At 45.6% G+C, this 104488-nt stretch overlaps 2 protein-coding genes and 2 long non-coding RNA genes across 7 annotated transcripts; 2 read left to right on the plus strand and 2 right to left on the minus strand.

Annotated features, from left to right (window-relative positions):
- Nucleotides 1-835: 835 nt before the first annotated feature.
- Nucleotides 836-11774, minus strand: LOC109443541 (uncharacterized). The gene is made up of 3 exons (XR_002136699.2): nt 9892-11774; nt 9588-9702; nt 836-2336 (listed from the first exon to the last, which is right to left on the minus strand). It is a non-coding gene; the product is annotated as an uncharacterized LOC109443541 (long non-coding RNA).
- Nucleotides 11775-14271: 2497 nt separating this feature from the next.
- LOC109443542 (uncharacterized) lies at nt 14272-25420 on the minus strand. 2 transcript variants are annotated; one of them, XR_002136700.2, is made up of 3 exons: nt 24721-25420; nt 16478-16613; nt 14272-14496 (listed from the first exon to the last, which is right to left on the minus strand). It is a non-coding gene; the product is annotated as an uncharacterized LOC109443542 (long non-coding RNA). The 2 variants fall into 2 exon arrangements; XR_012489588.1 differs by having other exon boundaries at nt 24463-25420.
- Nucleotides 25421-25439: 19 nt separating this feature from the next.
- LZTFL1 (leucine zipper transcription factor like 1) lies at nt 25440-43696 on the plus strand. 2 transcript variants are annotated; one of them, XR_002136698.2, is made up of 11 exons: nt 25440-25593; nt 30594-30718; nt 33013-33207; nt 34529-34589; nt 35623-35691; nt 36915-36980; nt 37063-37140; nt 39026-39205; nt 39971-40074; nt 40543-40626; nt 42297-43696. XR_002136698.2 is itself a non-coding variant. In XM_019724054.2 (10 exons), exons 1-10 carry the CDS (start codon nt 25591-25593, stop codon nt 40559-40561), a joined length of 900 nt encoding a protein of 299 aa, XP_019579613.2. In that variant the 5' UTR covers nt 25440-25590; the 3' UTR covers nt 40562-41384. The 2 variants fall into 2 exon arrangements, 1 of the variants encoding a protein (XP_019579613.2); XM_019724054.2 differs by lacking the exon at nt 42297-43696 and having other exon boundaries at nt 40543-41384.
- An 18017-nt stretch (nt 43697-61713) lies between these two features.
- Nucleotides 61714-98264, plus strand: SLC6A20 (solute carrier family 6 member 20). 2 transcript variants are annotated; one of them, XR_012489589.1, is made up of 12 exons: nt 61734-61987; nt 73357-73497; nt 75283-75374; nt 79349-79576; nt 82774-82884; nt 83872-84113; nt 85064-85226; nt 89595-89799; nt 91553-91712; nt 93996-94161; nt 95869-96078; nt 97050-97186. XR_012489589.1 is itself a non-coding variant. In XM_019724056.2 (11 exons), the coding sequence occupies exons 1-11, from the start codon at nt 61867-61869 to the stop codon at nt 96016-96018; spliced, it is 1779 nt and encodes a 592-aa protein (XP_019579615.2). In that variant the 5' UTR covers nt 61714-61866; the 3' UTR covers nt 96019-98264. The 2 variants fall into 2 exon arrangements, 1 of the variants encoding a protein (XP_019579615.2); XM_019724056.2 differs by having other exon boundaries at nt 61714-61987; nt 95869-98264.
- The last annotated feature ends 6224 nt before the right edge of the window (nt 98265-104488 follow it).

Genomic DNA, 104488 nt, shown 5'->3' on the forward strand with positions numbered 1-104488 from the left:
TCCCCAGGGGACTCGAGTACTCAGTATAGTTTGAGAGGTGCCAAAAAAGTTGTTTTGGGGAATAGGGCTAGTGGGACAAATAAAGAATAAGGAATAGGGGTTTTTTGCCTTAAGCTTTTGAAGTAGTATACGATCTTTATTTAGACATGGGCTTGTCATTAATTAATTTAATTGTATAAGTTTTTAATGGTTAAAAAAAAATACCTGGGTAGACTCTGGTTCCTTTCTCACTAGCATTTATTCTCCATCACAGTTTAATCTCAGCCTTGCCCTGACCCTCAGCTTTGACTAGGGTGACATTTCTAAGACCTCACTGCCCCACATCTGGTACCACCCAGGACTTCACCTCAGAATTTGCCTTAGAAGTTCCCGGGGCAGACATGAGCCTTCGCCTGCAGAGTTTGCCTTAAAAGCTTTCTGAGTTTTCTCTGACTCTCTGCACTCCCCTCCCCAGCAGCCTGAGAAGAGACCACAGCCACAAACCGTCTCTGAAATCTCCCAGCATCTGTTTTCTCCCCAGCTAAAGGTTTTTCTGACAATGTGTCTGTAGCCCAGTGGTTCTAAGTGTGCTTCCCAGACCAGTAGCAGCTCCTGGACACTTGTTATAGGTGGGGCGCCTCAGCACCCCCTGAATGAAAAACCCTGGGGATGGGCCCAGCAATCTGCTTAAACAAGCCCTCCTGGGGTCCAGACCACCCCCTGTTCTGTTGCTGGGTTTGTTTGTCACGAATCTCCCTTGGGCTCCCCTTCCTCAGTGACAGATTCAGCTTCCTAACCACTTTTACAAAGGATGAAAACCCCTCCAAGCCTGTTTTCTAAAAATGGCTGGAGCCTGTCCATACTGAATCTTTTTAAATGATATTTTAAAACAGAGGGTGAAAGGGATTATGTCACACACATCCAGTTCCGTACTCCATACCACATCCCATCTTTGGATTTTATCCCCCAGAATAAGACCTAACCAGAAAATCAGCCCTAGCATGATTTTTCAGGATGACATCCCCTGCACATAAGCCCTAATGCATCTTTTGAAGCAAAACTTAATATAAGGCCCAGTCTTATTTTTTGGGAAACACGGTATGACCTCATCCACACACGTCAGAACCAACTAGAGAAGATGGATCTTCTGCCCCCTTCCTCCTCAGCCCCTCTGTGCCCCATAAGTGCCCCATCCTCTCAAGCCCCCAGATTTCAGGTTTCACCCAGGAAGATGCCCTGTGCAGATAAGTTCCCCTGCGGTTGAGGGTGAGTCAATGAGCCTGAGCCTGCCACCTGCTTGCTCCTCTGTCTGTGTCACTACCAGGAGCGATGAGCCCAGAAGATAAACCCAGACGAGGTCCACAGACACACATCGCTTCCTTAGATGGGCAACTGACAAGCACGAGCCCAAATCCTGAACTCCTGGGGTAGAAAAGATTTCTACGGGGAAGAGTTGGCCCTGGGATTGTAAACCGAGACTTCTGCAGACGTGAGAGCCAGATTCCAGCGGTCAGCTGGAAATGGCCCTTCTTGTTATTACAAGTTAGGTAGAACCACCTAACTTGTCTTTGTTTTTCATCTTTGCCGTTGCACTTTTAGGGGCTTCACTCTGTTTTCTAAAGGTGTGTGGGTGTTAGAATCACGCTATGGAAAAAAAACATGCCCATAATACACACATCACAGGCTTTTTGTTCTCTATTTCTATGCAAGCCGATGCTTTTATGACTTTCTGAAATAAAGAAAACTGTTACTACTTGCTGCTTGCAATTTCTCTTAGAAAAGAAGTTCTGCTCCTACAAACTCAAAAGGAGAAAAACAACCCTAATTTTAAAACGTATGAAGAGGCAGTTCCAAGATGAGGGAAGAAAAACATCTGAAAAGACGCTCTAAGTAGTAACTGGGAATGCACATTGAACAGCAACAACAATATGTTCACTCTGCAAACAGGCAAATATGTGAGTTTAATACTGAGAATTGGGGTGGGGGAACTAGGTACACTCCCACTCCTGAGAGTGTGTGAATTGGTTCAGCCACATTGGGAAGAGACGGTGGCAGGCTCTCTTGACATATAACGGTTGCATCCCTGTGTCACAGCAATTCCACAATAGTCCGCCCCTCTGGAGAATATTCATGCACGCCCTCAAGTAGGCATCTTGTGGTGGAAATGGAAAACAACTTATGTGTCCATCAAGAAGACAAGGAATTCATCAAGGATGGCATATCCATTCTACGGAATTCTATGCAGCGGTTCAGAAGAAGCAGGTGGCTCTCTGTAGGTACTAACTTTGAGAGATCTCCGGGATAGTTTCTGATGAACACAGGAGATTGTAGACGAAGTGTTCAGTGTAGTGGTATTTCTGATGGAAACAAAATAAAACACCAAGATGACATTATCCATACGTCTAGAAACACATTCATGTTTATAACTGCAGAGAAAAGACCGTGGAAGAAGTCATACCCAAATCACACTGCTTACTTCTGGGAAGAAGTCGGGAGGTAGGGGTGGGGGTGGGGAGAGGGTGGTGGGAGGTGGTCAAGGAGGAGTTTAGTTTTGTAATCGTTGAGTGTTTTACTATAAGGGTGCATCCACGAATAAATTGCATCATTGTGTAATTAACATTAAACATTTTAGGATTCTAACAAGTGTTTCTACCTGTTGAATAGCACACACACAAAAATCGGTAACTTGTCTTGAATGTTAAGTAGACTTTGTGCAAATATATGATTACTTCTCTTTAGAAAGTTATTGTACAACTACCCCATTTGTCAAAATCCCTCATTGTTCATCTGATAGTTAAGAGCAAAGATAGGTTCTCTGTGTTCAAACACACACACACACACACACACACACACACACACACACACACACACACAAACACACCATCACTCATCCTGGGCATAGCAATTTCCACCCGGTGCCACATTGTGCTAACTTTCAGGATGTCTAAACCACATCCAAGCAGGCCTTTCTGATTAGCTGATAACTTTGTTTCCAGGCTTCCGTGCCACCTGATTGTCAACTCATAATTTCAGAGCTGCCAAAACTAAGAGACCTCTGACTTGGTGGTGGAGCCTGGGTCTGTGGGTGTAGCCTGACAGCCAGGCACCTGGTTTCCTGACTCCAAACCACACGGCTCCCCATGTGGCCTCTTGAACATCCTTGTCGCATGCTGTCCGGTCCCTCCCATCAGCCCGAGCTTCAGAGCCAGTGCTGAGGAGAAGGCTGCTGGTCCGACAGGAGTCATCTCAGGACCATCTTCATTACAGTTCTCTCATCTATACCCCATTTAATGGTGGTGCTGATAGTGGGAAGACACAGAGATTCGGAGGAAAAATGTAAAACCAGATGTCATGGGAACTCGTGTATTTTTGTTGATATAACTACTCTCTCTCTCTCGTTCTCCATGGGCAGACCCACTGAAGAACCCAAATGACAAGCTTAGAGTAAATGGTTTTAGACAAGATATTAGAAGATGATATAAATGCCACCTTGGCTTCTCCCAGACTTTGGAGTGACCTTTCCTTTCTGAATCAGACATACCTGATTTGTTTTTTAATTTCAATGAGATGGGGATTTTAGGGTACCAGAATCAAAGCTTTCTTTGGAGCTTCATTTTGTACCAAGGCAGTGCCACGACCCTTCCGGACATTACCCAGGCTGCTTCCCGCCACCTTCCGCAAAGGAGGGGCTCAGCGATACAAGCAATTATGGGCTCAGAGTTGGCCGCATTTCCTTAAAAATTAGGGAGGTGTGCTCCTTCTTTATCCTGTTTTCTAGGAAGGTCCTCATGGATCTTGAACAATCGAAATGGGTTACACTCTGCCTATCCTATTACCCCAAGTTTCTCCTGTGACAAAGGCAGTGTCAGCAGGCTTGGATGCCAAATGCATCCCTCGCACAGCAGAACGGACCTTGCCAATGGCCTTGAGCCAAAACCCTCCATGAGCAATGCCGGAATTGCCGGGCAGTGGATGCCTCTGCAACACTCCTTTCTCTATTCCTCTCTGCGTGACCAGCCTGTTTCAATGCACACATGCTTTCTTTAGCTCTTCCATTGGTGTCACATAAGACCTGCTGGCCTGGGAGACACTGTCTCTTCTCAATGACTCCATGTATCTCTGCTCTGGCCATGATGTGTACATTTGGTGGGAGTATGTTGCAAATTTTAATGTGCCTACAGGTCACCTGGGAGTCTTGTTAAAATACAGGTTCTGAGTGGGCAAGTCTGCGTGGAGCTCTAGAGTCTGCGTGTCTCACAGGCTTCCAGGTGATGCCCATGTTACTGGGCCAGACCCACACTTTGAGCAGCATGACAACGAATTTGGGGGATATGGGGAGAAGCCCCTGCATCGTAGTAGTCACCTGAACAGAGAAGGGTTGTCCAGGCCCCAAGAGACAATGTACCTGAGGGCCTTGTAAACTGTGGTGTGCAGGGAAAATGCTGGCTGCTACGATTACTTCATATTATGTAAATAATATACTTACTTTGGATTCAGAGAGGGCTGGATCTATCCCTCTCACCACTTACTAAGTGGGGGTTTGAGCAAGTCACTCAATCTCAGTTTCCTTAGCTATAAAATGGGAGGTTATCATTTAAATAAAGATGAATTTGCAGATATTCTAAGTCAATATCTATTTACATATTCATCTTCTCTTTGTTCATCTAAATGAATAAAAGTTTTATGTATTGATTTATTTATGTGGGTATGTGTGTGTTTAACTCACTAAACAATTCTGCTACATGCTGAGACTCAAGAACCAGAACTTGGCTAAAAATCCATTCCCAAACTGTCAAATCAAACAACTTAGTTCAGAGTCATTTGGTTTTCTACAGTTTACAGAGCTCTTAAGGAACCCAGAATGATTTATGGTTTGCAACCACAACTCCACGAAGCCAGTGGTTTCAACCAAGCTTCACTTACTCAACCCTGAAATTCAGCAGAAATCTGGGGAAAATCCACTCAAAAAAAAAATTGTTCCCCTGAATCCTTCTGATCACCGGAGCTATCCAGGACCAGAACTTGGAATCCATCCATTGGGGCCAACATTCATCTTTGGCTAAGACGAGTATTCTAAAGAGCTGCTAAATAGTAACAGTGGAACCTGCAGACCTTATTATTTAACTCCAACCCATCCAAAGGATTCTTCAAGCCATGCTGACAGATGACATTCAGACTGGCAGATCCCAAGAAAAAAATTTTCCAATTGAGGAAATTTATATGGAAACGTGGACCATTCTGGCACAAGAATGGCCCATAACTGCCCAGCATCACAGTTTTCTCTCTGCCCAGCGTTGTCACAAACACTGGTTTTGCACCATCTCCTTTAATCCTCACAACCACCTTGAGAAGTGGAGACTATTAGTATTTCCCTTTTACAAAAGAGGAAACTTAGGCAAAGAGCAGTTAATTAGCTAATGAATTTTCAATGAAGTTAAGATGGTAATTTTAACTCTTATTCTTATCTGCACAATGCAAAATTAAGTTGTTAACCTGCTTAGTTGGATCCATGGATTGTTCTTGAATTGCCCTGTGATATATACAAGTCTTCATGATACACCCAAAGACTTATACCCAAAGCTGAATAGCACAGCAATATTGATTATATTGAAAAAGTGTTAACAACCCAAGTCTAAAATTGACTACTGTATATATGACAGTAAAAGGTGTGCAGCCATAAATATATTTTCAAAGAATTTTTAGTGACATGAAAAAGTTCTAATGATATAATACGAATTGAAGAGGGCAGGGTATTTCCACATTCATTTATTTATTCAAAATGGCTGTCAAACACTTGCTTTTCTGGCTTTGTGCTGGGATTACAGCTGGTGTGTCAGGCAGACTTGCTCTTGTACAGCTTACAGTCTGGTGGGTTTGAAAATTTATTGGAAGAAAAAGGCCCCAAAATGTTAGCAGCTGTCTTATCAAAGGGAGTAAGGGTGCCATTTGTTTTCCTTCTTCATCTTACATCAGTTCCACGTTTTCTATATTAATCATGTATTACTATTATGTTTAAAGATTCATTGTTGTATAATTGGCACCTAATAAACTGCTCCTATTTAAACCATACAATTGGGTACATTTTGACACAGAACACACCAGTGAGACCGTCACCGCAATGAAGGTAGCAAGCATATCCATCACCCCCAAAAGTTTCCTTGTGCCCCTTGGTAATCCCGCCCTCCCTCTCACTCCCCATTTAACCACACATCTGCTTTCTGTTACTGTAATTTGGTTTGCATTTCTAGAATTTTGTACAAATTGAAATATATAATATGTACTCTACTTTTTTTTTGTCTGGCTTCTTCCACTCAACATTGTTATTTTGAGATTCATCCAAGTTGTTATGTGTATCAATAGCTGTTCTTTAGTGTTGTTAAATAGTATTCCATTGTACGGCTATATACCATGGTCTCTTAGCCATTCACCCGTTAGTGGACATTTTGGTTGCTTCCAGTTTTTGGCTATTGTAAATCATGTTTCTATAAACATTCATGTCTCTCTACATACATACACATTTCTTTTTATCTTGGGTAAACACCTTGGAGTGACAATGCTGGGTCACATGGCGACTCTATGTTTAATTTTTGAGGAAGTGCCAAATTATTTTCATGTGACTGTACCATTTTTATATTTCTGCCAAGAGTGTATGCATTCATCGTTCCTTCTTTTTCAAAATTACATAAGAAATAAATGCATATCTGCTGCTATAACAACATTTTTTAATTCAGAAATATAGAGTTGAAAAAGTTGAAGTTACTTTTTCTGCCATTCCTTTCCTAATTGCTCCTTCAATTTATTGTTAAAAGTTTGATGTATGTTCATACAAAGCCTTTTCTTTGCATGTGCATGCATGTGTGTACACATGTGTGTTTGCATGCACATGCCTGTTTAAGTGTGGTTCCACGTGCCATCTCTGCACAGTGAAGCCTGGAAATCTCTCTTTGTCAATGCATTTAGCTCTACCTCAATCCTTTGAATTGTTGCTGAGTATTCTACTTCCGTAATCAAGGGGATGTGTTTTTTAACATGTTCAAATATTGTCTACCAGTCCCGTGAAAGAGACAGGTCTCTTTAAAATCTTAAATTAATGTGACACTTGGTGAACTTCCTTTTTCTTCCCATAACTGAGGAAAGGCTGCCCGTGAGAAAGAACTGTGTTTCTCTGGGTTGGTCCCATCCCCGTGGTAGCACCACAGGCTTGGCTGCCCTGGTGGAGAGTGAGAGAATGTTCCATGGAAATGTAATGGAGAACCATGAGGTTAAACCGCTCCGCTGTTGTGTTATGTCTATGCCTATCGCGTGTTTGTCACAGCAGCATTGCCTTTTTTCTGGTCTACTGCCAGTCCTGTACTTGGTGGTGAGGAGGCTCGCTTTGAGTTTAGTCATCCTGAGAAGGGCAAAAGGGCTTCAACTCTTCAACTCTCGGCTTTAGAGATGAGTAAAATTAGGGGTTTCTTTTACCATGTCAGAAAATGTACCACATTTGCCCAATGTGGTGAGAACCTACTCACTTGTTTAAAGCGATAATAATCTAATCTGTGCCTGGAGAGCTCTATAATTTTGTAGTGTCGCCTCTATGTTTTATTTTCTCGTATTTTCTTTGCACAGTCTCAATGTTACTAGGACTACATTAAATGGTACTCTTTATCCCTCCTTCAGCAATTATCTAGGGGCTAAATCATTTTTACTTACATAAAAATTAGGACTATATTGTAATATAATTGTATACCTTACACCTACTCTGTTATAAACATATTTTCATGTTATAAAATATTAATCCAAAAGTTATATTACATCCAAATCTTAATTGTTAATGATTTTACAATATTTCAGATATGGACACATCATAATTGATCTAATTATTCCCTATGATTGATGGATTTTTAATAGTAAAGATTTTTTAGTAGCACTAAGTGAAAAAAAATTATAAAAATCATTTCATTGTGAACAGTGGAAATTAGGTTCTGGTAGCAATACTAAAATTAAGTTAGTTATCAGGTCTTGAAAAAAATGTTTTTTAATTTATCTTCTTATGATAACGCCTGCCTCGTTAAATGCTACTGCTTTTCACCTTACTCACCATCAAGACTTCAATCTTTAGAAATGTACAAAATTTTTACTCATTATTTAATAGCAACTTATGATTACACATTACTTGCTCGTATAGTTGTTTCTGGTAAGTTTGGTTGGTTAAAAGTCTACGTATGTTTAGCCATTGCATAGGGGACCTGAACATCACAGTCTATTTCACACAGAATGTCCCACTATGTGTCATCTGTGGAGAATAAATTAGAGACATCATGACATTACCCCCTAAATACCACACAGTGCATTTCTAAACAACACTTTCCTACATAGCAGAAAGTAGCACTATCACAGCGAAAATTAGTAATCATGCTTTAGCATCATCTAATGGCCTGTATATGTTTAAATCCCCCAGATGTTCCTCAAAATGTCCTTTATAGATTATTTGTCCAAACCAGGACCAATCCCCGCCCGTGCACCTGGTTGGTAACATCCCATCAGCCTCTTTTAATCTAGTCTCTAGTCTTCTTTTTCGTGGAATCTTCTTATTGCAGCCACTGGGCCTGTAGCAGCCCCTCTTGCTTGCCTGTTGTGTCATTTCGCTTGCTGCTCTCTCCCCTGTACTTCCTGGAAGTTATACCTACAAGGTGATTAGACCTCAGGCAAATACCGTTGGCTACTGCATCCCAGGTGATGCTGTGAAATCAAAATGCATGACACCGGGAGGCATAAATATCTGGTTGTCCCACCTTTTGTGATTAGATCAGGGTGATGGCAGTCTGATCCATCCGATGTACAGTTACGAGTATGTTTTATCTTGAGACGACCAGAACCATATTGCTGTGGTTTACTTTGGATCCATATGTATGTTCAAGTCCCATCAACCATCCACCGAATGTCTTTAACACAAGTTGATAGTCCTTTCTTGGATCTACATTTTCACTGGAATTGCGAGGTTATGATTTTCAAAGTCTATCGTCCTCCGTCGAGCTGGCATTCTTCCGTAAATAGAGCTTTAGCTCATCAACTGGAAGTGTCTGGTTACCCTGAAATACTGTTCCGACTGGAAAGATATTAAATGTACTTGCCCTTTCATTACATGGTTTTCATCAACTGAGTTTTGAATTAGCTCATCAACTGAGTTTCTTCTGGCTTCCTCCTCTTTAGTATCATGATGGACTCATGAATTTTCATATATTCAATGAGTGTTTTATTGAATTATTCTTGATGCCCATGATAATACTTTTGTTTGTTTAATTTCAAACAAAATTTCAAAACAAGATTAGTTCAAAATATAACCTTCACCCGTTCTGGAAAGAGGAAGTGCTACTGTCTAAGAGCATGATGGCAAGAATCTAATAAATGATTGCTATCGTTATTGTTTCCATTTGTGTTCTTGCCTCATCTTCAAGATATGGGAGAATTCCAAATGTGGATGTGAAGGAAGCTGCAAGCCTCTGCTGGTGGGGCTACTGACTGTCAGCGATTTAAGCGAGTCACATTCAAGGTCAAGAGCTAGTTGACTGACACATACTTTAAGAAGCTTCCAAGCCATGAAGCCATTAAAATTTTGTTCTTACCTGCAGCAAGAACCCAGACTAGGCTCTCTTTCTTCCTCACATAATAGCTTGTAGAAACAAGAATGTCAGAGCCCATCTTCAGGCGGTTCCCTCAGTAAGTCATGGCTTCCCCACCCTGGTGTGTAGAAGAAACAATGAGACCAAGCATTGTTGTTGTTAAAATAACTGGTGAGGAGGATGTGTGTGTAGAATCGCCTCTCCTGAGTGCCCTCGGTACTTTAGATTTTGCCCCGTGTCACTCTCCTGGTCTTTTCCCTGAGGAGCAGACTCATCTGAAGAGAAGCCCCTCATCCCAGCTCCTTACCTTCTGTGTGGTCACACTGCTCCCCTTCAGCGGAGGGTCCAGGCTGCTCCACAGGTTCCTAGTGGTGCCCAATGGAGGCTCAGAGGCTGCAATTAATCTGCAAGCTTCTCCAAAGCGAGAGCAATATTTAGAAGCAATTCGTACAGCTTTACAGCTCACTTTACCTCACAAGAGCTGAGACCCTATCTGTTTTCCTCACCATTATGACCCCAGAGCCTAAGATGGTGTCTGACGTACACACACACACACACACACACACACACACACACACACACCAAAAAGAAAAGTACACACATTTTAAGAAAAGAAAAACAACTATTAAAATTGTAATACTCAATACATACCGATAACAAAAGATGAATACAAGTCACGTTTGACTTCTGCAATTCCAAGAGGTGCTCAGAGTGGTTACCATCAGCGTAATTTTAATACAGTTTTTACCTTTCTTAAAATGTGTAGACATGTTTTTGGCACCCTCTGTATATATCAGATCTCAATATACATTTGATGAACAAATAAACGAACTTGAGTGCCAGAAGTCCAGAGCTGACCATATATGATAATACCCGCCAAATGGGGAACAAAATGCTTTGACAGTGACTTGTTACCTTAGGCAAGCCACATGGCTGTTTTGGACCTTGGTTGTACCCAAGTCAGGTTTGTAATAAATGATATGAATGTCCTTCAAGGCTTTCAGTTTCTATAAATAGATTTCTTTTTTAGGTAAGGGGTGAGTAAAGTCTTACAGTTAGTGACACTGAAAGATGTATGTGCTAAAGCCTAAGAAAGCGGTAGACCTCAAATAAGTTATATGCTTGAACTTATAATAAAATGTCCATCGTTCTATGTTGTGGTCTCATCTGTGATTCTACCCCTTGTATCTGCAAATAAGCAGGCATAACAACACATACACACCTTTGCAAATACAGTTAACTCATAGGCAGGGTCAACCCACGCATAGGACTTTTTTTTTTAACTTTTATTTATTTAAGTGTATTTTTCCAGGACCCATCAACTCCAAGTCAAGTAGTTGTTTCAATCTAGTTGTGGAGGGCACAGCTCACAGTGGCCCACGTGGGGATCGAACCAGCAACCTTGTTGTTAAGAGCACAGTGCTCTAACCAACTGAGTTAACTGGCCACCCCCTCATATGACTTCTTTTAAACATCCTGCCCCCCTTCCTGCACTCAGTGAATTGGTGGTAAGTGGAATTTATCTGAGATTAGCAGCTAGTTAGAAAAACCTTTAAGGAATAGGCAGATGTGTTGACGGCTTCTGGCTGAGAAAAAACAAACATGCAGCCAACCAAATAGTATTTCTGGGCAGTCTGAGCTTTTGCATTTTAATCAGTGTTCTCGATTTTACTCACAATCCATCTCCCCTTATAACATTAAAGATAAATCCTCCCTTGAACTTTTGCCCTTTCAAGTTTAGATCTCTGAATGGTGTGTGTGGGGTGGGGGGGTTGTTTTTTTCCCCTTGCTTCTTTGCATTCTTTCAAAATAACTAGAACACCCACAAGGTGTATCTGTACTGAGATTTGGAATAAATGTTCCTCCCAGGCAGTCTCTAGTTTCTTGGAAATGACACCTCTCAGCCTAAGCTCATTCCTACCAGGCCAGTGTACTTGGACCCTGTGATAACTAGAGTTATATATTCTTTTCTCTAAAAATAATCCCAAATAAAAGACCCAGAGAAATATGCCCAAATGAGATTCAAGCAGAAAATCGTTGGCTATGGACTAGACCAGAAATCAACTGGGAGACTAAAGCTGAAAATCTCTCCTGGAAACAGAAAAAAACAAAAGTGATTTTTTAAAATTAAAGGGGTAAAGATGAAACTGGTTCCCATATGGTAACTAGCTGTACTACTCCATGTTTATTGCATAACCAGATAAGAATACAACCTTCCCTTCCTCTCCAGAGCTCCCCTTGGACTTCTATCTGGTTTTTGTGACTCATTTTCAAGGTGATTTGTATGTTCCACGGGTGCTGAAAGTCGCACAGTGGTCTTTTAGTGAAACACGCAAGCCTGTCCTGAGTATTCAGACAAAATCTAAAATAAGAAAAGATTCATTTCAGTCAAAGAAAATCTTTGCCTCACAAAGAGAAGCCCACAAGTCTATTATTAGAAAAGTCGATTATTCATGTTGGCTGAGTTTCATCCCCTACAAAAAGCATTTACTAAGATAGGCTTACAATAAATGCCTGTCCACCATCTGCATTCTCTCAGGATTCCATCGTCCTTTCCTTTTCACTCTGCTCTTCCCCACTAACACACACACACACACACACACACACACACACACACACACACACACTCATACATTCACGCATATGCTTATACCCATATGCACATATCCATACACACATACACACACCATACACAACACATACGCGTATATATATGTGCACACACATACACTCATGGACACACACTATTCTTTCATTCTCTTGGCATAATTTCTTGAATAAATTATCACTTGCAAGTGCAAATTTTAAAATCTACATGAAATCTTTATTTTCTCTCTCTAAAATGACAGTGGCTGTTCGTGATACTGTGATTCTTAGGGACCATTAGGAGCCATGCTCTGTCATTAGCATCTAATGAATGGGTCATTCCATGTCAAGTTTCCCAAATTCTTATTTTTCGAAAAGGAAGTGAATTTTATTTCAATTCTTTACACTCTTTAATAAGTATTCCACATAATGTTCTCTGTGAAAGATTCACATTCATTCATTTATTGCCTTTTGCCATTTGAAAATGAGAACCAGTCCATTGGTGTCTTTTTGTTGGTGAAAGATAAAAGTAAATCAGAGGCTTCTGGAGGGTCAGACATCTTTTCGACAGCTGTGAATGGGCTGGAAAAGTTAGACCCGGCTTTTAGGTGAATCGTAAGATGAAAAGTTAGCACTGCATAGCACATTTTTTAAAAATACAGGAAGAGATTAATTCCCATTTCTGCCCCACATGTTGTACTATCAACTTGCACATTCACACAGAATCAAGTTGCTGCATTTTGTTTTTAAATTCAATTGTTAGAGCTATTTTTATTTTTCAGCTGTAAATAATTTTTACAAGGAGCAATCCCTCCAACTGCGTATTTCTCAGAGAGCGTCCTAGAGGCGCGTGAGTTCAGTGGCTTTATCACGAAGGTGGTGAAGTAAATGAACCTCCTGCGACAACCACAATTTACAACTTTGAGTGAACTCAGACCAGTTTCTTTCTATAGTAAACATCCCATAACAAACATTTGCAACCTCAGGGTTCAAATCAACAATTCTTAGAATAGTGTTTTTCATGATGACATTGCAGGAAAACTCTTTGCTCTCTGAATAAAGACAGACCCAATTGTTTGATGATGAGATAAGATAGCAATCCAGATTTAACAAAGTTCACTATTCTTTTTGTTTGGATCTAAACAAAGACACTTTCAAAGCAGTTGTATCTGTAGTTTCTCATTCTCTCAAGATCTCTATTTTTAAAAAATTAAGGTTGCTTTTTTATGTTTTAGTTTTTATAGTATATATAGCATATAAGTACAGTTTACAAAATATGGCATGTGATTTTAAACTTTGCAAAAGGAAAAGATATTGGGGTTATTAATAAATAATCTCCATGGCACTAGGTGAAAGTGTAAGCCAGTGCATTATTTAGTTCACCTATGACCTTGCATGCTTCTCTGTCACCATGTTTGCCCCAGTGGTCCTGTACAGCAGAGTTGCCCAAATCTTCCCTTGACCTTGAATAAAATGTTGAAGGACTAATTCGTATTTTGGCCAAAGTGCTTATATTTGCAAGTACGCATGGAATCTTTGAGAGTAAAGAAGAACAATACAAGATAATTTTGTTGTGAGCCAGTAGGTGCTTTTGTCTTGACAACATAACTTGACAGTTGTTGAAAGAGCTATCATAAATATAGTAGCTGTTATTTTTAACCTACTATTCATATATTTAGTCACTGTTCTTGGAAATGGATGTAAATTAACCAGTATTTTTTTTTCCCTGAAAATTGACTGTGTAAAATGCCTTAAAAAAATTATGGCCCATTGAGTTAATTTATTTCGAAAGAAAAATGCAAAATTAGCAGGCATTGAAAACAGCATTTCCTCGATAAAATGATCATTGTGATTAACTAATTTGAAAAATCACAAAATATTGTCTTTTACACATGAAGACTGAAAACAAATGGCCTTTCAACATATTTGCCCAATAAAATCTCTAGCAAGTTTTAAAAATTTTTACTGTAAGAATTTAAATATGAATTTTAGCCCATTGGGCAATTTTGTCAATGTGATTAACTTCTAAGTTGTTTTAATTGATATACCTCTCAGTCCATAAAGTCCAGTGTGCAAGAACCATCACTTTGATTTTCCAAGCTATAGTAAAATTTTTATTTTGAACTCTCATTTTGTGGGGAAGGAAGAAGAGAGTATCCATCAATTTGTACCCCACTCATCCAACCTTCCGCAGCTTTTCCATGGAGTTGGTCTAAATTTCAGTAGGAGAAAGGTCTGGAGATATCAGAGTTATTATGCTTTAGCTGTTGCTGCCACTGGTTTTTTGTTATTATTCCAGTTAAGAGGAATGGGACCGAGGGAGTAGCTGTGAATGAAGAAAAGGGGAATGGTGATTTTAAAGTTATTTCAGGAGATATAATCCCAGCATATGCTGGAAACAGCAGGAGAGAAAGGAGAACTCATAGACGACTGAATCATCTCATCGGTGGGTGGTGATAAAACGATTAGTGATGGAACAGGAACGAGACAGACTGGCAGCTTCTGAGTTCTCTTTGGCTGTGTTGAATTGAAGTAGTTGTTAGGACACCCGATTGGAGAAAACCTGTGAGTTCCTGGAAATATAAGTTGGGTATGCAAGTGAGAGGCATGGCTTGAAGGTGCCGATTGGCTGGTCATCCTCATATATGACAGATGAAACCGTGGGAAAGAATGGAATTCAGACAAAGGGGGTACAGTGTTAAAACAAAGCAGCTGAGGAGAGACTTCCAAGGGACATCAAATTTCAGAGGGGAGCAGAAGCAGAGCCAGCCATGAAGACTGAGAAGGAACAGAAAGAAGAGAGCATAATGGCAAAAGCCAAAGTGTAAAGGAGGTGGTCCATACTGTGAAATGCTGCAACGCTGACTGAGACGAGGCATTTGGCAACCAGCAGGTCGTTTGATGGCTTTTGCGAAGTCTGTTTCAGTAGAGGGGGGAAGACAAAAGCCAGACTGCAGGACGATTGACAGGTGAAATGTGCGCAGTCAAGTGGGGATACTCTCTCCAGGAGTGCAGCAAAAAGAGAAGGAAAACGTTTGGGTAGCCAATTATAGGGAAAGTTTGGACAAAGAAAGGGTCAGTTTGGAGTCAACGTTTGTCACTGTTTTGGTTCATGTTTCATCTGGGGGAGACTTGAGCATGATTTTAAACTGAGGAAGGATCAAAAAGAGAGGAAGAGAATGAAAATATAGGAGCTAAAATAAAATCTTGAGGGATACTTGACGGAGTTGAGTCCCAAGCCGCAGAGGCAGAAGGAGTTGGGTGGGACCATGAGAACTGGGTCACTAGCCTTGGACACAAGGTCCTCCTCAGAATCAGTAGGGCAAGGAGAAGGTACATGGGTGTTCTAGACGATAAGATTCTCATGCTCAGATTCTCTGTGCAGCCCCATGATACTTACCATTCATGTAGTAACTTTGCTCTCTATTTCTGGGAAAGGTGGCAATAATAAAGCATGATTGATAATCGCTATTCTCAAAACAAGTCACACCAAAATGGATATACACCTTTCCCATATAAGGTATTCCCTGTAATGCAATAAAGGAAATGAGGCTCGTGCTTGTAACGTTCCCGTATAGTATACCTTTGTATCCAAAGACATATGCCAGCTTCCTGTTTAATTTTGCTGTAAAATATCAGAATGGGATCTTCCCAGTGAGCCTAACTCAAATCAGTCAGAAGTTTTGACAGGACCTCACCAAGCTCAAACATTCCTCTTCAGGGAGGTCACGAAATGAGTTATGAAACAATCCACCAACCACAAGTAAAGGCCTATCGTTGGCTTCCCCCACCCCACCTCCAATATGGAAGGCCTGGGGCTGCTCAGCCACCTGGAGAAAAAGGAAGAAAGCCAACAACAGAGGGCTGCAACTGAAGTGAAAATATCCAAATGCTCGCAATCGCGTTTGGAGTGAAGAATCAAAAGGAAAGGGTGTGTTCCCTTGGGTGGTTTCTATCCCGCTATCTTGGTGACCTGAAATTTCTATCTCAGTTCTTATTTAAAGAGAACAGAAATGAGACCTGGAAGAAGGAAGGTGCCTGGCTTTGCGGTGAGCACATAAAACAATGGCAAATGTGTGAACAAAGGGTGTTTTTGTATCGGCTTTTATTTTTTCTTTGTATCATTAAATTATAAAAGTAATGCCTGCTTAACAACAAAATTCAAACTACAGACCTGTATAAAGTAGAACTCAACCACCCCTAGTACCTACCACCATTCTATGACCCCGGTCCAGATTTGGGGCTAAGCATCTACCTTTCCAAATGTGTCTGCATGTGGATATATAACAAAGAAAGTGGGATCTTACCATGAGTAATCTTCTCCAACTTGATTGTTTCATTTGATTAAATATCTTTCCACGTCCATGCACATGGATTCTTCCTTGCTCTTTCTGACAGCTGCAGAAAAATCCACTTTATTGCAGCATAACTTAGTCATTTCCCCTGCCAAAGGAACATTTAAACAATCTCAAGATTTTTAGCACGTCAAAACCGCAGTAAACAACGCTGTACACACATCTTCGCACCCTTGTTTTTCCTTAAATAAATTCTTAGAAGTGAAGGCAAATCGCTGGGTCAAAGGATGTGTCTGTTTTCAGTTTTGATTGTAATTTCTAGTTTGTTCTCCAAAGAGTCAGACTGCTTTATCCTCCTACCAAAGTTTTTAAGAATGTCTTTTCCTCATGCCCTAGGCAATGCTAAATGGTGCTAATCTTTAAGTATTTCCTCATTTATTGATCACTCACTTTGAGCAGAAATGAGGGGTACCAAGCGAGCTTACACTTCCAGAAAAGCAGAAGGGGGGTTGTCTGCTGGATTTGAAGAGGAGGGAGAGGGATGAATGCTTGAGGACTAGGAAAACTTTAGGAGACAGTCACTTGGGTGAGGTGACACGGGAGCTGACCCATAACACCTAAGCAGCTGTAAAGCCCAGAGGAAATTGAAAAACAGTAAAAAAAAGGTTTTATGAAGCCAATACAGTTAGTTATGTGACTTTTCTAGTTTTGAAGCAAGAACAACAACAACAAAAAATGGATGGCTGGATGGATTTAAGGTTGGAATTGATCAGGTTGATGTTGTAACACAGAATTACCTGGTGAGAAAAAGAAACTTCTCATGGGTGAGGGATGACATGGAGGTCTGGGCTTGGGATCAAAAGAGGTGAGTTAAGGAGAAAGGATGAGAGAGCAGCAGTACAGAGAAGGTTCCAAAGATCACCATTAGGTCCCAATCAGGTCAGAGGTCAGAATTTAGGAAAGTAAAGGAGCTGGCGCAGGGCTCAGATAGTTGGTAATGATCAGAGAGGATCATTTCTGAGTTCAAGATCTCAGCACTGCAAGGGAACAACTGCAGGCGACGATGAGGGGTGAAATAGAGCTAACGGTGGCTAGAGAGCAGCAGGCAGAGCCAGGACAAAGTAGTGCTAGATGGGCCATCATCAGGGATGGCAAGACAGAGGGAGCCAGATGTCACAGGCCTCGCATGTGCTTGAACGAGTGAATGGTCCGCAGGTCGGTGGAACATGGTTGATGGAAGAAGGCAGCAGTGGGTAAGAAGAGACAACGGTTGGTGGAGGGAAGGGTCACTCAGTTCCTATGAAGGAGGTACACACCACCAGTCCCACCGTGGGTATGTGTGCTGAAGACAGGCGTGGTGGAGCAAGAAAGCACCCTCTTGGAGGAGTGTTTAAGGAAAAAGCTGAGAATCTTAGGGCACCAAGTAATGGAATGTATATTCTACAAGGCACAGAGGAAGCTGGAGAGAGCAAGTGGCGATTAGGATTGCTAACAAGCAATTTGGGGACCCCAAAATGAAGAAATGAGGATCAGGGGGTTTGAGGATCAGGGCATCAGAAAATGGCAAGGAGGATGGAATGGTGCTGTGGAGCTTCCAGGTGAAGGTACTGGTATTCCCACCCACCACCCTGCCCTCCAGCACTGATGAGAGCTAGGTCATTGATCCTGTCCATTCCGTAGGGGCTGGGAAACCATGCACCTAGCTGCTGGCCTCTGCACATTCACCCACATCCCAGCCCCTCCATCAGTTAGCCCCGTCACCTTGCAAAGCTACCTACCCTCAGTAATCCCCCATTTTGTCCCTACAAAAAGAAGAGTAGCAATCGTAGTATTTATCTCAGGGGGTTGTTTTCAGGATTAAATTAAATATTACATTTTAAACATGAAGCATTTATTCCTGAAACATAGTAAGTGTGCAATAAATGATAGCTATCTTGCCACATCATAGAGGGTATATATATATATATATATATATATATATATATATATATATTCATTTTAAAGAAGTGAATCTTCCAATAATGTAAATTCTAAGTAAAAAAAGGACACTCTCCACACAGCGACAGAACTTTCTTATGTGCATACAAGCAGAGACCCTAGTAAAAACGAACTCCATGATTTTAATGGTTTCTCTCACACAAAATCAAATATAGAAATTCATACTTTAAATCTCTTAAAAACGAAAAGTTGTTTCTGTCCTATACATGCAGATATTAAAGTTTGTGTTGTGTCCTGGTTTATACTCAGGTCTCACCATTTTAAAGTAAGACCAAATTATGTCAGATAAGAACAATGAGGGACCATTTATCTCCAATTCTAATTACTAAAGGTATCGATTCTGTGCGTGTTTGACGTTTAGAGTTATCCTGCACAGGTTTGTTCGTGATGATTGGATAAAGCTGTCCCCACCACATTTTTCTTCTGCCTGCACTTGATGGCACTGGGTAAGTTTTGCAGACTGACCGAGTCCAGGTCAGATAAAGTCATCCTGGAAAGGATGTCTTCTCTGGGTGCCTCCCATGGGTATCTTAGCATCAATGGTGGCACTAAACCAGATATGTAACATCTTTAGGACTTTTAAAACCTTTTACTTGCAGTATTTATACACACATATATAGGCATTTAAAATTTTTAACTCTTTAATGAAGTTATATATGTAAGAGTACAGTTCAAAGCAATCATCCAGATTATAAAACAGTATTACCACACGACTAGTGCCCCGGAAGTCCCCCTTTGCTCCCATCTGGACAATAATTTACTTTTATAGCTCCTTGGTTTTTAGTCTATTGGGTTATTTTTCCCCTCTTAAGGTAGTTGTTTCTGCTCATGAATTATTCACCAATAGTTTTTTAGCAAAGCAATGACATTTTTTGTTATATTAACTCCTAAAAATAGATTCTAAGCTAATATTTAAGCTCTTGGGGTTTGTTAGGAATTCACGAGCCACACTGTTTCAGGTTATGTTCTCTCTGCCCTTTCTACTTTGCTTCCCCAAGCTAACGCTTGCCACCACCTCAAGATTTTATTGCGGGATCTTCTTCAATGACTTGAAGCCCTAGATTGAGCAAAGAGCCCCCTATCTGGTTTCCCAAAAGGTGACCATATTATGTGGACATGAACTTGTAATGGGTCTATCTTTCATACTACACAGTTAGGAGCCTGGAAAGCAGGGACCTTGTTTCAATCACCTGTGGGCTTATTATGGCCCAACCCTTGGTGGGGGACTCAGGTTGATGATATAATAAAGATTCCCTCCTTCCAGGAGCTTGAAATGTAGTAGTGGGAAAGACAAACAAGCATAACTTAAGAATGGCTTTCCTTTTGCCTTCATTGTATTTACCCATCCCACTGAGGAAACCATTCATGAACACAGCTTGAACTGGGCCGTTAGGGGCTTCCAAAGCAGAGCCTTTGTAGGCAGAACTTTCTTTCTTTCTTTTTTTTTAATTTATTGGGGTGACACTTGTTAGTAAAATTACATAGATTTCAAGTGTACAATTCTGTATTACATCATCTATAAATCCCATTGTGTGTTCACCACCCAGAGTCAGTTCACCTTCCATCACCATATATTTGATCCCCCTTACCCTCATCTCCCATCCCCCACCCCCTTACCCTCTGGTTACCACTAAACTATTGTCTGTGTCTATGAGTTTCTGTTTCTCATTTGTTTGTCTTGTTCTTTTGTTGTTTTTGGTTTATATACCAAAAACAGTGAAATCACATGGTTCTCTGCTTTTTCTGTCTGACTTATTTCGCTCGGCATTACACTCTCAAGATCCATCCATGTTGTCACAAATGTTCCTATATCATCTTTTCTTACCGCCGAATAGTATTCCATTGTGTATATATACCACAACTTCTTTATCCATTCATCTATCGAAGGACATTTTGGTTGTTTCCATGTCTTGGCCACCGTAAACAAAGCTGCAATGAACATTGGAGCACACGTGTCTTTATGTATAAATGTTTTCAGATTTTTTGGGTAGATACCCAGGAGAGGGATTGCTGGGTCATATGGTAATTCTATTCGTAATTTTTTGAGGAACCTCCACACTGCCTTCCATAACAGCTGCACCAGTCTGCATTCCCACCAACAGTGTATGAGGGTTTCTTTTTCTCCACAGCCTCTCCAACACTTGTTACTATTTGTCTTGTTGATGATAGCCATTCTGACTGGGGTGAGGTGATATCTCATTGTGGTTTTCATTTGCATTTCTCTGATGATTAGTGATGTTGAGCATTTTTTCATATGTCTATTTACATTTGTATGTCCTCTTTGGAGAAATGTCTCTCCAGGTCCTCTTAGGCAGAACTTTCTGAGTAAATAGAAGTCTGGTTTCCATTTTCTAAGATGGGATGCAGTGGGTCATCACCTTTACACAGACAGTAGTCTAGGTAAACATTTAGTAAAGATCACAGATCTAGGAGGGCCCACACTCCTCAATAAGACACTAGTTTCGGGACTCCATCACTATGTACCTCTTTCTGCAATCGACCCTTCAAATAATAACAAATGTAAATGTTCATCTCAGGACGCTTCCATGACTCACCTGATGAAAATTCTGGTTCCGTGCTCAGGACAACCTTCTCTCCCTCACAATCATCACACCCACCTACTATTCTCCCATACACCTTTTAAAGCCTGGCCTAAATGCCACTGCCTCCTGAACTTTCAATGGAGGCGACCATTCCCTCCTCTGAGCTCCCATACCACTTATTGTCTGCTCTGAGATGGTTTTGCAAGCTTGCATTTTCCCTTGACTTGATTATAAGTTCATGGGTGAAAGGGACAAATCGCATCTTGATCATTGTCCCCTTCCCCACAGTGTCTTTCATGTGTCCAGTTTTCCGTGAACAATCGCTGAACGTAAGGACAGAGCTTGTTGGTCGAATTCACTCGTCTCTGTGTACATGAGGGTGTGGAATAAGGATTTGGTACATGGCACCAAAATTTTCTTCTACTTCACAGGAAGCTATTCTTCACAACCAATTCCTGACTTGTTTTTAGGTAGGCTTAATTATTGTTAGGGTCTTGGTGTTTCCTTCGGGGTTTTTTTGTTGTTGTTTTGATGTATGGAGATTTATCAGTGAAACTAATCTATCATTTGGGCTAAGAAATTAGCGTCATCCACACCATCTTAAAGGGAGTTGTAGTATTTTATGGTGAACCACTTCCTTGCCTGACCTCCTTTAATACGTGCGATAGGGATTTTACTAATCTAATTTGTCAGCACCCTCGAATACTCTGCCGATCACTAGAGCATTTTGAAACCAACTGACTGAGGGAGCAAACAGCCGAAGATTTGAAAATAGCCTCTTGCCCCTAGAGACCCATTCAAAAGCTGTAGGTCCTGTAAAGACTTTTAATCCTGGGTTCTTCCCTTCTTTAAGGCCTTGGCTAGTTTCTCAGTTGTATCTGGGCAGGGCGCGGGGAGATGGAGAGGACCCTGATAGTATTATATGCAAGATGCCATATTCCAGAAGCTTTGCTTTTCTCAAGATAATCCCCCAAATAATTTTCCCCTAACAATTTCCCACCCACTACCAGTTCCGTGTTTCTCATATTTTCCTCTTTGCCATATGTATGACTTTCAAGATTTTTGCCTTTTCTGTGTACCACCTGTATTTTTAAACCATTTTAAAAAGATATCTCCTCGTTTTACTTAAGTAAACCCTCCTTTATTCCCCCTACCTAACCTCACCCCAAGATCTGTAGAGTAGGGGGAGCCGAGGCTTCCCGAATCCCTCCACTGCTCCCCTCATATTCTCACGACCAGGGCCACAGAACCTTGCTCACAAAGGGGGCTTTGTAAATAGTGGCAGAATGAGTGAATCTGTCGACGCTGCTAAGACCATGATAACCTTTCCATTCTTCCTTTTGCTGAGTCTAGCTTGTAAATGCCCTGAAATTGGTGGTCCTGGTGTTCTGACTTGTAATTTATACACTCAAAAGAGTCTCATTTTGTAATAATCTAAAATGATAGAGTTGGTCTTCATTTTATTTATGTTGAACTATGACAAGAGGTATTTAATGATCATGTTTGTATTCCTCCCATCCAATCCTTCCAAACCGATGTGTGCACACATACACTTTTAAAATTGTCACAGCAATTTAAAAAAAATAGAGAGACGAAGAAGCTCACTATTAAAGTCGGGTGGAGCTGTTCTCCCTCACAGCTCGAATTGTTTGCTTTGGTGATCAACCCAAGCTAGTAAACAACCCAAAGCACAAGTTCAGCCTTTTCATGAGCCAAATTCATCAATTTAAGACCAAAATACATGTTCATATTTGCTGACACTGTTTAGACAGCTTATGTAACAATATTCAACTCAGCTGGATAGATTGGCTAAAAGCGATATAACATCCTTAGTACAGAAGATTTTAGATAAAAATAGGATTTTAAATTAAAATAACTAGCTGAAGCTGCTTTGCGGAACTTAAAAAATCCCCAAGCCACAAACATACTCACAAATGAAATATTTGCACTATCCACCCACTGCTTTGGTTCCCCTACATTAATAACACTCAGCAAGCACAGGAGTTTGCCTGTAAGAAAATACACTTAAGTCTCCTTAGAAATGCAAACTGATGGACAACTTCATTTACTTAAATGTCCTAAAAGCGCTGATGAGTTTCCTTCACTTGGATCCACACCACCTAAAAAGTGACCTTCTCTCTGTGTGAATTCAATGAACGTCTACTGTAGTAAGAAAGGGCCAAGGATTAACTATTGGAAGGGAATACGTCTAGCCCATAGTAGCACTAAATAATGGCAACTATTATTATCAAATTCAACAAGCACTCACTGACCAGAAATCTGGGCGATGGCATGGTAATGTAGAAATTTAACTGAGCTTAGGAGGGAGTCATGATGGCGGGCAGGGGTTGAGAACCTGCCCTTATAGACCTTGGAGGGAGACAGAGATTCTGCCCCGATGCCACTGGGAAGCCAAAGTGAAGTTGAGCGTAGCCAAGTCAATGCCCCAGACCATCCTTCCACGCCTGGGTGTGCTCCGGGTTACACACAGGGGAGGTTTGCCAGCCGTTCTTGTCGTTGAGGCCTGAGATCCTTTGATGGGCTACTGCCTGCATCATATCCCTAGATCATCTAAGCGGACTCCTGACTGTGCCCCAAGACTTTGCCAAGCCCCATCCAAATTGGCAGACTTCTCCCCCCCCCCCCGTTTTTCAACAGTCAGGGGACAATCATAACCTCCCCTAAACAGAGGGCGAGGGGCCTTATACCTGGAGGGGTGAGGATAAATTTGGAAGGGAAAGCACTGTAACCTGTGTTTGGGTGGGACATCATGAGATTTGCTGCCTCTCTCACTGGACAAGACCCTTACTTTTCTGAGCTGCCTTTATTTATCTGAAAATACTATTTCCTTCTAGCTCTTTCTCTGCCTGAATTGAAAGTTATCCATTTTAATTACTTCCATTTCACCATCTTGACCATTTAACTAATAAACATGTTTTCATCACTGCACCTCCTTTGTCAAAGACATCATCCCTTTAAGTTAGCTTTAGTCTACAGAATTTATCTGCTGCCACTTTGTTCTAGCAAGGAAAGTCTCAAGTTTAAAAAGCATTGAGTTCAGATCTTGGGACAACTAAGCTGTGTACATAATTTGGTATATCATTTACATTAAATAAAATGCATGTGGTAAGAAATGAAAAAGAAAAATGAAATTCTTGAAACCAGAATGACTTAACACCCACTGTACCAAAATAGTTCACATCTGCTTTCTGGTTTTGCTCTTGAAAACATTTGTATTAGTTTTATCACACCCAAGCTTCAGATGCCCCCCACCCAGCCCTCTGAGGTCTTGACCATGTGACCTTGGCTCCCAGTCTCTTCATCCATAAATTAAGCAACTGGAACCAGGTCTCTCCGATCCTTTCTAGACGGTTAGGTCCCAACTGTGATCTATTTTACATTGCTCTATGTAGTGGCCAAAATCAACATAAACCCAAAAAACATTATCTCAGTTACCGTATCTATTCATAAGTCAGGGCTAACGCCAAACACCTCTCCGCAGTTTGAAGTCTCCCAGACTCTCAGAAAGCTCCCCGCTCTGTGCTCCGTATTTCAGTGTCTATAGCACTGAGCCCACGTCTTAGCTTATTTTTGCCTCTCCAGTGGCTGCATCTGGCTCATAGTTTCTGTCTTCGGAGCTGAAATGCCCACTCAATGGCTGCCACCCACCCAGCCCCAAACTCCTGGTATTTGCAATAATCTATCTCATCCTACCCCTTTGCCTCTTCCAGGGCATTGCTTCTTAGAGTTGCCCGCGATCACTCCCGAAGTGCCGGTGAAGACGGCAGATTCCAAGGACCCAAGTTAGGCTTCGTGATGCAGAATTTCTGGGGGTGGCGCTCACCGCAGCACCCTGGTGATTTTAGGCATAACAGTTTGAAATTCACTGCTTTCAACGACTTCGTTAGTTTTTTGGGGTTTTTTTAATGGAAAAGGTGTTATATTGGAGATTTTTTACTAAGAATAGAAGAGGGGGGAAATGGGCGGGGTGGAGGCAGGGTCACTCAAAGCTCTCCGGGAACCTGGACGCGCTGGTGCCGTCGGCCTATCTCGGCCAAGTAGCAATTCCGGGAGAGAAGAGAAATAAGTCTGGGCCGTGCGCGCCCTACACCCCAAGAGACCGTCGAAAGGTCGGGAATCAGCCGTCGAGGTAACAGCCCTGGGGGCCGCCAGGCCGTGGGAAGCGAGGAACAAGCGCTTCGCAGAAACCCAGCCTTCGAGGCTCAGCCGCACTTAGTTTGGGACCCTCAGGCCGCCGCTCCCCTCCCGTCACCATTGGCAACAGTGGCCGCCCCGAAAGTCAGCGTGGCGCGAGTAGGTGGGACTTCCCGGCTCTGGGAACCAACGCGCGTGCAGCGATCGGCCGGTCACACTGCACTTCCGGTCGTGTGATCTTAAGGACCAATAAAAGTGAACAACTCCAGGGTCACGTGCCTCCGTTCCCATTAGCAACCGGAGGCTTCTAAACAACCCGCCCTCCCTCCGCATCCTCTGCGGTCCAACCTGCCTCGGCGATCCCGCTATTTGGCGAGGCTTCGCCGGGCCTCTTCCGCATCTCGAGGCTGCTGACTGCCGCCCGCCGCCATGGTGAGTAGCCGGCCCGCTGGCGCCGCACCGCGCCGAGGAGAGGGCAGTGGCCGGGGCCGGAGACGCGGAGCCGGGGCCCCGGAGTGATGGCGTGGCGTGCACGGGACTGAGTCCCCTCCTGGGCCTCCCTGAGGAGGGGAGGCTGCCCCGGGTGCGGGGGGCTCAGCTAACCTCGCCTAAGCCCTTCTCGGGTAGTCCTAGGTGAAGTCCTTTCCTACGTAGCAGCCTCGCTCCGCCGCTTCGCTTTATTCCTCACCCGCGCCTGGGGTGCCCGGGCCAAGTCTCACCTCGCAGGCGGATGGTGAAGAGAGCTGGCGGGAACCCGCGGCCCGGCCCGCAGACGGCGCAGGGCGGGCTTCTCATTAGAGTCCAAAAACTCCCAAGTTTTTGCACACACCCTTTGGCAGCATAAACTACATGTGTTAACGAATCCAGCTTTCTGATACGAGAACGACTTTAAGAGTCCAAGCCCCGCATTTTACAGCCGAGGAAACTTAGGTGACATTTCGTTTGTTTGGATCTGTTCAAAAGAGGCCCCGTTTTCTTGTATGTTCAAGCATATCCCATTAATCGTTCCAGAGGATATAGTGTGCCAACTTAACTAGCCACCACACTTAGAACATTGCACAATACTAAAGAGTTCAGAAAAAGGGATGAAAGCACAGTTGGGGGCACCACTGAAATGGGCAACTGAAATACCTCCGCAACCAGGATTCCTGTTTAGACCACACTGTGACAAGCACACTCTTGCACCTGAGGTGCAACTGTGAACAAAACACCATTCCCTACCCGTCTTGATTTCCCTAAAATACCAAAAACAAGGTGAAAAAATTATGACGGTGATGTCACACGCAAAAATATTGACACCTGCTCCCACTCTATTTTCTGTCATCCCTTTCTATCAATTTGCTTAACAACAGGCTTTGGAATCAGGCTCAGTTTCTTCTTTAGTAAATTGCAGATGATAATAATTAATGTAGGGTTGATAAAATAATAACAGTTGATGCATATAAAATAAATAGCACAGTACCTGTTAAAATACTAAGTATTCAATATATGATAGATTTTTATTAGATCGTGCTCATTTTTATCATTACGTTTTGTTAACACTTCTCATAGTAAAATTGTATATGGATTTTTGGGGGCATAATCAAGAACGGAATGATTTCGGGTACCTTCACTCCACTCTCCCTCACTTTATGGCAAAATTCCAGGACGCCAGCTTGGCAATGCTCTGATAGGATTCTTGCTCTATGTTTTTAGCCCTTTTTATTATTTTAATAGAGTATTTCTGCAATACAGTTAAAACAGATTCTAATTTCCTTATTTGGATATACCCCCCCTTGTTGCCAAATTATCTAATTATCATATCTAATATGATATCATATATCTAACTAATTATCATATCTCTCGTTTAACAGATGGCGAAACTGGTGTCAGTGAGATTAAGTGATTTGGTAACAGTTACACAACTAGACGTAAACTTGGTTTTTAATCCAGGGTTTTGTCTACTTGTACCACACATCAACCTATGCCTTTTTCTCTCTAATGATTTGACTCATGTGCATGTCATGTACCCGTGTGCATATGGGGAAGGAAACGTCTGGGAATGTCATTTCCTGGGCTGACGCCATTTCTTCTGTTGAACTCAGCTGCCCATTTCTGCTCCCTTTCTTCACTCCCACCCATTTTAGAGGAACTTTTCTGTCTTCTGTCCTAAAGCTTCTTCTTCTCAGTTTGAGTCGATTTTTCTTCTTAGACTTAAGACAATCTTCACTCTTCTTGACAGGAGAGAAAATAATTTACAGATGTGAATTGGCCACTTATACTAGGAGCTGTGTGGCATTAGAAATGATTCATGCCATCACAAGCTTACAGTCTAATTGGAGGAGCAATACCTGGGAGAAAGAAAACGACCCTAATAGTACAAGGTAGAAATCAGGGTGTGGTGGTGCCAAATGAGTTGCAGAGATGGTATGTACCAGTTTTTGGAGGCAAACAAAGCTAGAATTGCTGAGGGTATATTGGGAGGCTTGGCAGAGTAAGTAAAGCAGGTTTGGTTAGGTAGGACTTCAGTGATGGGCTGAAGCATGCTTGTGCTGGCTGGTGACAGCCAATTGTATGCACTTCTTCTCACCTCTGCATTGAGTGACATTGTATTGGTAGCTTGAAATCAGCCATGATGGGAGTATTTACACCAGGGAAATCAGCAAGGGCTACAGATCAGAGTTTCATATTTCAAGCCCACCCCCACCCCACCTCAGAAAGCCTGTTCATAAACAGTTACCAGGGGAACACTAGGTAGGATTCCATTCTCGAATAGGAATGGGGAGGTGCCTGGGGTAACAGTGAGAGCAGAGGCAGGAAATGTCAAATCATTACTCAGGGCTAACAGCAGACTGTCTCACTAAAGTAGAGCATCCTTACGGAGCATTCTGGGAAACAGGGTTAGAGAAAGAGTTTGGGGAGTTTGAAGGGCTTACCGAGTACAGGTTTAATACTATAAACAATAAAGAATGATTGAGAATTGGTGTTTATGGGATTTTTTTTAAGCAAGTTGTGACATTACTTTGAGGTATTTCCAAATTGAGGGATATTCTTGTCAACCTGATGTGACTGTAAGAGACAACATCATTTCTAACGTAGATGTTCAGTTTGGTTTTTTTAATGCCTGCTGGAAATCTGTCTTGTGAGTCACAACTCAGGTGCATATGCACCTATAACATGTATATGTTCTTTATATATTTAAATTCTGCCATATTCCAAAAAGGATATGAAACAGCAGAGTTGAGTGTGGGATCTGGAGTGAGGTTGCTTGGTTCAGGTCCTGCTCTAGCCCTTAACCATTTCAGTCATTTGGGAAACATTTATTTTCTGTCCCTCAGCTTTCTATCTGTAAAGTAGGAATGATACTTCCTTTTTCAGAGGATTGTATTGAGGTTTAAATGAGATCATTCCTGGGACATTATAACCTCCGAATGACTTGTAGCTGTTTCATCATTACTATTACTATTACTAATAGTCGCCATTAGTTCAGGGAGTTGGTTAATAATCAGTGTGAACCAAAACATAAGAAAATTCTTTCTTCTTTCTGTTCACATTGTCTACACTAAGGCAAAATCTTAATTACCAGTTTAATCAAGTAAAGTAGTCATGAAATTTAAGGTAAGCACATACCTCAAATGTGTTGGTTTACATTGGTCAAAACAACTCAACTGACTGTTCTGAAACCTTAGTCTACTGGATAAGTAACTATTACAGAGCGTCATGATATCTTGGGTAGTTCTGAAGTTATTCAGCTTTAACATCTTGAATTGTAGAAATGTTAAAAACAATGTGGGAGGGAAAAAATGCTTGGTGGAGCTATTCATCGTGCAGTTGGGGACACATCTGTGGGTCAACCTGTTAGACTTGCGAGTCATAGCCGTACAGGTAACATTGAAACCTTGATATAGATATGTCATCATGGAGAGGATACAGACCAGGCACGGCCCTGGGAAATACATATACTTAAGAGACTAGCCCAAGAGGAGGAGACTACAAATAAGGTTTAGAAGGAAAGGTAGGTTAGCAGCCAAAGGATGGAGCAGGTCAGCTGAGAACAAGGTATCAGCCATGTAGTTGGATTTATAATTAAGAAGTTGCTGGTAAGCTTTACAAAAGCAGTTTGAGTAGCATATGGGTTTCAGGACTAGATGACAGAAGGGATGGCAAGAGTAGAAGGGAAGTGGACAGATGCAGTGATAGCACGAAGGAATCTCGGGTTTTCTATTCTGTTTTGTTTTAGCATGGGTGAGGTTTGTATACAGTCTTCCCTGTAGTCTCAAGGGAAGAAGAAACCCATGGAGTGTTGAGAGGGGGAACAATTGGTTAAGTAACGTCCCCCAGGAGTTTGAAAGAGAACCGGTGAAAGCCTCACGAAGGAGTGGCCTTCCAAAGGAGGGATACTCTTTAAGTTCATTTGTCGGGCATATGTCTGTCGCATGCCAGGCACTATGAGAAGTCCTGGGTGTACCTCGGAATCAGATGGGCAGGGTCCTGGCCCTTGTAGGCTTATGTTCTAAGGAACTTGCAACTGCCAACAGGAGGCAAGGATGTATGCGGATGCCGAAAGCCATGGTGAAGGACTTGGGGGTGAAGGAGATCGTGCTCAATGACCTTGGCGTTGGCCTCCAAAATGTTGGAGGGGTAAGCCTGAAAAGAGGCTTGGAAGTTAGACCTTTGTCTCCCATAAGAAGCCTATGGTAGTTCAAGTTATTCTTAAAATAAAGATAATTCTGACTCATTTAGTCCCCTATACTAGATGTTCAGTTTTACAATTTCCTTCTTTAATAGTCAATATAGCTATAAAATGAAAAAGAATGTCTTTCATCTCTAGCTCATAGTTGTCAAGCTGTTACCTGGTTTAAAATCAAGACCAATGAATGAATGGCTATTTCACAACCTACTATAGTATTTCTTAAAGCTGTATTAGGTGGGGTAAGGGTAAGTTGCTGTAATAGCGATCCAAAAAACAGTGGCTTAAAGAATATGAAGGTTTATTTTTCTCACTTAGCAGCCATCTCACTGCTCATGTCAGGTGACTGGGTCAGTGCTGCTCCATGAAGTCACGTAGGGATACCGGTCCCTTTCATCTTGCTGCTCCCCCAACTCCTAGGACGTGGATGCTGTCTGCATGGTTCCGCCCAGTCACGACTCCTCCATGATTCAGAGGACTGGGGTGTGTCAAAGGCCCTCCCCATGTCTTAAGGCCCATGCTTAGGAAGTAACCCTCATCTCTTCTGCTCACATCCACTGCCGAGAAGTAGTCACGTGGCAACACCTGACCACAAGGAGGGCTGGGACATGGCCCCTAGTTGGGTAGCCATGTAGCCAACAGGAAGGGAAGAACAGAATTTAATGGACATGTGGCAGTCTCCACCACAGTATAGCCTGTGTTTTCATTGTTGGTTCCTTTATTACATCTTCAAGACTGACAACTAAACTACTCTCTCTTTCAGGCAGAGTTGGGCCTAAATGAGCACCATCAAAATGAAGTTATCACTTATATGCGTTTTGCTCGTTCCAAAAGAGGCTTGAGACTCAAAACTGTAGATTCCTGCTTCCAAGACCTCAAGGAGAGCAGGTATCAGAGAACCGACTCTAAGGAAACCCGGTGGGAACATGGCTTTTTTCTGGCAGCCGGTGTGGGGATGCTATCGCAGAGGCCATACGAACCATTGCCGAGAGAGTATCGTGACCCATTACTCACTGAGAGCAACTACACTAAGCCTCGTGGATATGTGAAACTCCAGCAAGTGGGTTGTGGCGGGAGCAATCTATTATCAAACACGCACGTATGATCATGAAGGGTTTACAGAGTTTCAGAAGGGCAGTCAGGAAATTGTGACGTGCTTGTGGGTTAATGATTGGCTTGTATTAAAGATTCCGGAACTTGAATTACTTGAGTTATTAATTAAGAGATGAGAGCCATAAGATATGACAATTAGCAGGAAAACACCTGTAAAATTCTGAAAACAGCAGGGAACCATGAAAAGCTTACTGACTGGTACTAACATTGTTAGTTGATTTTGCAGCGAGAGATGATAATTAGTTTGGTTGGACCAATAATAGAAGATAATTAAAGATCATAGAAAATATATGTTTGATCTGGAGGATAACAGATAAACCAAAGAAAAAGATGAATAATAAAGAGACATCAGATAACTTGGGAATAAGGCTTTTTAGCGCAGATGTCAGGTAAGACAAATGAAAAAGGCCTCCACGTGAGCTACAACTGTCATAAGGCCATGAACTTCACTCCGTAGCACAGACCTTCAACTATAGGCAGTTATCTGTTCAAATCATTCGTCTGTTTTGCTAACCCCCAGCAGATAGAAGCAACAGTTTAATTGTCGAAGGACAGCCCGGGGAGGTGCTTCATTACTCACTTTGTGCCTCCAAGTACCTTAACCGCTATTCATGGTAATGACCTTGGGTTGCCAAAACAAGAGCAGATTTTTAAAAGAATAGAAAGGTTGTTAATATATTTAGTCAGGACTTCCATCAGAAATAGTTCAAGTTTTGCTTTTTTTTAGAGTGGTTAAATTTCACTGCCTAATGAAACATTAAAGAATGGTACGTCAAATAATGTTAACTTGAGTCTAACCTTGGTGCCCCGCCCTTCATTAGGTCCTTTTGGAAGTGAGGAGAAAGATAAACGTGGGGTGGGGTGGTTGCTCCTCCCCTCCGAACAGCATCTGAGGGACCAGGGACTTTAGGGGTGGGGGCAGGGAGCGCAGAGGACGGTGGTACTGTGAAACTCGTTGAAAGGAGGAGGTGTACACAGGAGCTTTCTCAAGGCTTCTGATAGCGGGCATGTTCCTGAGAGTGCCGGAAATGATTATGGCATTGAGTCACCCCCAGTGGGACCACGGGCTCCTTACCGCCACCCTCTGAGCCTGTGTTCCCGTCTGTACAGTGAGGGCACGGAAGAAGATGGCTGCGAGGCTTCCTCCCGCCCCGAGCACTCTCAGTGGGAGAGTGGGCTTTGAATCCTGTTGATGCTGGTGGTCATTTTCATGGAGTGGTCAGTGGTCCATGTAGTTTTAACTAAGATGAGTTCTTTTTTTTTTTCTTCTTTGAGTCTCAAGAATGCTAAGAGAGGCAATATATCATAGCCATTGGTTTTCGTATAGGCATTTACTAACATATGAATAGTTCATACTATTATTGAAATGCTAGACAAAGAAAGAAAGGAGAAATTATACCTTCCAGGTGACTTTTGAAATTACTATCAGATTGGTGCAAAAGTAATTGCGGTTTAAAAGGTTAAAAATAATTGCAAAAACTGCCATTACTTTTGCACTAACCTAATAACTGTGATAAGTCTAATTTTAGTGGAGAAAAAAGTAAAAAAGATTTTTAATCTGAAAAATGAAAAAAATGTAAATGGTTTAGGGCAAGGGTGTCCAAACTTTTTTCGTTTTTCACCAAGGGCCATATGCGGTAAAATACACAAACAGCCCGGCCACTCACTCGACGTGAAGTACGTATTGCCTCACCTGGTTTATTTAAGTAAACTAAATATATTTTTGGAATTTGCTGCCGGCCAATTAACAATGGATTGCGGGCCGCAGTTGGCCCGCAGGCTGCAGTTTGGACACCCCTGGTTTAGGGGAATGTCTCTGAGCATATACTTGTAATAAAGGATGTCCACATTTGAAGAATGAACCACAATTTAATCGTGTAAATAGACATCAAAATTTAATTGAGTTTCTATTATTTTCAGTCTGCTTTATTAATAAAGAAGATAATTCCCAAAGATTTTTACAATGACCCCTTCATCCCATGGAAGACATGAGTGTGGGTTTCTTAGTTTTGTTTTGGAAGTGGCTTTTGCTGTTGATAAGGAAGTTTGGGGTGGCGGGTGTTTTTCAGGCTGGTGGAGGAGACCTTCACTGCAGACGAAGTCTCCGAGGTCCTGAGCGGCTTGCAGGCGCTGGTCCACAGCGAGGTGGAGTCTGAGCTCATCAACACCGCCCACACCAACGTGTTAGTTCTGCGGCAGCTTTTCTCCCAGGCGGAGAAGTGGTATCTCAAGCTGCAAACAGACATCGCGGAACTTGAGAACAGGTAATAACAACGTGTGCCTGCGGTTAGGGCAACAGAGGCCCATGCATGATTTTAAAAGTTAGCGAATGTCTTTGCTGCCGGTTTTCGTGGGGCTGATACGGGAGAACATTGGGTGAGGTAGCAGCAAAGCATCCGCTTCCCGAGTGACCTCTTAGGTGCCACTGCACGTCCTCTTCCAAATTCTGTTTCTGCTGTTTCCAGCTGTTGAGAGGTATTGGAGATTTATGCCATTGCTTTCCAGGCGATTACTAATTATTCATTGTGGTGTCTGTGTTAACCTGATCGGTATCGTAATAAGTCTTTAGAGATCGGTCAACTGGGAAATAAAGATTGTGAAATATTTGAAAAAACAATTCAAATGCCATCACTTCAGACTAGTAATATTGGAAGTGTATTTCTAAATAATTACATTTTAAATTATACACTTACCTTTAAAACAGGAAATGTAAAAAAACAAAAAGTTTTATAATCCAAACAATATCAAAGAGCTCATTAATATTAGAAACTACATGTATGATAAAATCGGCAAAATCAACATTCATTCTAAGAAAAGTTATGCCAGAAATCAGGAAAGACTGACGGCTGAACCCTGGGAGCTGTGCTCTAAACACAGTTGCAGCATGTGGGCCCATGGGAAGTGTGTTGACTAACACGGATTAGGGCCTACGGTTGGGAAGGAAACCCCTTTAACTTAGTCAACTGTCTGTCAGTAGGTTGCTGGTGAGAAAAGGTTGAGAAACTGACCTATTAAGCTTAGAAGAGAAGTCACTGCCATTTACTCTAAAGGCTTTTGCATAGTCAGCTTTCATTTACCTTTGCAAATGAAAAGAAATAATCATGTAGATCACCCCAAACCATCTGTCTTTCTGGAGACTATCTCATCCTCCTTTCCTGGAGATGTCACAAACTACTGTAATTCCATTTGGGAGGCTACTCTGTTAAAATCAGCTTGTCTTTCTTGAGCGTCTCCTAGCTAACAATGTATATTATAACAGAGCAACCTCCCTATAGCACCTCAAAAATACAGTTGACTACAAATTTCAGACATGTTTGTATTAACATTGCAGTTTAGTTCTAGCAGCTCCGTCGCACACACAGTAGGTGCGCAATACTAGGTGCTGTGGGACATTCACAGGTGACTCCATGTGGTTTGGGTTCTCGACCATTAGGAACTAAATGTCATTTTTGACATGATGAAGTTTTGTTCATCTTGCTCTGTTCTCTCTGGCAGGTAATAGATTGGTATGAGTGATTTTATTCTTGTGTATGACACAAATCCATTTTCAATAAATATTTCTTCATATTTGCTTTTATCTTCAAGAGAATTATTAGAACAAGTTGCAGAATTTGAAAAAGCAGAATTTACATCTTCAAATAAAAAGGTAATTTGGGGTCATCTTAAGTCCATATCTTAATAGCCAGTATTTAAAATCCTCAAGCTGCTCAGAGCAATCAGAGGCTAAAGTGAGAACTCTGAAGGAAAAGCAGTCGATTCAAGAGCAGGATTCAAAAACTGCCTCTCAGATTTTCAGGCAAAAGAAAAGCTTTGGAAGTAACTATGAAAAACTGCTGTTTCTGTCCCCTGTCTCGCGCACACATACACCCACTCCCTGCCATCTGAACTCGTCACTCCGAGGCTGCAGAGCACAGGCGTTGGGGTCAGCCACACCTGGGTCAGTACATCCTGGCTCTGTCACCCCCTTGCTGTGTGACCTTGAGCAGTGTGCCTCCGATGGCTGAGCCTTGTCCTCATGTCGAGTGGAGACCCTGCTGGTAGTTGCCTACTCCTCTTATAATCGCTCCCCGTGTCTGCAGTGACCACTTAGCGCTGCGTTGTAGGGATGCCCCTGGGAGTCCAGTGCCTCCGAGAGGAGCTGTGACACGTACATCCCGACTCTTCCCCAGTTGCTCCTTCAGAACATACATCTGGGTCAGAGGGCGTGGGTTCTTCATATTGCCAACCTGCCAGAATATTTTTGCCAAGTTATTCTTCCTCTGTAATGTAGTTGCCTAAATTCTCATCAGTATTACAGTTTTTCCCAGAGTCTGGTTCATGTGGAAATCTGTTTCAGCCTCACAGGTTAGAATCCCAGTCCGTCGAGGTAGGGTTTATATCTGCTCTGGCTTAGAGCTCCTTCCCTCCTTTCCCTGCCATCTGTTTTGTTTGTTTGTTTAAGATACGGGGAGGATGGGTTTTGTTTTTATCTCGGATTTGTGTTGTACACCATGGACCAGGCACTGCCCGGCCACTGGGACGTAGCAGGGAACCAAATCCACAAGAACCCCCACAGTCTTGGAGCTGACGTCCCAGTGGATATGTTCACGCACTGTTTCCCCTTTGATAGTGAAAGTGTTCAGTGATTACACGCGGTTTGTCCATGCCAGTTTCAGTTTAGTTTCTGTATTTCATTCCAGCCCAGTATGGACCTGAAACCCAAACTGGCTCCACTTAACGAAGGTGGAACGGCTGAGCTCCTAAACAAGGTAATGTTGCCATCGTTTTGAGAAACGGCAAACCCTCCATTCTGTCCTCTCGTGGCCTGCACAATCACGAGTGGAGAAACGGAGGAGGCTGATTCGGGCTCTGGTCCACTGCGGGGAATGAGTCCGCTGCAGTGGTTTTGCTTATGGTCCCTGCTGGGCCAGAAGAGGGCATACTTACGTTCCAGAAAGTCTGAAATACCTCTTGATTGCATCTTTCCATGGTGAAGTGAAGAACGTGGAATTTTTGACAGCATTTATTGATGGACATTTAAAGGTTATAAGCTGTAATACCAATTAAGGGAATTTTATTAAGAGGTTTCTAAAAAGTAATTACCAATATACAAATTAATATTTTTATGATTCCTGTGTTGTCAATATTACGCTAGATATTATTAGATAAAAAGTGTAATAACTGGCCTTTTGCCCTTATAAACCTTACAATCTTATTGGGAGGCGAGAACTAATATTCTGGAAGCAGAGGTGGAGAATGCTAATGTGTGTGCCACAGGGTGGCAGAGAAGACACAGCTCCGTGTGGATAAGAGCAGTTGAGGACCGACGCGGGTCAGGCAGTGTCTGTGCCGGGATAAAGAGTAAAGGCAGATTAAGCTGCTGTCAGAGGGCAGAGAAGGGGGCACAGCCGGCAGGGGAACAGAATGGGCAGCACTCAGAGGCAGAAGGCTGGTGTGATTGGAACAGAATGCAGTGCTGTCTGACTGGGCCGATTCGGTTGGCGTGTATAAGACATCAGACTGACCGACGGGTGGTCCTAGTGATAGCGCTGCTGCCACGCAAAGGCATTTGGCCTCAGCTCGGTCAGAAATGCCCCGGGGCTTGGGCACAGGGAATGGGAGTGATGACCACGGTGTAGGATGAGCAGCAGTGCTGTGCAGCAGAGGCCGAGGACAGCCCCGAGAGTTGTAGGGTCATCTAGGTGAGAGGTGGCAGAGGAGGGGACTCTGGCAGAAGGCTGAGAGCAGAGGGCCGAAGAGTCTGACACTGTGAGAGAAGGAACTAGAAGCCTTAGACCAACAGTGACTCACAGGTGCTGAGGCCGGTGGGCTGGGTAAAATTGGAATATTCCCAATAACCAGGGCATACAGATTTTTTATCTATTATATAATTTAAATTTAATTTAAAGATTACATTTTTAAGTGAAACAAGTCATGTCAAGTATTAAAAATACTTTGGCTAAAATAATAAAACTTGAATTTACTCACAAAGGAAATTTTAAGACTTCAAGAAGAGAATGAGAAATTGAAGTCCAGGCTGAAGACCATTGAAATACAGGTAACGGAGAAACACGTTACCACAATTACTGAGCGGCGTGCAGGCTCCGTACTGAATGTGTTTTGTTTAAACTTGATTATAGGCTACGAATGTGCTGGATGAGAAGTCGAAACTAGAAAGAGCGCTGCAAGACTTACAGCTCGATCAAGAAAATCAAAAGGTGAAATGAAATAGGTTGTAGCTGTCTTCAGATCTGCTGCATAGAATAGTTATCAACTTAGTATTAAGTTTCGGTTACTGTTCATCATCCCCCAGCCCCTGCCACTGCTCTCCTGCACTGGGACATCCTTGTGGCCAGGTGAGGCCAGGTGACAACCTGCGCCCTCCCCTCTGTCCGTCCTCCAGGGCAGAGGGGCAGACACACAGCTCACATGACTCCCGTGTCCTGAGAGCCCACTGGCATACAAGCCATTCCAAGTATAATGGGAAAAAGGAAATGGAGAAAGGAAGAGTTTTCAGTTCATTGTATTGGTATGTGGGTTTTATTACACAAAACTTATTACTTAGTCTGCCTTCGGTGAGTGTGGTGAAAGAGAAGGAATTTACCGGTAGTGATCTTCAGATCCATCTATGTCTAGTGCTTGTGCGACACGGTGAAGCCCAGTGTTGACATCATCCAGGCCTGTCTGAGTGTGGTGGCCGGAAGTCTTCGTGCACAGCTCTGCCTCCCAGGGCCTTTCCATTGAGACTGGATGCTATATTAGGATCTCACCTGAGTGAATTTGCAGTGCAACACTGACTTTTCTAGGTCTTTTATTGTCATTGTAAATGTCTACTAAACAGTCTCCAAACCTACTCCATTAGGCCTGTGTTACACTTTTTCTATGGAAAATTGCAAATACGTACAAAAGTAGAGAAAATAGTACAATGCAGCCCCAGGTATCATCACTTAGCTTTACCAACCACCCGGGCATGGCCAGTATGATTTCATATTTACCTCTACTTTCTTCTCCCTCCCACCCCTGTTTTTTTGAAGCAAATGTCAGACATTACATCATTTCATTTGTAGATCTTTAAAATAGAAGGATACTTCTTATATGGCTAATTAAAAAAAAAAAGAAAAATACATATGATTTTCAATCATTATGTACCAAGGACCACAGCTGTATAAAACAGAGAGCTACATACTCCAGTACAGCTTTATAATTTCCCCAAAGTAAAACAATTGCAGATTTGGATGACGAATTTGTTTTAAAAACCATTTTAGACTTTGCTCCAATTTTACTTTTAACATTTTGGCAAAAGCAAAATGCATACATGCCTTCACTAGTTACAATGAAATAAAATCTTTTTAAAGACCCTATTTAAAACATGAGTAAGGAATTTTTCTTCTGTTGATAGTACTGCTTCATCTTCAAACTTAGCAGTTATAGGCCATTTTCTTGTCTTAATACAACTTTTTCTTTTTACTATAAATTTTACGCAAAAACAAAATCTAGGTACAGAGAGGATCCAGCTGCTGTATTATGCTGACAGAGTATGCAAACGTGCATATCGCATTAATACAAAAATCTTAAAATCTGGTAAACTTAGCAAACCATAAAATCAGTAAGCATTAATTAGGCTCCATACTATTTCATTGTAATTGATGAAAATTTTTTTTATACAAATGCATTACTTTTATTATTCTTCCATCGATATCATTCAAAATTCTTCACCAGGATTTTTTTAACTTGGCTTCTCAAAATGAAACCTACTTGCCATCCCAAGTCTGGGACACACAACCTTGTCAAATTTAGGCTCTCACCTCTCCTGTCCCTCTTTGGAATCCTAGCAGTTCATAAATCACATTTCACATGTTTGGAAATCAGTGACCCTGCATGTCTGCCACGTACAGGACACCATGCACTGAGGGCTGAGGGGGCCCTGGGCGTGCTGGCAACGCCCACAGAGCCGGGGTGCACTGGGCGGGGAGGGGCGCTGACGTGCACATGCAACACACATCACCACTTCCTTCACCCCCGATGATGGTGAGGCACCACCGAAAACAGTCACTACGTAGGGTGTCAATGTGAAATGGTGACAATGTGTGTATTTTTTCATAGGATTTTTTAATCAAGGCCAAAGTTTTGAGGGACTTGGAAAACACCATTGCCGTTTTAAAGAGTGAGCTTCAGAAGACACTCAATGACAAGACAGAAAACCAGAAGTCCCTGGAGGAGAGTCTAGCGACAGCCAAGCACGACCTGCTCAGGGTTCAGGAGCAGCTGAGCATGGCTGAGAAGGTCAGACTTGTGTGTAAATGCCCCATTACGTGATGAACATGGTGCAGAGGGACAAGGGCAACTAAGGGGGACTTTGGACAACTGCAGAGTCGCGTTATGTTTTCTCAAGGCATTCACCATATGTGTTCTAGAGATTTGTCGTATCTGGGCGCTGAGATTCTCCCCTTTGGCACTAAAATATCTGTGATTATAAAAATCTCCACTCCTTCCTGTGGTGTGATAGAAAACGCCTACAATGATGGCTCCCCCCACGGCCCTTCCTGCCCGTCCCTCCCACAGCCTGGCAGAGGGCTGGATGGCTTTTTCTGAAAGGATTCCGTACATCGTCTGCAATATCTATGAACTATGTGGAAGACTGGGTTCTTCACTTTAGGGGTTAGACCTGTAAGAATTTGGGAGCAAAAATTTAATTTAAAAAGTCTCCTCCTAAAATACTGACACTACTTTGGGATTTGGAAAAAGATCATGCTTATTTTATCTGAAAATTAGTTTACTCTTTCACATAGGTTTGCCCTGTCTAGGGCATAGTGTGTTTGAGTTACTGGCTGACATTGTATTTGCGAAAATGTTGCTATCTTATTGGCTTCTCTTTGAACGAATGTATTTTTAAAGTTTGAACAGTCTGAATTTTACATGAAAGAAAGCAGAAAATAATATGCGCAGGATATTAGTCAAATTAGAACAGAAAATATACATTTTCATTAGATTTGTTAACTCTTTTCTTAACTGGTTCTCAGTAATGGGCTGACATTTTTCACTACGCAGGAATTAGAGAAGAAATTCCAACAAACAGCAGCTTATCGAAACATGAAAGAGATTCTTACCAAGAAGAATGACCAAATCAAAGACCTGAGGAAAAGACTGGCAAAGTAAGCCATGCCATCCTGCCTCTCAGATTGTGCCCCCTTTGGGTTGATATCTGTTCCTCATTAAATCTAAGCTCGTGTCCAGAGACGTCAGGCCGGGGATTTACTAATCCTTGACTCACATACCGTATCAGCTATTGGTGTCAATCGGGCAATTTAGATAATTATTGAATTTCTACTCTACGAAGGTGTGTCAGGTACGTAACTGCCAAGCATAGAGACTGGGGTCTGACGGTATCTTAGCAGTTATCTGGCCCATTCTCCCTGCTTCAGGAGCTCCCGCTACGTCACCATCACAGGGCTTTCCATGTATCCGACTTCTACCATAGCAGTGATTTGAAGTGAGAAACGTCACGTGACTAGTTTAAGTCACTGAAGCTGTTTCAAGCAAACTCACTTGATAACAGTGACAACAACGAGGAAAGGTAATCATGACATTCTGCTCTTAATTTAATTTACAACTATTTCCAGATACGAACCCGAAGATTAAAAACTGAAGACGATTTCGTCTGGAAGCTGCCACCACGTGCAAGTACAAGCAGTTCCTCATGCCAGGCGTGTATTTGGAAGCTGCTTGTTATTTTCCCCTCTTTATTTTTCCAATATGTAGACGGTTCTTCTAGTATTTAGAAATAGAGTTACTATTTTCAGTTGCTCAATTGAGAAGAGAAAACCTGCTGATTCTGGTTGGTCTTTGCCGAATGCTCCAGTCTTAGTTCAGATGCACTGAGAATTCTTGACAGTAAAGAAGAGATTTTTCAGAGTGGGAAGAGTCTTATCTTTGCAGTAGTATAAAGACTATACCTTTTAAAGAAATGTTAAAGCCAGTAATATCTATACTTGTGCATTCCCCAGGGTAAATACAAATACAGTTATTGAAGATAGTTACTGCCAATAAACCTTATTTTTAAAAATTAAATGTAATTCATTTTCTCTATTTGATCATCAAAAAATATATATGAACTCATTAAAAATGTGAATACCACCTTTTATAGTCAGCATTTCTACCAATTATAAGGAAAATTAATAGTGACTATGAGAATTCGATGAGCTACTTCGGTCTATCTAAATATTGTGTTCATCAGCAGAGATTCAGGCATTTTTTTGTAGCACCACTTATGATGAGAACACGGATGGAGAAGTGAGGTACATCCTGTACCTGCATAGTTGAGAAAGTATCTGGACTCAATGTACAGTAGGCCCTCCTTAGCCATGGTTTCACTTTTCGTGTTTTCAGTTACCTGCCATCAACTTTGGTCCAAAGATATTAAATGGAAAACTTCAGAAATAAACAAGTCATCCTCTTTGGTAAAGGCTTTGCTAGTTGTTATTTCCATTCTGATGAACTGAAAAGGATTTATAGAGATGTTTACATTTTTAAATGCTTGCTGCTTTTAGACATAATGTATTGCAAAACAATGGCATTAATGATTTCTTTGTACTTATGTGTAAATGCTTATATTCTAAATCTTTGCCATTAGAAATTCAAGACATGATTTCTCTCATGTAAGCAATTCTATCAGAAAAGCCATCTCGGCAAAATATTAGTATTTAGACAGAATAATGGTATTTAGACAATAACGTTTAAAGAAAACAGTTTGTAACACCGCATAGAAGAAAAGTTTTCGGTATTTTACAGATAAAACTCTATTGATGTTAGATAAAGCAAAACTGGAATTTGGAAATCCTTCATAATTTTTAGAAAGTAACAGTGGGCCTACTATCAAATTAATAGCTTATTAAATAGATTTTCATGAGCACTTAGAAAAGAAACTTACAATTACCAGGAGCCAGCATGGGTCTCCTAGCAAGAAACAATAGCAGACTAAACTCATCTGTCTTCTAGAAGAAAGAGACATAGTATGTCAGGATTTCAGCAAGGTGCTTGACAAAGACCTCAAGCTAGCTTTGTTGAAAAGGGTCTTACTTGCCTTCTCCCATGTAGACTTTAGGATAAGGATTTGGGTGCAGGTAGTTTATTTGGGAAGTGATTCCAGCGAGTCCTGTGGGAGACTGAAGAATGGAGACAAATGGAGAGAGCACTCACTGTGGGCAGCTGGGGCTCGGTCCTGGTGGGGACCTCCTAAAACACTACAAAAAACAGCATTTCTGCTGGGCCGCGTTGCTCGTCTAGTGGTGTGAGCCAGACCGTCCCCTCTTAAGACTCTGAGCCCCTGATTATTTTAGCCTTGTCATGCTGTAATTGTGAAATTTCCCATGTATAGTTATTCCCATGTATCACCAAGGAGCATCCCTACAAATCCTGGACATCCACATGCGACAAAATGAATCTAGACACAGACCTCACACCTTTTCCAAAACTTAATTCAAAATGGATCACAGATCTAAGTGTAAAATGCAAAACTATAAACCTCCTAGAAGACAACACAGGAGAAAACCTAGATGACCTTGAGTATGGCGGTGACTTTTTAGACACAACACCAAAGGTACAATCCATGAAAGAAAGAATGGAGAAACTGGACCTCATTAAAAACTCCTGCTCTGCAAAAGATAATGTCAAGAGACTGAGAAGACAAGCCACAGACTGGGAGAAAATATTTGTAGAAGACACATCTGATAAAGGGCTCTTATCCAAAATATACAAAGAACTCTTAAAATTCACCAATAAGAAAATAAACAACCTGATTAAAAATGGGCCAAAGGTCTCAACAGACACCTCACCAAAAAAGATATTCAAATGGCAAATAAGTATATGAAAGCACATTCTACATCATAGGTCATGAAGGATATGCAATTTAAAATGATGGGCTACCACTGCACACCTATGAGAATGGCCCAAAGTGAGAACACTGATGGCACCAAATGCTAACAAAGCGTGTAGAGCAACAGGAATTCTAATTCGTTGCAGGTGGGAATGCAAAATGGCACAGCCACTCTGGAAGACAGTTTGGCAGTTTCTTACACTACACATAATCTTACCATACGATCGAACATTTGTACTCCTTGGTATTTACCCAAAGGAGTTGAAAACTTATGTCCACACAAAAACCTGCCCGTGAATGTTTATAGCAGCTTTATTCCTGCCAAAACCTGGAAGCAACGGAGATGTCCTTCAGTAGGAGAATGGATAAACAGATTGTGGTACATCAAATAACGAAATACTCGGTGCTGAAAAGAAATGAGCTATTAAGCCTGAAATGCATATTACTAAGTGAAGGAAGCCAATCTGAAAAGGCTACACACTATATGATTCCAACAATATGACATTCTGAAAAAGACAAAATTATAGAGACAGTGAAAAGAGCGGTGGTTTCCCATAGTTGGGGGAGGGAGAGGTGAATTGGTGGAGCACAGAGGATCTTAGGGCAGTGAAAGACTCTGGATGATAAACTGATGATGGATACATGTCATTATACATTTATCAAAACCAACAGAAGGTGCAACACCAAGAGTGAACCAAGATAAACTATGGACTTTGGGTGATTATGATGTGTCAATGTAGGTTCAACAGTTGTACCGAATGTTGCATTCTGGTGAGGAATGTTATCATCTGATGAGGGAGGCCATGCTTGTGTGCAGACGGGATATATGGGAACTCTACTTTCCACTCCATTTGGCTGTGAACCTAAAACTGCTCTAAAAAAATAAAGCCTTAAAAAAGAAATCCATCCCCACACTCTGTGTTTATTCGCAGAAGTCTATCCTCGTGCTTATCTCCTTGTTTCCGATATTCCACACTTGACCCTTCCAGGACCTTAGCCCTCCAGTGAAACCACCTATCACTGCTGGGAGTCCGTGTACATTCTTACCTCTGACCTCTCCTTCCACACCAAGTGGATCAGGTGGACGGCTTGAAGTTCTGCCCACTGGGGAGGCTTCCACCCAGCACTGTCGTTCAGTTGCTGAGTGGGACAGTGAAGCAGCAGCAAGCCATTTGGGGCTTGGACCCAGATATTGAGCTGACCCGTTCATTTGCCAAACCTGGACTTTTAAATGTTTTCTCTGTGGCCATAGGTGTGAGCTGAGGGTGAGGTATTAGTGCAATGACATAAGCATCTAGACCACCTGTTTGTGCAATTTGCTTGTGCCCTATGGACCTTCTTTGCTCCTGAGTGTACCATTTTCACTTTATTATGGGTTTGATGATGTGCCTGCCTGCCCTTATGACCTAGTGGTTCGGACATGACTCAGCTTATGATGGACAACTCAGTCTCTTTGAGGACCCAGTAACATGCCTGCAGCTACGTTTCAAAGCCTAGAAGTTTCTGCAACACAACTCTGCAATTGGGGCTTGTAAGCATTTTTACCACAGCTGCCTCTTGCACTGTGGATCTTTTGGGACATGTGGCCCAAGAGACAGGACAGCTTGCACTACAATCTGAAGCACAGAGGGCTACAGAGCCCTGTCTGACCCTGTGTACTCAAAACGGGCAACCTTCAGAATGACCCAAGAAATGGTCAGAGCGGGATTCCCAAGGGTGGGACATGCTGGCTCCAGAATCCAAAGACTATTGAGTGTTGTGCTTTTCCTAGTGGTAGAAGGTTCGAGATACAATAACTGGGTCTTGACTTGGCAAGATGTCCCAGCAGTCCCCGGGTCACTGGATCTCCAGACACTTGACCACGGGTTAGGCCTCTGATCTTTGCAGGACACGCCCCCTCCTCTCTGACACACGTGTCAATGGAGCACCCAGATGATGCCCCAATCCCAGCTCACCAGGTCAAATTAGCATTTTCTCATCAGTGCCGTGGACCAGTGTGATTTTCTGCAGAATGTCAAGGTGCTCAAGGACTCTCCAGCCTGCACTGTCGTGGAGCGGGGGAGTTGTCTGCTCCTGGGACAGAACTGTGAATGTGTACTGTGATCTAACTCAAGGGAGATTTGGGGACTGTTGTAGATTCTGTTTCCTGATGGGGATCGGAAAGTGCTCACTGAGCAGACGCACAGCGTCATACCCAGTACCAGAGGCTGTGCTGGTCTGTTCTGGGAGAGGAACCACATCCAGCACAGCAGCTGCTGTGGAGTCACTTCTTGCTTTATGCTATTCCTCTGCTGTCTCCCGTAATCCATTTGCTTTTATTTTTTATGTTTTATTTTTTAAAAGATTTTATTGGGGAAGGGGAACAGGACTTTATTGGGGAACAGTGTGTACTTCCGGGACTTTTCCAAGTCAAGTTGTTGTCCTTTCAAGTTTAGTTGTGGAGGGCGCAGCTCAGCTCCAGGTCCAGTTGCCGTTGTTAGTTGCCGTTGTTAGTTGCAGGGGGCGCAGCCCACCATCCCTTGTGGGAGTCGAAGCAGCAACCTTGTGGTTGAGAGGACGTGCTCCCACCAACTGAGCCATCTGGCCACCCAGGAGCTGAGTGGCAGCTCATTGTCTTCATTCTAGTTGCGGAGGGCGCATCTCGCTGGTCCGTGTGGGAATCGAACCAACAGCCCCATTGCCCAGAGCTCGCGTTCTAACCAACTGAGCCACCTGTCTGCCCCAATTAGCTTTTTAATTTTGTTTTGGTGGGTTTTGTTCTTTTCGTTTTGTTTGCAGGAGTTAGTTCATGGCTATCATGGGAATCTCTGCCATTACATTTGGACATGGTGTTGCCTTTGTTTTGGGCCAGGTGGGATGGTAGGGCAGGAAAGGCATTTTGAGCCTAAAATAAGCCTTTTCTGCCATTATGGCTCTAACTCCTCAGATCAAGCAACCAGTGGAAGGGTCTGTCAGTTAAGTACCCTCATCCAATATCTACTCTGGAGCTGGGGAAATAACCACAGGATGGATCCACAGACTCACTGGCTCCATTATAAGATGGATTTGGGCCAGAACTTTATTGACTGCTTGGCTCCTCTATGGCTCCACTCTAACAAGGGGGCTATGATGGTGTTTTGTATCCCCTGGGTGTGTCCAGCTGCTCTTGAAAGGTGTCTTTTCCACTTTCTCCATGTACAGCTACTCTAATAAGTAGCCACAGAGCTCTTTGAGAAAGATTGGGGAAGTATTTATTGATGTGATTGCTATAGTGCTGTGGGGTCCTTCTCAGAGGACCCAGCCTGCCTTTCAATCGATGGCTCTGGAACTGAGAACTGACCCAGGTCTGGGAACTGTATGAGAGATCATGGTTTCCCACTGTGGTGGCTGATATCAGTGAGTCACTCAGCAGCTGCTTGTTTGGTTTAGTTCCATAACTCAGACAATAGCGTAATCGGTGGCCCCTTCAGCTCCTCTCTGGAAACACCAGAATCTCTTAGCCACTGAGCCTCGGCCCCCCGGTTGCTCTCTGGCCTTGCAGCCCATTAGGTTATTGCATTCATTTTTCTCTCTAATGGCTACATGCTGCCATTAGACTCTTGTTCTGGAATCCCATCCCCTGACCCTTGGGAGCCCAGCGATGTACCAGCATCTCCTCTTGTCAACTTTGGCCAACAGACAGCCACCACTGACTGTGCAGTGCTAATGTACGCTGCATTCCTTATTGTTCCCGTGAAGGAGTGGCCTCTGCCCATGGTGGGCTCTCTGGCGTGCCATCCCTCCCCAGTACTCTGCCAGGCGGTTATGGAATCTCCAGCTCATTTCGAGTCCACCATCCTCCTTGATCTCCAAGGAGCCATTGCAGCAGTGTGTTAGGACTGGCTTCACATGTCTTTGTCAACCAAATCCTAAGTCACAGAAGAGAACCCCGTATCCATAAACTCTTCCTTATCGCTTCTGTCCCACTCCCACTGAACCAACATTGTCAGGGTCTGGGTCCACACGTGCCCTCCCCATTCCTGCCAGTCCTCTTAGCCAGGTTCTTCAGCTCTCTGAGGGAAGAACTCATTTCCTCTCCAAGCAGGACAGTATTTCTCTACACAGGCCATACTGGGAGTTGCTCTTATTTATTGGTTTAGGAATAATGAGTGGAAGTGGGGCCAGATCTTCGGAAGGACAAAGGTTACCTTCCCAGGCTTCTCTCTCAAGAGAAGCCTTTGAGTGATTTCTAGGTGAGGGGAGGCTGCTCTTCTCTAGCACGGGGGAGCGAGCCACTTGCTGGACCCAAGGGTTCAGGGGAGTCTGGGGCGTCAAGGTTCTTGAGGGCGTCTGCCCAGATGGGCCCATCTCATGTCTCAGAGTCCCCTTCCTTCCTAATCAGAGCGCTGATCTAAGCAAAGGACACTTCCTAGGGGTGAATTTTGTCCCCTTTGTAACTGCACCACCTTGTGACCCAATCTTGCCTAATTCTCCGCACATTCTGTCCTCCGCATGGAGGAGACGTGGGGCCCTTTAACTGCTACCATGCGGCATTCTAGTTGTCACGGCCTCTCCTGATGTGATGGTTGGCTAATCAGAGGCTGCCAATCTCTTCCTCCACCCCAGTCCATCCCCGGTGAGCGTTTGTCACCACCACACTTACCATCAGCAACAGGATCTTGTCACCTGGCTGGCATCCAGTGTTTCATCTTGAGGGACTACTTTTAGGGCCACTTCAGGCATTAACTGTTTTAGCTGGGCTCCCCTAAAAGCGGGCCCTGTGACAAGGATTTTGGTTTTAGAGGTTTACTTGGGAGGTGATTCCAGGAAGCATGGTGAGGGCGTGGGAGCATGAGGCAGGAAAGGGGAAAAAGCTGAAAAAGGGTGTGTTAAAGAGCAGGTCGTCACTGTGGACCACCACGCTCAGTCCCACTCAGGAGTGAGGAGGCAAGGGCATCATCCAACGCCCCGTTTATCGGGTTGAATGTTGCTCCTGGGCTGTTAACTCTCAGAGAGGTCCCCAAGAGCAGAGATACAGAGGACCTTCTGCTGACCACCTCCAGGGTAGGGTCAGTGGATATGGCTGGGCCACCAATAGCATGTGGTCCCACGATGAACTGAGAAGACAAAAGAGTAAATGCAATGGGCATTCCGTACATGCTGTCAGCACTTACTTATCAAAGGGTGAGCTTAACTTAGAAGAAATCACAAACCCCGCTCGGTCTTTACAGCCCAGTGTGCTCCCATGGCCTTTAAATAGTAACAGCTCTGGAAAGAAGAATACCCCTGGACTCAGTACAGGCCAGACCCCATCTTAGCGACTCAAGTATCAGGCCATTATAGGTGCTCCATCACAATGTTTGTGAAACCGAACTTCTGTCTCCTGCACAAGCACTGCTTCAGCCATGACACACCTTGAGTACGTTGTCAAAAATCAGGTCTTTCCTATAAATTAATTTTCTCCTACTAAAATTTCTCCATGTAAGTGACCGAAACGTCTTTAAAGTCATCTGTAAGACAAACCTTTAATACAGGACATAATTTCTTTCCTCATAAGCATGATTTCATCTTTTCCTAATGACCCAAAGTCACTCCCGTATTACACTATTGCAGGTGCCAATGATCGATGACAGCAATCGTTGATACTTTTAACGGTGGCCTAGACCACTGTAGTCTCAAGGGCTGCTGACTTGTGGAGAGCTGTTTGCCTTTGTAATAAAGAGGTTTGCAAGCACTGTTTTTTGAACTATTACGTCTGCTTTTTATGGTTTACACATGTCCACCCATGTCCTTTCCTATCAGGCTGGTAGTTGACCATGGTTTTGATCAGTGTGCCAATCTGTTGCCATTTCTGAAGTGACATGGGCTTATTAGAATTACACGCATCCTCAGAGTGAGGGCTGAAGGGACTCTTCCTCTGTGAGTGAAGTGCAGAGACTGGTGGCATCTTGGCAGTTCCGTATTAGATTATAAGAGAATATTAGGTGAGTGACTTTGTTTCAGGTAGTTGCAGGTTCAGGTAAATAATTTTGGATAAGTGAGATATTATGCCTTTGATTTACTTCTCTTGCCTTATTACACTGGCTGGGCCCTCTAGTCCAATGTTGAACAGAAGTAGTAAAGGAGGGCATCCTTGCCTCGATCCCAATCTCTGGGGAACACTAAATATGTTACCAATGAGGATAATGTTTGCAATATTCTGTATTAGATTAAGGAAGTTTTTTCTATTCCCACTTTGCTAAGAGCATTTATAAAAATTATAAATGGGTGTTGAATTGTGCCAAATATTTTTTCTGCATCTATTGAGATGATGTAGTTTTTCTCTATTGATGTTGTGGATTACAACACTTAATTTTCGAATGCTAAACTGTCCTTGGAGTCCTGACACATACTCCACGTGGTCACTGTGTTGGGTGCTGTAGTCACCCTGCACACAGGCCGTGCAGGCAAGGGTTGAACCACACCTATTCTGAGTCTTGACAGAACGCCTTGTGATTCTCCCAGACGGCGTGAGGAACAGCTCTAAGGCCGTCTCCCACGCACCTCCTTATCTCCCCAGGAGAGTTCTGATGATGTTTTGAAAAGCTCAGGATAGACCTGCAGAATATAAAACTGCTTAGTGCAGTCTAGGCTTGGCTTTTCAGCAACACAGTATCCCACAGCTTGCATTGCAGTCATCCTGCCCCTTTTGTTTCGGTGTCATCCTTCTTGGTACATGGGAGAAGGACCCAGAGAGCTGGCACCTTTAGCTTCCTCTCTTCCTTTGATTGCCTGAACTTAAAAGTGGCTCATTGTATTGTTACCATCTGACCCAGAGGCCTTGCCTCGCCTTGCCTGCTGCTGCGTGCTTGGTAACCCCCTGCAGGAGCAAAGGACAATGGCCCCCGCTAGGGAGGTATCGCTGGCCATCAGCCCTCAGCTGTTCTTTTGCAGACCGCCCAGCTAAAGAGAACAACCTTGCCCACATTTACACCCCACTTCAGGATGACTGCACCCAACGACTGTCAATGGAGAAGTATATAGGCCGGGCCCTCTCGCCCCAGGGTGGGACTGTGCTGAAGTAGATGTCATCTTCAGAAGTGCCCTCAAGGTCAAGAGCCATGCCACTGGTCCTGCCCAGTCCTGCCTGCTTCCCTTCCCAAGGGCACCCCTAATCGATACCCTGCACTCCACTCTCCGTCTCAGAGACCACCTCCCGAGGGGCCTGCCCCGCGAAAGTCACGATGGACTGTCCTTTTATACCTCGCTGCTTCCTATGAGCTGATATATTATTTAGCATTTTTGTATCAATATTCATGGGAGAAATTGGTCTGGAATTTGCCTCCTTTGTAAAGCAGCTGAAAGCCACTAAGAGTGGTTTTGAATCAATAACTGATTAATATTCAACTAACCCTTCAAATACTTTAACCAGCGTTCACTCCACTTCGCAAGTAAAATCAGTGATCTGTTATCAGAATTAAGCCCATCTTAAAGAAAAGAACAGCTAGCTAGTGGGCAGCATGGGTGAGGCGCATCAGCATAATGAATAACTACCAGTATCCCCAGGCAACTGCCAGGCTAACCCAGCCAAGCTTTCCTTGCATGACCGAGGTCGGACATTTGTGTTTCGGGGCTGGCGGCAGCCGGAGATCACAACGGAACCACACACACACACAAAGACAACCTTTGAACTTAAAAGAAAAAAAACAATCATAAGGGCTAAGAAATCGTTTTCATCAAAGTTAGGGTAGAGCTACTCTCCGGCTGGCGGTGGGGTTGAAGAAACGGGAATGGCTGGGATGGAGTGCACACCTGAGCGCTGGCAATCGTTTATTTCTTCCCTTAGGCCCTGGCTCCACGGGCAGTCGCCTGACAGTCGTGTGTTACACGTGCATGTATTTTTCTGTAATTGTGCTGTATGTCACAATTTATAAAGTACTGAATACATGAAAGCAAAACATGGCCAACCATGATAAAATGTGATTCAGGGTAGGTTGTATATTGGGAAATGGAAAGCAGAAAGTCAGCAGGGGAGTTTTGGAAGCATGGCATGCTGTGTGACACAGCCAGGCATCGATTTAGCCAAACCACTCCCCAGGAGCTCTGGAGCTCTTTCCAGGCAATGTGGCACCTTGGCAAGCAGGGAATAGACTTGGAGCTCCTCAAGTTCATGAGAAGAAATTTGTGTTGCATGTACAACAAAATTATCTTGAAGATTTTTTTTTTCTGTTAACTCTGAGTATATTTTAGGGAAGAGATTTAAAAGGTGGAAAGGCAGACAGAAGTGGACTATTCACAAGGGGCCTTGGGGACACTGGGACGTGGAGGGGAATTCTGCAGACGTTAATAAAATGAGTGCAGAGCTGGTGGTAGGGCTCTTCCTCTCCTGGGAAAACATAGCCTGTGCCAGCCACCAGGCACCTCCTGAAAGCAAACATTCAAGAGACTCAAGCAAGTACAGTGGTTCACTGGGACCTCTGCATTTGTTTCTAAAGCTCCAAATGTGATTGTGATGTGCATGCAGCCCGGTCGAGGAACCCAGTGTGCCCCTGAGACTTCAACGAGCCTACAAGTGCCCTGGGGGGTCTTGGTAAAATGAGGTTCTGACTCAACAGGCCTGAGGAGGGGGGTGCCAGTCTGCATTTCCCACCAGCTCCCCAGCGACGCCCAGGCTTATCCATACACCCCATTATGAGTATAGACAGGCAGGAGAAATCCAACATCATTCCAACTGTGGAGCTTGTGTAATGTAGCCTGTGTGTTTTCTGGCAGAGGGGGATTCACAGGGCTTCTCCTGTTGTGAAAGGAAAGAACAAGCACAAAACAGCACAGCGGGACACAGTGGAAGGCCTCAGGGGGCCACTAGTTGAGACAGCATGGCCGAAGTGCGCTGACCCTTGAAAATATTTTCACAGGGCTCCGTCTGTTTTTCTCCGCCAGATTACACCTTCCAGTTGGTCTTGATTGCTTGTTCCCAGCAAAAGTATTTGAGGTGAAGAAATAAATTCAGCCAACACCAACAAAAAGTACAGAAGAGTTCATCACTGCTCTCGGCCCCAGGGTTTTCATAGCGCGTGGCTGCGTCTCCCTGATGCGGGTGGTCAGCTGAGTGGTCGTGGGGAGAAGCCACAGTGTTTTCCAAATAAGCTCATTTCTGCATCTGTTCTCTCTGACCTGAAAAAAGCCTGTGTGTTCCATTTTATTTTTGGAGCTTTTTATTTTTTTTAAGTTTTATTAAATGTATTGGGGTGACATTAGTTAGTAAAGTTATAGAGGTTTCAAGTGTATAATTCTATAATACATCATCTATTTGCTGCATTGTGTGTTCACCACCCAGAGTCAGTTCTTCCATCACCATCTACTTAACCCCCTTTACCCTCTTCTGCCACCCCCCTCCCCCCTTACCCTCTGGTAACCACCATAGTGTTTCTGTGTCTATGAGATTTTGTTTGTTGCTTGGTCTTGTTCGTTTGTTGCTTTCAGTTTTATATCCCACATATGAGTGAAATCATATGGTTCTCAACTTTTTCTGTCTGACTCATTTCGCTTAGCCTATAATCTCAGGATCCGTCCATGGCCTTCTGAACAATGGCCTCTTGGTGTTGTTTACCCAAATTAGTTCCTTCAGGCAACATAAGCATCAGTATTCAGGTTGCTCTGTTGAAATAGTTGCCCTTTGGAAGTGCGCACATGGAGAAGAGGGCACAGTATATTAAATTTATGATTTTCTTTGACCTTCCTCCAAGTCTCATGAAGCCCTGAGTTTTCACCAGTACGTACTGGTAAAGTCCATAAATGTGTACGTTTGCACTTCCCTACATGATTTTTGGTTAAGCCTTCTTTGTCTTCAAGCCTTAGATTTATCATTTTCTTTTCTCTCATTCTTAAGGCTGCCATTAAAGTCATCTGTGTCCCATTAGTTTTCTCATATCTCACAGCAGAAGCAGAGCCAGAAACAGAGAAAGAGCCAGCAGCTGCCACCCTCGTCCCAGATCTGTGCAGCCACCCTGCCTTCAGGTATGCCCAGCAGTTAGTCACCATCCTGGGGACCTCTCTGCCTCTTGTTAGATTTACCAGACAGTCTACATTGCTTGAAGTGTTCAGTGGAGAAGGTTGATACTGTCTCTCATTTTTCAGATGTAAACTGAGAAGGATTACACACTCATTTTTCCCCAAAAGTTCATTAATACAAATACTGATAATTGCCTAAGTGCATATACAGTGCTCTAATATATAAACACACACCATATAAAGACTAAGTTAGACTAAGTTGAACATATTCTCTGCAAGTTACAGGGGGGAAAGGCAGTGTTAAATGAACTCCCCCAATGAAACAATTAGACAAATCCTGAATCTAGGATATTCTGCAATTTGTACAATTAGTCTGGTCTCTTCAGAAAGTTAATGTCATAAAAATAAAAAGTTGGGCAAACTGTCCTAATGCACCTCTCTTAATAACAACCAAATGCATTGTAGGAACCCTGGTTAGATTCTAGAGAGCTATAAAAAGCATTTGAGGAGGACAACTTGAAATTTTCACTTTGCGTATTTTCAAAGTCTAAAGTTACTCACCTCCTTGGAACGTTTTAACTCTTATCGCTCTTCTAAATTACTTGCTATTCTACTTATCTAAGTTCTAACTTATTTTCCCCAAACCCCACAAATTAAACACTCCTCTGCAGTGAGACCTTTGGCATGGATTAAGGGCTCACCATGATGTTCTGGATGCATCTTGATGTATGTCCCTTTTATTTTCTTTAATCCTACATAGGATTCATTGGGCTGCATGAATCTGGTGGAAAGTGTTGAGCTCTTGGTACTTTAAATATTGCTCTGTCCCAGTCTCTCTTTCTTCTCTTTCTAGAATTTTGGATAATCATATATTTGGTTTTATTGCCCTAGATATTTTATTTATGTATCTTAACACTTTCCATATTTTTGTCTCTTTATCTCTCTGTGCAATGTTCCAGAAAATGTCTTCTGACATATCGTTGAGTTCATTGATTCTCTCCTCATCCACTTTTAAACCCATTCATTGAGTTTAAAATTTCAATTATTGCATTTTGCATTTCTAGAAGTTTCATTTAGTTCTTATTATAATAATCTATATCATTTTTCATTCCCTGTTCTTTACTTTTTATTTCATGCTTCAATCAGTAGTGAATTGAGAAGTACAGAAATCTCCATCATGATGACAAATATGTCAGTTTCTTCTTGTAGTCCTATCAATTTTTTGCTTCCTGTCTTTTGAAGCTATTTTATTAGTTGAGAACTTTGAGAATATTCTATATTTCTAGTGATAGATGTCTTTCTTGTCACCAATAACACTTTCTGGTTTAAAACCTATTTTGTCTGGTATCATACAGCTCTCTTTGGCTTATTTTAGATAACATTTTCCTGGTATATTCTTTTCATCATCTTACTATAAATTTTTCTTTGATTTACTGTTTGGTATGTATCTATTAAATGGCGTGTAACTGAATTTTTTATTCCAGTCTTATAGTCTCTGTCTTTCACCCGGTCCATTTGATCCATTTATATTTACTGTAATTACTGATATATTGGACTTATTTCCCCTATCTTATTTTTCGTTTTTTTATTCTGAATTTTTAATAACGCTTTTCCCCCCTTTTTTGCTTTCATCAGACTATGCAAAATTAAGCAACTAGAACTCTCAGGCTGCTGGGGAGTACTGATACACATATGTGAATCGATGCAGCCTCTTCAGGGATTATCTAGCAAAGTTGAAAATACACACACACTGTTTCAGCAATCCCAACCATAGAAATGCTTGCACATGTTTACCAGGATATATGTTCCAGCATGTCCCGAGCAGCATTCTTCAAAACAGCCAGAACCCATAAATAATCCCAATGTCCATCATTAGTAAAATGGATAAATGATCTGTTGTTATAACCACACAGGGAATACAACAGAGTGAAAAAAAAAAAAAAAAAAAAAGTCTACAGCTACACACACCAACTTGGATGAAACTTAAAAAAAAACAATGTAAGGCAAAAAATGTCCGACCCCAAAGAATAGCCACTACATTTTCCCATAATATAAAGTTCAAGCACAGCTAAAACTAAACTAAAGGGTAGTGTTTAGGGATTCATGTTTTGGTGGTAAAACCATACAGAACAGCAAGGACAGGACTGTCAGCATGGAGGTTTCTTCTACACGGAGAAGGTTGGGTTCTGAAAGTCAGGGTAGGTTGAAGAGGATTTCTGGGCACTAGCAATCCCTTTCTTGGCCTGGGAGAGATGATAATTTTTGAGTTGTAGATTTTTGAGTGTTCAATTTTCTGTACGTGTATTATATTTCACTATGAAAAGTAAGAAAAGACTATAGTTCATATGTCTTTTTTTCTACTCATTAACATCATTTTTCAAATTTCCCCATAAACTAACAATATGGATATCCTCAGGTTAAGTCATCTAATCTTTACCTTGAGATGACTATACTTAGTGTCAGCCTGGGTATGTGAGGTCACAGAGGAAGCTGGAGGCACACACAGTCCTGTGGTTGGAGGGGGGCTTAGCAAGAAAGAGGGGCCCTCCATCATAACAGAAGGAAAAGAGAAAGGACGGCTCATGTTCACAAGTACACTGGACAGAGTGCATTCATTATCATTTAGGTCTGGGTGCCACATTCCTCCCTTATAAGAGGTAAAGGGGTGAATGGTGTGACGAAGCACGGAGGCAGAGAATGTGGCGTGCACACACGCACACACACACACACACACACACACAATCAGCAATGTCGGGAGAGCAGGGATGGCAGTGGGAGAGCTGCCAGAGCCCCAGGAGGGAGTGGGCCATGCCCAGGGAACCTGGCAGGGACAGTGAACTGCAGGGGTGCCCAGCCTGGAGGGGGTACCCTTTGGCTGTCTGGCTGTCCATAGGCTTCTCGGGACCTTTGTTAATCGATCAGTGGGGTGAGGGGGATGGAAAGGGAGGTCTGAGGCACATGGAGAAGGGCTGGAACCTGGCCCAGGGCCACAAGACCTCAAGCGGGGAGGGACCTGAAAGGCACAAGCAGCAGCAGCCCTGCTGAGGTCTCACGACCTGTGCTTGCAGCAGATCCAAGCACAGCTCTGTGAGATTTTTCCAGAAGCCCTAACAGCAGTCCAGGGAGCCCAGAGAGCCTCAAGTTTTGGTGGCACAAGGCTGAGAGACTGCGAAAGGACGGGGGACAAAGGTGGGTAGGAGAGAAATATGTGAAACTGGCCGACCGTGAGGTCCAGGCCAGAGGGAGGCACTGAGGAAACAGGGAGGGTCAAAGACAGGGCCCAGTGGGGCATTCGATTCCCACATGGGCCAGTGGGCTATCAACCACAAGGTTATCAGTTCAATTCCTTGACTCCCGCGAGGGATGGTGGGCTCCGCCCCCTGCAACTAAGATTGAACACGGCACCTTGAGCTGAGCTGCCGCTGAGCTCCCGGATGGCTCAGTTGGTTGGAGCGCGTCCTCTCAACCACAAGGTTGCTGGTTCGACTCCCTCAAGGGATGGTGGGCTGTGCCCCCTGCAACTAGCAACGGCAACTGGACCTGGAGCTGAGCTGCGCCGTCCACAACTAAGATTGAAAGGACAACAACTTGACTTGGAAAAAAGGCCTGGAAGTACACACTGTTCCCCAATAAAGTCCTGTTCCCCTTCCCCAATAAAATCTTTAAAAAAAAAAAAAAAGATTCCACACAAACACAATATATAAAGACATCGTGATGGGGCTACTCTGCTTGGGTCACCCTCAGCCTTGGGATTCTAGGGTTCTGTGGGCACAGTTTGTGGGTGAGGCCCGTGGTACCCAATATGGTACACGCACCACATGAGGTGGTTCAAGGGGGCGCTATAGACAGACACTTTAAACTTTAATATTTATCGACTTATTTTAACATGCATTAGAAAAACACTAGCTTTACACGTAGGTAGTGATTTAAAGTTTCAAGTTCAAACATATTTAAGTAGAAAAGGGGATTAATTTAAAAGAAAATAATAAATAAATAATAGTCCATGTGGTTTACACACACGGCAAAAATGGTGGTTCGAAAAAATGGCAGCCATGGCTGGAGTAATGGGACCCATTGAAGGGCTGGATTTGGGGCTGGGGTGCTAGGACCAGCAGCAATGGTATCCTCTGGCAGCTTGTGGGAATGCAGAATCACAAGCCCCATCCTGGACCTACTGAAGCAGATTCTGCATTTTCACAAGCCCCCAGGGGATCTGTGGGCACACTGACGCTTGAGGAGCAGCGCTTGAAGGGGCCCTGCAGCTCCGAGACTCCATGGCTTGGAGGCCAGACATTTCACTTGCAGCAAAGAGAATCCCAGGTGTCAGAGGAAAGTGATGGGACACTCCTGCCTCCTCAGTACCCCCCCACACACACACACACATGCACATACATAGACAGCATATACACATGTGCACATATGTAAACACTCAGCCCTGAGGCAGGGGCTCCCCCGGGGCTCTTGGAGGACTCTCCTCTTCACTGAGCTAGGCCAGTCCCCCCGGCAGCCCCAGCGTGTCCTCTGCAGAATCTCCTCCCTGTGGTTCCGCTCTGTTGGCACTGTGTGTCTCTGTGCTCCCAGAGGGAGAGTGAGCAGGCACCTTGGGCAGCAGGGAGGGAGGACAGTCTTGTCCAGAGGTTTGCCCGGAGTGCCAGCCCAGCAGGCTCCTGGCACACAGTAGGTGGGCAATAAAAACTTGAAAGCCCGAGGAAACATTCTGAAATACACAGTCGCAGGCTGTCCATGCTGTGGAAAATAAGGATAAATGTATCCCTAAGCGCTCAGATTCCGCAGCAGGCTTTTCATTTATCAACTACCTTTTATTGAGACTCAACCACGAGCCTGGCGCCCAGAAGAAAGGATGCATAGGACACGCTGCCAGCCACAGACCAGAGGGGGGACATATCTGCATTCTTTGTGAAAAGGCAACACTCAAAGCGTTATAAACCAGACATACACCCAAGGCGTGGGGGCAATAGACTCAGGCTGGAGATAGGGTGCTGGGGCTTCTTTAAAGGGGTGATATTTCATCTGGGTCAGGAAGAACGGATAGGCTTTTCCTGGGTCCAGAAGGGAGAAGGTGTTCCTGGCTGAGGGAACTGCCCAGAAGTATAAAAAGGCACAGCATTTCCCGGAAGATGAAAAGTCTAGATTCTCCTGGAACCTAGGTGAGCAAGGGTCAAATTCCTCAGGATCCAATTAAAAAAGAAAAAATTCCTTAGGGCCTTACCAACCGGGCTGAGGCGTTTGGACTTTATCTTGTGGGAACTGGGAGCCACGGATGGGGGTTGTGTCGGCGGGACCACTAGGGGGAGCACCGCATTGAAAGCTGCGTGGCCCTAATTGGTGGGGTAAGAACCTGGAATCCTGGCACCGGGCCATGAGCACACACATGCAACTTTCTCCACCCTCTCCGGGAAATCAGATAACTCCTGCCATCCTTTGGGGAGTTGTGTCTTGATTGACATGTGGCACAGTGAGATGGGACAGGCCGGTGCACAGGAAGATTTCTCCCGGGGAGAATGCAGGAGAGGCTCCGATAAGCTGACCACCCTGCCACCCCGTGGGCACCACACCTCTGAAACCTGAATTCGCTCCCCTCGGCCCTGCCACACAGAGGTTGCTTCCCAGCCCCAAGCACCTGTGGAGTGCTGGAGCCATTCCCTACTGGCTGGTGAGTGCCAGTTGGTACATTTTCAGGAATTTTGTGAACTGATTGTTAAACAGGGCCATTATTAAAAATTAAGTTATATAAACTAACAAATGATTCAAAACAGAGGTAATAAATACTCCGCACCCACCACTTCCTAATCTGTGTCCATTGCATAGCTAATGGTGGAAATTCAATATAATGACGTTCGGGCCCACCACCACTCATCTCCACTCCCTGCTTTGCCGGCTCCCTGTGGAAGTACACTCACCCTCCCCAGGCCTGTTCTTTCCACTTCTCGCAGCCACAGCAGCACAACTGGTCTGCTCAGATGAGAGCTATCAGGTGGGTTTCAGGAAGGCATGGAAAGCCCTGAGCATCTGCCCCTGAAGACTTAGTCCTGTTATGGGGCTACCAGGGGATGTCCCTCAGTGCTGCCCACGGCCTCCACTGAGGCCACACACCCTGGACAGGCTCCAGGGAACCTGGTCCTATGAGTGGAGGATGCCCGCTGGGGTAGGGAATTGAAGAGGGACCTTGCCTGTGGCACACCGACAAACTCCAGGCAGCCTCCTCTTCCAGGTGACAGACCACTGAGCGAGGCATCTCTCTGAGGTGCCCAATTCCTGAATGCCACCGCACAGCCAGGGGCCGGCTAGGAAATTCTCATTTGTGAGAATGAGAAGGTGCCAAGCAGAGAGCTGAAGGCAGCAATACACCTCCGTCTAAATTATCCAACACCGTTACAAAAGCAGCCTTAACTATGGATTGCTGAGACAGGCTCTGCCACACATTTAAATTCTCAGGAATATCTTCATGACCTTGGCGATGATAAGGGAGAAATTTCTGAAACAGGACATTTTAAAAAACTAAAGGAGAACACTGAAGGAAAACATTGGTAAATTGGACTTTGTTAAAATTAAGAACGTCTGTTCATCAGAAAACACCACTGACAGATTGAAAAGGCAACTCACAAACTGAGAGAAGAAACGTGTAATACATGAAACTGAATATAGAAAGAGGGCCAGCCAGGTGGTTGGAGCACCGTGCTCCTGATGCCGAGATCGCAGGTTCGATTCCCATATGGGCCAGTGAGCTGCGCCCTCTACAGCTAAGATTGTGAACAACGGCTATCCCTGGAGTTGGGCTGCCATGAGCAGCCAGAGGTCAGCGTGAGCCTGAGCCTGGGGAACCACAAGGCTCATAATACCAGCATGGGCCAGGGAGCTGTGTCCTATAGAAAGAACTACATAAGTCAGAAGAAAAAGACAGACAAGCCAATTAAAAACTGGCAAAAGGCTTGAAAGTCTTGAACAGATCTCTTCATGCAGGACAAGAGGACATCCAAATGACCCAGTTAGCCTAGGGAAAGGACCCAATTAGCCTAGGAAAAGGTATGCAGCTTTAGTAGTATTAGGAAAGTTAAAATTAAAAGCCACACAATGATGAACTATCACTATACACCCACAAGACTGGGTACAACTTTAAAAACAGAATGATAGGTGTCAATGACAATGCAGAGCAACCGAAACTCGTGGGAGTGTGAACTGGTACAACCTCTCTAGAAACAGTTGGGCAATTTGTGAGTGTATGAATCCACCCAAATACGTGTTTCATTCATAAGAGCCCCAAGAGAGCCCCAAACTGGATACGACACAAACCTCCATTGGTCACAGATGAGTGTATTCATACCATGGAATACTATGCAGATACTATGCAGCAGTGAAAAAGAACAACCTACAACTGCACCCCAGGGCATGAATGAACCCCACAAATGAAGCCAGGCATGAAAGAGCACATACTGTATAAGTCCATTTATGTAAAGCTCAAAGCAGCTGAAACTAACCTATGGCAAACCAGGATGGTGGGTTCCTTTAGGGAGAAGACAAGGGGTAGGGGGAAAAAATCTAGAATCCAAAGTTTAAAACTCAAAATAGTTTCTCCTGCTGGATTGTGGACTTTTTCTGCTTTGCTTTTTGAAAGTAAAAAGTTCAAGGACAGGTAGTATGTTTGAGGAGCTTCTACCTTCCTCACCAGACCTCCCTTTTTCCTCTGCCACCAGCCAGGCAGGAACTTCGGGGAAAGCCCAGTTAGGGACTGTCCCAGACTGGTGATTTCATTTTGGCTTCATGTAAGAGTTGAGGCAACACCACTAGCAACTCAGCTTTGTTTCTTTCAAATTTTATTTAATTACTTACCAAGCATTTTTTTAGCTCTTACTATGTACCAGGCACTGCTCAAAGTGTGTCATCATTATTAACTTACTTAGTGTGTTACCCATGCATTCATGCAATCTATTGGGGACTTATAATAATGGCGTCTTTACTGGGCACTTACTATGTGCCATGTAGTGAGCTATCAATTCTCACATGAGCCCTTGGGAAGGGGGAAATATTTGTTTCCATTACAGATGAGGAAACAGAAGCTCAGAGAGGTTAAGTGACTTGTCCAACATCACACAGCTAAGTCAGTGGAAGAGCTGAGATTCAAAGCCAGATCCTGCATTACTCCACAGCGCCTGTTTAGTCACCACCTGGAACCAAGTCACTTTGCAAGACTGGTAGAAATATGAGATTTCTTAGGCCCCAACCCGAGCCTAATGAATCAGAATATCTGGCCCTTATACTGGCCTGAGCAGAAAAGTCCCCCACAGCAATTGTTCAAAACCCGATTCCTGGCCTCATGGGGCATTACAGAGCCAGACTCCCTGCCCTGCACACAGTAGGCACACAGAGCCCATCTGCTGAGTCGATTGACTGAAACCGGGCTGCCTGAATCACTCTTCCTCTGCATGGGGAAGGGGGTCCCTCGGTTGCTTCCTGTCTCTGAGCAAATGTCATGTCTCCTCCTCTGGGACGCCCTCCCTGACCACCCAGGCCACCCCTGCAACTGCTAACCCCTTTGCTTTGCCTTACTTGACTTTCATGCATCTCACGGTCTTATATTTGGACTACGATGAACTGTATGAAATTGTCCATTCCGTGGGTCAAAAATAGCTGAAAATGGGACGTTTTATCTAGTCCAATTCTTTAGTGTGTCCCTCTACTGCAATGTCAGCGCCAGGAAGGTTGAGGGTGTTTGTGTTCTTCACAGCCCTGTCTCCAGACAAAGCCTGGCACACAGTAGGCTCTCAATAAATGATGGGTTGAGGGAGCCCGACCACTCCAAGGAACTCCACAGCTCACCAGCAGGCAGGCCCCGACGTGGCGCCGCCCTGTACCCCGCAATCTCGGGCGCCTTCCGGGCCGCGGCTGCCAGGCGGGGTGGGGCTCGCCGTCATCCATTTACCAGCCTCGCCCCTCCGACGGGCGCGCCGTTAATGAGATTAGCAATTAAAAAGCGGGCGAGCGGGCGCGGCGAAGGTGCGGGGCCACCCCCAGGCCGAGCCGGGGCGGGACGGCACGCCTGGCTGCCGGGCACCGAAACAGCGGAGCAGGCGCCCCAGCGGGAAGCGAGCGCGCGAGCTCCGGGGCCATGGAGAAAGCGCGGCCGCTGTGGGCCAACCCGCTGCAGTTCGTGTTCGCCTGCATCTCGTATGCCGTGGGCCTGGGCAATGTGTGGCGCTTCCCCTACCTGTGCCAGATGTACGGCGGAGGTGAGTGCGGGCGCCCGGGCGGCGCGGCGCGGCTCCGGCTCCCGCCCCGTGTCTGCGCCCATCGTCGGCGCTCTCCGTGCCGAATGCTATTCAGTCCTGACGTGCCTGGGGTGCGCGCTGGGATTGGTCCCATATTCTAGACCAGTAAACTGAGGCTCAGAGAGTTACAGAGCCGGGAATCGGACCCAGGGCATCACAGGCCACGGCCGGAGCTCTTATCCAAAGCCGCCCTCCAGAGCTCTCTGCAACCCCCAACCCCATTTCAGGGGGTCCAAGCCTCCCACCACACCCTTGTTGGCCAGGCGGCCTCTCTAAGAGGCACAGGGGACCCTATTTCCCTCCCTCGGGAGGAGGAGAGGTGGCAGTGGTCTGACTTCTAGCGAGTAATCCTTATGCTTGTGTCAACATTGAGCAGGAAATTGTCTTGTTCAACAGAAACTCGTTATGCTACTTTCCGATCAGAAACTTATATTCCTGGCTTCACGATTTGAAACTCAGGATAGAAAGATCTTGAGCTATTTCTTTAGATTTTTTTATAAAAAGATTGGTTTGGGTTTAAACCACAGAAGGCAGGAAGGCAAATCATTCTATTTCTGCTTTTTTATTTTTTTAACAAATTTTCCCTTTGAAGCATCACAGCATGCTCACTAGATAGACAGCAACACACACACTACATTCCCTTAACATTCAGAGCCCTGGGGACACCTGTGACATACCAAAGAGTCTCCCTGAAGGCCAAGTGCCTTTTTGGAAGACAATATGGCAATAGGGATTGAAGTCTCAGCATTAAAAGAAATAGTTTCCCAGTTGTTCCATTTCTAGAGTTCTACCTAAAGGAAATAATGAGAATTCTGACAGAAGGTGGACGATAGAAGGACCGTCTGTATGCCGTCCTTTTAATGAAAGCAAAACATTGGAAACGTCCTATGCCCTCAACTAAAGGGGATTGATTCAAAAATATGGAGCCTCCATACTCTGGTGCTCTGTGCAGCCATTAAGACGGTGTTTACAAAAATTTGTATGTATTTTCTCATTTTATACATTAAACGGAGGGAGGGGAAGTCAGTGTCAACTCACTGTATAAAATGGGAGATCTCAATTATGTTTTAAAATATACAGAGACAAGAGAATGAAAAAATATATACCAAAGCGTTAGCAATAGTTACCTCTGGGTGATTTTTGCTTACTTTGTAGTGTGTATGTGTGTGTGTGTGTGTGTGTGTGTGTGTGTGTGAGAGAGAGAGAAAGAGAGAGAGAGAGGTGTTCCATATATATGAGTGGTATGAATGGTGTTTTCACCGTAGAGGACAATGAAAGATGTTAGATAAAAGTACTTACAAAATTTAACCCATTTAAGAAGACTAAGACCTAAAACACTGTTCCCCCCTCCCTTTACCCCACTAGCTCAAAAAAAAAAAAAAAATTGACGAAAAAGTTAATCCACAGGTTTTTTTTTTAAGTAGTGAATTCCCAATTCTGAGTCTTTTTTTTTTTTAATGTTAAGGGCACAAATACATCATAATTACGTGAAGGGCATATGTTGCCATATGCTCTAACAGTTTCATAACTGCCTTTTGAAATAATTGTTTGTCAGGATGAGATTTCCTTGTCATTCTGTGTTCAGCACACCTACTGGTGATACATGTATTTATTCTTTCCCAAACATCAGGCCAGGTGAGCCTTGCTGTCATGTGACTATTTCAATCCTTGTTTTTAACAACACCGTCACCTGAATAGTCTGCAGGTGGACACTGGTAGGATGGAGTAGTTCTGAAGTAGACTAGATATAAGGAGTTGCTGGGGGAACCACGAGACCTTCAGGATCCAGGAAAAGGAAAGAAATCTTGTGCCTGGTACAGAGTATACTTAGACTGATAGGTGGTTAGAGAGATGAATGGATGGTGGTTGACAAGTGAATGAACCCTGGGGAGACCATGGATGGATGGATGGATGGATGGGTGGATGGATGGGTGGATGGATGGATGATGGATATTGGTTGGGTGGTTGGTACCCCTGGGAAGCTGTTAGCCTGGAGCACTCCCACTCCTCCTTCAAGGCCAGGCCAAATGATACTGTTCCTCAGTTGCTCTCACTCACTGTCTCCACTACCTGTCTGGCCAAGTGAACACCTGGTCAGAAGGACAGCACATTGTTCCAGAGTTTCTCTCTATCCCACGAGCCCAGCCTTGGTGAAGTGACAAGGTCAGAGGAGGCACCGATAAATACTTGTTGGATGAACGAGCCAGGTCTGTTTTGAAAAGTCGCAGGGTACATGATGGGGGGAAGCTGATGATTTTCCTGAGCCTTTCGCTGCCAGTGGTGTCGCCTATTAATAAGTGATTAATGTTCCTCCAAACCCAGGGAGTTTTCAGATCCACTCTTTACCTAAAGCTGAAGGATAAACCAACCACATCATAAAAGGCTCCAGAGGGGTGTGTGACTTCCTTCCAAGCAGAGCTGTGACCCTCCCACTCCCCGCCAACAAAGAGCTTGTTGCTCAACTGCAGAGCCAAGCTGTGCCAAATATTTCCCAGAATAAAACGGATTAGGGGCTTGTGCTCCTTTCCGTGAGGGCTCTGCTGGTGATCAGGGAGGCTTGGTTCACTCCCGCTCTCGGGCCAGGCCCAGTACGAGGAATGTTAATTCTGCAGATTACATTCCAAGTACCGACCACCTCTGTCCAGCATGCTAGTGCTACGCGGGGTAAAGGCAGCTGAAGAAACGGCACAAAATCTCTTCTTGAAAAAGTCGTCAGGTCTTGGCCATCACACCAAGTCTAAGTCGTTCAGGAAGAATCGGGACACAAATGTGCTAATGTGTAGAAAATCAATGTGCCAACGACTGGGTTTTATATGAGCATGTCTCAAATCATGGAGGAAACATGGAGAAACGAGGACATTTGTGTGGCTGGGGGAAATGTGAGGTTTTTTTCTCCTAAATTTTCTCTATGTGATATTTAAACCATAAAGAAGGGAAAATCAAAGGACATCTGACTATGCAGTAGGACAATGACCCTCAGGCCGCAGAGTCCCTTCTGCTCCTCTCTGGTGCTGAGGGTCTTAGTAAACTGCTGGGTCCCACCCCCAGAGATTCTGAGGGCAGGATTCTACATTTCTGAAAAGCTCCTAAGTGAGGCTGATCAAAGCTGCTGGTCCACGGACCACGCTTAGGAGGAAGCCCCTCTCCCAGGCCACCAGCTGCTAGGAACCAGGCAGTGGGGTGCTGGTAAGTGTTGAACAACTGGCTTTTGCTGGAGGTGCAGAACCTAATTTGTAGCATTTGCTGATTACCACGGTGTACATACTCCCACCACAGCCCATTTCAGACTAGCAAAGTCATGTCCTGGGATGTGGTTGGGAAGAGATGTGCAGGGTAGCTCTTGCGAGCTGGTGTGAGCCAGCCCCCACACACCGCTAGACGCCTATCCCTTCAGGCCAGCACCCAGCCTGGGACTGAGCTTTGTAGAGGACAGCGGTATATAAATGGAGGGAGGAGAGGAGTTGGGAAGCCTGAGTTCACCTTCTCCTGAAAGTGGCTGACTGATTTGTCTCTTTGTGGGTCTCAAAAAGATAGAGCAAGATGCGAGAACTTACAGAGGTCAAGTTCATACAGGAGGAATTTCTCTTCTGGTGAGATTCTTGAATGTAGAAAACAGATAAGGTACTAGCGATGATAATTAGGAAAATAAGTAGCATCACGCTCTCGAATAATATATTTGTGTGTGTTTTGGGGTTATAAATGTAATACATCTTCATGGTAGAAAATAGGAAAATACAAATTAAAAACTACGACAAAGAAATGAAATACAAAATCACCCCAAATTCCAGCACCCAGGAATCATGCTTGTTAACACATTTTTTGCTTTAAAAAATTAGAACCATCTTTTATATGTAATTTAGTGTCTTGCTATTTTTTTTACTTAACCTATTATCAGTTGCAAGATCATTTGCTATTATTTGAAAATAGGAACTTAACTCTATAATATTCCCTTTACAGATATAACATGACTTATTTACTCATTCTCCAATGTGGAACTTTAAGTCATTTACAGTTTTACACTATTATAACGCAAATGACTATTATCTTTTAGTGGAAGAATTTGTTCCATTTGTATTTATTGTCTTGTCATGTTTGCTGTTATTTTTCACGATGTTTGTACTGCCTTGCTGTTTCCTTCTTGTAGTTGTTGTTGGGTTTTATTTTGATCTTTTACAATATGAAGTGTATTCCCTTTGCTTTTTTCCTTCAAGTGATTTTGAAGGTATAAATCCTATTTTTAGTCTACTAGTAGTTAATTTAATTTTTTAAATAAAAATGTACTTGTTTGCTCTAGTTATCAGTATCAAGCATAAAATGTTATCTGTTGATATCACCTATGAAAGTTGAAAACTGTAGCACACTTTTATTTCTTACTCTTTTCCTCATTCCCATTTACCTTCCAATATTTCAGACACGTGGTAAAGACTATTTCACTTCTAATATTACATGTCTTCACATTCAAGAATTACATTTTTCATTTTGGTTATTTTACAATGATATTAACAATATTATTTTTAGAATTAATTCTATTTAGTTTATTTACGACGAATTAGTTCTTTTATAACATAACTCCAAGTTGAAGTTCTTTATTGTAATCCAACACTAATTGGCTACAGTTCAAAGAAAGTAATTCTTTCAGGAATACTCATACGTGGTTTATGTTTTAAGCCTGTCTGAGGATATCTTTCCTTTATATCCCACATGAATGAGCCACAATCATTTTTACTCAAAACTCTATAGATGTTATTCTGTTCTGTGAAGATTTTTCAGATTTTTAGTTTTGCAAAGAATTCTGCAGCCAGACTTATTTTTTTATTAGTTCTTAGGTATCCTATAAAGATCTTCTATAAGTTTATATGATATTGTATGAAAATTTTACCTTAAATTTGTGAGTTCTATGTCTAGGTGTTTAACAGATTTTCATGACTTTTATCCAGGACTAGTGAGCCCTCGCAGTGACGCACCCAGGCAATGTCTTGTAGGCTCTGTTACTGTGAGACTCGTGGGTTCTAACTGCTGTGTACATGCAGTGTTCTCTCCGCCTTAGTTCTTACTACAGATAGAAAATTCTTAGATTTGCTGTCCATCCCTCATGTCTTCTCTTATAATTTTACTTCTTTACCCTTTTCCTCTGGGCTGCAGGATAATTTCTCAAAGTTGTACGTATATATTTTCACTTGTTGCCTCCATTGGCTTTAAATTAACCATTGTATTTTTTTCATCTTCATTTCATTGCTTTTCTTCTTGAACTGCCCTGTCTTCATCTTGCCTGATGCTGTTCTACAAACACAGGGTGCTCTGAACTCTTAGAGATCGTGTACTAGACGCTGCCTACAAATGCCTTCTGCTTCTCACAGCAAATCTATGTCAGAGGAAGGCATTTGCTCTGATACCTCAGGGTGCTCCTTTTATTTTGATCTGCAGTTATTGGAGGTCCAATCCTTCTTTCCGAGGGAGGTGCGGGCTGATATAGACTTGCCCAATGTGTGTCTTACCCAATACAGACACAAAGTAAAGTCAGAGTTGAAAGTCATTTTATATGAAGTTTTTAAAAACACATTGTTTTTAACAATATGTTGAACTTTACCCAACCTCTCTGTCATCTCTCCCTGGTAATAGCCTCACGACCCACCCACATTAGTAGAACCACCGCTGTCAAACCATTCACCATCAGGAAGTCACTCAACAAACACTCTGTGCTGGGCGCTGCATTACGAGCTGGAGATTCAAGCATGAGTCAGGCAGACCCCATCTCTGCCCATCGTGATGAACTGTTCAGGGAAGTGAGGGTGGGCAGAGCAGTAGACACTCAGTGAGCAAGGGCTGTAAGACTGTGAGACCAGAGACCAGAGAGGAGGACCCCAACTTGGTTTTGGGTGATCTGGAGAGGTCCCTGAAGGAAGTGATGTATATGGAAGGTCCAGTGAGACCTGAATGATTCCTTCCTGCATTCAACCAACATTCACTACTCTCAGCAGACCAGGGAGCAAGAGGGTCCATGGAAGGGGGAGACAGACAACTAAATTGCAGCATAATTTCACGTGAATAACTGTTCCGAAGGAAAACCAGCAGGGTAGGAAGCTAGAAGGGTGCTCTGGCATGGGGGCTAGCTTCACTAAGGCGGACCAGGCAGGGCACTCTGAGGAAGCCGGGTTTGGTGGAGAATGGAAAGAAGGGAGAAAGCGGTCCAGGCAGAGAACAGCAAGGGCAAGCGTGTAGAGGCCCGACCAGCAGGAAGGGTCATGTGACTTTGATGGCGTGAGAGAGGCGAGCAGCTTGGAGAGGAAGACAGAAGCCCTGTTCCTCGATCCTCAGAGGCCACGGAGGGCATGTGATGTCATTCTCGTTGTAAAGAGAAGCCAAAGAGGGTTTTGACCAGGTGGGAGGGTAGAAGGTGAGGGAGGCAGAGAGTGACATGATCTGAGAATAAATTGTCAGGGGGACAGCTGCAGAGTGGACTCAAGAAGACGAGCATGGAGGAGACTGCAGTCAAGAAGTGATGGCGGGTGCTGGGGAGGTGGTGATGAGTAAGAATTAACCAGGCTAAGAGCTGGCTTTACATCCTCTGAATAAATCTGTGACTATAAACATCCCACGCACCCAGGGTAATGCAGACTGCCACACGGGGCTGGATGGGTGCCTCTGCCATCTATTTCTGCATGACAGAGCTCTCTAAAGCCTAAGGATTTAGAAAGAATGATGGAATTAGAAAATCGTCAGGCAACCAACACAGTAATCATTGTTTCGGGCAAGAATCATCAATGGATGTGAAAACTAGTAGGCAAAGGTCCAAGGAGAGACGGGATGGTGACCCCGTCTCAAACTATCTCCCTCCAAGATCATCAGTCATTTCAAAGGGGGAAACAGGAACTTTCAGAGGAGAAACCTTGCAGACGCCACCTTAACCAAATGAGCAAAGTGACCATGACCAGGAAAGGGGCAGATCAACATCACGTGCCTCTGATCACTTCAGTGTCCCTGCCAAGACCCAAAATGAGGGACATTCCACAAAATAACTGGCTCGTACTCTCCCACGTGTCAAGGTCATGTAAGACAAGGAAAGACTGAAGAGCTGTCCCAAATTAAAAGAGACTGACGAGAGGTGACAGAAGTACCATGCGTGGTTGTGAGCTGGGTCTGAGACCAGAATAAAGGACACCAGTGGGATAATTGGTAACATTCCAGTAAGGTTTGTAGATAAAATAATAATAGTCCTGTATCAGGGTTAATTTGTTGATTTTGCTCATTGCATTGGAATTATATGAGAGAATGTCTTTGTTTTTAAGAAATACACACTAAAGCATTGAGAAGCAAAAAAAAAAAAAAAAAAAAGGTAGTGGCTGAAACAAGAAATAGCTATTGCTCACAGTTCTGTGGGTGGGCTGTGCATTGCTGTACTGGTTTGATCGGGTCTGGCTCGTGTGGCGGCATTCGCTGGCAGGTCGGCCGGCCTGGAAGGCCCTTCACACGCTGGCAGCCGGTGCTGAGCTGGCAGTGCTCTTGGTTCTCCTCCACGTGGCCTCTCTGTCTCAGGCAGCCTGGACCAGCTTCCGTGCAGGGTTTCGGGGCCGCCTTCCAAGAGAGGAAGGCAAAGTTGCGCGGTGTCCTGAGGCCTGGGCTCTGGAACCACCATGGCATTGTTTCCCCCACATCTTATTACACAAAGCAAGTCCAAGGCCAGCCCACATTCCCAGGTGCGGAGATGGACTCCACCTGTCCTGGGAGCAGCTGCGAGAATGTGGCTGTGTTTAATCTCCCTCAGTACACCCCATGCAGATACATGTGATCACACACCCCTTTTTCAGGCCTGTGTCTGTCTGCCGCTCTCAGATGCCAGGGTCTCCTCATGGAGAGGCCGTGTCAGAATTTTTACATAAAGGGAGGCTGGGGAACAGTTCTGTTGGAAGAGGGTTGATTAGTGGACTTGTTTTCAAAACTGATCGCAAAACATATTTTTCGTGTATTGAGATATATTTACATGCAGAAAAATTCACTTTTTTGGTGTCCAGTTCTATGAGTGCTGGCAAACGCATGCAGTTGTGTTAACCCCCCCACACTTATGCCCCTGTGGCCCACCCCTCCCCACTCCCAGCCCCCAGCAGCCACAGATCTGCTTTCTGTCCCTGTAGTGTTGTCTTTTCCAGGCTGTCATATACATGGAGTCCCACAGGGTGTAGCCTTTTGATTCTGGCATCTTTCACTTCTCTCATGTTGTTTCTTTTTATGGCTGAGTAGTTTTCCATTGTGTGGATGTACCAGCATTTATTATCCTTTCACCCATTGGAGAATGGTTAGGTTGTTTCCAGTTTTTGACAACTCTGCATAGAGCCGCTATCAACATCCCTGTATAGGTTTTCGTGTGAATGTAAGTTTTCATTTCTCTAGAGTAAATACCTAGGGCTATAACTGCTGGGTCGTAGAGTAAGTGGATGCTTAACCTCATAAGAAGCTGTCAAACTGCTTTCCAGAGAGGCTGTACCATTTTACATTTCCACCAGCGATGGATGGGGGTTCTCCAAATCTTTGTCAGCACTGGTACTGTCAGCCTTTCTTTTTTTAGCCAATCTGTGTGGTGGCATCTCATTATGGTCTGAATTTGCATTTTCCTAGTAAACACTAATTCTTAGCATCTTTTTATGTGATCATTTGCCAGTCATATAGTTTCTTCAGTAAAATGTCAGTTCAATTTTTTAATAAATTGTTTTGCAGTGGGTTCTTTGTTTCCTCATTATTGAGTTTTGAGAGTCCTTTATATGTCCTAGACACAAAGTTTTTGTCAGGTATGTGTTTTGCAAGTATTTTCTCCCAGTCTTCAGCTTGTCTTTTTATTCTCCTAGCAGTGTCTTTCACTGAGCAGAATTTTAAAAGGAAGTCCAATTTTTCAGTATTTTCACTCACGGATAATGCTTTTGATGTTGTGTCTAAAAATCTTTGCCTAACCTAAGATCAGAAAGATTTTCTCCTGTGTTTCTTTCTAGAAGTTTGATTGTTTTGAGTTGTACCTATAGGTCTAAGATCCATTTTGAGTGGGTTTTTTTGTTTTTGTTTTTGTATAAAATTTGAGCTATGGGTTGAGAGGCGTGTTTTTTTTTTTCTGCACAAGGATTGTGTGTGTTTGGATGGTTGGGGGGCGGGGAGTGGGAGGGATAATAGAAACTACCAATGGGCAGGGCTACAGGGCCCCACGCTCCCACCTGGGCACCAGGCCTGGGACTTCTGGCCTCCCACGGGCAGTGGGCATAAGGCAGGCCCTGTCAAAGAGAAAGCCTTTCGTGGACCCTGCCAGGCCTCATGTGGTTACTGTTTAACACCTTGGGTGAAAATGAGCTTATCTTATAACCACTGAGAGATTGAATGTTGCTCTAATCAGGTTGTCAACATGACCTTTATTGTCAGACGTATTCTGGGTGGGACCCCCTGATGGCCTCTCAGACTCCTTGCTATGGAGAGGAACCTGGTGAGGGACTAAAACACCTTTATGCAGGGCAGGAAGGGAGCACGGCCTGGCAGCGTCTTCAGGGTCCACAACTGAGAGAGCTGGATTTGTTCCAGGCCCCCACGTGAGCAGGAGATGACATGGGGAATACCGAGGTCTGGTGGTGTGTGCCCCGCTCTCTCCCTTCTCTCTGTGGTAGGAGAGCCCATGGGGCTGTGCCTGGTTGTGTTCCCGCCATTCTACTTCTGGGATTTCTGTCCCAAGGAAAATAACCACACGTGGACCAGGGTTTGTCCCACAGCTTGATTTAGGAGCTCAGAAAACTGGCAACAGCCTCAGTGTCCAAGGACTGATGAAATGAATTCTGGGCTCATTTTCCTAGTGGAATGTTGTGCAGCTACTTAAGGGGTGATGCAAAGGTACATGGTGTGCAGGAGAGGGCTTAGGCGGTCCTGTCGGCTAGAGGACAGCATGTCCACCCAATGGAGGCGCTTGTGTAAGTATCAGATGCTTAGGTAAACATATATGTTTCGTTATTTACCGCCACACTTTCAGAGACAGTTCCTTCTGTAATCCCCGTAGCTGTAGTGACAGGGTTTTTATTTGAATCAGAAGTCCTGCTCTCTTTTCCCACTGGGCCATTTTTCAGGTTCGTTCACAGCAAAGGAGCCAGGAATTGGAGGAGGAATGGCTGAGGGGCTGCAGAGAAGGACGGGGCAGGCCCGACAGGCTAAGCAGCGGGCCAGCCATCTGGAGGTGGGGTGGTGGTGGCAGTGGCAGTTGTGACGTCCCCCCGTCCCCTGCAACAGGCTGCCTGCCTCTGTCCTAGTGCCAGGCAGTGGGAGGGCATCCGTAGCTCCATTCACATCCCTGGCTCCCCACTATCACCAAGGGCACTTGTCTGCAGATGGCTCCTTGGAAACCAGTGGGTTTAAAATTGGTGTGAATTAATTTTATTAAAATGAAATTTTAGACTGACGGTCACTGTATAAAACAGACACACATAGAGATGCTCCCTAAAAGAATGTGGTAGCTGGGGCTCTGTCTATTGGGGACCCCCTTGCCTCCCCACACATACACAGCAAGGCCCTACCTCATCTCTGAAGATATGAGGCCTGGGGGAACTTTCTGTGGCCCAGGATAAGGCAGCTGAAATTCTTCTGCCCAGGTGATCACCCGAGGTCAGGGGGCAGGGCTGCTCATTTCCCATCCATCCCACACCCAGCTCAGGGCCTGGCCCATAGGAAGCGCTGAGTGAAAACAGTTGCTTAGGCGACCACCTCCTTGCAGGGCACCATCGGGGCTACAAAAGCCCAAAGCAAGTGTGTGGAGCTGGGCAGCTGCATGGATGGATTCAGGAGTGATGCTCAAAGCATTTAACAACTCAGCGGTCCTGGCTCTGATTAACCATTAGTTGCTATAAAAAAGAGTGGAATGGGGATTTCTGGCAGAGGGCCTGAGGCAGCTGTGGCATTAAGGAGGGCACACAGAGAGTTTGGGACAGGAGTTATTCACCACTCAGAATGGATGTATTTAAAGATTTTAACTGACATTCATGGTGTACGTCATCCATAGATGGATGGATGAAGAGACAGATGGATGAGTAGAAAGATAAGAGGATAGAAGGATGGGTGGATGGATGGATGGATGATAGTTGGGTGAGAGGAATCACAGAAAGATGGATGTGTGGAAAGGTGGAAGGGTATGAAGGCAGAAAGATGGAGGATGATGGGAAAGCTAGGAGGATGGGTGTGTGGAAAGCTGAAAGGATGGATGGAAAAACTGAAGGAAGGAAGGGAGGACGGACGGATGGGAGGACGTCTGCAGGGAGGCTGGTGGCTTGCAGAGGACAGCCCGTTGCTGATGGCTGGCTGTTGTGTCTGGACGCCCCCAGGGAGCTTCCTGGTGCCGTACGTCATCATGCTGATCGTGGAGGGAATGCCGCTCCTGTACCTGGAACTGGCGGTCGGGCAGCGCATGCGCCAGGGCAGCATCGGTGCCTGGAGGACCATCAGCCCCTACCTCAGCGGCGTCGGTACGTGGGCGCTTTCCAGTCCTCTCCAGGGGAGACCTGGGTGGGGTGGGAGCCAGGGGCAAGCACAAGGCCCAAGAGAGAGCCTTTAAATGACGTGGCAGACAGCCCAGGAGGAGCTGCCACAGACTATGGGCTGAGAGGGGCTGGTTTCCTACCCCCGGAGCAGCGGGAAAGGGAGGAGCCACATCCCTGTGGAACCAAGACCACATTGCTTCTCTTTTCCAGCCCTCAGTTTGCTGGTCTGTAACAGAGAAACAGCTGCCCACGATGGAGCTGTGCTCCGTGTCTAGCTAACAACCGTTCTGGGAACTGCCCCTCTGCTAACTGCTCATACCGACGTCTCCTTCTTTCAATGAGCACCTACTATGTGCCAGGCGCTGGCCTCTACAGTATACGTGCATGAGCTCATTTAATCTTCCTTACAGCCCTGAGAGGTTGCAGGGGTGTCATTAGTACGCCCAGTGTAGGAAGCTGGGCTTGCGTGGATAGCGAGAGAGGCGCTGCCGTACATCCTGCCTGTCCTGAGTTACCTCCAGCCAGGGTCTTGGCACCTCCAGAGTTGGTTAACCTGCCTTCACAGTCCTCACGCTCCCGGAGCTTCCTCTGCCAGCAGGAGGAACTTTGACCAGCGTTGGCCACGCTCTGTTCTGCTCACGCCTCCCATCCCCCCAGACGGGAGGGCAGGCAGGAAGGCAGAGTGATGTTTCAGGAGCACGGAGGGCGTAAACTATGACAGGACTTAGTCACAGATGCAAAAGAAATGTGCCCGGTGGCCTCACAAATCATCCTCAAACCCGAGCTGCCTCCTCATTTTGAATGGCTGTTAATTTTTAACACAGAGGTGTGTGGATTTACAATTTGCCCAAGTAAGCAATCACAGAGGGCTTCTCCGAGGCACCAAGAGGAAAGATACTAGATGTTTGTGCCAATGGTGGGGGCAGCGGGGTGCCAGCGAATGTTTAACAATCAACCTTTAAGGTGGGGTGGGGGTAGGGGAAGGCCTGGTTTGTAGCATGTGCTGTTACCGTGGTGTAAATACTCCCACTGTGCCTAACCAGCTGTCTCAGAGCGTGGGGTTGGGCAGAGATGCACAGCACCGCTCGGGGCCCGCATGGCCAGCTCCAGAGCACCACTGTTAGCCAACCCTGCTCCAGGGCCACCCTGGGTTCCGTGCAGGCCTGACCAGGTGGGGCACAGCCTGCCTCCTGTCCCCTGCAGTCCTGACACACCTCCTCACACCTCTGCTCCCTGCCACCCTAGGGCAGGGATTGGCCCCCGCAACCTAACTTCAGATGAGCCAAGGAGGGAGCAACCGTAATGCCTGGCGTCAGGGTCCCGCCTGCCACCACTCTCACCAGGTTCTCTGCATTAGGTTCTCATATCAGGTTTCAGTCCTAGTTCGGCCACTTCCTACCTGGGGGTCTTGGGCAAGCTCTGTGCCTCAGCTCTCTCCTCTGTGCAGGGGGCATAATGACATCCACTTTATAACATTGTTGTAAAGGCACATAAAGTACTTAGCACACAGCAACTGGCACTTAGCTCTCAAAAAAACGTCATCAGCCTCCAGTCCAAGAAAATGGGGAGAGAGGAGAGGGAAGAGACTGACCCTTAGAAAGTTCTCGCGGAGGCCTGGTCATGGTTAAGCCTCTCACAAACCTGCTGACAGACATTTTGCCAGCCCAGGGCGGTCACTGCAGGGGTGTCCTGGGGCCCACCGGGTTGGGCCACCGCTGCCTCGTCCGGCGGGCGGGGCAAGCCTTCCTCATGCCTTTTGCCTCTGCACAGGTGTCGCCAGCGTGGTAGTCTCCTTCTTCCTGTCCATGTATTACAACGTCATCAACGCCTGGGCCTTCTGGTACCTCTTTCACTCCTTCCAGGTGAGCTGGCTGTGCCAGAGCAGGGTGGGAGCAGGAAAGGGAGAAGAGAGCAGGGCCCCCACCTGGGACAGGCGGGAGGATGGGGGCGGCCGCCTCAGGGGAAGCCAGGAAACAATGCAAAGGGCTGGGGGAGACCAAGCACCCAAACCAAGCAGAGGGCTTCTGAACCTGGGCTCCATGGACCCTGCAATTGTAAGCCAGATTGTGCATGTGAGTGTGTGTGTGTGCCTGGACGCACCTTTCTGGGGAACAGGGACACCGCTCTCATCAGGTTCTCTGAAGGATGTGACCTCAAAAATAGTAAGAACCACTGCTAGTGGGCCTGGGGGGAAATCTGTGGAGAGAGTCCCTGGGGAGGGATTCCACCAACCCAGCAAGACAGTTACCCTTCCTCCTCCTCCTGTCGGTCCCCTCGTCCCCCTCTCCCCCTTCCTGCCTCCGATCACTTGTCCTTCCAGGTTTCTGACTCCAGGCTAAGCCCCTGCTTTTCCCTTCGGACCAAAAGTTCTTCTAGAAAAATGTTGTCATGCCTGTAACACAATAGGGGCTATTCCCAAAGACAAACATTTTAAACATGCATTTCTGATTATAACCTTAGCTGAGGCTCATTGTAGAAAATGTGGAAGGGGCTGAAAATTGTAGAGAAGAGAGAACCCTAATTCCTCACGGAGAGGTGGTCTTTGTTTCTAAGCCAAGAGGAGTTTCCCTCTCCACTTCCCACATTCATTTCTTTACTTGCAGGGACCCCACTCCCCACTCTCCCCACTTGCTTCCAGCTGCCTTCTCCATCTCAGCCTCTTCGCAGATGGGAAGAGAAGGGAGGAGACAGGAGCTAACTGGGCAGATGCCTCACACTTTGCCACTGAGCCAGGCCTTCACAGGACAGACCTTGTCCCCAAGGTCCTAGGGCTGGCCATGGACTGTGGACTCACCCCAATTTGTGGGGCCCCAAGGAATGCTTGGGTGAATGACCTCAATAATCAGGACTTGGCGTCTACACTCACTCTAGCCACGCAATGAGCCCTGTGTACACCCTGATAGGAAGGATTCTGCCCTGAGCTTAGCTGCAGCCCCTCGTCCTCTTCCTGACTCAGCCTGGAGTTCCGTGAAGACCGGCCACACCCTGCCTCTCCCCACCTTCTGGATAGAAACAGGGCAGCTCCTCTTACGTTCCAGCCTGGTGACCAGTTCTCCTCTGTGCAGGGCTGTCAGGTATATAGTTGGGCAGGTTGTACACTGCACAACATCACTCCAGCTACATGGTTGCCGTACATATTTTGGGCTTTATAGGTCTGCATACTTATTTAGACAATTTTCCAAAGGTGGAAAAAACGTGTCCTGTTCTAACAAAATCAGAATAATTTGACCATCTTCCAAAGGTAAAAATAAAGTGTCTCAAGAAAGGAGCCACCTATTTCTAACCCTCAGAAGTGTGAGGACCAGCAATTCCTGAAAACTCACTTGACTATTCATTGATTCCGTCCTCCCCAGGTCCGTGGCCGTCCCCCTCAGTCCCTCTGCTTTGGAGCCCTCCTCCATGGTCACATAATAAGGGCAGTAACACAGACATTCACTTAACACGTGTCCTGGGCCAGGCATAGTCTTAAGCACGTCAGAATTCCCTGACGTAACCATCACAAGTCTGATACTCAGAGCACTGGGTCCTCGAGGCAGAGGGGAGCTGAGTAGCTGTGAGATTGGATGCAGGCATCCTGGCTGAGGGTCTGTGCTCTCATCCATCCCACTGTGGGTTGGGCTCTCCAGCCTCATGTCCAGCTTTTCCCAGCAGGAGCCTGGGGGGGAGGGGCCAGGGGGCGGGAGAGGCTGGTCCTGTTACAACTGCAGATGCAGGGGTTCCAGCCAGACCCTCTGATTCAGAGGGAGAAAGGTAGGGGCTGAGAACTGGTCCATTTAACCTTCTTATGTACCCTAAGGCTCTTCACCCTGTGCATGCTGGAATCACCTGAGCTTTCAAACCTCTGATGCCCAGGCCTGACCCCAGACCAGTGAAACCCACCAGAGGTGCAGCCTGGGCATCGTAGTTTTTGTTGTTTATTTTTAAATATGTAGTTTTTTGGGGTTTTTTTTGTTTGTTTGTTTTTTGTTTTTTGGTGTGTTTATTTTTGCATCGTAGTTTTTAAAGCCTCCCAACTCCCGTCCCACAGGTGATGCAGTCATGCCAAGGTTAGGAAGCAGGCCGGCTGAGCTGGCATTAGCTACAGTCCTGGGAACGAGCCAGTCAGTCCCATGCAGGCTGGGTAGCTCCCCTGGGCATCAGGTCCACCAGGGACCCTCCCACCTGATGGGCCAGGCACCTCGGTTCCCTCCACATGGCTTCTGTCTCCGTGAGTCCTCATGGCTCAGCAGTCACCCAAGTGTATTGACATGAGGGCGGGTTTCCCAGAGGTGAAAAGAGCAGCTGTGAAGCCTCAGAGGGCCTAGGCTGGGAAGTCATGCTGCATCATTTCACCGCATTCTGTTGGTCACAGAAAGGCACAAGCCAGCCCAGATTCACGGGTCAGGACAATAGATGCCATCTCTCCTGGGGAGGAATTGTTGGTGGCCATCTTTGGATACATTCTGAGTCAAAGCTAGAAACCAGTTGTCACATTCCTATGGGAGAGGGACCCCCGGTTCTTGCCAGGGGTCCTACCAATACAGGTCTTGAGCTCTTTCCGCGTATATACCCCCAGGTGCCAGCTTCTCGCTGGCAGAGTGGCCACAGCCCACCAGGTAACATTGTTGGGCCTTAGTTCTCTTTCCTGTGAAACACAGGGATTGAACCCAAAGGAGTCAGACTTCTTCTGTTAGTGGAGAGTTTTTGTCACATGAAATCTGAGTTGATAGAACCAAAATACACACAAAAATGATGGATGTGGGGCTGGTCTTGGCAGAGCAGAGGTGGGACCCCTAACGGCCCTCCTCAAGCCAAAATTAAATCCATCACCATCCCCCTCAGCTCAGTGCCTCCATTTAACACTCGAGTCTGGGCCACGTTCATTGTACCGGCACTTCTGTTCCTAAGTGACAGAGAACCCAGTTCAAACCCACTGAAGCAGAAGCGGCTCTTCCTGGCTCTGTCTACACAGTGCAGGCGTGGGACTGCACCAGGCTCTCAGAAGTCACCAGCACCAGGTTCTCGCGGCCTTCGATGTACGAGATGGCTACAGGAAAGCTGAACCTCGTGCCTCTTGAACTTCCGAAACCCAGTCTCCATCATAGGAAGCACCTGTCTCCATCACCAGTTCGTGAGGGCAGGACCTGAGTCTCACTCATGCCAGGACTTGCTAGGGACTTGTGGAAATAAAGGAAGACCACTCACATGAGAAAGGCAGAGGCTGTGTATTCACAGCTTGTGATCATTTGCCCTGGTTGAGATTGCGAGCCAGGCAGAGGTGTGAGAAAGCACCTGCGTGAAGAGAAGGGAGGGCTTCAGGAGTGGCCTGATTGGAGGCCGTGGGAGCTGGAGGTGGGCTCTCTATGTGATTGGTTGGGGGAGTGTATCTGGCCTTCTGCAGTTGGTCCTGAGCCGGAGGAAACACAAATTAAAGAAGCTGGCAGTCAGTGGCCACGTCCTGACAGTTGTGGGCCGATTGATGCAGACCTTGTGGTTTGGATCCCTGGGCTGGTTACTGCAGAGGTTGTGGGTCTGAGTTCTGTTGCAATAGATGGTCTGGATGTTGTCTGTTTGTGTATTGAGTCTCTCAGACCTACAGTCGAATTTGGTGGTCCTCAACCAGTGCCGGTAGGATTGCAAGGCGTGTGGAGCCCCTCGCCCACTGCTAAGCCCCACTTGTGCCACTGACAAACCCTCTGATCCATTGTCCGCCTTCAGAAGCTCCAGCTGCCTGCCTTTTGGGGACCAGCACCCTTCTGTCCAAGAGCCCCGTATCAGGGCCACCTCCCGTCCTCCCCACGCTGACCTTTGGCCTCAGCCCTCAGCTCTCTGTGTAATGATTGTGTCGATCCCAAAGGACCCCCTGCCGTGGTCTGTCTGCCCACTGAACAGCAACCGCACAGGCTATGACGAGGAATGTGAGAAGGCTTCGACAACACAGTACTTCTGGTACAGGAAAACCCTCAACATCTCGCCGTCCATCCAGGACAGCGGGGGCGTGCAATGGGAGCCCGCGCTGTGCCTCATCCTGGCCTGGCTCGTGGTGTACCTGTGCATCCTACGGGGCACCGCGTCAACCGGCAAGGTAAGATGGCAAAGCGCTGGCCCAATGAGCGGCCAGTGCTGGGGGCAGGCGGGCAGGTGGGCGGGTGGACAGGTGGGCGGGCAGCAGCCTCCCTCCCTGAGCCGTGCCCAGAGGCTGCCTTCTGCAGTCGAGGGGCAGAAGCTGTGCCAGACGGTGTGCTGGTACAAATCACCTACTAGATGACTATAAAAATAGCCAGAAGGTCTTGACGTTGCAGCCTTAAACCTGGAAACAAGGACTTCTCCACTATCTTAAAAAGACAAGCATCTCTGTCCCCACCATCCCCAAATCCAAACTGCCCACATGGTACCAAGCAACTAGACAGTGAGTTTCCCCTCTTTTAAAAACCTTAAATAATTGGAAATGTCCCCGAGACACCCTAGCCGCCTGCTGCCAAACTTACCCGCACATTGGTCTCACCTGGAGAGCTTTTGCAACTCTACCACCTCAGTGCTACCCCCAAAGGTTCTGGAGAAATGAGTGTGGGCTACAACCTGAGCATTGGGAATTGAAAAGCTCCCCAGGTGCTTCTAACGTGCAGCCCAGTTTGAGAACCTTTGCTCTCAGCTGCTTTCAATGAGCCAACAGAGCTGTCAGGCCTGATTTATAAATCTTTTCTCCGTGGTGCATCCCGATTTGCACTCCTGCTGGGGCTGAGATGTTCCTTAGTGGGAGGTTTTTCTTTGAGTGTTTCCTTCACCTGCCATCTTTCTCAAGCTTCAGCAGGGGCCTCATACTCAGTCACTGCTCACAGCAGACCCACCACAGGTTGCACGTGCCCAGTGTCTCAATCTTGCAACAGCCCATCGTGGTATTTTTCATATCCTACTCACCGGAGGCTTAGAGAGGTACAGTGACCTGCCCAAGGGCACCACCTTGTGAGACAGACCCAGCTTTACCCCAATGCCTCCCCATCATCTTGGTTTGGTGAGCCCCTCCTGTGTGCTCTCTCCACGTCTTTCATGACTTAATTCCAGCTCTTTCCTTCTGAAGGTCCTAAGAGTCCACCCACCCTCCCCCTCTTGACCACCTGAGTTGCCTCCGTCAACCCATGTGTTTCCTGAGGCATCAAGACCAGAACTACCCACAGTATTTTAGGTACCCTGTGACGACCCCAGTTCCGTGCTTGGAAGGACATTTTCTTTTGGTTTCCAAGACCCTGTGATAGTCAGTATCTTAGACCCAACCGCACTCCATCCCATGACTGCGCTAAGGGACCAGTGAATGTTCTCTGGATGAGCTTAGAGCCTACAGAATCTCACTCTGTCCCATCTTGAAGCTTGGCTGATATTTACACTCATAAAAAGTGTTTTTGCAGTTTGTCTTTGCCAAATTTTTATGAATGTGATCCAAGAGATCTGAGGGCAACATCTGCAAACTGGGAGACGTAATGAGGCCATCTCTTTTCCAGATCATTTACAAATGTGTTAAATGAGGTCATGTCATGTCATGCCATGAACACTTATTCTCAGTGTCTATTGCCTCTGCTTAAGCCACACCCTCTCCATGACAGAAGGGCCCCATAGCTCTATTTATGGGGATTCATTTTGTTAATGGTGGTGTGCCATTTCCGGGCCTTCTCTCTAGAATCACCTTTTTTCTTCCAAGTCTTTGCAGATTGGTCAGAAATGGTTTCTCCCAATAGTTTAGGTTGTATCACGTGTCCAGCAATCCTGCCAGCTTTCCCAAGTGAAGAAAAGTGACCCACCCTGGTCAAGACTCCAAAGAGCCTTCTGGGAAGTGTATTCACCTGAGGGGAATGAAGGACATTCTAAGGGCTTGCCCTAAGTGTCCTCTAAGTGTTTGCTGGTTAAGGACATTGGTCACCCTTCCCCTGTTGCCCCTTGATTTCCTTCAGCTCACTGGCCAGATGCCTTCTCTTTCCACTTAATTCATCTCCATCTCGCACCTGATTTATTTTCCTATAATCTCAGGTGGATTTATTACTCCTCTTGAGTTACAATGAACTCAGTTAAGAATCGATGATAAAAGACACACCCCACTACTGCCAGCTGACCCCAGGGTGAGGTGGCACAGAGCGCCACTCTGGAGGCCTTGGAGATTCATGGGAAGATGGTGCCATGCCTCATTAAGAATGTGTGCAATTCAAGCCCATCAAACATGGGTCACCAACTATATTTCTCACAGGAGGACCCAAACTTTAAGGAAATTGCTTTCACAAAAGGAAAAAAACAAGCCAGCTGCAAAATATTTCTTTGCTTTATGTAAATGGCTCTGGTGCACATACGAGTTGGTATACAGAAGAAATTCCAGTCCTGGATGGGCATACTGCACTCTAAGGTCTCCCTGTTCAGGCTTTGTAAAGCTTAGAATTACCCAGAATATGAGAGGCAACGCCAAAGCCACCATGAAAACCAAAGATAAACTGTTGTTGAACTTGAGATGTGTGTCTGCAGGAAAAGATGTGGTTGACAAAAAATTCCATGTGTGTGCAATTTTAAAGCCCAGGAAGTGAGACCTTTCATAAAAATCAGATCACTACATGTCTGTTTTATTTATTACGGGGACATTGTCCCCACAGCAAACATCACGGCTTTTCCTTCATGAGCACTCACGGCCAAGCTTCTCTCAGGCCCCAGTTCTGGAAACTCTGTCCTTCCTTGAAACCCCTGACTTTTTCCCTTTTTTCTTTTTAGAGACAATGTAAACCTTGTAAGCGATTGTGCCTCCTGCTTTGCTTAGGCCACTAGGAAACTCAGAGATAAATTGGGCTCAGAGACGGGGCAGAGCCTCACACACACTTACTCTGTGGGCTGCCTCTTCCTCTGGGCTCATCTCACTGGATTGCCGACATTTTCTTTTTAACCAATTTCTTTTCTAGCGATTTAAACATGTTCATGTGATAGATATATGTCTGTGGGCTGCCAAATCTTTTCTGGAATAAGGTCAGGCTGAAGGGAGGACTCAGGGCAGCGGCCTCTGTACCTGCTTTCCTCTTTACTGAACCAGAGATTTCCTGGTGGTTGCAGACATGGGAACCCGCCTCCCACCACCCCATTTCTCAGCCCAAACTCAGAACCTACCCCTGACCAAGAATCCCGATGCCTTTCCAGCTATCAGTCGCCTGAACACCCGGGACAGTGTGGTGTTTCCTGAGGATGGTGGGTCCGTCCTGGGCAAAAGCGGTCCTCTGGTCACATTTCCAGCAGGTTGACTCTGCCCTCTGGTGCCCACAGGTGGTGTATTTCACTGCGTCGCTACCCTACTGTGTGCTCATCATTTACCTGGTCAGGGGCCTCACACTCCACGGAGCCACCAATGGCCTGGTGTACATGTTCACTCCTAAGGTACGGGCTCGAGGGAAGGAAGCCCTGAGGGCACCCCCATTCATCCTGCCATCTTCCAGGATGGGTGGAGAGAGCGGAAGATGGAAAGTGGGTGAAAGCTGTCATGTACCCATGGGGCTGGTGTGAGCCCTCCAGGCTGTGGGAGGGGGAGTGGGCGCTGGGTCAACTCCTCACCAGGCAGTCCCCAAGCCCTGTGAATTCTGGGGTGTTGCATCTTGTCCACTCCTCCTCGTCGTCCTCACTGCCCCTTCACCCCCCAGTGTAACCCCAACCCCTCCTGCCAGCCTGTGAACTGCATTATCTACCATGAGATCATTCCGACCATCTCACACACCTGCTCACCACTTCCATGCACCCCTTTTTCTACAGGGGCAAATCCACACTCTGCAGGGTTTTCCTTGATCCCTCCCCACCGCACCCCCTGCCTAGGCGCTCCACAGCCAGTACTCATCAATGTGTGTGTTTGGGGGGGCACTACGGTCTTGGGGGCAGGACAAGTTCCTCATTTAGCAAATCTGGCTCCTGGAAACAAAATGACTGTGGCAGCATGCCCGCCCCCCAGAAAATGCCCCCCACTACGTTCCAAATGGCCCCTAATGTCGGTGCTGGGATTCACCCCAGACCGAGACCTCCACCACCAGGCTATACCACCCCCGGCTCTGAGGCCCAGACCATGCGGTGCCTGGAGCATGCATCAGGGGCTCGATTCAGTCTTACGTGGTTGTACCCCGCACTTTCCCATTGCTCACCTCCTATGGGTAAGGAGCTAGGGAGCATATGACAGGAGGAATGTCTTCCACCTGCTGAGGAATGGACAGGATACCAGAAGGGGCTGGAGAGCGGGCTCCAGCCCCAGGCCTGCCCCTGGCTGTCCCTGTGCCAGAGGCAAGTTCCTCCCGCTCCCTGCGCCTCCGTCCCTCCCTCTGCTGGTCTGAGAGTTTGGGGTCCCCCCGGGGTTCATCAGCCCTGTCACTGCTGGCTCTCCAGCTGGAGCAGCTGGCGAACCCCAAGGCCTGGATCAACGCAGCCACCCAGATCTTCTTCTCGCTCGGCCTGGGCTTCGGCAGCCTCATCGCCTTCGCCAGCTACAACGAGCCCTCCAGCAACTGCCAGAAGCACGCCATCATCGTGTCCCTCATCAACAGCTGCACCTCCATCTTCGCCAGCATCGTGACCTTCTCCATCTACGGTTTCAAGGCCACCTTCAACTACGAAAGCTGCTTGAACAAGTAAGCCTGGGCTGCCCAGTGAGCCCCAGGCCTGGCGGGGAGAGGGAGGTGAGCCTCCAAAGCTCCGAGCTGAAGGGGCTCCTGGGAAGAGGTGGACCCCGAGAAGTCCAGGGCCGTGGGGCACAGGGCACCGGCTTTGCAGGCCTCAGTGCCGGGTTCAAATCCGGGCTCCCCTTCACCGCCACCAGTAGCTGGCGGGCCTGTGGCAAGTCAGTGTTTGCTGGAAGGGATGAGGGCAGTTTTGTGCATTTGAAGCACTTTACCACAACAGGACACTCAACAAACAAACCTTAGTTTCTTCTGCCCCATCACCCCACCTCAAACGCAACCAAGAACTCGCTCACTGAGCCATGGAGATTACAGAATCTACTTTCTGTTGTCCCTCTACCCAAAATACAAGAAACAGTATCCAGAAGGTACGCTGTCCAGTACAGCAGTCACTAGAGCCACAAGGGGTTGTTTACAAATTTAAATGACAGTTTATTTAAATTGATCTACATTTTACTTAAATCAGTTTATATTATATTTAAATTAATTTAGATTTGGGGTTGAATTTATTTTATTTTCATGTGAGTTAATTTAACTCGGTTCCTTAGCTGCTGCCACATGTGACTCGTGGATACCATGTTGGACAGCAGATGTAGGATGTTTCCATCACACGAGTTTTATCGGACAACGCTGGTCCCGAGATTAAAACAGCCTGGGGGGGTGGGGATAGGTGGGAGTGGGGTTCCTCTTGTCATCTCTGTTCCTATTCGAGGCTTCTTCAAAGCCTCAAAATACCCTGCCTTATCAAAGGTCACCAGTCAACAGATTCCCTTTGTTGAGGATCTTGCCTAATCAGAAAAGAAGAGGCAGGGGTGGGACAGCCCGGCACCAACCTTCCAGGAGGGTTTGGCGACTGTGGTCCTTCTGATCAGTGAAGGTCAATCTGGTGCTCTCCTCTGCAGGGTGATTCTGCTGCTGACCAATTCTTTTGACCTTGAAGATGGCTTTTTGACAGCCAGCAACCTGGAGCAGGTGAAGGGCTACCTAGCCTCTGCCTACCCCAGCCGATACAGCGAGGTGCTCCCACAGATTAAAAACTGCAGCTTGGAGTCCGAGTTGGACACGGTAAGGTGCTGGCAAGCTCCCGGAAGACGGAGTTCTCTTTCCCACTCCTCTTAGAGGAGAAGGGAGACTTCCCACCATTGTCCCGGGGTGCAGAGATTATAATCCTAGTTATTAGCAAGTTCCTTTGGGTTCTCCGTGTCCTTTCTTCCTTTTCCTTTTCTCTTTTGAAATTTTAAAAAGACAGGAAAGTACAAAGAATAATATAAAACAAGCACCCATCTATCTACCATCCTGAATGTCAACATTTGTCATTTGCAAACATTTGTAAACAATTATAAACATTTTGTCATTTGGGGTTCAGGGGGTTTTTTTATGTGAAACAAAAGAACATTTCAGGGACAAAGTTAAAATCCCCTTTTTTACTGGCCCCAAACTTTCCTTGCTCACCAGAGGCAAGAACCTTCATTTGACATATTTATTACCCATATGTATTCTTAAATAATATTTTGTTTTGCTGGTGGTTTTTATATGAAAATAAGTGGTTCTGGGAGATAGCTTTCAACTCTCTCTATTTTTTAAAAAGATTTTATTGGGGAAGGGGAACAGGACTTTATTGGGGAACAGTATGTACTTCCAGGACTTTTTTCTAAGTCAAGTTGTCCTTTCAATCTTAGTCGTGGAGGGTGCCGTTCAGCTTCAAGTTGTTGTCCTTTCAGTCTTAGTTGTGGAGGGCGCAGCTCAGCTCCAGGTCCAGTTGCCGTTTTCTAGTTGCAGGGGGTGCAGCCCACCATCCCTTGCAGGAGTCGAACCGGCAACCTTGTGGTTGAGAGGATGTGCTCCAACCAACTGAGCCATCTGGGAGCTCAGTGACAGCTCAGCTCAAGGTGCCGTGTTCAATCTTAGTTGCAGGGGGCAGAGCCCACCATCCCATGCGGGACTCGAGGACTTGAACTGGCAACCTTGTGTTGAGAGCCCACTGGCCCATGTGGGAATCGAACCGGCAGCCTTCGGAGTTAGGAGCATGGAACTCTGACCGCCTGAGCCACAGGGCCAGCCCCTCTATTTTTATTTTTATTTATTTTTTTTGAGATCTGTCCATAATGCTACATGTGGAATCCTGCTCATTTCTTTTAAGTGCTGAATTTTATTCCACAATTTACCACAATTTATTTATCCATTCCCTCACCCTCACTAATAGACATTTGGCTTTAAAATTTTTTTTGCTACTAAATCACCCTTATTTATATTTTACTGAATTATCTTTACTATGCAGGGATCTTTATTTTTTCACATTAATTTTAGGGTGACTGACGAGTTCCACTGAGGGAAAATATCCCTTTAGGAATTTTTATTAGAATTGCATTGATTTTTATAATGTAGATCGAGGAGAATTAATATTTTTTGATTTAGGACTTTTTGTGACTTTTGATTCAGGAATGTGCTTTAATTTCATCATTCACTGAGGTCTTCTTTTATATTCTTCAACTAATTTTCCTTATGAAAATCTTGGTACATTTTCATTAGCTTTTCATCTAGGTACCTTACTGTTTTGTTGCTATTGTGAATTGTCTTTATTTCCTGCTTCTTTTTTTTCCTGCTTTTTTTTTTTTTCAAAAGAGCTAAAGGTTTTTGTATGTTGATCTTGGCAAGCTTGATGAATTATCTTATTCTTGTATGTCTATATATTTGCTTCAGTTTTCTATGTAAATTCTTATATCACCTGCAGGTATAATTTTGCATTTTTCTTTTCAATCCTTATATCTCATTCCCTTTTTCCTCTTATAGCATTTGCTAGGGCTTTCAGTGCATTAGAAGTAGCAATGAGCGTGAGAGTGGGCATATTTGTCTAATTCTTATATTTAATACGTCTAGAGACTACTTCTAGAGAGTGTCTCTAGAGAATATTTTACAAGGATAGGGAGTAGTGAAGGCTCATAGTTCTGGTTACGAGCAAGCTACCCTGGAGTTTTGGGGCACGTTGTTTCATGGGTGGTCATTCTAGATAATTTCGAGGATGAGGCCACACTTGTTCCTCCTGGCTCCCTGCTTCCACCCACCTGTGCATGACCCATCCTCCCTGGGGCAGACATCAGGGCCCCATCCCCAACCCCAGCCTTTAGGGCTTAGATCCCATTCAGATGACCCATGAGGCTGTTGGGCTTCAGCTCCTGTTCACTGCTCTCATTTCAAATTTCCTCTTTGTTGGCACTTGGGAGTCTTGCTTGCTTTTTTGAGCTTGGCTCAGTGTCCAAGCATTATGTGGTTATTGATTTATTTAGACTGTTTTTTCCTAGTGTGTTTTCCCCCACTCATTCCATGCTGTTCTCTACTGTTTGGAATTTGTATACTCTATTTCTCTTCTTGAAATTTCCCATGTATATTTAACTTAACAAAATCTAAAGTTAAACAGTATCTTGATTTCCTTCCCAACCTGTACGAGGACTTCAGAACAATTTCAACTCATCCCTCCTGTTCTAAATACCATTTTGTCCAGTTCTATCTTTTTTAAACCCATAAGTTGGATGCTATTGTTATTTTACACATAGTGTGTTTACCTTCACATTTGCCATTTTATTTATTCACCATTCTTTCTTGCATCCCAGCTGTCCTGTGTTTTTTGTTTGTTTTTGTTTTCTTCTCTCTTAAAATGCATTCCTTTACAGCAGGTTTCTTGATGATAAATGTTCTCAGGTTTTATTTGTATGTAAATGTCTATGTTTGGCCCCCAATTTTTAAAGACCGTTTTCCCCTAAGTAGAAAAGTTCAAATTAACACTTATTTTCTCCCAATATTTTGAAGATATTTGCTTTGTGATTCTGGCTTCCATTCTTGATGTTGAAATATTCTTTTATCCTTTGTAAACACCCAGTTCCGCAGTTTCTTTCTATCTAATTTCTTTCACCATCTTCCCTTTGTCTTGGCCTTTGCAATCTAAGCATGGACGTGGTGTTTGATTTATTTATTTATTTACACTTTCCTTCATCTTTGGATGTATTTTTATTTACCCCATCTAGGCTTGAGTGAGGTTGGGCTTCCTGGATCTGTGGATTCATGTATTTTATCAGTTTTGGAAGAGTCATTTGTGTGATCTCTTAATTGTTGCCTCTCCTCTCTTTTCTCGGTTTAGAATTTCATTTAGACCTATCAGAGACCTTCTCATCAACCCCACATGTCTATTAATTTTTCTTTTATTTTTTTCTCACCTTCTTCTTCTTTTTTGCTTCATTATGGATTTAGTCCTGGGATATATCTTCCAGTTCACTAATTCTCTCTACAGTTACAAGTGGTATTTAAGTGTCAATTGAGCCTTTTAATTCAATAATTTTTTAGACACTATTTTTTTTTCAGATGTGCTTTTTCACTCTAATAGTTTGTTATATGTTTATTCCTGTAATTTTATCTCGTTTCTTTAAATACATCCTAAGTAGCTCTTCCGGTGGTGTCCAGGGGCAAGAGAGAGAGCAGTGTGTCCTCGAAGAGTGTTTTATTTCTGACACTGTTGAGAATTGTTGGCTCATGATAATAATAAAAAGCAGTTCTACTTCAGTAGGTTTTGCTATTGTTTTTCAATTCTCTGCATGCAATTGCCCCCTTATCATCTGCACCCTGGGCTGACAACCCCACTGTGCCACCCATGTGCCACTAGTCTTAATCTGAGAATCCAACGTCAGCCACTCTTGGGGAAGGGTTTTCTAAATCTCATTTCTTATTTCTGCCAACTCTTCTCTCACCGTGGATTGTCTTTTTGCAGGTTTATAAATCTGTTTGCAAGTTCACTGCCCAATCATCTCTGGGTGGTCCTGTGTGTCCTAATTGGGCGAGCCTTCCCCCAGAGAGGGCGTGTTTCTGATCTGCTGCTGGAAGCCAGGGGACACCCCAACCAGGACCCCTTTCAACCCCCTCAGGGGGTTTATCTTGAAGCAGGAGTTCCAGGATCAGTTTCCACAGTTTAGTATCCCTACAAGGATGTTACCACCACAGGGACCTGGCCACTGGGCACCCTGCCCCTGCTGGCTGCCTGCTGGCCAGGCCATTCTGCTCCTGCGGCTCTGGCCCCACCATCCCACCTCAGCTCCAAGCCACTGAGGCCACAGACACCTAGTCAGTCATGATATTAGAAGCAGAAATTATCCAAACATCGTCTCACTGTATTTTATCCAGAATTTATATGAGTTGGAGCAGCAGAGGGGAACTCAGTTCCCAAGTTGACTGAAATGTCTCCTCACACTTTGCAAACATGGCCTCCTGACAGCTCACACTTCTGTCCAGCCCAGTGGATCCTGAGGGGCTGGTTTGCAGCAGGGAGAGCCAACCTCTGATTGTGGCTTCTCGTGGCCAGTTCTGAGGTCCCCCACATTGCTTAGTGGGTGTGTTTAAGGAGTCTTAAGTGTTTGCGGTGTGTGACTGGTGTCTTTTCGCTGTGGGCAGGCTGTCCAGGGCACTGGCCTGGCTTTCATCGTCTACACCGAGGCCATTAAGAACATGGAGGTGTCCCAGCTGTGGTCAGTGCTGTACTTCTTCATGCTCCTGATGCTGGGCATTGGGAGCATGCTGGGCAACACGGCCGCCATCCTCACCCCTCTGACCGACAGCAAACTCATTTCCAGCCACCTGCCCAAGGAGGCCATCTCAGGTGAGTGGGCCAGCCGAGAGAAGGTGGGGTGCGGGGAGGGCGGGATGTGGGGGGACAGGCAGTTGGATGAGTTGCTTTAGGGGCCATGTGCTTGTTTAGGTGGCCATGGGGGTGCTGGCAACCTCGCAGTGGTCCTGCCCTCACGCCTCCTCACCTCGGGCGATCTGGGGCCGGGCGCATGTGATTCACCCCACACATCTGGTTCTCCACACTCTGGGGAAGTGAAGAGGCCACCCCCACCTTGGGGAGAGGTCAAACTCCCAACCTGGCACCCAGAGCTCTCCAGGCTAGGAGAGAAGCTGCTTTTGTCTTTGTTTTAATTGAGGTATAACAATTATAGTGTGTACATTTCTTAAGCACAAACTCAATGATTTTACTTATGTATCCATCCAAGTAAGCAGCGCTAATGTCAAGGCACAGAGCATCTCCCACACCCCAGGAAGCCCCCTCCCAGTCAACACGCCCACACCCCCAGAAGTCACCTCTCTTCTGACTGCTATCGGTATAGGTTTCTTTTCCCTGTTCTTAAACTTCATATAAATGAAATCACACCATGTGTATGCTTGTGTCTGCTGTCTCCACTGCAACTCTCTGTCAGATCCACCCACGTTGTTGCAACTAGCAATTGTCTGTTCCTTCCCTGTCCGTAATAATCCATCGTAAAAGCATACAGCACCATTTATCTACCCACTCTGCTGTTGGGAGCCATTTGGGTTGTTAGGGAAAGAACCTTCTTTTCCAATCATACCTCTCCCTGTGTCTCTCCACCACCCATCTGCTCCACTCCAACCCTGTGGCCCCCACCCCTGCCTTTGACGACCCCATCCCACCACCCCCAGGATGTCCCTCCTCCGAGCCCCAATCAAACCCAGCCCCCAGCCCATCTCCTTGAAGTCCCGCCCGCACAGCGGGAGCCGCCCACCCTGTCAGCGCCCTCTAGCGCTGAGCAGCCCTCCTTGCACCTGGAACCGCATCACGTGTGCCTTTAACTCAGGGCCACACTAACCCATTCTCCTTGTGCGGCCCCCTCAAGGTGGGGCTGGTGGCATATGGCGTGGCAGTAGAAAGGGCAGGTGGAAGCTGTAGAGTCAGATCCTCATGGGGTGCCCAAGGGAGGCAGCCAAAGGAGACGGGGATAAGAACCCGGGTTCTGGAGGCAGAAGGGCTTGTGTCTGAATGCTGACTCCATGCTGGGGGACATTGGGAAAGTGAGTCAACATCTCTGAGCCTTGGCTTCCCCCTGTGTGAAAGGAGGCGCCTGGTACCTGCCTCAGAGGCTTAGGGATCCAAAGCATGACCAGTGCCTGGGGCCTGGTGGGAGCTGGGCAAACTTTCCTTTCATCCCTTTCCCACCCCATCCCCTCTAGGAAGTCCTCAAAGGGCTGCTCCACGGCTCAAAGTTCCTGCCCCGATTCATCTCCCATGAGCTCAGGAGCTGAGTTGTTGGGAGAAACAGCACTGGGGAGATCCTCCAGACAGCGACACCCACAACTTTCTCTTTTCCAATGAGCTGATGTGCTCTGCAGGACAGTTCCATGAATTAACCCCAGGGACTCCTACTGCCACTCCTTGGGACACCTTTGCCCCCCTCCCGAAACACACACACAGGTGGCATACACATTGAGAGAGGCCAAACCCTGACAACTCTTCCAAGTCACATGGAAGAACCCATCGGCCAGAGTCCCCTTGGGGTCCTTGGCCCTGCCCCCAGTGTGGGTCTCAGGTAGGTGAGCAGGTGGCCTTGTGCTTCCAGGTCTGGTGTGTCTCGTCAACCTTGCCGTCGGCATGGTGTTCACCATGGAGGCCGGCAGCTACTGGTTCGACATATTCAACGACTATGCTGCCACACTGTCCCTGCTGCTCATCGTCCTGGTGGAGACGGTGGCCGTGTGCTATGTGTACGGGCTGAGGAGGTGAGGGGGCCCTGGCCGCCAGCTGCACGGCGGTTGGGTGGGTGGGTGGGGGCGCCCACACCCACACCCACAGGAAACAACCCCTCCTCAGCGTGCATCACGCTTTTTTCTTTAAGCTTGGCAGTGTTTTTCAGGGTTTTTAATGGGCCCCCAGATTGCACCTAATTCTCCGCCTCACTTCCTGCCTTAGTTTGCCTATGTCCTGTACTTTTGCTATTTATTAAGGGGTATTTGACCCTGCTGGACCCCAGTGGCTACTGGGGCAGGGAGTCCGGCCTCCAGGCACTCGATGCTCTGATCATCGGCCGACACCAGTATTTTCCAAGCACGCTGACCAAAGTCCAATAGATAACTCACACCTTAGAAAAATGTGGCCAATTCAGGACACCAGGTTCTCAGCCCTGGTGCCCGGCGCCGCCCTGGAGAGTTTCAATCTGCCAGGTGGTGGACGCAGGGCTGAGAACCACGGGTCCACAGCAGCTTTCAGACCTGAGTGTGCAGCAGGACCCCCTGGGGGCCAGCTCACACGACCCTGGGCCTCACCCCCAGGGCACTGCTGAAATAGGTCCAGGTGGGGCCCAAGAACTCCCCTCCAGGTGAGTCTCAAGCCCACAGTCCGAGAGCTACTCCAGGGTGGTCCCAGAGCAGCAGCATCGGGGAGCTGGTTAGAAATGCAGGGTCTCAGGCTCCCAGGCCCCTGAATCAGATCCTGCGTTTTACCATGTCCAGGGGTCCAAGTCACATTACACTTGGGAAGCACTGCTCAGATGTGAACCCCACTAGGACTGTGCCAGTTGTCCCTTCCCACCCCCACCCCACACACAGTATTTTCTGATCCTCCAAACTGGTTTGGAGGCAGGTTGGGGGACCAGCTGGGACACGCTAGGAGCCAGGCCCCTTGTGCCGAGTTTCCCACAGTGTCCCTAGAAGCCATGCTAAGGGATTTCCATGACCAAATAATTTCAGGATATAAGTTAAACAAAGCCAAATCTCTCTCCTGTAAGACTTCCGAAAGCCTTGAGGACAATTGTGAGTCTCAGACAGGGGTTTGTAATTTGCAGCATTTTCAAAACTTTTGTGGTCAAGGAATAGCTTTTTATGCTCTCCCTCTCCTCCCCCACAGCTACTCAGAGTGGGGACATTAGCATTAGAGTGACCAACTCTCCCCGTTTGCCTGGGACCTGGCAATTTCCTGGGACATCACAGTGCTGGGTAAACTGGGACAAACTGGTCACCTAAGAGATGCCAGTCTAGAGTGAAAAAGAGATCGGTCACCTGCGAGGGTGGGTGTTTCAGGGTAAAGAAAGATGGCTGCAGAGGGGAACAGAACCTAGGGCCCACTGGAGAGGGGCACACGTCCATCGAAAGGGGCTGGTGGTAAGTGGTGGTGATGGAGGGAGAAACTGAAGGTGCCCTGGGGGTTTTGTAAGCAGCCAGATCTGGGAATGACCAGAAGGAAGTCTTTCTGCTTGCTCAGGGGACAGCGCCATCTGGTGGCCAACCAGGGACAATGTCATGCCACCTTTTTTCCTGCAGTCAGCTCTTCCCACCTTTCTCCGTCCAGGAAAGTGGAGGGAGGGCCGGGGAGGTAAAGGGACAAGAGAATAGCACACTTTCTGCCTTGTGTGGTCTTGCAAATTCCAGGTGTTCACATTACGCACATGAGTCTTCTAGGCCTAGAGCCCAGGGTCCCACTAGGTCAGCGACAGCATGGGGTCAGGTGGGAACTCAGCAGAGGCCGCAGGTTCAAGCGAGGAAGGCTATGGTTGCAGTGGGTCACAGTCTCACCCTCCCCACCCCCACACCTCCTCCATGGCTGCCTCTCCTGACGTTTTCAGTGCCCTGGACTGGAGGTGGGGCACCAACCCAGGTCCTGGGCCTGGCTGGGCCACAACCTGCTGCCTCCAGCCAGTTACGTCTCAACCCCAAGCCTTGGCCCCTTCCTCTGTGAAAATGGGGAGATGGCTGGGTCAGCATTTCCCAAAGTGCTGAAGATACTCTCCATATTTATTTGTGTGTATATTTTAAATATATATGATTAGCTCTGAAGCTCACGATAAAATGGACACGGCCGTGCTACTGGTAAACTTAGGCCTGAGCCCTTCTCCCCTCCCCACCCCAATACCCCTCTTCCCAGAAGGTCAGAGAGGGCTCAGTGGTTGTGTTCAAACCTCAGTGGTGCCAGAACTGAGTCCTCCTAAGCAAACGGGTGTGTAAGCTGGACCGCCCCCGTGCCCTGATAGCATGGATAATTCGGCCTTTCTCGCCCCATTTTCCAAGCAGATTTGAAAGTGACCTTCAGGCCATGACCGGCCGCTCGCTGAACTGGTACTGGAAGGCCATGTGGGCCGGCGTGAGCCCCCTGCTCATCGTCAGCCTCTTGATCTTCTACCTGAGTGACTACATCCTCTCCGGGACCCTGCAGTACCAAGCCTGGGACGCCTCCCAGGTACCTGCGGTCTCGGGGCCCCCAGGCTCACTCGGGAGCACAGCCCTTTCATTTTCTGAAACTAAGGAGCTATTTACATGGCGTGAAGTGGGGTAAGGTTATTTGTCACAACATGGAAACATGACCCAGGTATTTAAAAACCCTCAGCCCAAGAGCTGGGCTTTGAGCTTTTCAGCATGTGCTGCAGTAAATAGAAAGTAAGATTCCCCCCAGAACTTCCCTGTAGACCTGCTCCTGGGAGCAGCCCCCCAAAGGCACTGGTTCCTGCCCCCCAGCCCGCATGTCTCCTCAGCCAGCAGGCCCTCTGACCTCTGTGCACATGACCCTACCCCTGGCCCCTGACCCCAGGTGGAGAAGGCTCCTGGGCCTGTGGGGACCTATGGGCGTGGCTGAGACAGAATGGGCTCACTCAGGGCACCGGGCAGCAGCTGTCCCCCAACCAGAAGAGTAGGGTCAGTACTTTAACAGCCAGGACAGCCGCGTCAGTGCACTTGGCCTGAGGGTCAGCCCTGGCTGTCCTCACACACACACACTTGCATAGGAAACACTTGGCCAATTTGGATTTCTTTTCCTGTGAGTAGAAGACACTGTCCTTTAGCATACATGTGTGGTGTGTGCAGAGGGTGTGCGAAGGGCCCAGCAAGCCAGCTTACCCCACTTCACGCAAGCACGTGACTGGTAGAGGCTGGAAGGTACTCTCTCCATCTGGTTCCATCAGTGGTGCCCAGAGAGCTTCTCCCACTGTGGTGGAGGCTGAGGGTGCCTTCCCCATCCCTAGCAGACTGAGTCTTGTATGATGCAATAACAATTAATTACTTGAAAAATGAAACGTGAAAAAGATATATGAAATACAAGTGCCAACTATTAGATTCAATAGCCACAAGAGTACGCTATCAAATTGCTAAAACAGTTTCTACATGTTTCCTCCCAATTTCTGTACTTGTCAGTGCAAAACAAAAAGACTAGCAGACGAGTAACCAAAAGTCCATGGTCTGGCCCCTGCACACTTTTAGCGGCTCTTTGGTTTATAAGTCAGACTCAGTTGACAGCAAACACCTGCTCCCCTGGACGGAGCTGTCCCATAGTTCCCAAGTGGAAAGATGGCATTTATTGACTTTTTGGCCTCATTTCTCATCAGTGTTAATGCATTTGCATTTAGGGAAACACCCATCATCCCGCCAACCAAATCCAGAGGCCCCTCAAGACTTCTCTCGAGACTACAGCTGGCTGTTAATATGGTAGCTAACAGCCACACGCAGCTATTGAGATTCATTAAGATGAAATACAATTTTAAATTCAGTTCTCAGTCTCACTGGCCACATTTCAAGTGCTCAATAGCCACGTGTGTCTGTCTGGTGGCTGCCATATTGGACAACACTGAGAGGGAACATTTCTATCATTGCAGAAAGTTCTGCTGGACAAGGCTAGGCTAAGGGCAGCTACATTTAGGGCCCTACATGGTGCCTCAAACGTGAGGTCCCTGGTTACCCTCCTGGTTCCTCTTTGCAGGGAGCTACAAACAGTGGCTCTGCCCACACAGGTGGGAGTTTACGGAGGAGAAAGGAGACCAGGGGAGTTAGTCTGCCCAGCATACTTGCTAGTGAGCCACAGAGCCAAGCTGGAGGGCCTGGGGCCTGGAGAGCCGGTGCTCTCGGAAGGTTCCACCTGGGGACATTCTTCCTGCTGACGTCCAGCTTTTCCTTTCAGGGCAAGCTTGTGACCAAGGATTATCCCACACACGCACTGGCCGTCATTGGGCTGCTCGTGGCTGCCTCCACCATGTGCATTCCCCTGGTGGCCCTGGGGACCTTCGTCATGAGCCACCTCAAGAAGGGAGACACAGCCCCAGTGGCCTGAGAACTGGGCATCCCCGAGGCCACCATCAGCTGCTCACTGCTTCCCAGCTACTACTTACAGGTGGGATCTCCTCAGCTGCTTTTGAAAGTATTTACTCCAGAAGTACTCAGACCATCCTCTTCGTGAGTCTATAAAGAAGAATTAGGAAGGTGTGGAGGAAGAAGAGCCCCCTCAGGAGAACCCACACCCCTCTCATGAAGTGGCCCGTTTCCCCTCCCCACCCCCCAAGGTCACATGGGCTCACGTACCGGCTCCTTGTCAGCAAAGAAGCAGGTTTTTCACGGCCAGTCTTGAAGATAATTGCTTTCTTGATTCTAGGAGAGTCCTAGACAGGGCACACCGTGAGCGGAAATTTCACTATCATTTATATGGGGGAAAAAATGTAAGCATTTTTTTCCTAAAGAGATTTCAAAATATTAGAGGGCAATCATTTTTAAATCAGTTTGAAAAGGACTTTTTTAAGTGCCTGAGATGATAAATCTGAATGTCACTGGTGCGGAATTAGTTCTCTTTTCTCCGTCCTAGTGAATATCCAATTGCTGTGTTGTGCTCTTCTAACAGCACTGACTGGCCCTAGAGAAAGAAGGCCTTTGTTTGGGACCCACACAGAGACTCACACTTTTCTCTAATCTGAGTCACTCACAGCAGATCCAAGGCCAGTCGTGGTCTCTATAAAAAAGGGCCCCTACTACAGTTTGCAACCCTTTCAAACCACCTTTGGCGTGGTTCCGTGAGGAGTCAGTGCAGACAATCCCCTGCCCCTCGTATCTTAATGTATTGGAAATGGTGAGGATGAAAGGGCATCCAAGTTTCCCACAGACTTCACGTTATATTTGGGCATGACGGCCAACTCTTTATAGGAAAGACTAAGAACACGACTTACAATCAATTTTAAATTATTTATCTGTACATAAGTTTTCTAAAATGTATATAACTCAAATAGAGCATCTTGTAACAGAAGACACACCGTATTTATGATACAGTTTTCATCCACCATGTGAATGTCTCCTGTCTTTTTTTTTTTACTGCAGTAAGTAGGTCAAGGGTATCCCTGAAGTGTCCCTGCTCTAACATCCTGTGCTTCAGACACCGCGGAATTCAGGAACGTTCCTTTGGGTAGATTTGTACAGACATCTTTGAAGACACTTTAAACACTCGGCTGGAGATAATCTTTTAATTTTAACTTCTTTTCATGCCACCAACTTTCCTACTGCTATCTTATCAATACTTGCACTTCACCTATGGCCAGTTGTAAAAAGGTCATTTGCCTTTAAAATGGATGAACTAGCATTTATTTACCCCAAATAGTTACTCCTCTGATTTCTCATCAGAGGTTTCCTTGGGTGCGAAAAGCCTCAGATATCAAGGCTTGAAGAGCAGGCACACTCAGTGGCAAGTGCGTGGTACAGGGTCTGTTCCTGAATCCTTAGAGGTCAGCACCGCCCCCAGCTCCCAGTCATGTTCGCTGTCTTACCACATGGGCCACCACCTGTCCGGGGGTCAATCATCACCAGGGTGTTTCGGCCCCAAATGCCAGGTGTCCCCAGCAGCGTCGAGACAGATGTCCTAGCTCATTACTTCAGTCAGTTACTGTATGTCAGTGGTCTCCACCTCGCAGCCTATTCGAACCACCTGGAAGAATATAAAACCCAGGCCACACCCCAGAACCAGCCAGATCTGAAAACCAGAGCCCCATTTACGGAAGAAGGAAAATGTGTCAAACATTTAGGAATACTTACACCAAAATGACCTTTTAAAAGTTTGAAAGCATTTTTGAGCATTTCCAACTGTACGGAAAAGTCACTTCCACAGAATAATTTTTGCTCACAAAAGTCAGATAAATGAAATCCCACTATTTGTAGAATAATGTGCTCCAGATGAAGCTGTCTCAAGTTTCCGTTCAGTTTTATTCTGGTTTCTGTGAATTTCACGAAGAGCAGAATGTTCTCAATAATTCTCTTGAGCAAGTGATAAGTCCTGTCTCAAAAAAATCCTTTGTTGACTATTTTCTAGGTACTTCACAAAAGAGGTCATCTTGACATTTGTCCATCCCCTCTCCCGTAAGCTGGAGAGAAAAAGGGACTTTCCATCCATGTACACTTAACAGTAACCATGGTGATAAGGCCAGAAAGCTTTCTATTTATACTGGACACATAAGGACCCTTCACTTAGCGCTAAGAAATCAGGTGGGGAAATATTTGGTTTTTAAGCAACTGTAATCATCAATAAAACCCTAAACAAGTATATCTATAAGTTTTGTGGAGTTTTATTTTTGGTATTTACTGGCTACTGTTTTAAAACCTGTCTCTTAACACACGATTTCCCTTTCTAATGCAAACACACAAGCTAATTTTGAAAAATGGAAAGCAAATGAGAGAACAATCCAGTCTTTTTTTCTATCACCCTTTCCATTTTTTACCTCCTTATGTAACCAGTGAAACCAGTGTACCCAATGCAGGGTACAAGGACCAGCACATGAGAAGGTTAGAAAAATTAGGAAAAGAATATAATTTTCTGGATTTAAAACAGAGTATGAGCTCTTCTGAATTACTGCAGACTCTTTCCAACCCTTTTGCGAGGTGTCCTGGGTGGTCTGCCCATCTCAGGGTCTCTTTGGCCAAGGCCATGAGAAAACACAACAGATTAGAACTGTGCTGGAGGGGGAGAGAGTGTGTGCAAACCACTGTATTAGATTTTTGTATGAATTATTTTCCATGGAAAAATAAATTCATGGCTGTTCCTCTTCATAGATAGAAAAGCTGGTTTAGAGAATTAACTATCTCACCTATTATTTTCTACCTGACATCAGTCAGGGGAAGGAAAAAAAAAAAAGATTTAAACATTCCTTTGCAAGGCAAAAAGTGCATCTACAAATATGAAACTCTGAACCAGAATTTTGTGACCAGGTCCTTACACGTGAGTCTCTTTCCTTTCTATTGCCCACCTGCACATTTTATTGAGATCACTAACTGGCATATTACAAACCAGTCCTGGGGTAAGCACTGGGGACACTGCTGAACAGCAAGACATGAACCCTGGCCTTTATGGCACTTACATGCTGGATGGGAAGAGAGATGACAGATAATAAATGAGGTGATTCCAGACTGTGATTGTGTCTGGGCCAAGTGATGGCGCGAGAAGGGCAGTACTTCAAACGGGTGGTCGAGGAGGAGCTTTGGGAACTGAATTTTGAAGGAGAAGAATGAACTAGCTATTGGAACTGCTGGAAGCCCATCCAGGCAGAGACAACAGCAAGTGCAAAGGCCCTGAGGTGAGAAAGAGCAGCAAGGAGGCCTGTGGCTGGAATGCCGAGAGGTTGGAGGTGAGCTTGGAGGAGTGGGCAGGGGCCAGGTCACATAGGGCTTTGTAGGCCATGGCAAAGAGCTGGGATTTTATCCAAGGAGCGACAGAACCCCACTGAAGGGTAACGTGAGGCCCTGTGTAATCTGAGTTACACTTGGATGATCGGTGGGTTGGAGAGGAGCGAGCTAGGGAAGCTGAAAAATCACTCCAGGAGCCCCTTCAGTAAGTCCATCGAGAGACGATGGCGGCATGGACTTGGAAATGGCTATGGAGAGAAACGGCAGGTCTAAGTGATATTTGTGGGTGCGGGGGAGTAGCCTAGACTTGCTTATGGATTGGATGCACAGCTGAGGGAAGGACTGGGGTCACACGCTTGACTTACTTGGTGGATTCTGGTGGCATTTTCTGAGATGGGGAAAACCGGGAATGGAATTAGCCTGCAGCATAAAACCAAGAGCTCAGCCTGACAATGTTACGTTTGGGATGTCTGTGAGTCAGGTGGGAATATCCGGCAGCAGTTGAACATTAAGAGCCAGGAGCTTTGGGAAAGGTCTGGTCTAGAGATATGCATTTGGGAATCACCAGCATAGAGATGCTATGGAAAGCTGCAGGTCTAAACGGCATCACCTGGCGTGAGCTTGGGCCTGGAGAAGAGGACTCAGGCCCAGAGCCTACAAAACAAATCTGACATGTATTCAGACATGGCCAGGGACCCTTTTCTCTCCTTCTCATTGAGAGGTAGGGCCTGCACCCCCTCCTCCCGAATCTGGGTGGGCTTCTGACTGCTTCAATGAGTAGGATATGGCGGAAGGGACACTATCTGACACCTGAGACTAGATGATAAAAGGCCACGCAAGCTTCCACCTGGTTTGCTGGAACACTCGGTGGGGCAGCCCTGAGCCAGCACGTGTGAAGTCTCACTACTCTGTGGCTGCCATGCCACACAGCACATGGAGGGGCTCCAGCTCACAGGACCAGCGGAATCCACCCGCCAGCCATCCTTGCTAAAGCATCACACCAAGGTGAAGCAGACAGACCTGCGCATTGGTCAGCTGAATATGACGCACAGTGACCTCCATCAGTGCCATCTGGAACAGAAGACTCACCCCGCTGAGCCATGCCCCAATTCCTGAAACACACACGAGTACAGGGGACCTTGATGTGTGACAGTGGTGGCACTGCACATCAGGAGGGAGGGATTCAGGAAGGCTTTCCATATAGGAAAAAAGAAAACTGGACTCTGTATCAGACGGCATCTTACACTGCATTCTCCCACCCCGATTACTTCATGTTTGGCCAAGCAACTTACTTAGACCAGTGAAATGTGGATAGAACAGGCTGTTACTTTCAAGCAGAAACATCTCCCTTTTTATTTCTGCCAGAGAGGAGCTGCTCCATCACTCTGGGTCCCAGGATGCAGGTGTCATGGAGCAGAGCTGCAGACAACCCTTCAAGGATACGCGGATGGACTAAGAAAGAAACCTTCACTTTTTTTAAGCCATTGAGATTTGGGGATCATTTGTTACCACTGCATAATCTGACATATCTGGATTGAAACAGACCCTTCTCTTCACTCCATAGGGTGTGAAAAGGCCTAAAAGGGGAATAAGGCAGAACTGTGGAAAGGTATCTCTTGGAGTCGAGCACTGTGGTCTGACCCAGGCACAAAAGGTGCTGGGAAAATTTTGGTAAATTCAACACCCCTGAAATTATACATTCCTTTCATCAAAAGTCACCACAAGATGCAACCACTATGGAAAACAGTTTGGAGGTTTCTCAAAAAATTAAAAATAGAACTACTTTATGACCTAGGAATTCCACTTCTGGTATCTATGCAAAGCAATCCAAAACACTAATTCAAAAAGATATATGTTCACTGCAGCACCATTTACAATAGACAAGATATAAAAGCAACCTAAGTGTCCATCAATAGATGACCGGATAAAGAAGATTGGTGCATATATAATATAGATTACTCGGCCATAAAAAAAAAAATCTTACCATTTGTGACCACATGGATGCACCTAGAGGGTATCATGCTAAATGAAATAAGTCAGACAGAGAAAGACAAATACCATATGATCTCATTTATATGTGGAATCTAAAGAACATAATAAATAAATAAACAAAACAGACTCATAGATACAAAGAACAAACTCATGGGTGCCAGATGGGAAGGGGGTTGGGAGCTGGGTGAAAAAAGTGAAGGGATTAAGAAGTACAAATTGGTAGTTACAAAATAGTCACAGGGATGTAAAGTACAGCCTAGGGAATATAGTCAATAATATTGCAATAACTATGTATAGTGCCAGGTGGGTACTAGACTTACCGGGGAATCACTGCATAAATTACATAAATGTCTAACCACTATGCTGTAACCTGAAAATCATGTAAAACAATACTGAATGTCAACTGTAATTGAAAAAAAAGTCACCACAAGAAAATGCAAAGACAAGCCACAAACTGGGAGAAGATATATGTAGTACCTATCATCAACAAAGAATTATTCTGCAGAATATAAAGAATTTCAACAAATTAATAAAGACAAACAATCTAATAGAAACAGGCAAAAAGACCTCAACAGGCACAGAACAGGAAACATTGACGACCGAAAAAGGAAAGATGCTCCATCCCATCGGCGACCAGAGAAACGCCGGCATAAGACACCATGTCACACCAACTGGATTAAAAAATTAGGAAGTCTGCCACGCCTCGCGTTGGTGATAACGCGGCCCTGCTAGCAATATAAATGGCACAACCAATTTAGAACCCACTTCATGTTATCTTGTGTATTTCAGCCTCATACTTCTGCTAGGGGCATAGGCCAGGGAGAGGCACTTCCTGTGTGAGCTGGGGTACAGGGGGAGTGCTCACAAGCAGAGCTGAGTACTACAGCTAACAACCAAACAGCCAAAATGTCCCTCCGCGTGAGGACGGATAGTGAATTGTGAGGCCGTCACCGATAAGCCCAAGTGCATACAGAAGCTGTAACAACTGCCCATTCAACATAAACCACAGTTAACAGGAACAGACGACAGCCATAACCATCAACATGGACGGATCTTAGAAACACAAAGCTGAGTGAAAACGGCAAGCTGCAGGATACACACAGAATGGTGCCACTTTTATAAACTCAAAAACACGCACAAGTAAACAGTGCACTTACCTAGGGATACAGATAGGTGCTAAGCTAGGAAGAAATGCAAGGAAATGTGAAGAAAAAAGTAAGGCAGGTGACCTCCCTGGTGAGATGTAGGGTGGCACTGGGAAGAACATGGGGCTTCAAAGGTCAGGTTCTGCGCTCCCCGATTGTTACAGCCCCCAAAAAAACATAAAGAGGGAAGCAGTGAAGCTTTGGATGGGGCCTGGGTATCGAACTTCAGCGAGGCCTTTCCAGGCAGACTTCTTCCAGAGGGAAGGAGGCTGAGGGCGACGGCAGCATGGCTGTGCCCAGGCTCAGGGGACCCTTGGAGCTGCCCTGGATGGGGACCGCCTTGCACACTTACTGTGTCTCTCACTTCACCCCCAACACTGCTCCTGCTTCCGAGTCTTCTCTTCACTTCCTCCTCTCACAGGTGAGCGAGCAAGCTCCTGATGATTCCAGGCCACAGCCTGGGGCCACACAACGGATGTCAGGAGGAACACAGATGCCTGGTGCCTCCTAGGCCGCACCCAAACTGCAGGGCTTTGTGAGCAAAACAAGTTACCACTGTCCTCTGCCACTTTGGGGCTCATTTGCTACGCAGCCTTTGACAACCACAGAACACCTGGGTCCGAGCCTCAGCACCTACAGGCGCCACCTGATCCCCTCTAGTGTTAGCTCTGCATCACGCCTGTGTCTCTCTCCTTACTGGCTGTGGTAGCAGACGTCTAAAGATGGTCCCCAGAGATCCCCACTTCCTGTCTTCACAGCCCTGGGTGACCCCACCCCCACCCCCTTCTCTCCTTGATCTGGATCTAGTGACATGTTTCTGAGGCACAGAATAGGACACGTCTGAGATTAGGATGTGACTTCCATCTTTCTGGCTTTGGTGAACCAAGCTGCCATGTTGGACAGGTCTATGTGGCAAGGAACATATTTTAAAGATTTATCGGTATTAGGATAATTTCTTCTGACATCAGGACTCTTTGGCAAGTTGGAGGAAGAAACCGAAAAACCCGCATTTGTTTAAGCCCCTTTCTGCAACAACCCTCCCCACCACATACACACCCTACATTTCTCCTTTCCCCCTTATTGGGGCTTTGTCACGTTCAGACAACCCGTCCTGACACAGAAAGTAAATCTGATTCCATCAGGACTGATGATTTGCGTGAGATGACTCGGGATTATCCCCACCACTAACCCTCTCTCCCACTCCCACCCCTGCTCACTGAATCCTGAATGGGACAAAGCTTTTTCATTGTGACTACAAATAAAAGACTCAGAGCATAAACAGATGACTTAGTAAGACACTTACTAAATCTCACGCATACTGAAGCATAATCAGGAAGTCAGAAGCACACCGTTTCCCCAAAAATAAGACCTAGTCGGACAATCAGCTCTAATGCATCTTTTGGAACAAAAATTAACATAAGACCCAGTATTATATTGTATTATATTATTACTACACCCAATATTATATTATACCCGATATTATATATTATATTAATATTTATAATATAAGACCTGGTCTTTGCTCCAAAAGACGCATTAGAGCTGATTGTCCAGTTGTCTTATTTTGGGGGAAGCATGGTAGTTTATCTTTCCTCCCCCAGTGGAAAGAAGGGGACAGAACACCTGAGTGTATTGGAGGGAAGGGAGGTCCCGGGGCAGGTGTGCTGACAGCTACTGGTCAGCCCTGTGCAGGGAAGGAAGCAGCGGGTGGCCACGTGCAGAGGACCGACACCCGGGCCGATACCAGGGACGAGCAGGACGCAGTGCACGGCAGGTGTGCTCAGTTCCTGAGGGGGATGCCTATCCCAGATGCCATCCAAGGAGTGCCATCTCACTCCCTGGTCAGGGTCTCCTAGTGCCAAGGTGTTCACTTCAGCACTTCCCTCAGGCTCACTGACACCTCCCAGCGGCCTGAGAACACTCTCTAACTAGTAATACTGTCCCACTTTTCAGTGAGACCTGTATCATTTTGAAAAACAAATTACAATCTGGACGTGGGGGAAACAGGGGGTA

This window comes from Rhinolophus sinicus, linkage group LG10 (genome assembly GCF_036562045.2).
Source record: "Rhinolophus sinicus isolate RSC01 linkage group LG10, ASM3656204v1, whole genome shotgun sequence".
NCBI classification, from domain to species: Eukaryota; Metazoa; Chordata; class Mammalia; order Chiroptera; family Rhinolophidae; genus Rhinolophus; species Rhinolophus sinicus.

What these genes read in the sequence shown, in the direction of transcription:
- LZTFL1 (XM_019724054.2), top strand. An exon ending in CGGCTGAGCTCCTAAACAAG is followed by an intron (nt 35,692 to 36,914) that starts GTAATGTTGCCA and finishes TTACTCACAAAG; the next exon opens with GAAATTTTAAGACTTCAAGA. An exon ending in TGAAGACCATTGAAATACAG is followed by an intron (nt 36,981 to 37,062) that starts GTAACGGAGAAA and finishes ACTTGATTATAG; the next exon opens with GCTACGAATGTGCTGGATGA.
- SLC6A20 (XM_019724056.2), top strand. Translation starts at nt 61,867, where the DNA reads ATGGAGAAAGCGCGGCCGCTGTGGGCCAACCCGCTGCAGTTCGTGTTC. An exon ending in ACCTCTTTCACTCCTTCCAG is followed by an intron (nt 75,375 to 79,348) that starts GTGAGCTGGCTG and finishes TCGATCCCAAAG; the next exon opens with GACCCCCTGCCGTGGTCTGT. An exon ending in TGTACATGTTCACTCCTAAG is followed by an intron (nt 82,885 to 83,871) that starts GTACGGGCTCGA and finishes CTGGCTCTCCAG; the next exon opens with CTGGAGCAGCTGGCGAACCC.